This window comes from Uloborus diversus, chromosome 1 (genome assembly GCF_026930045.1).
Source record: "Uloborus diversus isolate 005 chromosome 1, Udiv.v.3.1, whole genome shotgun sequence".
In the NCBI taxonomy this organism is placed as follows: Eukaryota; Metazoa; Arthropoda; class Arachnida; order Araneae; family Uloboridae; genus Uloborus; species Uloborus diversus.
In genome coordinates this window covers 182776826-182920664 of record NC_072731.1, presented here as the reverse complement: position 1 = coordinate 182920664, position 143839 = coordinate 182776826, and the positions used below count along the sequence as shown (strand labels likewise).

The 143839-nt window shown below is 33.4% G+C and overlaps 1 protein-coding gene and 1 long non-coding RNA gene across 2 annotated transcripts; both read left to right on the top strand.

Moving 5' to 3' along the window:
• The first annotated feature begins 11041 nt into the window (after positions 1-11041).
• On the top strand, positions 11042-20602 carry LOC129223515 (uncharacterized). Its single transcript, XR_008580638.1, has 3 exons — positions 11042-11108; positions 12989-13155; positions 20331-20602. It is a non-coding gene; the product is annotated as an uncharacterized LOC129223515 (long non-coding RNA).
• A 2227-nt stretch (positions 20603-22829) lies between these two features.
• LOC129233900 (hypoxia up-regulated protein 1-like) lies at positions 22830-126944 on the top strand. The gene is made up of 20 exons (XM_054867830.1): positions 22830-22953; positions 33403-33460; positions 35682-35746; positions 36503-36534; positions 36608-36686; positions 38950-39181; positions 40388-40516; positions 49900-50071; positions 66271-66457; positions 70945-71079; positions 74015-74230; positions 82085-82272; positions 82391-82541; positions 84288-84479; positions 84937-85100; positions 86301-86511; positions 88758-88976; positions 104116-104329; positions 109377-109499; positions 123278-126944. Exons 1-20 carry the CDS (start codon positions 22930-22932, stop codon positions 123352-123354), a joined length of 2868 nt encoding a protein of 955 aa, XP_054723805.1. The 5' UTR covers positions 22830-22929; the 3' UTR covers positions 123355-126944.
• Positions 126945-143839: the final 16895 nt, after the last annotated feature.

Sequence of the window (143839 nt, the reverse complement as noted above, 5' to 3'; positions counted from 1 at the left end):
AATTTCTTTGCAATTTGTGTGAGTTATTCCTTCGCCTTAAGGAAATGAACTCTAAAATTAGATTATTGCTTTAATGCTAATAGATCAAATGTGAAGGGTATTTGTTTTTTACAATAAATAAACATTGTATAAAGTATATTATATCCTTTTCACACTATTTTACGCATTTTGTTATGTCAATGTGTAAGATTTTATGCAGTTTTTCCAGGTTGGCAGGTATAAAAAAGCACTAAATTTAACTCATGCTTTGAGTTTATTCGTTCGTTTCTTATGGCCCTTTTGTTTTGAACAGCATATTATGTGTCCATCAAACTAGCCAAATGATCTTCCTTTATTGTCAAGAAGAGTGAATGGGAGTAGAAATTCAAGTCTTTCTTGTTATGAACAACTAATAGATGCTAACAATTCATTCTCCTTTTTATTTTCTTTTTACCTTAAATACAATCCCAAATTTTTATGTATCTTCCGTAAGTTTGTATTTTAAGCTTTTCATATCGTAGTGTGTAGCTGATTAAATAAAGAAAAATTTGTTTAATACATGTAGTTGAAATACAAGAGGGGATAAAGATAGGCTCGTTCCTGACAGGTATGTTGGCGGAAAAATTAAGTGAGGCACAAGTAGGTCAGTGTCATGTAATATATTTAATTATTGTTTAAAGTTTTCGAATTATTCATGGGTTCTTACTCCTATCTTTGTTTTAATCTGCCCTTCCTGTTTTAAAAAGGTATTGATAAGTTTTTTTTCTTTTATGCTCTGGATTTTATACATTCCCTTGTAGACAGCTATTTTTAGGACATAAATATGTGCATGGAAGTAACAAAAATAAGTATGTTTAAGTACCTTTTTTAACACATTATTAGAAATGGAAATATCTCTTCTGGGAATGGAGAGTTGCCACTAATGTTTTTTGGTGATTTTGAATTAATTTTCAAGCAGAAACAACTTTGTCATCAGAAAAACAGCATGCTCCTATTTGTTTAAGGACATAAATTTTAGAGGAAAATAGCCTTTAATTGGACCTCAATTCTGCACCTCAAAGCCAGAAGGACCAAAGTCACATTAGATTAATTTTTCAGGAGAGGGGAAAAGCTTTTTTCTGGCGCATGCAAAGGATGGGAAGGTGCACTCTTTTAACCTATGTAAAAAATTGAAAAGGTAATAAAAATTTTTAAGAATTACTTTCACATGGCTTGGTACGGAATAGACTACATACAATGCGCTAATAAATGGAAAATTGCAATTTTTGGACTTACGTCGCTCTGGCGCTGAGGTACAGATTTTATTTAAACAAAAAGAATTATTTACAAATGCAGATAAGTGGGAACTTATAGTTTTTTCCTTTTTATTTATTTCTTTCTGTAAGAACTGCCTTTTCTTTTTTTTTTTTTTTTAAATAATAATTGGTTCAATGTTCTGATTCAAGCGAGCTCTTGGGTTTAAAAAAAGTGTAAAATCAAAGTACTTTTTGCTTAATCTATTATATTTTAACTATGCATTCACATATTAACTTCACAGTATTTTATTTATTTGTAGATGTTACTTGAGAGGCAAATTTGACACTTATGATTGTTATGTTTAATATGTTACTGGCAGTACTCGCATAGCGATGCCTGTGCTAAAAAATTCAAGAAAATCCATTGAATTAAAGAAAAACAAATTACATCAAAATTACATTTGCAGTAGCTTTGAAATGTAAAAAAACTCCATAATTCATTGCCGAATTCGCTAAGGGACTTTCTAATTAAAAAGAAAATCAATTAACATATGCACAATGAATTTAAAATAAAGTAATAACAGTAAAATATTCATAAGCAACAAAGGCAACTTCCACCAAAATGTTTAAAAAGAAAGTAATGGAAAAAATTATCTGGAAAATGGACCTAGTGTTATAGTTGAAAATTGTCTGAAAAGTGAATCTAGTGTTATAGTAATTTCTCGAAAGAGAAGCCTTGAAAATTGGCTCAATTAGAATCCTTATATCTCCTGTTCTAATTAACTGAAAAAAATGGAACAAACATCATCTTGTTTGGGAAGCAAAACCCTTTCCAACAATATATAATGTTTGGGGGTGGAGGAATTTTTTACCCCCTAATTAGCCAATATTTAGCTTAATTAGTTAATTAGAAAAACTAATTTGAAATTTAGAATTTCGGCTTCAAGGTGCATGGGCCCTGGGTACGTTCGAATTTTTGTGCCAAGTTTCAGGGCTGTAGGTGCTATGGGGTCTTCTGGCCATCGGGTACAAAGAAAGAAACCAAGAAACACCGTCACCTATATATATATTGACTAGAGCACCCGACAGACATTGTTCTGTTAAAACTTTGAAAAGTTAAAAAATTTCAATAAACAATCAAGTGTGTGAACCGTTTTGTTGAAAAAAATAAGTAAAAAGAAAATGTTTTAAGCTGCTTGGTGTCAGAATGCGTACATTTATTACAACTTGACTTATCTAATGCCCACTGAGCGGTTGTTTTATGAACTATTTTTTCTCCTGTACTTGATGGTTTGTTCCTACAGCCTTACTCAAAGAATAAAAAGCGTCCTCAGACATTAAGTGTAAAAAACTAACTACCCATCTAGAACAAAAGAAAAATCCCGCTGCAACATCCTCATATAAAAAAGAACAAAATAATCAAAAGGATATTGTGTAAAAAAATGATAAAGGTTAAAAAAAATCTCTGAATACAAAAAACACTCATCCCTCCCCTCCCCTTAACAAAGTAAAATAAACATTCTTCAACTAAAATGACTGAAAACTCTTTAAGAACGAAAGACAATTCTTTGCAATTTGAAATATTTCGCCAAATAAACAAAAAATACAATAAATTACATTAACAGTAGCTTTAAAATGAAAACAAATGATCACGCAACTCTATTGTTTATAGCCAAATTCACCAAGCCACCACATTACTGTAATCCAGCCTACCAGTGAGCGAAGCCAACTCCGACTGATTAATGGTCCGATCTTTGGAACAAAAACTTTTTAAACTTCATATATTGCCTAATTTGTTTTTTCCACCAAAGATAAAGATCTTCCACTGAACTAATCTTTTGTGTACAGAACTATCCTGTTTTAGTTTATCTCGACGAAAATTAAATTTGTTTCGCCTTTAAATTCCATCATCTTTTCCTTTAAAAATGTTCTGATTAGTTTGATAATCCTTAAAGTATATTGTGACATTGGTGCCAAAACTCAGATGGATTTGAGCTAAGAAACAAATGTTGCTAGGTACGGTACTTTCTGATCATTTGGTTAGGAAAACCTAAAGCAACCGATCCGGTCACATGGTTTAACTACGACGACAGAACACACGTTTTGCGTGAGCCTTCCAGTACTTTACGTTAAAATATATCACAGGACCTAAAATCGTTGCTTTCAAGAAATGAAGGCTTCACTCTCTCTCTATGTTTTATCAATTCTCAATTGACATATCACAGTAGGAAATTTCATTACAAAAAGCAGAGTTCACTTTCTTGTTGTCCTTTAGCAACGGATGAAATATTTCAGTTCTCGCTCAACAATAAGTTAAAATAAATAGTCATCATTTGGAAGATATAACCATCTAATGTTTAAATGAATTAATTAACAAAAAGTTTCCGATTCAATCCATCGCGCTTCAAAACCATGCTTGCCACAACTTAATTACACACAAAAATTTTTTATCAAAATCGGTCCAGCCGTTTAAAAGCCTTTTGGTGACAAACGTCCGCACAGAAAATTTTTATATATTAAGATTAAGACTTCAAATTTCAACACATGCAATTGTTTTATATTTTGTCACTTAATGCTTTGTTTAAGCTTAGCTGCTTGAAACTGACTAAATTAAAGCGTTAAATGAATGAAATTTGCAATTTTTTGGCATATCAAATAATTTGATCATTATATTTGTGTGTATATAAACTTTTTTTTTTTTTTTTTTTGTGCATTAATAACTAAGTTTTAAGTGTTACTTTTCCTGAAAATTAAATTTAACATTTTCTTTACACTGCTGTCACAACCTTGTACCAGAAAAATAGAAAAATCCCCCTTTCCTTACAGTATGCTAATTATACAAAAAGCATATTAAAAGAAGTGTTTTTATCGTAGATTTTGTTCAATGAAAGAAAGACAAACTTTGTACAGAAAAATCTTAATAGTGTTTAAGATTTATTTTGGTGTAGTTTTTGAATTGTTTGTTTTGCAGCACAATTGTTGTTATAAAATCAAAGTTCAGGCTTGATTCGTGTTTTTTTTTTCTTTCTTTTTTATGATTGTAAATGAAAACAAAATATGCAAGTTTCATTTTTTTAAATTACTTTTTGTGTGTTACATTAATTACTTCTGCAAATCTAAGTTGTAGAACACTTAACTGCATGCAGGTAGGCAAAATGTCTTTACAGAAAAAAAAGTTTGGATCGTGTGGTTTGAAAGTAGCTGTAATGATTCAATGAATTGTAAACAGAAATATTGTTTATTTTTTGTACTCGGTTTTAGTCAATGAAAAAATTTAGCTGTACTACTCATTGATTTACTGTTGTTTTAAACGTAATCTTTATTTAAAAAAAAAAAAAATTGAGCTTCAATTTATTGTACAACTTGCTTTTTTTTTTGAATCTATAAATAACGGCAGGTAAAACTTTTCAAATTAGGCATTAATACTAAATAGAACAATAGCAGTGCCTTTTTGACATGCAAATAATGAACTCATTGCTGGCTAGAACATGTGTAAAATGAGAATTTTTTTAAGTTGTAGCTATGATCTGTGGAGCTGAATAGTTAAAATAAAATCTAAAATAATAAGCATGTCTTTTTAACTTCTCTAAAATAAAGTATTAAACTTGGTAAATGAATGTATTTGTCTCGAGCAGGCACATTATAGACACAAATTATTTGTCCTAATTCAAAAATTAACTTATTTAAGTTTATGAAATTTACAACTGTTGGAGAAATTTTTGCAATCTTATTGACTACTAATAAGCATGTATCCATTCATTAAAAGTATTTTAATCCGAATTCAAAGATTTATGGAAATATCTATCTCTTGTAGTATAGACAATTAGAATTAAAGTCATGATGGCCTTTTGCTGAAAACCTACCAGTCACATGTTTTCAAATTACTTTCTAAGGATCTCGGCAATATTTTTAAAAAATGTTGATTTCTTTTCATTGATAAATTTTGCATTCTTCTAGCTAGTAAAACTCTTCTATTTTAATGTAAAATGTTATGCAAAAAAGAAAGGAAAGAAAAACAATCTGTAGTCGTATAATTGCTTACAAATTTGTACAAATAATTGTATAGGTACAGTTATTGCATTAGTAAAAATATTTATATATGCGTGTGATGCAAAAAGTGTGCTTTCCCCCTTAGTGTTGTTCTCAGTGGTATAAACTTGTAAATATTTATAGGCTGCTCAACACAGTGATCAGGTTGTACAACTTAATTCACTGGGACTGCTATGAATACGTTTTTGAAACCAACTGTGGTACAAGTCATATAGTGTAGATTGTGTTAATTTAAATATCTATTAAAAAAACTTTATTGTTTATCTGTTATGAAATATTTATACCTATATATATTTGAATAATATATATATGTATGTTTATGTGTATGTATTATTGAAATATATATGCATGTTTTGCATTTTTAATAGCAAATCGCACTTCATACACATACAGGACGATGTTAATGTGCATTATGCACCCATGTTTCCTTTATTGTTTTCATGTTTTAGGCTATTAATTTCTAGCGAATAAAATTATTCCATATTATGTGCAATTTCATTTGTTTGTGTTGGAAGTTTTTGCTGGCTGTTTACAAAAACTTATTTTTGTTTGTTTCAAATACCTTTCAATCTTAAAATTGTATAAACACACAATGCACTTTATGCAACAAATGTATGCATCAGTTAAAAATTTTGTAATAAAAGTTTATCACATTATAAAGTCCCTGTGTCATAAAGTATTTTAAAACCCAGCATCGAAAAATATTGTGCTCTAAAAAAATTTCGAAAAAAAAAAAAAGCTTCTATAAACATAAGTTTCTTTAGATGAAAATTTTTTCTCCCTTTCAAAATCTTTGTTTAATTGTTTTGTGTAATTTATATGTGCTTTAATAAATTGTGTCCAAGAGTATTTGAAACTCACAATAAGTATGTTATCCCAATATTTAAAATTGTAAAATATTTAAAACAATAGATGCTTTTCTTTTGAGAAAAAAAAATCTAGTGAATTGCTTTGTATTGAAATTATCAAATATTAGTTTATTATATTGTATTGTTTTATGTAAATAAACTGTAAAGAAATACTTGTTTTGTGTGCTGTATTTTTAAGGCATTTTTCCAAATTTATTTCATAACTTTATGGCTGTTACACTTCTTTTTCAAAGGAAGGGGGGGGAGCAAAATAGTAATTTAAGAATAATGCATATTTAAGGGAATATAATCGCATAATTTATGTTAGTTGATAAGACATGCCCTGGGATTGTTAGTGTATGTAAGGTTTTGAATGCAACACATCCAGAGTAACAAATAAAAAAGAAGAACACCTAAAGGTCTGATAAAATTTTTTAAAAGATGTAAGATTGAACAGGGGTCCTCATTACAGTAAAAGGGGTGATAATTTCTCAACCTTTCCTATAAGGTTTGATGGGAAAATGTCAAAAAATTTTAATTCTATGAATAGTTGCATTTGCTTAATTATTTTACACTTAAAAAAATTTTGATGTCTACTGTGTCGTCAGTAGTGCGGACCCGAACATAATATGAACCTTCAAGAAAACGAAAGTAGCGGGGAAAAGTTAAAAAATCGGAACGGGTGCGGTTTTCCTGCTCACGCGCAATTATAAGGTTTTGTTTTTTTAAAGGGTTCATTTGGATCATTCTTTTAACAAGCTTACATATGCTTCTGTAAAGCTGTATGTTTCTGAATATAATAGTATCTTTCCATTCAATTTTCATAACCTTCCTGCGGTTGAATTCACGTCCAAGTCTCGTGATAATCCACTATTCTATTATCAGATTCATCAGTTATTTCTATTTCTATTCAAGAGTCACAACTGACTACAACTGTATTTATGTCGAGGACTGCATACTAAGTGCCTTGCCTCCATTATTTTATATACCGATAGATGGCAGCACCATCACCGGATCGAACAGTTAATGAGAATTTAGAACTAGTCCAAGAGCTAAAAGCTACCTGGTGCTAGCACCTCCAGAGGTATCGTTTCACTTGGAGGACATTGAGACCACGAGCATATTTAACTTCGCCCAGTCCCCTTTAATGACGACGGTGGGTCTTCGACCAGCGGGGATCGAACCCAAGCCCCTCCGGCCCCGAGTCCAATACCCTACCGATCAGGCTACCACGGCCCCATTCATCAGTTAACCTCTACTCATTAGAACATTCCAATTTTTTGCGAAATTTTCATTAATCATCTGATATTAGAATAAAAGATACCCAAAGTATTATATATCAATTGAACGGCCCTGTTTTTCTGCATAAGATGAAACTTGTTCGAGCTTTGCGAAGTAATTAGAACGAGAATTTTAATTGTTTTTAACAAATATCAAGCTAAAACGTTCAGTTAGCAAGAGCGGCATTGTTGTACTAGAAATACCTTTATTAAAATGTATCTCAAGTGTCAAGTTTCTAAAAGTAATATAAATATGATTTCCACACACATACTTAGATGTGCGAAGTAATGTATTTTGCTATGTTTTTTTTGGGGGGGGGGGCACGAGAAATGTTCGTAAAATCGTAATCGAGTAGCCTTATTTGGCGAAATTGAGGAAGTTTCGTTTAAGATGCACTCTTGCGGAAATATTTTGAAATGGAAGTTAAATCAATTTCAAGTTACCTTTGATGATATTCGAGTAGGGATCAAGGTTCCTTCTTTTGAAATTAACTTTTTAGCCCTTACTGATCTCATCAAGGGGATCATAACATTCCGTTTTCAGCTATCCTATCCTGTTCTTCCCATACATACTACTGAAATGTCCCGTTATCTGAAGCGACAGTTCGGAACACTGAATGCTTCAACTAAAAGCGAATGGGGTGGAACTTTAAAGCATTTTCATACCAACGAAATATATGCCTATGCCTAATGTACTCATAGAAACAGTTTTTTTTTTATGACTTGTTTACGGACGAAGCTAAAAGCACCGCTGCAAATCGCAGGACCCAAGATTTCGTTCTTAGCGATTAAATAAGAATCTTATTTAAGACCATCACTAAATGTAATCAGTAAATTTGTTTATTGAAAGATACATTCATTCTTTTCTTTTAAGTGTTCAGTTCTGTTTTGTCTATCATTTACTACTTTTTTTTTCCAAAGATACACGTGCAGATGGCTAAAATTGGCTGTGATGTCCCGTTTTGAGGCAGAAAATTTTTTTTATGTGTTGAAGCAATAAATATTTCGATACTTGCGTTTTCACACAACCTTACTAAATTTGGTGGTACCTCATATCACAATGTACTATATACATTTAAATAGTAGTATACGATAAATATATAAACGTGGTTAAACTTTGCCTGTTGCAGTAAACCGTAATATAAATACCAAAATGATCTATGATATAACTTTTAATAGTAAATAACAGACTAAATTTGGGTTGTTTTTCTGATTTGCAAAGAGATCACATTTTCAAGGGGAATTTTTATCAGCAAATAGATTTTTTCCTTGTTTTGGTTTTCGCAAAACTATCAATGATATTATTGTACTAGTGAAATCATTATTTTTTTTAATTAACATGATAAATTAAGGGGATTTTTGGCCCCCCTGAAATCTAAGAGGAGGGGCCTGTGCCCCCACATGCCCTTGCGCTAATCAGGCTCTGAGGGTACGGGCGGGCCCTTGCCAGCACTCTCCCCTCAGATCCGACACTGGCAATAACAAATGCACCTCTTATTATTTCTTACGATTTCAAAAATCCCAGTTTCTTTTTTTAGTGTTTTCCTTTTATCCTTTTTAATATTAATTATACTAAGTGAATTAATTACGTTTCTCTGTTGATATAATGAGCTGAAATTTCTGTTTTTATGTTCAAGTTCGAAATGTTCTTTAAGGGGGGGGGGGGGCAGTTTCGGAAGCCAAAATTTTAGTGTTTTTCGTCAGTTTTTAACAGGAAAGAAATTATCAGAATTTCTTTAAACTGGAAGGGCATTACTGAAGCCACAATTTTTGTCTGTGAACATTTCAATTTTAATTTCTCGTAAACAACATATTTCTTATAAGAATATGAACTTATTGAAAAAAATTGCTGTGAACGTTTTCAAATCTCCACAGTCACTTTTTTAAGAGCTTATAGCATCGGGACTAATCGGAATTTTTCACAGAAATTTTGGCAACATATTCTTGAATATTTTTACTACATTTTACGACACAAAAAAAAAAGTATTTTTTTGACTCGTCCCCAGTAGCACAACAATTTTGGCCAATATCGGTCGAGTATTGGCCAAACCTGGCGTGCGTCGTCGTATGTCGGACGATTTTACCCGATTTTGGCCAATACTGGGCAGTATTGGCATCCCGATACTGAAAAAGTGAAAAGGCTTTATAAAACGTTTTTTAAAAAGAAATTCTGTGTTTAACATAAAGGTAGAACTGTTCTGAGACTTTTTCCAGTAGATTTGGTATTTGAAACTCCTGATTAAAGAAATTGACAGACCTCGCTATTGGCCGATCTAGTCCAATACTGTATAGGCTTGGCCAACTGATACTGGTCAAATCAGAAAAACTTAATCAACGGTTACTTTTCAGAACATTTCGCAATTTCCTCCCAAAAGAATAACATGAATACCAGACATTTTGACGAAATTTAGCACTGCAAAAATATATTTGGAAATTTACGCTTCCTGTCTATTGTCCAATGCTGTCCGATACTCAGCAACATTGGTCATCTCAATTATTAACGTGCATTCAAAACAGTTTTCTTGCAAAGCATTTTGAAATTCAATGCGTGGGTACAATTGGGAGAAGTTATTTTCCAATAACTTCCTAACCCATCATCCACGATAAAGTAATCTACGTTTTTTGCTTCATCCAACATTTGCCGATCTTATCCAATTCTATGCAGTATTGGCATTCTGAATTAAAATATTACTTTTAAAATAGTTTTTTTAGTGAATATTTTGTTCTGTAATGTGTTGATAGTACTGGGAAAAATTATACTGAAATAATTTAGGAATATATTATCCACAAAAACGAAACGTATGGAGGTTCGGTTCTGCCGACACTGGCCGATCGCATCCGATGCTGCGCTGTATTGGTATTCTGAATTAGAAAATTACTTTTAAAACAGATTTTTTGCAAGACACTATAAATTTTTATACAAAGGTGCAATGAAAAAAAGTCATTTTACAATAATTTATCGATCTATAATACACGATACCGAAATGTACAGCGCTTATCTTCTGCTGACATTAGCCGATCGCATCCGATACTGTGCTGTATTGACAGTCTGAATTAGAAAATTACTTTTAAAACATATTTGTTGAAAGGCATTTTGAATTTTAAGGTGTAGGTTTAATCAAAAAAAGTCATTTTACAATAATTTATCGACTTATATAATCCACGATACAATGTACGGCGTTCCACTTCTGTCGACATTGGCCCGATCACATCCATTACTATGCTGTATTGACATTCTGAATTAGAAAATTACTTTTAAAGCAGACTTTTTGCAAGACATTTTGAATTTTAATACGTAGGTAGGATTAAAAAAAAGTCATTTTACAATGATTTATCGATCTATAATACACGATACTGAAATGTACGGCGTTTTTATCTTCTGCCGACATTAGCCGATCGCATCCGATACTGTGCTGTATTGGTATTCTGAATTAGGGAATTACCTTTAAAATAGTTTTCCTATTGGATGTTTGCTGCTTCTAATAAGTGGATAAAATTGAGAAAAATTATTCTGAAATAATTAGGAATCTATTGTCCCCGATAAAGAAATGTATGGAGTTTCGCTTTTGCCGACATTAGCCGATTCCATTCGATATTGTGCAGTACATCCAGTGCTCTCTGATGACGCATGCGCAGAGCCGGGAGTTCTCTCGCTCCGCTCCGTCGAAGGACGCCATTGCTGTTGTTATTAGCTTCATCATTAACTCGTTCTGTGGGTAAGTTTGAAATCGTTTTCTATATTGAATAGAATTGCAAATTTCTTTAAACTAGAATTTGAAATGTGTTATACATTTTGCATTCACTCTTTGTTCAATACACATAGTGTTCTGAATACCCGAAAAATCTTCCAAATTTGCTTGTGCTGTGTTTGTGATTGTTTTATGATGTCAATAGCGTGGGGGGGGGAGGCATTTCAATTAAAACTTTTTAGCATGTGCTATCCTTTATTATAAATTGTTCCTTTTCACGTTTTGAGAATCGAGCTATATTAACGTTATCGCTAACACTTACAAAAAAAAAAAAAAAAAAAAGACGCCGAACTGTTTAGTTCTATATGTTACAGCTATTTTGCTTTGTTTTATATTTTCTTATCTTGCAGAGATTTCATATAGTACAGGGAAATTGCATTTTAGCTGTTTTCAAGCATCGAGCAAGATAAAAACATATAAAATATTCTTTTTTTTCCCTTGAAAATTCTTCCCGTGCTCTTGAAAAAATAAGTTAGAATATAGTTAGAATAATTGTCATTTACTGTCAAGTATAACGCTTATTTGTGAGGCAATATAAGTATTTAATTTATGTCAACAAACAGTTAATATATTTAACAATTCAGTTTTGAATCAGATATGTACAATTTCTGAACATTTTGAGGCTTCGAGGAAAAAAGATGGAAACTTTGATTCTTTACAAACTTTTTTTTTTTAAACAGTGATGTTTTGATGAAAATAATTTCATGAATTCACAAATATTTTCAATATTTCAAGTGCATATAACATATTACTTTTCAGGGAAATCCAAACTCAGGAAATGGATAGGTACCGTAGCAAAAGAGGGTTGTAGTAAGTTTATGCTCTCTGACGCTGTTTTTTTTTTCTGGTGCACTTAACAGTAGTTGGCACTTGACATCAGTTTATGAAAGTAAAGGTATTGAGTTATTAAAGTAAGCAGAAATAGTATCTTTATCTCTGTTGTGCTGTGTATTTTCTCTGTATTGCGATTTCAGCGGTTGTATACTAAATTGTTCAAAGTTGTATGTAATATTAAATATTTATTTGCAATTTATTTGTGATTTGTGCTTATCCAAGTTATTTGAGATAATTGCAATATAATGGCTGGAAGTGAAAAGATACTAAATTCTATAATAATTGCTTAAAATTGTATCTGTAAAAATTATCATAACCACAAAAGATTACATAATCTAAAAGGTTACTTATTACATCATCCTACTTGCTGGAGTAGTAATTGCTTGTTAGTATTTTAAATAAAAAGCATATATGCCTTCAAGATTTTGATGCATAGAAAAATGCTCAACTAACTACATAGATTTGAGGAAAAAAAGAAATCTCTTCAACTAACAAAATCCCTATTATAGCATATCATAGTGTATGTTATTATATTTCCTTATTTTCAAAAACAAAATTTGAAATGTTTTAATATTTGCTATTTTATATCTAAATGTGAAAAAGATAATTTCTAATTATAAAGAGTATTTTGATATTATGGCAAATATGAGTTTAATGTAAACTTCTCATTAACATCTTTCAGTAATTTGATTTGTTTGCATCTGTTAAAAAAATTGACTTTTTCGATTACATAATTTTTAATTTTGTCTCAAGAATTATAGTTCAAGGTTAGGAACTTAACTTTAATAAAAGTTTAAATAGTTGTACAAGACTTTCAGTTGTATGTTGCTATGGTTCGCTGGTATAGGTATATCTATATATGATATTTTTCATATTTATTTTTGGAACTAGGATAGAATGCACTGTAATTTGGTAAAAAATAAAATGCATACTTGAAACATAACAGTAATGTTTATTATTTAGGTTTATTTAATTACTGCCTTTTTTAATATCTATGTGATTTTCCCTGCCAGAGGTTCAAGTTGTGCCGCCCGTATGACCTCTTGATCTTTTCAGCAGGGAATCCTCTCTCATCAGACTCTAGAGATGAATGATCCTGTTTGTCCACACAACAGAAGATCTTCGACCGTCTGGCTTCGAACCCGCAACCCTTTAGTCCACTTCACTGATCCATGATTTGGTAAGTTTGCTCAATAATAAAGCCAATTATAAAAAGGTTTTGTATCGCGATTTTTTTTAAATGTTAAAGCATTTCCATGTAACTGATGTAACATAGTAAATTTATCTATGTTTAGAAAAATTATTAAGCTGAAACAACACATCTAAATTGATAATTTCTTTCCTGATACAGGATTTGGGTCATTCCAAAGTTAATGCAACATTTAATGTCCAAGACTTTAAGTTGTAGGGTAGTTCTCAAAAGGTGAGAACAAAAACATTGCTTTTGAGCCATTTTTAAAATTTTGGAATTTGAAATCAATTTTGCTTTTATTGCATAGCATGTATACCTCGAACATCATACACAAACATAAAAAGACAGCAGGTATTTATGCAATTTAATGATCGTCTGTAGATAACAGATTTTGGGCATATAGTTGTCCGGTAGGTAACAGATTTTGGACATCATCATAATCAGGGCTGTGGAGTCGGAGTCGGACTAATTTTGGGGTAAAGGAGTCGGAGTCAGAGTTGTTAGAAACCATGCCGACTCCGACTCCGGGGCTCTTTTTTTCTTTCATTTTCACTGACTCTCCTTGCATTTTTTAAAAACTGACTACCAATTGGTTCGATTACATGTATAAAAAGCTACTAATGAGAAAATAACTGCCATTATGGCAATCAGCTAGCTTGAGTGCTTACCGAACTTTCTGTAGCCGTCCCCTAGTTTTCTTGCCTTTTAACTTAACTAATAGCAACTGTCAGCAGACTGTTTTGTTGCCTAATATTGTCAAGTAATCACTTTCAAATAAAAATAGAAACATAGTGTTTTGTTCAATCTCAGTTATAAAATAGTAAAAGGAACATAACAATTTAGTTAGACGAGGCCCGTAGCTCAGGTGGAAACTTTTGAGAGTGATCCGCAAACTCAGATAAGTTCTGGCGAAAATGCACAAATCCAAAAGATCCGATGAAATAATCGATTTTTTGTTCTTTATTAAGACTATTTCTATAAGCTTAGTTCTCACTAAAATGTATGGAACAAAATAAGTGTAAATCATTTCTTGGTTATAACACTCAATAATTACAGTTAATCTTAAAATCTTCATATGAAGGTTAATCTAAAGCAGCCAGTAAAATTTAAATTAAAAATTTAGCGAAGAAGAAATATAGGTATAGTAAAAGCTATTCGTACACATTTGTACACCGCCGAATTTTGTGTAAAATTAGCTCCTGATGTATATGGGCCCTATATTTGTTGAAATTTTATTGATAAAGTATAATTTAAAATATATCCGGGAAAATTTTCAGAATTGAAATATTTATATTTTTTATAAACTCTGAAATTAACTTTGGAAGTCACCTACCAGATGGGTGTCACCGGGGCCAAACCACCCTCTCTCAAGAACTTTGCCGGGAAAAAAGCTTTTCTCTCAAGTTACAGCTTTCAAAAATTGAAAGCACACGATTTGATCAATATCTATTTGTTAAACATTAAAGGGGGGAGGGAAAATTACAGCTAATCCTTCTCAATTTTTTTTAAAGGGATTTTTAAGTCATCTCACTTTTAAACTCGTAACTATTGGAAAATTTGAGTTTTAAATTGAATTTCTAACGTTGTATGTGTCTTGGGTTTACAATGAAAAAACAAAAGGCAAAATTTTCATAAAAAAGAATTAATATTTCAATCTCTGTTTAGAGGTTTTCCCCCTTTCCCTGAAGAAAAAAAGGGAATTGAAAAAGTACAATTAAAAAAATAATAATAATAATAAAATCAGGAGTCTGAGTCGGGCGTTTCAAAATCCAGGAGTAGGGGTCAGAGTCGGCCATTTTCCTTCCGACTCTGCAGCCCTGATCATAATGAAAGTTTCACTTTTTGAACTTTTCCAATGAAAATTTTATCTATTTTTAAATCCTGCTATGAAAAATAGAGGATTTATGAAGTACATGAGTGACCTTATATACTGGTCTTAAAATAATAAAATTTTGTTATGGTTTTGTATAATCCGAAAAAAAAAAACATCCATTTTGCCGGCGCAGGTGATCAAGTCGCCAAAACCGCCGCTGTTGGCGAAAACCTGAATTCCTCTCTGGTAACCCTTTGCATATTATACGCTGTGAGTTGTCGCCAATCGAGGTTTGCTTGGCGATTTTTGCCGCCTTTGTTTACTACTCGTTACATCATAACTTGAGTTTCGACTGTTATTTATGTAATGTCTAATGCATAATGTATTAATTGTTCAAAATAGCAATGAATTAAAGAAATTAACATTATAATAGCCTTTAGTTAGTAAGGTTACAAGACAGAAGAGCATATTATAATATTGAATAAATGGACAGAATTATCGGCGTCTAGATCGTAACGCAATTTGGACATCTCACATATATGTTTAAGAAAAGTGATTTTACTTCAAAGATACTGCATAAAAACATATGAAAACACTTTAAAATGATTAACAATTGATTTTGAGGATCAAAAAATACCTTTAAAACATATAAATCATATATTTAGTACTCAAATAATAGCATTGTCAAGATTGTAACTTTGGACATACATAAAACTTCCATCTTCCTTCTTTTTTTAAATTTTTTACACAATTAATAATCTGTCTTTAATTTTTTAATTTGTAGAAAATATTATCAAAAAAATATTCAGTTTGAGATTCATACCCTTAATTTTGTTTTGAAACGGTTGGAAATAATTAAAAAAAATTTTTTTGATGGTACATTTGCCCAGTTAACGTTTTGAAAGTCCAAAATTGTGCCTTTTAGCAATGAAAAAATATTTTTAAGGGTATTTGAAGAGCATTTTTTCCATAATTTTTAATATATTTAACAATTATTTCCATTTATCATTAATATTCCATAATTTTATTTTTCCGTAATTCTTGCCTCTATACAGTATTATTATTTAACTCAAAAATTTTTGAGTCAATTAAAATGAAAGTTATTTTGTGTTGAAGCTTCAAAGTTGAGGTCTGTGCTTGCTCCCCCTTTTGAGAACTGCCCTGTAACCTTTTCCCAAATTTTACTCCAAAGTTAAATGTAAACATTAAAAATGATAGGTCTGACATATTTTTCATTGATACATTACTAAAATTAAGTACATTTTTTACTTTTTGAATGGGGTTATTGAAATTGTGTCCTATAAAACAACCATGCCCCAACAGCACTTTATTTATTTTTAAACCTTTTTTTTTCATGTAATTTTTTTAAAATATGTTTCTTTTCAACTCATTATTAACATATTATACTAACATGTTTTTAAAATAAAATTTCAAATTTATTTTTATTTTATGGAAGAAAATCTTTTGTCTCCTGTGGTACTGCCTCCTTACTTCTTTAATTATTATAATAAGAATGTGTTACTTAAATATTGTCAACGATAGCTATGTACTCCTACAAGTTATTAATGTAAAGTAGCCATTTTTTTCGCATGTGCTATTTTGAAGAGTTCCAGGTGAGGAAAAAAGAACTTTAGACATAGGTGTCTTTTTTATGTGTCCCCTGCGTTACTATTAAATTATAGAAAGATATAATTATTTTATTGTTTAACCCATGTTAAAACTTTCAGGTTGAGTTTAAAAGAAAAAAAAACCATATACTTTTGCATTGTTTCCATTAATACAAGGGGAATTTTTAATACCATTTTGTCCCCTGTGTTACCTTGATCTTGGTAACACAGGAGACAACAAAGTAACATAGGGGACTTAATTGTTTCTAAGCTTGCTATGTAGTTAAATTTTAAAAGAAAAAACATATTTAGGTTGAAAGAATATGCAGTATTTTAAATTATATGAAAAATATGTCTGTTTAATATAATTAAGAAATTGCAAATGTTTCTTTGGTTACAACCAAATTTTATCACAGATCGATGAACAAAACAAAGGAGGACTAAAAGGCACATTTTTCTTCTCTTAAATTCTATTTAGATTTCTGTTGTAAGAATTTTTATCTCTTTTGGAGTTATCATTATATAAGTTCAGTTTTGGTACTTGGAAAATATTTTTAATGAAAAAGAGCACTATTTTTTTTTTTAATTTCAAGAAGGGTGTAGTGTTTGAAATAAGAAACAGGTTTTTACCTTAATGTTACTTTCTTAAAGACCTGCTTAACCTACAACAATGAGATTTTTAGTAAATTTGTCCTCTCTTTGTTGCAGAGTGCCAAGTATTTTCCTTTTTTCAAATCTGAATATTTTATATTTAATGTTAATTTGTAATGAATTGACTTTATATATATATATATATATATTCATTTCTAGTTCATATTAATTTTTTTTCCTGGTTATTGTCAATTTTAAACGAGTTTGTAATCGTAAGGCTGATGCATATGGTCACGAGAATTATGAATTAAAAACAACAAGTTTTAAATTTAACATCTGAATATTTTCCTTTGCATTAAAATTACTTTGACAGTCTGAATTAATTTTGTACTGTGGACAAATTATAACTTTCAATATATTCAAAAAAAGTATGTTTCTTTATCGATTATTGAACATTTAAATTTGTTCTCTATTTCAAAATTATTTTCTACATCTGATGACTTTTTCAAAAATTATTTTCCGCATCTATTTATTTCTGCATCTGGCAACTATTTTGAAGACTTTTATATCATAGGTTGCGTTTGACGAACCTCACCGGTCGACCGGTAAGTAACCAGTTACTAACCGCGTCGTTCTATGATCAACCGGTTACTGCTGCGGTTATTATTCTAAGAGGTTGATTGGTTGATTGGAGCACGTGATCATTAGTTGTCACGTGATTAACTAACCGGTCGCTCTCGGTCGTGCTCGTCGAACGCACTCATAGACTACTAGTAGCAATTATTTTAATAGCTGAAGTCAGTGGTAGCCCTGAGGAGATTTTGTTTTCATGAAAAATAGTGTTTATAGTAAAACTAGTACCAGATTGTCTTAGTAAATTCAACAATAGTGCATGATTAAGAACTTTTGATTGTGAAGTATCTTTATTTGAATGACAAAGAAAATAGATGACTTACTTTAATACTCCTTGTATTTTGAACTTATTCAAGCCTAGAAATATGTTTTTATATTCTAAATATTATTTAGAATATAAAAAAATATTTCTATAAAATAATAATACAATTATTTTTAAAATTTAGAAGAATAAGCATCTAAAGCCTCTAGAATTTCTTTTCCTTTTTGCTTGCAAAATACAACAATTAGAATTGTGAGCAAAAATGAGAAGTTTTACGGAATCTGATCTTAATTTAAGAAATGTATTGATCCTCAAAAATCCATACTCTGAACAGTAGTTTGATAGATCATTTTTGAAAGTAATAAAATTAACAATTTATGCAGAATAAACTACTTAATGATAAAATAGATTCTTTCTATTTAATTCAATCTAAATTTAATGGTGGTAAGCTAAATCTAAAATAAAAAATTTTTCAAAGTGATTTTCTTATACATTTAATCTGTATTGAATTTCTGTCGCCTGTAAATTTTCTGCTGTAATTACCTAGCTTAGGTTTGTACTACATAAATTTGTTTGTTATTGAACCTATAAGTCTTCACTCTTTCTGTTTACAACAACAGAAGTATACAACCATTCAAAGAAAATCATTTATATCCGCAAATCAAGTTATGCGTAATTTTTTCATTTTGTAATTTAAAAATACTTGCTAAAATAATATGAGGGATAATGTATTTGTATAAGTTATTTTACAGTGTCTAATAATTGCAAGGGTAAATGGGGGCTACCACTAAAAGCCCACAGTGGTTCACGAGCAATCTTCATGTGATCTGCAAACATTTTAGTTGATGGTGAACAGCATCATTTTTGTAGCTGAAATTAAATTTATCAAAGAAAATTTTTGGAATCATATGATTTCATCACACATAATTGTTGTAAAAAAAATATCTCCATTTCAACTTGTACCCTTTGGGGAAAGGGTTCCCTCCCCCCAAGCCAAAAAGAAAGGAAAAAAAATGTAGGAATCTGCAAGAAATTTTTTGAAAATATAAATTTGCCAAAGTAAAGAGTCTTATCAAAGAGTAAGACATGATTTGGAAAATATTTTATTACTGTTATAATCAGCAGTGAAATAATTTTATAGTCTTTAATCATCTCCACTGGAGCAGCAAGAATTTTTACCTGAAAGGGAGGGGAGATCTATAGTCTTGATGTGTTTAATTTTATCTAATTGGTAGCAAATTGCTAACTCTACCGTTTCTACAGTAATAGAATTAGCAGTATATGTTGAAGCTAAGAACTCGGGAGAGTTTGACCTCCAAACCATTCTTGTTGCACCACTACTTATGTCAGATTAACTACCAATTAATTAGCAATACCCTCATTTTACACGGATTTCATTACACACAGTTTAAGATTTGACACCGTTATTTCATTATATATGGATGAGTTTTGATTTATGCTGATTCAACATTAAAATGCATAAAGTTTTTCAAAATTTTCATATTTCAAACTTCTAAGATTGTAGATAACAAATGAAAACTGCATTTTGGCATGCTTATATATATTTGGCATGCTAAAAATGTCTCCAGTGGCTCATGCTCCCTTAAATAATTAGGGAGCTTGAGCCACTGGAGACATTTTTAGAGCTCTTTTCAGAGGTAATGTTATTAAACTCACACAATTTATAGCTCACTTGAAAAAAAGCTTTTAGAAGTGACAAATAAGAACAAAACCAACAACAATACCAACATTGATGATACTCGACCGAAAGCTTCTACATTTAAATTTTGAGCCATATTTTGACAGATCTTTCTGATTTGTGTTTATAAAGGAAGATCCCATCATGGAAATGATGCAAGTGACCATGGATGTGCTCATGCCCCACAAAGGCAGTCATTTTTCTATGCCCCTGCATAGAAAAATGACTGCCAAAGGAATATCATAAACAACTCTTATTCATATTCCCTAAGTTAATTCATATTTTCTTCATATCCATTGTGTATTTATATTGGAATTAGTACATATTTTTTATCAATGGAACATAACCTAATCTATTTTAACATTACTGTTAAGTCTTCATTTACGTTTGTGTGGAATGTAACCCCTGCAAAAAACAAGAGTCCATTGTATGTAGTTTACAATTTACATGTTGGTTATAAGTAGTAATCCTTACTATGTGTTTGCTTTGCACATTGCAGAGTTAAAAAAAAAGTGTAAATATATTTTAAGTGACTGTTTTTTTTCTCTCTCTCTTTAGCAAGTGTAAAAATTAAGTAGAATGCTGCGAATACAAATGCTATCAGCTGCAGAATCGGCAGATACCTGCTGGAGCTGTAGATTGGGATCATCGGTCTCACAGTATCAAATAAAGGACACTGAATGGTCGAAACGAAGACAAAAAAGCTGATAATATGTAAACACAATGTATATGTATGTTTTAATGAAAGATATTTATGTTATAAATAATATGTATGTTTTTTACATGTTACCTAGCTGATAATATGTAAAAAAAAAATGAATAAAAAAAATTTTCCCAATGAACTTGTAAATATATAAATTGTTCCAAAATATTAATTTAAGAAAAAAATAAGGATTTTGATTATATCATTTATATGAACGAATGAGAGAACAAAAACATTTATGATGGAAATACTGTCAGTGGGAAGAACTATCATGCTTAAATCTGATCCTTACTCTTAACAATAATGAATCTTAATTTCCCACAATCTTAACATTTGGCGTAAAAAAAGTTATTTGCTGCTCATTAAAAATCATAAAAAATGAAAGATATTACTGTCAGTAATCTAATTATAAAATAAATGATAAACCGTCAATTTTCCTCTAGTCTAGTTATTGTAGCTGTAAATTATATCGTTTTAAGACAGAAAGGTCGAGGGACCTTTGACCAGTGCGCTAGGAATAAAACACAAACGCACAGTTCTGGGTTTTATACCTCTAGTGCAGTGTCAAAGCTTCATAGCTATGGGTACCACTTCTCAGTAAAGACGAATTCCGTTTTTTGAAGAAAAAAAAATCGTCACACAGATTTCCATCCTTCAATTAAAAGAGGTAAAACAAAACCCTAAAACTGGAAGGATGGAAGTCTGTATGCCGATTTTTTTTAAAGACTGAATTCTGTTTTAGCAGTATTGCCCAACACTGGCTAATAGCTACATATATGATCGGCCAGTGTCACCTGGCCCCATTGGCCAGTACTGGCTCGAGTATCGGCCAATGCTGCAATAGAGATTGCTGCCCGGTATTGGCCAATTTAGTTCGGCCGGTACTGGCCAATGCTGGCATCAAGTATTGCCCAATATTGTTAAAAAGTCAGCCGTTCGACGCTGGCCAACCCAACTTTAACCGATATTGGCCAAAACTCGCTCCGAGTATCTGCCAATACTGGGGGAAAAATTACCGGCCAACATTAGCCAATTTTGATTTGCCAGTATTGGCCAATACTGGCAACGAGTATTGCCCAATACTGTAAAAAAGTTAGCCGTTTTACGCTGGCCGACCCAACTTTACCCGATATTGGCCAATCTACCAAACACCGTGGTTATGACATTGGCCGATACAGCTGTGCTGCTGGGGGTCTAAACTGGTTTTCCCCTTAATAAGAGATTTATTAACTTTCTATTTTCCAAATCACCGATTTGCAATGCTGACTCCAATGAACTATAGGGGGAGCTGCAGCCACTGTCTAATGGCGGATGAAAAAGGTAAAACAAACAAATGCCGTAACTTATAACTTGTTTTAAAGCTTAATGAATGATAGTAGTTTTTCATCGTGTTTGTGGGAAGCTTTATTTTCTATTCCTCTAAAATTACATTGCATCATAAACTGTCTGAAGCTTGTAATTTATCCAAAAGAAAACACGTGGGACGGAATGTTTTACCTTTTTCAGTAATATTGTTAATCCTCGCAAGGTAGCGTATTCGAGCTCTGGAGTTACTAATATTGATCAAACTTGACATAAAGCGGCCGACATGAACCAATGCACGCGAAATTTGTCCAATGTTCTGCCGATATTAGCCAAAATCAGAGTTGATGGGGTGTACTCTGGTATGATTCTGTCGTGCCTGAAAAACCCTTACCCGTGGTTGATTGGGATTCAATACCCAAAATATAATATTTTTGTGCTACCTTATTTTGGAGAGTTTTTATTGCTCCAACGTCGCTTAAATTTTTCAAGGGGAGGGAACAAAAAGTGTTTGTGGTTAAAAACAGAGAAAAAATAACAAATTACGTACAAAAATGCCTTTCACTATTTTTCTGAAATACAAGGCGGTCTGTGTGTATTTTATGTCATTTTACATCAGTTCGTATTCACTAGAGTCCCTAGGGACTCTAGTATTCACAGTTCTAGAGTTTAGATACGCCACCTAGCGGTGATTTAAGAAATAATTCAAAGAGGTAAAATATTGAAATTTTGCACGGACAAATCTGAAAATGCATAATGAAGCTCATTTGATGCAACAAAATAAATAAAAATTAGATAGATGGAAGCTGAAATGAGGTGAATGTTGTTTCAAAAGAGTGTTCTCGAGTTATTCCACTTTTTTTTTTTCCAATTGAAAGCACTTCAAATTTTAGCCTTTCTTTGTTGAAATTCGGAACATAATAATTTCAGCATCCGCATGTTAAGAAGCTCATAAATTTATTTTATTCATTGTTAAAACTACGTAGCACTTTAAAGTTATATTTTATTGAACAAATGATGACGAGTTATTTCTCTTGACAGTTACCCAATCCCCAGTCGCCACATTAACCGGCAACGTGCGAAAAGCGTTGTTGTTGCGGAGCATTGAGCATTTAATAACTTTTAACAATCTGTTTTCCCTTCGCTACGGAAATGTTGGAATTTAAATGCAATTGTGTAAGTCGGATTTCTTCGTAAACTTTTCTTTCTGTTACAAATTATTCAACTTGTGTATTATTTGCGTACCACTGTGTTGCATACTCTACTTTCTTGTACCCGATCTTATGTTTAGCTAAATTTAAAAGTCTGAAACAATGTTTGCAAACAGTTTATGTTGTATTCCTCCTTATTTTACCTTAGTAAATCTCCATTCACTGCTTATTGAATTTATTTATTTATTTTTTTTGCGTTATTAATTATTTTTAGCTAATTCAAGATAATTTGTGTTGTTTCGTAACAGTTGGGTATATTAAGATAGTTTATGGTAAAAGCTTAATTTGCATGCGAAATCGTTTGGTAAAATAAAAACGTGTTGATCAACCCATTTTTTTTTTTTTTCCCAAACGTATGGAACGCAAATTCAGCTTTATTTTAATTGTGTTTTTCTTTAAGCAATGTATGTCTTTATATAGAAGTTTGGTAACACCTCATTGGGAGTAGGCTGTTTAGTTTTGGTCTCCTCTCACACAAGAAAGATATTTCTTTATTGGAAAGAGTTCAAAAAAGGGCTACTAGCCCCTTTTGTAGTTTGGTCAACTTTGTTCAGGCAAAACAAGCCTTTTTTAAGCACTTCATATACTTGGTACATGTTTGTCACGGAAATTCTGAGGCCTGCTTTTGCTTATCTCAGCAACTAGATCATACAGAGACTTCGGGATCTCCCTAAATGATTTGTTTAGTCTTCAGGTACAACTTAACACCCAAAAAATTAAATTACAAAATACAATTATTGTTTTGATCAAGATGAAAAACAGTAAATTTCGTATAATTTTCCCATAAAATGATTAATTATAAAAGCCACTGTTACAAAAATTCGTTCCCTTACAACAATCATACTATGAAAATTAGAATGAATGCTGCTCTGGAGCAAGCAGGAAATTTGCTCTTGCAGGACTTTTATCCTCTTCTAAGCAACACCACTCTAGAGTTGGGTAAAATTTTAGGCACATTTATAGTTTTTTTTCTAGTAGTATAAAGTGTTTAAATATAAAAAAATAAGGTGAAGTTTTATGAAGGTAACATATCATACTATTTCTGAAATACATTTGCACAAAAAAGAATAAAATAACAGAAAGTTTTTAAAATACAAAGCACTTTTCATAATGCACTCAAAAAGTCAAAGTAACTTTTCTGGGTTAGAAAAGACAATTTAAGTATTCCTGTAGTTTTCAAATAGTCCAAGAAAATGACTCCACAAACCAGAGCCTGCAATTGGGACTGAAAAGTAGAAGGGGGGGGGGACAAAAAAGCGACAAGCGACAGCAAAAAAGGGGAGGGAGTACAAAATTTTGCTTTGTGCTGTTTTGAGAGCATATGAATAATAATTGATGTAAATCTAATAACTTAACTCACATTTTTATTAGGATTTTGATGAATTTTATACACAATAACTTTCCCCCAAAAAAACCCGTAGACATGAAAGTGGTTTATATTATTTACCCCAAAGTACTTTGAGATGTCACAAACACTTGGTAATATTTTCATGTACAAGTATGGCTTGTTTAAGTAAAACAATTGATTTATTAATATCTAAACAAGGAATACATAAACTAAAAGATACTGCTTGTGCAAAACATTTCATAAACAGATATGCAAAGTAAAAAAAATAATTATGTTCCATATAGGAGGTGGCCTCTTGTTGGAACAGACCAAGTGATATGTCGATTTCTTCAGTTTTGAATTTGTTATTAGAAATGATAGGTTTTAATGCAAATTTTACTAACAATTTAACTTTTATAGTAGAACCTTGGTTACCTGATGTGATCAATACCAGACCATCTTCGGTAAATCGAAATTTTTTAACAATTTAGGAGGGGTGGGACATGTCAGGGAGAAGATGGTTTTTAAGCCAAAATTTTTTAAATTGCATTTTTATAGGTAAGTTAAATGTTACCAAAAGTACCAAAAGTTTACCAAAGTTTTAATGTTTGTAGGTCTGAATAGGACTACAACCTTTAAATTTGATCAAATATTTATTCTCTGCAAAAATTTGTATGAGTGGTGTGACAAACGTTTGACGGGTTTGACAGTATCATTGGGACAGGTGTGACAGCATTTAAAATAGCTTTTAAAAACTTTCTAAATCAAATAGAAGATTAAATCATTTTATTTCTTAACAAATTAGCATTGTAGTTGAAAAAAAAAAATCTGAATCTTATAACATGACAGATTTGAATTATTTGTGTTTCAATAATTTTTTGGTTAATAAGTAAGTTACTTTTATTTAATTCTTAAAACACTTCAAAGGAGTAAAATAACTTTAAAGGAAGTAAATGATCACTTGCACAATTTCCATAACTACTATGTTTTGTGAAAATACCTCAATCAAATTTTTTTTCATGTGATAAAAAGTAATATCAGAGACACTGGAATTATACAAGAAGTAAACTTTGCCCAAAATTATGGCACAGGTTTTCAGGGTGCAATATCAAGTCTGATTAACATTTATTACATTTACAAGTTGTGGATGGTTAAAAGACAAAACAATTTGCTCCCCTTATGGAAGTAAAATATGCTCCATGGGACATTCTTAAAATGCTATCATAACTGATCTCTTAACCATGAAAAGTGAAAAGATGTTCTGATTGCTATAGAGTTAATCAAAAATGATGTATAACAATCAAACTAGTTCTTTTTTCCAGGACAGAGGATTTTCAACTGACATGAGATTAGAATTTTTTTATCATTTTGTATAGAACGCCACAGTAGTCATATTTGTGGGGGGCTAAGTGCTGTCAACGTTGTCAAATTGAGCTAAGTCTTTTCATTTATATAATTCTGCAGTGAAGATGACAAGAATTGATCTGTATATTGAAGCAAACACTAGTCTGAGTGAATATCGTCTGCAAGTTAGAACTAAGAAAGAAATGAAGTTCCGAGAAGTGACAAATTTGGGTAAAGCAGCGCTGATAATGTTTAAGCTGAACAGACTGCAAAGTTTACATTGTAAAATATAGCTATCACTGCAACTCAAACGCTACATCTTACTCCTAGTCAGATTATATTAACACCTGATGTAGTTTTTATTTTTCTTTTCACTAACCACCCAAGTACTACAAAGCACTAACTACACTATTAGTATTATGTTACTGTTTTACATATTAACTTAAAAAAGAAAAAGTAAGTAAAGATATGCAAGCTAATGGATGACCCTGTTGATTTTTCCCCATAAAAGGTGATATTTAAAAAAAGAAACTTTATAATTACCAAAAAAGCTACACTTGACCTAATCTCGTTAGCACCCATTAAAGAAGTGCTGAACTAAATGTACACCCAGTAGTAGCTTTTTTTTTCATATGAAATGTAATTTATATTCCCTATTGTCGAGTTTGTAATCTGTACTGATCACTTTTAAAAATTGCTTATCCAAGTAACAGATTTGCATAGTATCACACCCGTCACAAATAAAAAAAAAAAAAAAAAAAAAAATCCTGTTTAGAAAAAAAAAATGCTTTAGTTATGAAACATTCAAATATTAACAGTAATTTCTAGAAATATGAATGCAGGTGAAAACTCGTGTCTTGCAAACCTGAAGCCTTTCACTAGAAAAAAATTTCTTAAAAAAAAATTAAAGTCCTACAGTTTTGCTTCCAGGGCCGGATCAAGGATTTCGAGGCCTATAGGCATTAGAAGTGATGGGCCCCCCCTCACACACACACACACGCCTGTATTTTATACATTCTCATATAATATTTCTCTAGCCTGTTTTTCTGTCACTATGCAAAATCTTTTTTATTCAGTTACCAAATTTCGTAATTTACCCCTCATTTTAAAGCTCATAGTTCAGACTACAATTTTAACTATTACTAATAATGTTTATTATCAATTAATATAGTAGCTCAATTGTGTTTAAATTAACTTTTCATTTTAGAGCTAGAAAAAAAGATTTATAGGTATAAAAAAAGAATTCAGTAAAATGTTGCTGAAGCCATTATTGTTAACTGTAGCGGATTTGGGGGGGGGGGGGGGGGAGGATCTGTTCCTCTTCCGAAGGGATGAAAATAACTTTACATCATTAACTAGATTTTAATTTACTTCTTCAAAACATAAGTAAAAACTAAAAAACAAAAAATACACACACGGGTCATTCCATATCAAATCAACCAATAAAAAATAAATTTTGAAGGTCAATGTTTTGGATTCTTATGATTTTTTGTCTGTTTATTATACTTACCTCCAGGATGAAAAAACTGAAGTTTCAAATTTTTTCAACAATTCTTTGCAAAGTTATACATTTTTTAAATTTTGGAGGAATTTGAAATTTTGCATTGATTAAAATCTTAAGAGGGCTATTATTAGAGTACTATTTGACTTAGAAGTTAACAACTGGTGCTGTTTTGTTCAGTCTTTTATGAGGTTTTCAAAAATATATAACAAAGCCCAGTTACTAAAAAAAAAATTTTATAATTTTTTTATTAAAAATTTTTTTTTTTAATTTGTAAAAATTCAAAATCGAAATTTTTAATTTTCTTGAAAAAAATATATGTTACTTAGCCTTTTGTTAGCAACATTTATTCAAAATTTCAAGATGGCGTTCTTTTGGTATCATGCAGAAAAAAAAAAATTTCCTCTTTCAACAGTGCTTTAATGGGTCATTCCATGTCAAATCAACCAATAAAAAATAAATTTTTAAAGTCAATGTTTTAGAATGTAATGATTTTTTATCTGTCTATGATATACACCTCCATGACAGATGACAAATCTGAAGTTTCAAATTATTTCAACAATTCTTTCCAAAGTTATAAATTTTTTTAACTCTGGAAGCATCATAAATTTTACATTGTTTAGTAATCTTTAAAAGGCTATTATCAAAGAACTAATTGACTTAAAAGGTTAAAACTTGTGCTGTTTTGTTCAGTATTTTAGGAGGTTTTAAAAAATATATAACAAAACCTAGCTACAAAAAAAAAAAAAAAAAAAAAAAAAAAAAAAATCATTTATTTAAAAAAAAAATATTTTGTAAAAATTAAAAATCAAAATTTTTAATTTTCTTGAAAAAAAAAAAAAACAAGGTACTTAGTCTTCTTTAAGCAACATAAATTCAAAATTTCATGGTGGCATTTTTGTGGTATCATGGAGAAAAAAAAATTCTCTTTCAAACAGTTGCTTTAATTTTATTAATAAAAAACATTTGTTCTAATGAAAAGTAGTTAAAGTTTAAACCGGGACTATTGCGTAGAAAAACATGTACATGGCAGTATTGCAAGCATATTAACAAGTTTAAACAATTTTTTCGGTGAAAAAATATTTCTTATTGAATAAAAAATCTAAATTTTTTTTAAATTTGAAAACTTCAATTTAAAAGCTACTGAAGCTTTTTTAGCCATATTTTAAAAGCAAATTTAAGTTTTATTTATATATAATTTAATTGCTACAATATAAAATTTAATATATTTTTAAGCCCATTAAGAAGCAGTTTGAGATGTGTGTAACTCACTTTGCTACTATAGAACACGATTTGTAAGTCCTAGTATAGATATACTTTCTTCGTAATATTTCAGTTGCTTTTGCCATCTCCTCTTTCGAGACTTGGTATGTTCTGCTTGTAGCAGTGACATGATGTAATTTGCACAGAACAAAATTTTTAGGAATGGTCAAAATGTCTGCTTTTCTTGGATAAATGAATGATGATGATGGTCAGCTAGGATGAAGGAAAGAAACCTGGATTTCTTCTTCTACCTGATCTTTTGAAATTACATATCTTATCCACCATTTGCTGTCATAGGCACAAGCAATATAGCCCACAATTTCTTCAAACTGTACATCCCCATAATGAGGGCTCATGAACTCGGAATCCTCTGTACTAGAGCCTGGTTTTTGGATCTTTGCTGAACTCATTCATAACATCATCAGTTTCAGGAACTGAAGAATGTTTTTGCTTACTTAATTGTATGCGACAAGCAGTACAAATTTTCATTCCTTCTTCAATGCCATATGTTAGTGTTGTCATCCACAAACTTGCAGTTCTTAGATCTTTTTTCGCCCAATGTCCTTCCTTTTTAAATGGATTGCAGCAAAATATGCTCCATTGTTTATCCATTTTCAACTGAAAGTTGGCTCTTAACAACAAAAATATGCATAAATTTAACATTAAAATAACAATAAAACTTGGAAAAAAATTTCTCAAAGAAAGCAAGCAGTAAAATTTAGAATGTGCACTGTCCAAGAACATACAAAGTACTAAGGATTTCAATGCCTCTGTAGTGGGAGAAAGCAGACGGGTTTCATATTACACCAGGAGAAAGCCTAAGGATTCGTTACAGCAGGCAGCTGATGAGTGGAAGTGGCTACTTAGGGGATGGCTATTTAGCAGGGATGTAGGTGCTGAAGAATGACTCATGATGGTCAAGCCCTTCTACTGTATCAACCCATGAACATAGGATTGAAAAAATGTTGATTGGAGACCTTTGCTTTACTGAATTATTTCAACACTTTTGATTACGGATCATTTGCCATCGATAAGTAGACTAATATATTTTCAGTTAATAAATTTTAATTCTTGGCTATTTAAAAAAACCTGCATATATATATATATATATATATATATATATATATATATATATATATATATATATATATATATATATATATATATATATATATATATATTTTCTGTATAAATAAACATATCTATATATATTTAAAGGAATCAAGCAAAGGGTGCCAGTAACACCTCCTCAAATACTATACAGCCCCCCCCACCACAGGGATGAAACCTCTTTACAGAGAAAAATGTCCCTTAAACATCCCCTTAAAAATCTTAATGGCACAGTCTTTGCCATCCCTCCACCCCCTTTGGATGTTTGGATGATCCAGCTGATCAAGCAGTATGAATTGTTACATGAATAAAGATGTTGAAAGAGGAAATATTTTTTTTTCTTATGATACCACAATAACGCCATCATGAAACTTTGCATAAATGTTGCTAAAGTAAGACTTAATAACATAAATTTTTTTCAGAAAAATTAAAAATTTCGATTTTGAGTTTTTTTTAATTAAAAAATTTTTTTTTCAAAAAAATGTTAAAAAAAAGAAAAAGGTAGAATTAGGTCATGTCATATATTTTATAAAACCTTATTAAATACAGAATAAAACACTACCAGTTTTAATTCTTTGAGTCAAATAGTTTTTTAATTACGGCCGTTTAAAGAAAACGTGCCAGGAAAAATTTTCAACTTCGTCAAAACTTTAAAATATTATAATTTGAAAACAAATGAGTGAAAAAATGCAAAACTTTGTATATTTTCTCTGTTGTGGTAATGCTCCATTGGAACAAAAAATGAGCAAAATCTAAAGACATGACGTTTTGACCATTGGTTGATTTGATATGGAATTACCCACACATAAAACACATTCTCATATAAATAATAACCGATGATTGAGTAACCCGTGTGATTCAACAATGAAACTCGCGCCATGGCGTGATAGTTTGATAATATGTTTTGGTAGTGCTTAACATGCAGGGAAAGGCTTTATTAAGACAAAGCTGAACTCGATCCGGCAACTTAACAGTTTTACTGGTAATACGGTCAGTTTAAAGTAATGAAGAAACGAGTACATAGTCAACAATGAACGCTACCTACTGGAGTTTAGGGAGGGATACCCTCTTTTTTTAATCATAACAATGCTTCAAAGTAATATAGATCATTATTATACCATTTATACTATCGAATTTTGAACCAATAAGATGGATGGGATCATATTGAAAGGTAACTCAAATGGATAGCAATCAGAAATGGCCAGCCAAGCTATCTTAGTTTCAATATCATATCGAAAGATGAGGCAAGCAGGTTTTCTTCAGCGGAAGCTTCAGCTGCTTTCCAAGCTTACAAAGTGCCAATATTATATTTTTCAGATCAGTTTTACTCATCCAATCCAAGCGACACATCACGTACGCTTGCATGGATTCCGCTATGTGACCTACTCAATTCCTGCTTTCTTCTACAGAGTGGATTCTCCTTGGCTTTAAACAGAGTGCTGTGTTCCACAAAAGTCTCATTAGCACCAAATTTGGCGAGATGCAATTTTTTCTTTTTTTTACATAAGATGAAAAACCCAAAGATCTTGCTTGCAGACGGAAAATGGAAAAAGACATGAAAATCCATAAAACTTCTGGGAAATCTGAAAGACTTTATAGGAATTACCCACACAGTACATACACAGTTGCACTCATTACATACACAGAACTATGAATGATTATGGATTGTTGATCTATTATTTCAATTAGTTCGCTAGTAAATTTGGTCTGATGAAGAGTCAGATGAATTGAAATCTGAACATTGTTTCCGCAGTATTTAGTGTATGTCAATACAGTAGAATATCTTTATAACGCCGACCTGTATAACGCAATTCTCTATAAACCGCACTACTTTTCAGAAGTAAACAATAGGTTTTGAAAAGAAAAAAAACTCTCTGATTTGCCTTGTAAACATAAATATTGTTAGGTAAATTCAATTTTGAAACTTTTCATCTTTCCATCTTAATTCAGAGCTTTTAAATGAAAATTAAGAAAATACCAGATGGCTCTTGAAAATGTAGCTATTACGCTAACCATGGAGCTAGCAGAAGTGCAGGATAATTCATTTTTGATTGTGAAACATATTTATTTGTGAATGACTAATTGTGTATAATTAGTGCTTTAGGACTCATTGCAGATAGAACTCATTCTGAAATGCTAATATCAGCGTTGGTAAAAGTTTTTTTTTTCACAAAAACCCAAAAAACCTGGTTTTTTTGGTTTAAACCGGGTTTTTTTCGGTTTAAATACTATTTGCGAGAAAAACAATTAATTTTCGGAAGGTAATTAAGGTTCCATGTAATTAACAGTTATTCAATAGTCACATTATACCTAAATTCTTGATTAATTAAAGAGATAAGACCAAAATCTTGTAACTAAATTAAATAATTAAAATAGCTTTCTGCGGGGAAATATTGATTGAAATGTTTGACTTGATTAACATATTAGTATGCATGTAAATATAGATCCTTTATGATACGAAATACTTCAAGAAGTGGTTGTGATGCGGGTTAAGATAAAATATAATAAAGGTCCAAGAAAAAAAACTTTATAAAACCAACATAATATGAATAATTATCGAATAAAGGTAAAGGTTATATTTTTAAGCATAATCTTTTCAAAAGAACAATTTTCATATTTTTTCTTTCTGATTTTACATAATGCTAAATTTTTTATATATACAATGTCGCAAATATTGAAGCAAAGCAAAATGTACAACAGTACATGATTGAACGGTCAAAAAATCGATTGCTGTTGTACTGACAAAGTTTTTAAAAAAAAGTGCTGCTCTATATTAGACTCCGTTCTTATTTTGGAAAGACTTGGAAAAGATATCGACTATCGCTAAAACAAAGAACCAAATCAAAAATAAAAAAATTTGTGTAACATGGTTTAAATTGCAGCTTATTTACTGGCATACATGTTGCATCCAGCATTGAAGTTTAAAAAATATTAAATGCAAACTCTTTAGAACAAATAAATGTGTAGCAAATTCTATTTCACGAAATTTTTTTTGCCAAAAACGTTATATACGTGAAGTATAAACTTTTTTTTTAAATTTGATTCAAAAAATATTTGTGCTCACCTGCAGAACAAATCTTAATTTGTAGGTGCAAACAATTAAGTTAGACTGTTTATTACCTTACAAGTAAAAGTTAAAATTCCAGGAAACTGCAAATAAATGGGCGAAAATGTCACACCCCTGCAACGGGAGTGAGCAATATAATAGATTGCATCTACAATAAAAGATTCAATCCTTAGTAAATCTTAACTAATCATGCAAATTAAGCATAATGATGGAAGTTGACTGAAATCTGCTTTATGGCACATACATGAAATAAAAAATATATTAATATTTTTTTTCGATTAAAACTTGTAATACATTTTGAAGAAGCAATTTTAGTATTTATCTCTGCAACTTAGCTAGGAACTTAGCATAAATGGAATTTTACATTTTTCAATATGTGTGGGGAAATCAATGTAAACCTGTAAAATGGATTTTTTTTGGACTTTTTTTTAAAAAAAAACCATTTAAAAAAAAAACCGCATGGTTTTTTTAAAAAAACAAATCGGTTTAAACCAAACAACCCTTGCTAATATATAGATATATTCCGAATATTAGTTTCAAAATTTGTGAAATGACCTATATAATGCCAAAACCTGTATAACGCAAAAGCTCTGGTCCCAAGGTGTGCGTTATAATGGTCTTCTACTGTATATATCAGTATATCACCGAGCCCCGTTTGCTACCTCATCATATTTCATTTGTAAAGTAATCCAATCTTTATTGTGCATTCTTAATTTATAATTAAAATATTATTTATTTTGTTTTAAACTTATCCTTATAATGAACTAATTTAATGATTATTAATTTTTTTTTTTTGATCTAGGCAATCAAAATGCCTACATTTTGGACATTGTTCAGCATATTGCTTTTCATATCTAAAGGTAAGTTATGTTTCTGTTTGTGCTGGAACTGAATTTATTGTTTGGGCGAGTGCTTCAAGCTGTTCCTCCATAACAGCACTAGTTTGGATTCTCAACCTGTAAATCTTGTTGTGATTGTGATGAATATTTCAAACTGCTCTATCAACTTCTTATACAATTCCCTAGTTCCCAGTATCCATCTGGTTTTTGAGATATTCATCTAAGTGGTATTTTAAAGAAGATGAAAGGTTTAAGAGTTGTTACATCAATATTCAAACTTATTTTTGTATGAAGGCTAGATTTTTTTTTGACATTTTATCAGCTGTTGTAACTAGCATGGGACATAGATACTTAAAATAATGGTTTTAAATTAAGCAAGTATTTTTCATTTTTAAAACAAGAAATCCTTTTATTAACCATAAAATCTCGAAAGTAACCCCCTATCGATTACAGCCCCCCCCCCTTTTTGTGAAGTCATTTAATAATCCTGAATTTACCCCTCCCCCTTTCACCTAAAAATTTTCTGATCATCATCATTTGCCACTCCCTCCAAAAAAAAAAAAGGTAACATTTTCTGCTTTACTTAGAAAGCCTTTACAGAGGTTTACTTTCCCCCTCTATGTGCAGGTGTTCTTTGCTAAGAAAAGAAAAGAAAACAATGATTTAAAAAAAAACAATCGGTCGGCTAGAGACGTACTAAGTATCACTTTGGCCGAGTTACCGAGTACCAATTATGTTTTAAGAAGAACCACAGACACACACGTGATGAATTCGAGCTCATTAGAATAGTAGTATAGACCTCCATGTCCATATAATAGTTTTTAAAAGAAAATTCTAGCTGCAATTTAACTATGCATTATTATTTAAGATTTTGTTTGTGTCAAAAATTTTGTAAAAAAGTTATTTTTAAAATTGAAAATTAACAAATAAATGAAAGGTATAATTAATCACATTGGAATAAACACAAATTATATCAATATATTATAGTTCTAGTCTGCCAAACTTAATAATACAAAAATTTCATATTTTTTACACTGCCACATTTTTAATAAATAAGTTTTATAAACTTTGGGGACATTTAAATAAAGATTGACTCCATTGAAGCATAACAAACTTCATTATTCTCAAAATTTAAATTTGACTTGTTAATTTGAATTGAAAATGATTGCAGTATATTATATGGTTGCACTTCTTTATTATTTGTAAAATCTGTTTCAACAATGTTCTGTTTTATACAACTACTCGGCATTGGCCGAGTATCTGATCAAAATTTGGCCAAGTACTGAGTACTTGGAAAATTAACCTAGTACCGAGTAGTTACTGAGTACTCGGTACATCTCAGAAATAAACAATCTTCAACACGACGCTATTTTGGAAACTCATTGTTTAAAAAGTAATGCAAAGCTTAAAAATAACCTGTTTCAAGGGAGAAATAAAGTACTTGAACGAGTTTAGGCGGTTTAGGACCATCAGAAATGTATATTTCATTAAATCTGGTAAGAAATTTGTCTGTTTTTACGTTCACGAATTTTATAAAGTGCGGTTTTCGAAATTACGATTTTCGTCTCGAATTTGCGGTCGTGATTGTGATTTTTGCTACTATTTTGAAACAAGAACATTAAGATTTTGCTCCTTTTACTGTAACCTTATTACATTCAGTACGTGATGAATTTTCAAGCGATAAATTATAGAGGTTTTGCCGACTTAAGGTGCAAAATCCTTTCTTTCGAAAAAAATGGCGCCCAAGTGCAATTTATTACAACCAGAAAAAATTGACAGGTTTTAATTTCTAACTTTTCATTAATATTACTCTTATTTACTTATTATTTCTTTTCTGTACTCTAAATTAATGCTACTAAAAACAATTACTTTGGCTAATTTTCAAAAAATCTCTATTATAACCCCCCTTTCTGAAATTTTATGGCATGTGTTTTTGTGCATAAACACGAATATTGAAATCAAAACTCGGTGAATTTTAGCCCGTACTCTCCTTTACTACTGTCATGCTCTCTTCACAAAATGTAAAAAAAAATTTTTGTTGATAAAATATGTGTTGCTTTTCTCAAGTACAATTCTCAATATTGACCACATTTCTCGGTAAAATGATTATTTATTTTATAACAAAAGAATATTCTTGCACTTGATGAAACATTTATTTTATGAAAATATTTATGTAAATGTGAAGATGATATTTCTTTGTTTCGTATCTATAATGTTAAATTTTTGTTTCTCTTAAATACAGTTCAAGGATTAGCTGTAATGTCAGTAGACATTGGAAGCGAATGGATGAAAGTTGCAATAGTGTCTGTAAGTATTGGTGTAAATCTTTGTTCTCATGATTTTCAATAGTCACTTAAACAAAATTGCGATTATAGTCTGAGAGAGCTTTGTATCTCAGAGCATGCTGTTCGATTTTGCTTTAAGTGATAGATTTGGTTACAAAAAATGAAACAAGGCTTAGTCTTTATAGATGCTGAAGGGGGGGGGGGGGGGGTAATTCAAAGATCAGCTCGATGATGATCTTTTTTTTTTCCCTTCAAAGACGTTGTTTTCATGCTGTCTCAAAAACTAAATTGAAATTTTATAAAAAAAATTTAACTGCATGATAGCATTGCAGTTGGCTATTCGCTTAACTTTCCAGCAGGTAATCTCTCTACCCTCCACCAAAGTGAAAGGTTGCATGTTTTTTGCAGAATTTTCATGTCTAGTTAAAATTATGTAATTTTATTCGCAATAGAATGAAATTTTGGAATTAGTTTTAAAAAATTAAGAAAGAGGAGAAACATATTTTTTTCAGAAATAAATATTAACTACTTCCCAAAAACCAAAACCATAAAAGAAAAAAAAGTGACAGAAATTGATAGTGTTAAAAATAATCATTTTGATTATTAACCGACTCTGCTGATTAATCGGTAATTGGCCAATTTACTTATCAGCGCCTCCCTTAATTCTTACCATGCATAGAGACCAGGTTTTTATTTAATACCAAATGAGATAGAGTAACCTTTATACCTATTATTAAACTAGAAATATTTCTTCACACTTATTTTTTTTCCTTTTTAGCCTGGTGTACCCATGGAAATAGCATTGAACAGGTATGTTAAGCTCTTTCATTTGAAGTAATTCAGGGTTTTTGTTCTGTCATTAAATTAATTTTCTTTATTTCAGAGAATCTCAGCGGAAAACTCCTGTTGCTGTTTCTTTTAGGGAAGGAGAAAGGGTGTTTGGTGATCCTGCACTGACTATTGTATGAGTCTATTTTTATTGTGCTTAATGTAATCTTTCAAAAAACATTTCAATAGATTATATAGAATAGTTCCTCAGAGCCCGAATGACATAAGTTACATTAGGATAATTTTACAGCAGAGAGAAAAAACTTTTTTCTGGCGCATGCAGAGTTATGGGATGGGCATTCTTTTAACCGTGGTAAAAAATTGAGAAGGATTTTTTTAAAAAGAATTTTGTTCACATGGCTTGATGCAGAATAGGCTTCTACATACAATGCACTAATAAACTGAAAGTTGCAATTTTTGAACTTACGTCAGTCTGGCTCTGAGGTACAGAGTTATTATGTGCAAAAAATGAAATCTAATTTTGTTTTTCCCACATGCCTTTTTTTGCATAAATTTTTATTTAATACCAGTTCAAAACAGGTTTTAATCATCTTGGCATGATTGAAACCTGGGGGGGGGGGGGGGGGGGGGGATGTCCATAAATGATGTCACTTTTTTTTTAAATGTTTTAGAGCCTCTTCTCTCCTTTGTCACAAATTTACACTTCCTGTGCTTCACCCACTATGTGTGCACTATATGACATAAGCATACACTTGCAATTCAGAAACAAAGCACTTTCAGAATTTATTTTTGAAGAGACTAATGTTTTAATTACACAACTACATATGCAATTTGAAAAACCTTAAATATCCTTTCTTTTTGTTCCCCCAAGTCTTTGAAAGTGCTGAAAAATTGGAATAATGTGCAAAAACTTCCAAAAAGTCCTTTTTTTAAAAATTCCCGTTAGTCAAGTATGTGATACGATTAATGTAATAAAATATGGATCACAGGAAGTTCTCCCACAGAAGGAGAATTTTTTGCCAAAGGTGGAAGAAAAAAAAAAGTTTAGAAAACTCCTGTTCTGACATTTTGTGCCAAAGTGGCATAAAATGGCAATGCTCTATTTATAGGAGTGAAACTTCTAACTTTAATGTTTTTCAGTTAAATGTACTGATTTTAAAGCATAACATATATTTTAAATTTGTTTTCTGAATCTTCAAAATGTGTAGTATCTGTTGATAAATGAAATAATTATCTGTGCCTTACTAGAATAAATTTTATTGTTTAAAATATGTATTTTGTGTATAAATAAGGCCTTCAGATATATTTTTTGTTTTGCATAAGTATTTAAATCTATTACATTTACAATCCAAGATTTTTTACAGTATTGAACATAAAATGAATTCATTTGAGTTTAAATACTGTTAAATTAAATAATTTTAAGTGCATCTTTCTGACTTGTAATGAAATTTCTGCTTAATTTCATTTCATATGTACGAAATCTTTGATTTTTGCTCGAAAGAGTCCTGGAAAGGCATATAAGAGTTGATTTTAGTTCAGAAAGTAATGTATGCACACTGCACGTATTTGTAAGCATTGCAATAATAATGGTTATATGTGTAGTTGTAAAAAAATAAGATTAATAACAAACAGCATAAAATGTATTGTATTTTCCTGCGCTGGCGTATAACCCGCGGGTCCTAAAATCGGCTTGAAGGAAAAAATCTTCATATAATACAATGCAAAAAAATGAAATTTAAGTTAACATATAATTTTAGAAACTAAATGAAAAGCATGAAGAAGTAATAACTTTTAAGGTATATTCAAAATAAATCTAAAAAATAATGATTTCTTCTCGAAATTGTCATTAGATTACGCTAACTACTTGAAGACAAAGGGTCAAGAAAAGAGCGAAACGTCTAATCTTGTGCAAATGAACACTTCTTCCTTTACGGTATGTTTATTTTACATAGCCTGAATCGCGTAAGAACATTCAAGCTATGTAAAATAAACAACATACAGGCAGTGTAACGGTCTCTATTGGCGAAACCTGCTGTAAATATTGAGGTTCAATGAGCTGATGTTGAAGGGGAAAAAAAGCACTGAGAATCCGCAGCAGCGTATAATCCGCACCTCATTAATTTTGCACTTCTTTAACAGATAATCCGTGTATTATGTGCTGGAAAAGACGGTACAAAATATAAACTGAAAATTACACTATTTTAGAATGTAAATTGACATTTTATACATTTTGCTTAAATTTGAGCTTTACTAAATGAACAGGAATTGCTCATTTGCAGTTGAATTTAAACTTTTAACTAGTACATGATTTCATCTTTATCTGCATTGATTATATTCTTTACAAAATAAAATCAGTCAGAATACCAAATTTCTTTTAAAAAAATATTTTTGTTGTAGTTAAACAGCGAGAACTAACATAAATGAAATTTATTTTAGGGTGTCCGATTTCCGGAAAAGGCTTTCATGTATTTACTGGATGTTATTGGAAAGAAAATAGATAATCCATTAGTAACGTTATATAGAAAACGTTTTCCGTATTACGATATCAGTCCTAGTGCGGATGGAAATTCATTAGTCTTCAAACATCCCGATGGAATGGAGTTTTCTGTGGAAGAACTGATTGCAATGATTTTAAAACAAGCCCAGCACTTTGCTGAGAAAGCTGCAGGTTTGTGTTACACTTTTTTTAAAATGAGAAATTGTTTTTGTATTGATAAAAGTAATATAAGCGCTGATAGGGAAAGAAATCACAACACCAAGGAAGACATGCGTTATAAAAATGAAATTTTTGTTGACATGTTTGTGCAACAATTAATGTGCATGACATTAAATTTGTTGAACTTGCAATGCACTTGCTAGAGCACACTAGTGGTAGTATCTAAATCTTTACAACATCCTCTTTCAAATGTACTAGAGACTTATTTTGCGTAGGAGTTCGCGGGAGCTGAGCTCCCACCCTTTTTTACAATTTCATGTGAAGTTTAAAAATTTAGGCTGATTTTCTGCTATTTATGTGTAAAAATTTGTAGGGATTGTGAGCTTCTACACTTTGGGTTGAAATTAAGCTCTGAGTATAGCTCAAACTTCAAGTACACACACACACACAAAGTGCAGTGCAGGAAATATAGCAATTTAAAATATCTAGCATCTGTCATTCTAAATCACCCTGTATAATAATTTTTAAGAGTGAATGGCCTCTTGATGTAGAAAAACTTGATTCTTGTGTAAGTGAACTTTCTGTATCGATGTTGATGGAAGATTAAAATGTGAAACTATTTGTTTTATAAAATTACACTATATTTTTCTTCTTATTGTAAAAAGCAGGCTTGATTCTGCCTGAAGCAATTTTTTTCTTTCAACTCAAATTCAAACTTCTTTAAAAAGAATAAAAATATGCATTAATGTACTCAAATCTTAAAGCTAAAGATGTGATTTTTTGCATGGTATAACTCAAATTTGCATAGTTTGTTTCGCGAATGAACTATTTTATCTGATTCTTCATTACAATTAATCAATGTTCATACTTATATCCGTTTAAAAATTGCTATAATCTAAATAACAAATGGCATAGTTGGCTCAGATCTGTCAACTAAAAGTAATAAGGTCCCAGTTAATGATTGACACAAGATAATTTTCCGTATGATTTCTGCAATTTCAAGCTGTTAAGCTGGCTAACATGAAGTAAACTTGGAAAACATTTCAGTAAACTTTGAAATTTTGACTTTAATTTATTAGTGTAAGTACCTTGTATAGTACTTTATGGTCTATTATATCAAAATTTGCTTTAAAGTTTTTTACTTTCACTTTCAATGGATCCCTACTTATATAATTAGAATTTATAATGAGAAACTCATTCTTTCATTTTAACTTTTAGGTCAACCAATCAAAGATGCTGTGATAACTGTACCACCATTTTTCAACCAAGCTGAAAGAAGAGCATTACTTCATGCTGCTCAGCTTTCTGGCTTAAATGTACTACAATTGATTAATAGTAATACAGCTGGTGAGAAACTATTTGCTTGATTGTTGGCAATATTTTTAATTTGGAAATTAACTTCTATTTACCTTTGGTTTGACATATTTCTTATTGAACTATGTTTTAAAAATAATTATACTTTTGTAATATTAAAAACAATTTTCCTACCAAGTAAATGCATTTTTATTTGTTTACAAAAGTCAAAAATATAAGTATGAAGTTGAAGTTCTGTATTGAATTATTTAGATTGTTTTGCTGGAGGAACTAAGTTTAACTTTTATTATGGCGAAAGATGGGAATTTTCAGCAAGATTAATTCTGCATGCTAGCTTTAAGTATAAAATCTGTTAATAGGAAAATATTTTGCAATGCTGAGTGGAGTGATTTATATGGCATAGTTGATCTCTAAATAAAATTGTATGTGTATAGGTTTCTTATGCAAATTCAGTTTACGTCGAGTCATCATTAAATTAAGCATGTGGTGAGGGGCATAGGTTTTTTTAAAAAAATTTTTAACATTAAGTTCCGTACTGTAATTTTAGTTTTAGAACCATAAAACTGCTCTTTCTATCAGTACTGTATCATTTCAAAGTTGGTGCCATTAGAAAGATCATAAAGCACTTCAGCATGAAACTTGTTCTTTGTATTGAAGTTCAAAATTCTTAGCTAAAATTTGTGCATGATTTAAATGAAATTTTCAATTAGCAGAACACTATTTTAATGAAGACTTAACTTGATTTTTTTCCCTAATCTGCAGGATTTTTAATCAACATGACAAAATAATCCATGCAAAACAAAATGAATTCAAATTTCTTCCCTATTAAACAGGGCTCCCAAATGGTCCGCTTTTCCCGCCAAAGTCCGTTTTTGAGGGTAAAGTCCGCTTTCGACCACTTTTTAACACTTTGGGATCATTCCATGTCAAGTGATCCAAAATTTGAAAAAAATTTTCCCTCACGTTTTTGTATTTCTTTGAAATTTGGCTCATTGATTGTATTCTTTGAAGTTATCAAAAGTCCTCATTTTTAGGTTTTTATCTTTTTATTTTTTTATTTATGAGACTTTGATTTTGAGAAAAACTCTTTTTTTCATGGATGGTTGAACATAAAATGGACGATAACTCAGCATTAAATATAGATAGAAAGATTTGGTAAAAAGCATTTTAAAGTATATTAGTAATTGTTTAATAGGATATGCAACATGACTTAATTTCAAAAAAAAAATTTCATTCTCAAAAATTTGTGTGTATTTTATCTTCATTTGTGCTAAGTTTCAAGTTGGGATCTCAATGGGATCATATTTATGAATTTTTAAATACAATTTGACTTATGAAATAATGACATTTTTCAGATTCTAAGTAGTTAAATATGGGGTTCTCTTACTTGGGATGGTCTAGTACAGGGCTGTCCAAATGGCGGGCCGCATGGGGCCCGCCAACACATTTTGTGCGGCCCGTCAACTTCTTATTTAGCATATTTCTTTTTTCAACATTTTATGGTATCAAGAAGCATCCGAGACTACCATTCTTGGTCAAGCCGGAGTCCCCGAAATTTCCTCCTGATTGCCCTTTTACACCTTTCATTGTATTGGGATAAAACGGTACAGGACATCTACAGGTCAAGGTCAAGCAGTCCTACCCTGCACGCTGGTGTTCAAACGAATTCCTAGAAATAGTGTTATCTCATGTTGGCGGAGGGAGACAGGGAGGGAAGAGAGAAACATTTCAAATAAGCAAAACCTGCCTGCAATTGGTTAAAAATAAAGACCCCCCCCCCTCACTGACTCTACAGCCTTTATTGGATATGAAGTAAAACATCGATGTTGACATTCCTGCCCTTCTAAAGAAGGTGGATAGGCCTCGGTTTTCCCGTTAAAATGTAAGCAAATTGTTTTATAATCCTTGTGTTTCATTGTTTTATAATTTTCAACTCTTAATTCTTATTGTATAAGATATACAGTGGCTCCCAAAAGTGTTCGTACACCTTGAAATTTTGTAGTAAAACCAAAATAACGCAAAACTGAATTTGAATATGAAGTCCAATTTTTTTTCACACCATTCTTATGCCATTCTGAATAAAACTCAGTAGTTTTTTTCAAAATATTGCCAGATTTTATTTTTGAAATTTGTTGAAAAATGAAGAGACGGAGAAATAATACGCCACAAAAGTCGTCGTACACTCAAATTTTTTCGAATAAATTCATGATTAAAACTATCATATGTCATTTTTTTATTATTTTTGCATTGTGTTGACCCTTAAAAGTCATTTGGCTTTAATTTTTTGTTTATTTATTCCTTAATATTGTGCTTATTACTTTAAAATGACTGGTATTTGGAAAACACCACAAACACCATTCGAAATTTGAATTGTTTACTCACAGTAGCGGTAAATTGGTTTGAAATGTCTCTAAATTAGGTAATTTATACCATTCTATAGTGAAGTGCTTGATAAAATGCTTTAAAGACAAGAATAGGATCGAAAACACGGTAAGAAAAGGTCAACTGGCAAAGTTAACAATGCGTGATTGGAGGTTTACAGTTAAAAAAATTATGAAAAATACACATTTGAGTGCTGAAAAAATTTCTGCAGAATTGAATGAAACATTTTACGTTTAATTTTCACCTAAAATTGTTCGCCAAGTTGTCTGATTAACTGGATTAAATGGGACCTCTTCCTGCAGAAATTTTTTTGTTCCTGCGAATAACAGTAAGCTTACACTTTCCGTCGCAAAATCAATGATAAATAAGCTCAAAACGTTTTGGAACAACGTCTTACTTATAGATGAAAATAAATTTAACATTTTGGGTTAAATTGTTGTATAATTGTAAATGAAAGAAAAAATGAGGAATTTAATCTGAAGAACTTAGTTGGATCAGTTAATCAGGATGGTGAAAGTGTTTTAGTGTGAGGGTGCATTACAGCATCAGGACTTGGAAATTTGGAATTTTTTGATTAAATAATGAATCATGCTGTTCATTTAAATATTTTAAAAAGCAATTTTAAACTATTAGCCCAAAATTTGGTAATCGGAAACAACTTTGTTTTTTATCGCGATAACGATAAGAAGCACAAGTTCGCGTTTGGTGCCTCAAAAATTGTCCTTAAGCTTAGAAATACCCCCTCAATCTCCAGATTTGAACTTAATGTAACATATTTAGAGATATCTGGGGGCTAGATTACGAAAATACAGCTTTGAAACGAAAATAGAGCTAGAAACAGTAAGACTCAAACTGGGGTTGAACACTTACTCAGAAATTACGCAAAAAAGAAAGAAGAAACAATGAAATCTATTCCCAGACGTTTAAAAGCTCTTGTTGATACTGTATGATGTTCTACTAAGTAATAACTTTGTAAAAAATTAGATTATTTACTAATTTTTTGACATTTTTTCAAAGTGTACGAAGACTTTTGTGAGATAAAATTTCCGGCAATTTTTGGTTTTTGATTTTTTAAAAATTATGTTTTAATGTTTTCTTAAAAATTTTCATGTAGTTTTGTTAAATATAGATCATAGATCTTATAATAAAATACCTATTCCGAAATATTAATTCTAACCAATGGATAATGGCCTATTTCATTGAAAATCGTAGGTGTACGAACACTTTTGGGAGCCACTGTAAGAGGTTATTGTTCAACTTTTCAAATTGCGGCCCGCCAGGTAATCAGTGACCAGAATTCTAGCCCGTGGGCTCTTTGCAGTTGGACAGCCCTGGTCCAGTAAGTAGTAATTGATCATGACTATGCTTGAAATGAGCAGACATGAATTTGTAGATTAATAAGCCCCCCTCCGCACCACCACTTTTGATCTTTTTTTTTTTTTCAAAACTGTTTTTATAATAAAGTATACAAATAAATAAGTAGAAACAAAATGAATAGTAAACTTATTAAAGATTGGTAAATGTTCTTCTTTAAAGAAAGAAAAGCCCCCCCCCCTCCCCCCACACTCACTTTTATTTTATTTTTTCCAAAACTTTTTAAAATGTAAAAAATAAATGAATAAAATAAAACAAAATGAATAGAAAATGTATTAAAAGTTGGTAAATGTTCTTTTTTAACGCAAGACAAAGTACATTACCCCCCACCCAAACATATGATTAATACTATACAGTCAACTCTCGTTTATCGCGGTTAATTCGTTCCAGACTTTACCATTATAACTGAATTTCCGCGAAGTAGGATTCTGTATTTATAAACCGAACCAATCTAAAAATTCTTGTCAGCATAGTCATGATCAATTACTACTTACTACACCATCCCCAGTAAGAGAACCCCATATTCTAACTAGTTAAAGTTAGAATCTGAAAAATGTCAATATTTCATAAGTCAAATTTTATTTAAAAACTCATGAAAATATGATCCCATTGAGATCCCAACTTGAAACTTTGCACAAAAAAAGATAATACACACATAAAATACACACAAATTTTGAATTTTTTTTAAAAATTCATTATATGTTTTCTGAGATTTAAATTTAAAATTTAAATTTCATTTTTTAAAAATAAAATTTTTTCTGAAGTTAGTCATGTTGCATATCCTATTGAACAGCAACTAATGTACTTTAAAAGGCTTTTTACCAAATCTATCTATATTTGGTGCTGAGTTATCGTCCATTTTATGTTCAAGCATCTATGGAAAAAAAGACGGTTTTTCGAAAAAGTCTCATAAATAAAAAAATAAGAGATAAAAATCTGAAAATTTAGACTTTTGATTAACTCAAGGGGTACAATTGATGAGCCAAATTTCAAAGAAATACAAAAAAATGAGGGAAAAAAACTTTGGATCACTTGACATGGAATGACCTTTTGATCCGTTTAGTCTGCTTTTACATTGTTTTTACTTAAAAATCAGATAAAAGTTTTCATTACATTAAAAGATAGTGTGTGCTGAGGTTGGTTACACCCAAATACGCAGCCGCGGGCGCTTGTTTTTATTTAACCTGACTTTCCCCGTATTATTTCGCTTCAGATTGGCGTCACTATGCCTCCTTCAATCGTTACAGCATGGAAATCGAGCAAATGGAAAGGTTTGGGGAAGGAGTTATGACGTCTTCGTACGCTCGTACACTCTTGAAAAGTGCTTGAAAAAAGAAATCATTTTTAAGTGCTTGAAAGAAATCTAGCTCTAAAAAGTTTTTTTAGTGCTTGAAATCGGTAGAAAATCATTGAATTGAGCTTAAGTATGTTTCAAGAACATTTCATCAGTGAAATTTTCTGAAGTGTTCAATATGCAGCATTGCGAAACCTAGCTTGCTGTGTTTGCAAGTTCTATCTTTTTGCATCTTGTTATTATTTTGATATTTTCGACAAGTTATTTTTAACATACATTACCTTCGATTAGCTTATTTTATGTTCAACTTTAAGACATAATAAAGTACTTTTTTTTTCGGAACCACAGCAGCAAACAAACTTATCGAACCCCGTCAAAAATTGCTTGTCGGGTTTGAAATTTCAATCACTTTGCATCTTGTAAATATTTTGCTACTTTTTGACAGTCGAAAGTTATTTTGACAAACGCCACCTTAGATTTGCTTGTTTTATGTTTAATTTTAATAGATAAACTTATTTTTGGATTTGTGGCATTATTGCACATAATTGGACTTAGCGGAAAATTGCTCGTCGTGTTTGAGACTTCAGTCTTTTTGCATCTTGTGAATAATTTGATACTTTTGGAAATCGGAAGTTATTTCAACATACGCCACCATAGATTAGCTTTTTTATTTACTTCCTTTTACAAAAAAGGAAGTATTGTATTCGCGAAATTTTTTTCCCTCAAATCGACCTTAATTTCCATTTTACTCACCCCCGAATAAATATTGAGTTTTTTTTTATTCGACCACATGTGGATAAGTGCCTAAGAATGTATAGACATGTGAAATATCTATAATGACGATTCCCGAGTTAATTACAACGAATTTTCTCGTGACGTATGTATGTATGTGCGTATGTATGTCGCATAACTCAAGAGCGGTAAGTCCTAGAAAGTTAAAATTTTGTACGTAGACTCCTAGTGGGGTCTGGTTGTGCACCTCCCCTTTTGGTTGCATTCGGGTGTTTCTAAAGGGGTCTTTTGCCCCCTTTTGGGAGTAAATCATTGTTAATTCCGATGTAAACTCAAGTGGTGTAATAATTTGGCAGACACTTGGGGACTTATCGCCACGTTTTGTGGCCAACTTGGCTACAAATTTGGCAATTTTTTTTTTTTTAAAATCTGTTTCAATTTGGCCACTTTTGGTGATATTTAGAGAGTAAACTATTGAATCACATTAAAATGGCCAGTAATGGGGAAATGAGATGAAATTGGAGTAAATGGAAGTCATGTGATGCACACATCAGCTCATTTTGTTTAATTTTTATCGATAATAAACTTTCTTATTTTTGGAACTGTGGCATTATTGCACGTACTTGGACTTCGCGAAAAATTACTTTTTGTGTTTGAGATTTCAATCTTTTTGCACCTTGTAAATATTTTAATATTTTGGGCAATCGAATGTTATTTTTACAAAGGCAATCTTAGAATAGCGTACTTTAAGTTTAATTTTAGTAAATAATAAATTTATTTTCGGAAAACATGCCAACAGTGTACTACTTGAAAATTTGATTCTCTTGTTCTAGATTTCAATCCCTTTGCATCTTGGAATTATTTTAATATTTTTGGAAACTGGAAGCTATTTTGACATGTGCTACCGCAGATTATATTGTTTAGTTTTTTTTTAGAAACTGAAAACTAAATGATTTTGTATTTCTTTGTATCCTTATTTGTTATTGAAAATACTCATAATGAGTGTTTTCAATTTGAAAATATAGCCCTATGAATCTGAACTTGCACATTAATTGATTACATTAAGTTATTGAATAAATAGGGCTCAAATTTACTTTCAGTGTATTTATTTATAAGCAGTAGTTGCATATTTTTGGATGAGGAGATTTCAATAAAATGTTGTCTTAGTAGTTTTTATATATACTTGAAGACAATTATAACACCTTGGTGGCAGTGCAGAACAACTAATATATACACATGAAGAAATGATTTTGATACTCAGCATACTAATAAATGATTTTCAAACCTCTAATATTTTTGAGCTTAGGCCAGAAGCATAGCCAGAAATTACCTCCTGGGTTGGGTGTTTGGCCATAAACTCTCATATGTATATAAACTACCATATTAGGGTTGGAGATATGTGTTAAAAACAAGGGCTTTTGTGGGGGGGGGAGGGTACTAATTAACATAATTATAATCAGCCACCTGGTAATTAGTACCTGTTAATTGATATAAAATTCATTTTTCAGTTAAAATTACTCTGTAAGATCGTTAGTTACATGTTTGCTTGTCATCCCTCTCCCCCCTTTATCCAAATGTTTGTAAGTAATAAAATTCAATGGATAAAAAGTTCAGTTGTACAGAAGGTGATAATGAATTGTATTATTAAAAATCATTATTGTGGTTGATTAATGGATTATCTTCACGGATTTAGCAGCAGGCAGCTAATTGGCCTTTTGGTGCTTTCGTGGGTTTAACTATGAATGGTCCTCCCAAAGTCCTGGTCCTCTTTAGTCCCCTTTTTGATTGAAAGTGGTCTTCTTTTACCCTTTTCTATGGCTAAAATGTGTTGAGCCTTGTATTAAATAAATCACTTGCTTTTGTTTTTTCAGTTTTAATGGAATTGTGCAATCATAAATATGTAATGTAATTTTTAAAGTGATGTCTACAAATGATGTCACGCTTGAGGGGGGGGGGGGGCGTAACAAGAGGTGTGACATTTCACATTTTCCTTTATTACTATGTTTAAGAAAAGTAATGTGACATCTGGCCAGGAGTGTGGTAGGAATTGATGTGGTGAGGTGACACTTTGTGTCAGGGGAGGGGGGGGGGGTTCAAAAAGACTGGAAAGAGTTTGACATCATTTATGGACAGCCTTTAAGCTCTTTTGTAAGATTAATTCCAAAAGCTCACTTTGAAATGAGCAATAATCTTCAAAAGTTGCTACTAGTGTTGAATTCGGAAAAATGTCTTGTCATGATTTAGATTTTTTTCTCTAATGCGTTTCCGTAAACTTTAATTCTGATACCAAATGAAATCGTCATATACCATATCACACAAAATGATAACACTAAATCTGCTCTATTATTTCCTTACTCAGTATGATTTTTATACCCTGGATTATTGAATTAGTTTTTGTATTCTCCTGGTGACTAATTTGCAGATTGCCAAGTGCCCCTTTAATGAAAAATTGCTTTTTTTTGTCCAACAGATTTTAGAACTTTTTCATTATAGTGGTCCCAGTCCCCAATATAATGAGGATAAAATAATGTTCAGCACTTGCTTAATTTAATAAAACAAAAATTTAAAGCGCAAAAAACTTTTTATTCATGAGAAACCTGTAATATACAGGGTGATTATAATTAAAGTTCCACTTTCAAAACGCTGTTAAAATAAAACCACTGGTCAGAATGACCTCAAATTTCAACGGAATATTATCGAAGAAGGGGGAAAACGTATGACAAAAGAAAAATAAATAGTTGGAGTTTTTAGCAATAGATGGCGCCATAAGTGTCTGAATATGTAAATCAAAACACCTGTCATGCGCCCGACTCATTGAAGTTGTTATAGAAACGCCAAATACAAGTTTTTTTCCTCACTTCCCATCTGAGAAGTTCACTATGACTGTCTCAATGAAAGACCTGGCCGTCCCGATCACCTGATCTTAAGCCGTGTGACTTCTGGATATGGGGCTATCTGAAAGCTGTTGTGTTCAGTGCTCCGATTGCAAACTTTGCTGAGCTGAAGGCATGCATTGCGCAACATATTCTAAACGTGACCCAAGAAGCACTTCAATCAGTCGTAGAACAACAGTCGTAGTAGCTGTTTCTCGATTTCAATTTGTCATAGAAAACGGGGTACATTATATTGAACATCTTTTGTGCCAGTCTCATGAAAATTAAAGACTAATTTGACTTTTACTGATACTTTTTATGTGGTTTTCGGCCTTCAGGACAATTAAAAACCATTTTTTCTCATCCGATGTGATATGACCTTTCCGTGTTAAATGGGCTTACTTAACTAACAGTATCACACCAATATCCTCGTGCAAGCTGAGTAGTACGGTGTTTTAACGTATAGTTTACACCTTAGGTAATTTTTTTTATTTATTTGTCATTTGTAGTCGACCACTATTAAATATGCTTACAGCGCCATCTATTGCTAAAAATTCCAACTAGTTATTTTTCTTCTGCCATCAAGTTCCCCCCTTCCTCGATAATATTCCGTTGAAGTTTGACGTCATTCTGACCAGTGGTTTAATTTTTATAGTGTTTTGAAAGTGGAATTTTAATTATAATCACCCTGTATATATATAGATCATGTAATTGCTTAACTCTATCTTAATTTGTGTTTTAAGTCTAATTTTATTTTGTAGTTGCTTTGAATTATGGTGTGTTCAGAAGGAGAGATTTTAATGAAACTCCTACAAATATCATGTTCTATGATATGGGTGCTGGAAGTACTGTTGCTACTATCGCTACCTATCAGCTTGTGAAATCCAAGGAGACTGGTGAAATCAGCCCCCAAGTAACAATAAAAGGCGTAGGGTAAGATACTTCTTTCTTTCTTTTTTTAACCCTTGTAATATCACTAGTTTTCGAGTTGAGTGTTCATTTTTCTAGAAAATAATTCACCTAATGGTTAACAAAATGTCTTATATTTTAATTGTTTTTGAAGCACATCATGCTCTAATCTTTCATTATTTGTTTTAAAGCAAACATATATATCAAATACAGTGGCGCAGCCAGAAAATTTTTCTGGGAGGGGTTTTCAAAATCGAAAATTGTTGCTTCCTTTTCAAGTCATTTACAAAGCGTAATTATTCAATATCAAAGAATTTCTACAGATTATTAATTATTCATTGAAAATAACTGCTTAAAAATAATTAATAATTCGTATTAATAACACTATGAAACGAAGAAAGTGGGAAAAAGGGCAGAATATTTATTATTAGTTTTACTTTAATCTTACATTTATTTTCTGAGTGTTTTGCGCGAGATCATTTAAATCCGCCTCCTCAAGTACATTCATGTCATTATGACTGTCAGATGCTAGCTAATAACGGTTTCGATCTTTCGATGAGAATTGGTTAAGAGCCTTAGTAAAACCGGTGCGGTAAGCTTCCTCTCTTTAGATGTCCCCAAAAAGGATTTGTGCAATGATGGAAGTGCCGAGGGACCATGATACTCTGTAGAGTTTTATTGACACCATTTTAGCTTTCTTATACCAGTGGCGACGTCATCATGAAATACAACTTTTATATTTAAGAATTGAAAAATAATTTCTGACTGCCTTCCCGAACATTAAAAGCAGTAAGATATTTTGTTGAAACATACGAGTATTCTGCTTGGAAAAACTCAAATACTCTGCTTTTTTCCCTTGATTTTAACGGAGGAAATGAATGTGCTTGTGTTCTGGGAGGGGTTTTAACCCCAAAACCCCTCCCGTGGCTGCGCCACTGATCAAATATATCTCTACCATTGAAATATATGGAAGAAGAGATGGAAATGGTCTGAAAAAAGAAACGGAAATATCCCTATGGGGTCTATTTCAACTTGTATTTCCTTATTTCTGAGCTAGAAGTCACTTTGATAAACCAAGTAATGACTAGTTACAAAAGGTGGTCCCCAGATTTTGCTTTTGATCCAATAATTTGTTGAGGGAGATATTAGTAATGCACCCCTTGAAAAAATGAATATGACACCCTCAATCAGATATTCTTTCTGGAAAGTTTTTTTTTGTACCTAAAACTTTAGATGAACAAACCATAAAAGGTGACAATGCTTTCAAATTCTTTGATTTTTTTCTAACATACAGTGTATTTAAAAATTCTTTCTGTTTTACTATCCACAACTTCCTCTTGTGAAGCATAGGCGGATTTAGGCCGAAACATTTGGGGGTGCAACAATAACAGGGATCTGAGGAGGGGGGGGGGGGGGTGGCTATTTCCGTAATAACAAGGCAGTGGCGAAATCAGAAAATAATTTTAGGGCGGGGCACACTTTTAAGTCTAAAAAACAGATGTAAACCATATTTAGTAAGATAAGGGGATGGGCAATTCTTAACATTTCAAACTGCAGAAAAAGTCTCAAACAAAATTCGATATTAGAAGCAATGGGTGAATCTAGCTACTGATTTGGAGTGGGATTCACGCCCCAGAAAAAATTTGAAATAGTAGTTTTGAAAACGCAGTTTTACAGTTCTTGGTGATATTTTAGAGGCAAGAAATGTACGTGTGGCTCCAAGGCTATTTTTAGAAATTTTAGTCTTATAAATGTGGTTATAGTCCATATTTATAGTTTGGGTTATGAATGAGACTCATAGACTGCCTCCAATCGATTTTTTGAAAAGCAGATAGAAATACGCCCCCACGCTACCTCTTTAACTTTTCATAATTGAAGTTCCAAAAATACTACGGAGGACAATTTTTGATGCTGTTACCAGACTGTTCTGGAGCTCTCCCCTGGAAATCCTAAAAATGAAGTTCTTCTGCAATAATCCATGGTATTGAAAAAAAGGATTCTCTCACTTAAATGTTTCAAAATAGTAGTTTTCAAAACCAAAATATTAACATTCTTTGATGATAATAGAGAAAGGGGGATCAGAGGCCCTTGTTCGAATATTTTCCAAAATTAAAGTCTTAAACACATGAGTGTAAGACCATATTTGATAACGTTAGAGACACTGCAGTTTTTCAAAACTGAAGCTCCAAAAACAAAAATTTAAACGATTTTCGATATATTTTCGATGTGATTAGAAGATCTTCCTTGGAAATTTTGCGAAAGTGAAGCCCAAGATTTGGAAAAGGAACATTTTGAGGACCAATAGAAAAAATGAAAACGAAATAGAAAAAAAAGGGGGGGGGGGAGATATGAAAGAAAGAGGATTGTGCGAGAAGGCACACAATTCGCCGCCAATGATCTGAAGCTGTTGAAAAATTTATATGTCAATACTTCTTTTTGAAAGAGAAATGAAGATTTTTTCACAATATTCTTTTTTTTTTTTTTTTCGTAAAACAACTGGGTTTTCCCAAAATGAGATCTTTTCTTCTCTTCAATAATACAGAATATTTTTGTAAAAACATCTACTCAGCATTTTGTGGGGAGGGTCACCAGTCTTGTGCCCCTTCCCCCCTGGATGCATAACTGCAGTAAAATGTCCGGAAGTCCTCCTTCGAAAATTTTTGATATTTTACCTTAAAATTGTTGGTTTTCGGTTGATTTCGGTGTAGATTTTATTGATCAAGTTTCTTGCAATAGCCATTTTTTTTTTTTTTTGGACTTGATTAGCCATTCTTGTTTTAAAATAGAAGAATTTATTGATATACGAATAAATACCCAATTACAGAACATGTAATTATTCTACACAATATCATGGCACTGAACAATAAATTGTTTGAGAAGTTTCTCTATTTGCATGAAATTATTTATTAGTTTTTTTTCCTCCAAATGGATAAATTTACTTTAATTCTTAATATGAGCACAGTTATGTTTTTCTTTCACTAGTGACGTGTGGTGATACACTGGATTCAAGTAAATTTACTAGTATAGCAGCTATGAATTTTTTCCCCCAACTGCATTTCTGAGTGAAATATACTAAACTAATTTTTTTTCAAAACCCAACCAAAAATTTTGGGGGTGCGGCGCACCCCCTGGCACCCCCGTAAATCCGCCTATGTTCTGAAGAGAAAGACTCTTTAACACTTTAAAAAGAATAAAGACATTTTAAAAATCCAGTATGAGATAGGATAGTTTGAAAAGTAATATGTTCATTCGTGCAAGACTTTCCGTTTTGGACTAATTTTCCAAGACGGGGGTCGGGACAGAATGAAATTCGATGACTTTCTTTCAGTTTTTACTTACAAAAGAAAAATTGAGCGTTTGAAAAATATGCTTTCATTACTGGACTGTTCTATAACCATAAATTTACATCGACATTCTCTCGATTTTCCGCCATGGGCTTGTTCTGTTTGCAACGTGCTTTTGGAGGAGTGACTTTTATACTGGCGCCGTTTGACTTTTTTTAGATATAGCTCTGTTATTTCCAACTCACTGCATTGCAGACCGGGGAGCTGCTCGCTATTCTCCCTGAATTTTTGAAATAAACAGTCTCTAATTGAAAATTTAGTCTTTTTTCTTGCTATTTTCAATCATCCTTTCGTCTTTTTTTTTATTTACTTTTTTTTGCAAACTTGACACGCATAAATGAAAATTATGTGCACTCTTAAACCGTCTTAGGGTTGACTCTGAAACACCGATTGAGAGTGATTGCTGAGGAGATAAAATGTTTACGCCACAGCAAAGGGCGTCCACATACCAGAAAATTTCTCCATGCTGAAGTATTGAAATGCTACTTTGGCTATTTTTGAGTGCGTTAAGAGTTAGAAAATCGGTTCTTTCTCGAAATTGAAGTTTTAAAACTTCAGGTTGTCTATGGCGATGTGGGGAAGGGTTGTTAAAGTATACCCCCCCCCCAAAAGGGATGAATTAATATCATGATTTTATTACTTTTTAATTGACCTATCTTTTGCATTTTTTACGTAGTTAATTAAAAAACACAAAACACACAGCATATTTTGAGTAAAAGCTTTTTTGTTTTTTTCTAAAGAAGTATTACTGGAGTCAAAGGCCTAGAGTTGCAGAATGCATTTAACTCGCTGGTTTCGAATTCAAAGGACTGTATTATCGTGATTTGTCCACTAAATTCTTCTTTAATGGAATCAACAATTGACATGCTTTTTTAAAAAATGTGTAGGCCCACCTAAAAGAGTCATTTTGATCCAGAAACCTATTTGCAAAATACTAGATTACTTTTTCAGCTTATAAGGGTCATTCTCCAGAAAACGTAACTTTTAAATGCAAATATTTTTCAATTTTGAAACCTTTTGTTTTCTTTTTTTTTTTCATTCTTACATGAATGTGTTAAATACTAGAAGTAACGAAAACAATGGTCCAGCTAAGTTCCAATTATTTTACTCATAAATTAAAAAAAAATAAAAAATGCCTTGTTCGTGGGGGGAAAAAAAGAAAACTTTTAATATTTAAAAATCAAAGCCAATTGAAAATCAAAGTAGTAATTTTGTTAGTTGTGCAAACAATCAGCTATTTTAATGTTTAGTGAGGATATAATATTAAGCTCTCTTAATTAAAGGAAGGCTTAATTAGTAGATTCAAATGTATGTTAAAAAATAGTATTTAGCAAATTTGAGGGTACACTGGCAATTTATAATTTGGTAAAATGCCTATTATTGATGTATTTCCCCTCCATCAGTTATTTTCACCTCAGAAATAATGATATCGATAAGGTCTGTCATGGAGGTGAGGATCTTTCCATTAATATAGACCTAATAGATACATTTTTCATAGAGTTTTATTTTTTCTTTGTTGCTACAATCTGCACATAAGCATATGAAAACATGTCCACTTCTTTTTTTCATTAATTTACATCCCTGAAATTCAAGTTCATGGAGGTGAGGAGTCAGAATAACCACACTAAGTTTTTAAAGTAAAATCTATCTTGTTTTTGGACAAAAACCTCACAACTTCAACTATGGCTGAAAATAAGCAAGGGGGCTCTCTTGTATCATGGAAAATAAAATTTGATGTCATTATTGCCACGTGTTAATGAGGAATGGCATTTTGTGTTTAGGTAACGGAGGTGAGAATTTATTGTGTGACATGACTCCTTGTCCTTTTAAAATGAACTAAAACACAATATTAAACGAGCTGATGTGTGTGCATCACATTACTGCCTTTTACCCCAATTTAAGGTCATTTCCCCATTACTGGCAGTTTTAATGTGATTCAATAGTTTACTCTCTAAATATCACCAACAGTGGCCAAATTGAAATCAAATTAAAAAAAAAAAAATCCCCCAAATTTGTTAAGTTGGCGACTAAAAGACTGGTGATATATCGCCAAGTGTCCGCCAAATTATAACACGACTTGAGTTTAAATCGAAATTAACAATGATTTCCCCCCAAAAATTGGCAAAAGACTTCTTTAGAAACACCCGAATGCAACCAAAAGGGGAGGTGCACAACTAGACCCTACTAGGAGTCGACATAACTAGTGTTCCCGCTAGACTGTTTTTGAAGGGCGCAGTGCCCTGCCCTTTAGAAGATTTCCAAGTCTTGACCTTTACTATAAAGTTGCTTTACTTCCAAGTATAAGAAGTAATCGTGTTTTTTTTTTTTTTTTTAAATCTTCAATATGTTCTCATGCAATGCATTTTCAATACATGTAGGATATGTATAAAGGAATATTTTTAAAAAGGGTTGCAGTTTTATTAAATCAAACAGTAATCATGTTTTTTTTTTTTTTTTTTTTTTAAATTTTCAATATGTACCTACGAAATGATGCTTTTTTAATGTAAAATATTTTTATCTTATACTTGGTTGTAGTTTTGTTGAAAATCTAACATGAAAATTCAGAAACGCATTGTAATGGTGCTTAGAACTTATAGAAGCTTACAGTACAGAAGGAAGGTTTAGCACAGGCCGCGATTTGGTGCTCCTATTTTAACCCTCATTGCTCCTATTTTTTCCCTTAAGTGCTCCTATTTTTTTGATCTTGAGGTTGGCAGCTATGCAAAAGACTTCTTTAGAAACACCCGAATGCAACCAAAAGGGGAGGTGCACAACTAGACCCTACTAGGAGTCGACATAACTAGTGTTCCCAGCTAGACTGTTTTTGAAGGGCGCAGTGCCCTGCCCTTTTCCACATCAGCAGAATGCACCCTGCCCTTTTTTTAGATTGCAAAATGCGCCCCTCCCTTTAAGAAAAAAGGAAATTGCACCCTGTGTTTTTAATAAGATGCCTCAATCATCGTTTGTACTCACACGATACGCAATTTTACTTGTCCAGCGATCGTCTGCAAAAACAATCATTTCTTATCATTATTCCCAGAATTTCACCCTGAAAACTGCCCCATAAATAAAAGGGGAAGCAAACACCAAAGCAAAGAGGGGAAGGGGATGAGATTCTACGAGTTCTAACAGGCTTATCAGTAGTAAACAAAGGCATGTTCTTCCTTCAACTGAAGGTGGGTTTTTGACAGGGTAAGGGGTATGGTTCTTTTTGGGAAGGAAGAGATCATTGTTTCATTCATTCCCATCCTTGATCTTCTGAGAATCAATAATGAGAGAGGGAATAGGACATTTTCCTAGTATTTCAGCCCTTTGTGTCCGTTTTTCGTTTGCATGTGGAAATTAGGCTTAGCAATTTTAGTGCATTGCTAGTGATTGTGTAGCAATCTTTTCACATCTGTTTCTGGAAAGTTAACTTTCTGATTGTTTCCTAGGTAGAAAATAATACAAAGCTTACAGAGCTAAAATACAAGGGTATTTTTTCGCCCCTTGGATTTTAACTCCCTTCCCCAGTTCAAAAAAAAAAAAAAAAAACGCGTTTGAAATGGAAACATATCGCTTTTCCAAGGAAATTTTCTGCTGCAAAATACTTTGTTTCGTTCTAAGTATTCTTATTATCTTTGAATATGATTCGTATAACAGATTATTTAAAAAACTTATTGACATAATTTCCACAAAAATTGTTTGAGATAAAAATTTTGGATTGACCAGAGCTGCTTATTTTTGTTTTGCACCTTGCTACGACTACATTTTTGAAGCACTACACAGTATTTTAATTTAATTATTCTGTTTGAAGTGTAATATATTTAAAAAGGAGAATTAACATTCATCATGATTTTGATGTCTACTAAAATACGTAATGGCACAATTCACATTACTAGGCAGTTTTTTCGGTTGGAAGGGGAGATCAGTAATTAAATACTGTTCTTCTTAAATTGAAATTCATAGGGTTTTGAAATGCCTAGAATTTATAAGATAGGTAGTCAAAATTAAGGATTGAAAAGTGTTGAACAACACACAAAGCCAAGATTAAGATGCCGCCCGGCGTTGCAATGTATTTATTACATTCAACAATTGAAAAACATAGATTTTAAATAAACTTACATAAAAATTGAACAAATCTCTTACCAAAGTTGAATAATTATGAAAACAGTAACACATGTTAAATACGATAGCATAATGAGTAGCATAATGAGCTATACAATTGAAATTAAAAAAAAAAAAACTACAAACACAAATATTTCATCCGAATCTATTTTCATTTAAATTTAATAGCTAAGGCTCAATAATTGAATTAATTGGCCGTCCAAGAAGGAAATGACCTGGTGTCAAAATTTCTAAATCATCAGTTGCTGATGACAAAGGAGTCAGTGGTCGAGAATTCAAAATTGCTTCTACCTGATTAGTTACAGTTATAAATTCTTCATATGTCAATCTCGCATTGCCAATAGATCTCTTTAAGTGGTACTTGAAGGACTTTATACCTGCTTCCCAAATTCCCCCGAAATGAGGATTTCTTGGAGGGATAAATTTCCACTCAATATTTTCGGAAGATAAATAGTTGCTTAAATATTCATCTGGTTTGCATACAAGATTGTAAAGACGCTTTAGTTCGGCGTGGGCCCCCACAAAGTTTTTTGCATTGTCACTGTACAGAACTGAGCATTTACCTCTTCTGGCAAAAAATCGTTTTAGAGAAGCTATAAATGATTCTGTCGTTAAATCCGAAACTACTTCAAAGTGAACCGCTTTAGTCGATAAGCACACAAAAATAGCGATATAAATCTTGTTTAAAACCCCCTTTCTCAGACCCTTATATTTTACGTAAAATGGGCCGCAGAAATCTACTCCAGTATGTTGGAAAGGAAAACTGAGGTTTACGCGCGTTTCAGGCAGAGATCCTATGAGTTGTTCCGTTAAAGAGGGATTTGCCTTATAACAAGTGATACAACTATGCACAATTTTTCGGCACTGATTCCTACCATTCAGGGGCCAAAATCTTTCTCTTACAAAATATAATAAGGACTGTGGTCCAACATGTAAATTTTTTACGTGAAAATGCTTTATAATAATTTGAGTTAGCTTGTGCTTAGCAGGGAGTATCGCAGGATGCTTTTGAGAATAACAGAGGTTCGAATTACTTAAACGACCACCTACTCTAAGGACGTTATTTTTATCTAAGAAGGGGTTTAGAGATCTTAATTTACTATTACCTGTTACGAAATTTCCCTTTGATAAGTTCGTTATTTCCGTTTCGAACTCTGTCCTTTGAACAGCCTGAATAAGAAATGTTTCCGCCTTCATTAACTCTTGCGTCTTGATTGGGCCAGATGTTCTTTGATCTGGGTACCTGCAGTTTTGAATAAATCTAAACATAAAACTTAGAGTTCTCACAAGTTTTGTAAAGTTATTAGAGATTCCTAGAATGTCATTAAGAAATGAATTGTTATCTATCGTAACAGTCAATGAAATGTTCGATAGTTCATTAGGAGTTTGTCTCTCAGCTTCAATCTTGTTCCCCGAGTGTCTCCTAAACTCTTGAGAGTATTCTGCAACATCAGCTGGGGTGCAGATCTTAACAGTTGACAGTAGGATAGCTTTACGACTTGAAAATAAACAAGTGTCTCTGTTCTTCCCCCGCTCGAGTGAGGGGTTTTCAACACCTGTATTGCTTGAGGCAAATTGTGGAGAAAAAATTGCGCTTCGTTCGCCATGGGGGTTGAGGATGAATGCATGGGAATTTCCGGTCGAGCTGTCCTTGTGTAGTAAAGAGTGGTGCCTTTGTGAGCACTGTCGGCAGCTGTTCTTAGATTTGCAATCTTGTACTCGGTGAGATAATCCAAAACAATTTAAGCACAAATTGTTTTTCCGCACTAGGTCATACCTTTGTTTGACATTTAGACGCTTGAATTCTTCACAATTATGCAGATTATGTGAATCACTGCACAATTTACAACTGTTCAATGGCAATGGCTTATTTACACTGCTTATAGATGTTTTTTGGATTAATCTGGGTTCTATTTGTGAAGTGTATTGAATTTGAGAGTTCTCCAAAAAATGATGCCTCTTTTCTACTTCAGTTGAACAAAATTGCTCCATTTTGGGAGGTCTGTAGAGGTTAAGGACATCTCAAATTGCTTTCGTGATTCTGCATCCACCTTTTGAAGAAATATGTTGAGGAGCAAAACGTCTGTAAAATCATTACATTGCAGATCCATTTGCCGGAGTGCACGCAGATGCTTATGAATCTTGTCCACAAGATTTCTCAGCTCATCTGCAGACTCATGAGTAATTTTCTGGATGTTTAACAGCTCTTGTATATGACTGTTCACAATTAGTCTCTTATTTTCGAACCTCTCAGTCAAGGCCTTCCACAGGGACTGGTAGGTATCATCTATTGTTTCTATTTCTTTGGCGCGGCCGATAAGTGATGATTTCAGGTAATACAGTTTTTGTGAATCTGAGAGGGAAGAGTTGCTATTGATGATGGAGTTAAATTGTTCTTTGAAGAGGAACCATTCTTCATATTTACCGTTAAATTTTGGAAGTGATATTTCGGGAAGCCGGATACTGATTGTTGAGTTAGTTGGTGCATCATTAAAGGAGCGGGAACTATTGTTGTTGAGCTGCTTGAACTTGCGCTTGAGGTCGACTTCTATTTTTTCTAATTCTTCTTCGAGTTCAATGAAAATCTTTTCATTTTCGTCCAATTCCTCATCCTTCAGCACTGAATAGTAATCCAATTTCAGCTGCTCGAATTTGGTTTTTAGAGCTTGCACATGTTCAAGTTTGCATTCGATTTCCGTAGAGTCCATATCACTTCCTATAAATGATAGCAACCGCGTGACTTGTCCTTTGAGACCTCCTCGTCTGCGGTTTAAAATGTTGAGGTCCGTCATCTCGTTAAGTAGAAAGTCCGTTAAGAAATCAAATACGCTGATTCTCCTCCGGTGAGACTTGACCAAAAATGAAGCCGCCTGGCTTCAGGGGGGAAAAACTAAATTTTCCAGCAGTGGACTGTATATTGAGAATGTTGACTGCATTGATGAGTCGTGGGTTAAAACAACAACAATTAAATTTATTTACAATTAGAGTATGAGCATAATATTAAAGTAAGACTAGGATACGCATGTATCCTTACAAGGGATTGGGAGCGAGAGCCCTATGGCTGCATCCGCTCGCTACAACGTTGGAAGTGTATCTCCGTTCTCCGAGGGGTGGTTTCCCACGCTCCTCTCACAATGGGGGCTTTAGGGTTGCTTGGCAAAGCCAAGAGCCAAGACCCCAAGCGTTGCTCCTTATCACTCGGGGGCCCGCGCAGAGGCGTTAACAAGCATTATCTAAATGTTCCGATGCAGGGAGGAAAACATTTGTTTGGGGGTGTGGGGACTAATCCTTTTCTAAAGACAAATACATTTTCCCTATGAAATAATGATATTTAATACTGAAGTCAGTGATGACGACGATCGGGAGCAGAGGCGTAGCTAGACCCGACTTTCGGGGGGGTGGGGGGGTTACTTCTTTCATATGCAGGTATATATATATATATATCGTTAACAATATATATGTGTGTGTGTGTAAATGTTTTTAGTATTAAAAAAAATAAGAGGGAGGTGAATCTTACATACTTTGGAATGGGGTGCCCCAATTCCGGTACTTGTGTCAAACAAAAGCAAAGATTTTTTTTTAATGTTATGGAAAATTCAACCTTTTTTTTCTTTTCCCTCCATTTAATTTAAAGTGAAATTTTATAGCAGCATCTTGTCAAAACCAATCTATCCAAATCAGGGGGGAATCACATATCTGATGAGCATGTTCCGTTCATTTTAGTGTGACTGCTTAATTTAGAGGCTAAGACACATCTACAAAAGCTGGCATCCCTGAAAGCTAATAGATACTTTCATTTCCGCCTGTAAACTGGATGTTTGACTTTCAATCTCATCGGTGGTCAGACTATAAAGACTATTTTCATCAACTTGGTTTGCACTAAAAGTATGAAATAAAATAAAAAGACTTCTTGAATTATAACCCGCAAAAAATGAAATTGCTTTTCATATCGTTATATTTATATGTTGTTTTTTATGTATTTACATTTATGCTAATTCTAAAGCAGTTAATAAAATTTGAATACAAAAAGTTAGGGAAGAAATATAGGCAGTAGAAAGTTATTCTCTCAAATGCATACCATCTGTTCTCCTCTCAAGTCTTTATTTTTAATTTTATTAGCTGCTTTAGAATTTACATAAATATCTATTTGAGAGAGCAACAGCAATTTTCGAGTGTTATAAACAGAAGTCTTTTTTATTTTCTACTTTTTAATGCGAACCAAGCTAACAGAAATAATCTAGATTCATTTTGTTTTTAAACATTTTATTCATGTAATGCTATGCAGTTTTTCTTTTGAATTAAAATAAAATTACCTTCAGAAGGGTCCGATGGGACTAATGCTGCTTTGCAGACTGTACTTAGTTTGCTTCAGACAGCGTTAACTTTCTCTTTTTAGAGCAATCCTTTTCGCCATTTTAATTTTTTCTTTGGGTTTAAAAAAACTTGTTATGGGTTTTTGTTCGCTTCATTATGCAACAACTTTCACTTAGAATGTACCATTTTAAACAGACTGTACATTTCCAAAAGAATACGCAGTAAATATGTACTGGCTGAAAAATCAATGATTGCAATGGATACTCTGGTTAGCAAAGGTCGTTTTGACTATGACCTATCACACACACGACACCAGACCAACAAAAACCTCGATAGTCTCGAATTCCGGTTATGCTAACATTTTCGGATTCGAAGTCCCAATGATCTTTAAAGCAGCAAACAAAAACATTTTCTTCAACTCAGAAACAGAGGAATTGTCTTCAAAAGCTGAGGAGGCAGTGGAAAAAAGGGAGATATGCGTTCCACGAATAGGCTTTCCAGGAAGATTAACCAAAGGACAGTCGTTTCGCGCACTTTCTTGGAAGAAGAGTAAATGGGTGAAATTCACAGGTTTGACATGTAATATGAACATTTCAAGTTCATGGTTAAAGGTCATTCAAGTTAAAAGCAATTTCGCTCTGTTATCTGCATTAGTACTGTTCTTTGGTTGCTCTATTTCTTAAAATTGTGATTCCTTAGAAAACCGAAATGATAGGAGTGAAAAGAAAGTATAAGTTTTTTTCAAGTGAAAAAAGGAAAACCGTAGAATACTGGCCAAGTTAGATTTGCAGCAATTGCTAACCTCAAGAGGATAAATAATGAATCAAAAAAAAAAAAAAATCAGGGACCAAAAAGCAATAAAAGACTTTCTCTTGAAAAAGATATGCTTAAAGTTTCTTTTACTGTCAAAATGATTCCTTAAACTCGCAATAAAGCACTTAATAATGTAATAATAGAATAAATACCTAACAAAACTAATAAAGAGGAATTTTAATCAAGAGTCCATATTGTCTTTAGTATTAGTATCGATTTCAAATGTTCACCATTCATATTTCAAATTTCTATAAAAAGTTTCTTAAAGCCCCCGTATCTCAAAACCTCTTTATCTCGATTTTTTTCTTTAATGTGAAATTAGAAATATAGATTCGACTGTATGCAATATTGCCAATGCGCAGCTGATAAAATTAAACATATTTAACAATTTGCAGAATCTATGACAAAGAAAGGCTGCATATACGTTCACAGGGCTCATAGCAAGCGGGGAAAAATATATAGGAGTTTAAAAGAAAAAATATAGGAGTTTGATAGCAAAATATATAGGAGTTTAAAAGGAAATATATAGGAGTTTAAAAGGAAATATATAGGAGTTTTGTAGAAAAATATATAGGAATTTCAAAAAAGTGTAGCATCTAATATGTTTGGAGCACTGTATAAAAAAACAGAGCGCCAGTATCAATACAATTCTATTTTGCATGAGTCACAGATAAGAGAGCAAATGAATTTTTGTACCCACTGTCGCTAAAATGAATCATGTTTGTTTAAGCGAATTTTAAATCAATTAAGCAAAATTGTGCGAGCGTTTTTCTTTTTTCTTTTTAACATGGAATTCTACATACAATTTCAGAGAACTTACGAGATATCATTAGAAGTATACCTCGCACCCAAAATATCCATTCTCTGATTATTTTAAGAATTTAATCACAAAACAGTACGAAAAAGCAATTACAAAATTTAGATTTTAACTTATGTGCTTCGAAAAATGCATCTTTTTGATTGCTAAAACTAGGAAATAATTAATTTAAACATTCTTTTTTCAATGTCATCAATTGACCTGTAGTTTTTGGTATTGGTACCTCATCGTTTCAATGCTAACACTAACGATGAAAAGTCCTGTTGACCCTATGTCTTGAGACAATTGTTACAAAAAGTGTGCAATACTCTGCCTCCCCTTTGTTTCACTATTTACTCTTTTATAAAAAAAAACTTATTTTACTAAACAAAGTCAAAGAAAAAAAGACTGCTCTAATGCATCACGTTTGTCGGAGAAAGCGAGAGAAATGGTTAGTCTCATGCGCTTGATTCATTTAAGCTGCATGTTTGCTTCAAATATTCTGCAATTTTTTAATGTTAAAACTGGATTTCGTTTCTTTTTTGAGGAATTGATTCATTAAAGTGGCCAATTCAATTACCCGTTGCTCACTCTAATAACATTATCCATAACTTACAGTTAATGTGTGTGTATATATATATGTATAAACATGTGTCAAGTTTGAATTTGACCTAATCTGCCAAAAGTAAGGGGGCGTTAGAAGAGCCCAAGTGGAGCATAGAACTATCCATTATCCTCTGCAATTTGTAACCGTAACCAAGTAGATAGAAAAAAATGAGCCAAAAAAAATTTTCTGTGATGAGGACAGATTTCTGAAATTTTTGAAAAATCTACACACAAAACGGAAAAATATAGGAATGTTTTTCCATGGATACATATTTGAAAACAGCAAACAAAATCCTATAAAATGACACTTATTTTATCGAGATAGTTACATTTTTTCAGCAAGCTACAAGCTTTGAAACATTTGAAGTACTCAAAGTTTGAATTGGTACCAAAATCTGTACAGGGCATTTTCAAAAACAATCATTTGAGCTACAATCGGTCATTTGAACTACATGTAAGATTATATGTGACAAAATTAAAAGCTTTAAAAATCTTTACAGCAGTACACTTAAAGTTAACATGTTATACTATTAAAATTATAAAGTAAACTCATTAAAAGAAAAAGAATTAATTGAAATTAAGTTAAAAGTGCAAGTAAAGCCATCTATATTTTGTATGTTTCATAAAAATAATCAAACAGAAGTTGGCATATGTAAAACATATGCCAACATTAAAGATGTAAGAGTGAAAAGTGCAGAGGAGAAAGAAGGGAAAAAAATGGATTAAAGGTTTTTGCATTTTTGGGTAGCATTTAACATCTGACAAAAAAAAATATAGGAGTTAGTGAGAAAATATAGGAAAAATAGGAGAATATCTGACAAATTGTGAAAATATAGGAAATATAGGAGATATAGGAGGACTATGAGCCCTGCGTGCATTTTACAAATCAATCTCATTTCTAAAGCGAAGTGTCAAATTTCACTCAATTATCAAAAAATTGTCGCAGCAGAGGGAGGAGTCTTTATGCTTGAGGGTCACACATGGAGCAGATTTTCAATGGCATATTGGGGAGGGGGGGGGAATGAAGTGAATTTTTGACCTTTGTTACTCAGAAAAAAGTCGTTTTGATTTTTTTTTCTTTTTCTTTTTTTTTCTCTCTTCTTTCTCTCTCTCTCACTTTTTTTTTTTTTTGAGACTAACGTTTCGGGGGGGGGGGGGGGTTGTCCCCCCTAGCTACGCCCCTGATCGGGGGGGGGGGGGGGGCTCATAGTGGAGACTACACTAGTTGAATTTTTACAAGGTGTTTCAAGATGTTATTTCTCCTCTTTACTTTTTTGGAGAAGGGGAGGGGGGACTCAGTACTTTTTGAGGGGTGCATCATTGATCTTGGCTGGGGGGACACCGCGCTGAAAAAGTGCCCTTTTTATAACAAATAGTGCCCCTTTCAAAGACCAGCACCCTGCCCTTTTTTTTTCCTAGAGTGAACACTAGACATAACAAATTTCAACTTTCTAGGACATACCGTTCTTGAGTTATGCGACATACATACACACATACGTACTTACAGATGTCACGAAAAAACTCTTTGTAATTAACTCGGGAATCGTCAAAATGGATATTTCGCGTGTATACGTTCTTAGGCACTTATCCACGTGTGGTTGAGTATAAAAACTCATTCATTCAGGGGTGAGTAAAATAGAAATTAAGGTCGATTTTTGAGTGAATTTTTTCGCGAATATAATACTTCCTTTTTTGTAAAAGGCATAATTTGAAAGGTCTTTTCTCACACAAAATCCTTTGCCCATAACTCTGTTGCTGCAATTATAAGCTTTTGTGGAGGCAACATGGCTCAATATTTCTGTTTTGGACTTCCAAGAACTTGTGTCCATGCCACCTCGAGTTACTGCCTTTCCCCGGTCGTAAGGAGATTTGGCATATTAAGAGGTATCCCATGACTTTTGTCCCCTTAGAGTATAGTATGTTAAATTTTTGGAGAGCCTTTGGATTTTAGTTTGGTTTCCTCCCGAACACCTTAAGCATTACTTGAAATTCACCGCCAGCTCAGCCAATTCCAGCTGAGGACTGCCGTTTTGCTTATTTGCGCTCTTGATATTTTTTATTCTCTTTCAACTTTAGATCGTTAATTGCTTGCATTGTGTAATAATGTTAAAACAAATTCATCCTGTTAGCAAGGCAATGTTTTTCTTTCATAATGAGAGGGACTTTTTCTATGACAATTATTTAAAAATGTATTTGCTTATTTTAATTGTTTATATTGTAAGTTTTGTTTATTTATTTTTTAGATTTGATCACACATTAGGAGGACTTGAAATGCAACTCAGACTGAGAGATTATTTTGCTATGTCTTTTAATAATGCAAAGAAAACAAGTTCGGATGTTTTCAAAAACAATAGATCTATGGCAAAACTTCTCAAAGAAGCTGGAAGAGTTAAAAAAGTTCTCAGTGCCAACACAGAGCACATGGCTCAGGTACTCATTCTGGAATAATAACTGTAATCTTGATCTTTACAAAACCTCCACATATCGTATGTCACCCAGAGTGACCTACACCCTTTAGCATTGCTACTCTATAATAAATCAATGAATTTTTTGTAGTTTTGAGCTGAAAATTATGTTAGAACTTGGAAGACTTTGAGTGGTTTTTTTTTTTTTGGAGGGGGGGGGCTCTATCTTGCAGCAATTTATGAAGTGTCATCCCACGTAACCACCATATTTGGTCATAAAAAAAGAGAAAAGCAATATAACATAACACTATGAAGTTTCTAACAAATATGACACAAATTACAGAGCTCTAATGAGCAGATTTGACCTCACCTCGGTGTTGCCAGGATATTGCTTAAATTTGGTCACCTTTGCAAAAATCTTCAAAACAAGTTTCTGTAGAACTTCATTCATTGTAGTAAGGAACTATCTAAATTGCAACTGCATAACCATGCATGACTTGTATGTTCTCCTTTTTTCATTCACAATGACAGTACAAAAATATCAGTACAGTAATTTCTGGAAGAAACGTCGCATGGGCGTAAACGCCGCACACCCTAAAAAAAGGTTCAAAAAAAAAATTAATGCTCAGAAACGCCGCATCACCGTAAATGCCGCATACTCGCAAACTAAAAACTGGATTCCTTATAAACTTACCTTTATAAAAGCGATAAATATCGGCAGAGTGATTAGGTAAATGAAGTGCATTGATTGCAAAAATGAATTTATATTCAGATTAATATAAAACAGCACAAGCAAAAATTTCACATCAAAACCCTTCAAAATCAGAGTCTTCAGTGTACGAAGTGAACAATCTTAAAAGGTCCTCATCTACATCTGTAGGTGGCGTAATTTGCGGTTCAGGATCGTCGACTTCCTCATCCTCGACTACGTCATTTTCCGAACAACAAATGCCCTCTTGGCTGAATCCCGACTTGACAATTTGATCAGTCACACGGTTCCACGAAATTGAGACCCAGTTGGCAACATCTTCGTTGGAGGCTCGGTGCATTTTCCCTCCCTTAGTGAAGGAATGCATCCCTTCGCTCATCCATGCCTCCCACTGCCGCGCATTTAAGCCTTCAAAGCTTTGTTAACCGATAAGTCCAACGGCTGTAAAACTTTGGTCAAGCCGGCAGGAATTATGGCCAATGTGGCCGAGAGTGCTTTACATTTCTCCTTGACACTCTCAAGCAGGTGGGACCGCATACTGTCCATAACCAATAGCCCTTTGGGCTAGAAAAAGGCTCCTTTTCGGCGACGCCAAACATTCTCTAACCAATTCATGATCACGGCCTTGTTCATCCAACCTTTTTCATTGACCATGATGAGAACATCTTTTGGAAAATCCCCTTTGGGAATTGTCTTCGAAAATTAAAAGAGGATTTAATTTGGAGCCGTCCGCGGTGCAAGCTAACACGCAAGTAAACAAGGTCTTCTCATGTCCCGTCGTTGTTATGGATACTGTTTTTGCACCAGTCTGGTCGATGGTGCGGTTTGCCGGGCAGTCGAACATCAAAGGCGTCTTGTCCATGTTGATAATTTGGGAAAGCGCTAACCTTCCTGTGTGAATTGAATTTTCCACAAAATTTAGAAATGCAGTCTTTTTTCCCTGCCAGTCACTCGGCAATTGCCGACTCATTGTCGTTTTGCACTGAACAGAAATTCTGTAATGGGCCATGAAGCGATAACACTAGCATGGCACGCCTTTAAAATCTTCCACGTTCATCACTTGAGCCATTTTCTTGGCTTGCAGCCGAATTTTTATTGTGGACACTGGAATACCTTTATCCCTTTGTTCTTTAATCCACACAACAAGTTGAGTTTCTAGCTGGAGCCATTTTACTGTGCCGCTCGGTCTCGCACATTTTGATTTCTGCATCTGCTCCAAATCCACCTTTTCGGAGCGCCAGCATAGGTGGATTTAGTACTGAGTTCCCGGAGGGCGGGAGGGAGAGCAGGATTTTTTTTTTCTTTGAGCAATATTAGTTGTAATCAAGACTGGATTTATATAGACTTAATATGGCCCTAAGCTGTTTCAGCTTTTTGGTATCTTTTGTAGACTCTGACAACTTTTCTGTTGGTGGCAAAAAAGGCCAAAGTGCCCCCCTACCCCCGCTATGTTTTATACATATGGTACATGAAGGGAAATGGTGTCCCTTTTAAGTAGGGAATATATCCAATTAGATATACCAAATAGAATAAACCAATAGAATATACCCAGTTTTAAGGGGTCCGGGGGTTTCTCCGCCGTAGGAATTTTTGTAAAATAGATATAAAATTTTGCATTTTAAAGCCTTTTAAGAAGTAATTCGAATCACAAAAATCTCAGAAAAAAATAGCAAATTACTCTTTTGCCAATTATTATAAAACACAACAAAAATGGTTTTATATATATATATATATATATATATATATATATATATATATATATATATATATATATATATATATATATATATTATTTGCTTACATTGGGCTGTCAGTTGAATTCAATTAGTTTTTGGTCACACCTTTAACCCACCCACAAATACAACAATGAAATAAATACAAAATGATCAATAGTAAAAAAATGCTTTTAAAAAAATGGTGTACAGATTTAGAATAGATAACAGGACATGCTGCCCATTTGGACAATTCATAATTTATACGCTTGATAAGAAATTAAATTGAAGCACTCTTTGCTTAGGAATTTCAAAGACTCATCTAATCTGTTTCAAGGACTCAAGAACGATTAAAATTATTTAATTACAAGCAGTGCAGAAAGCGGAAAGGAATAGAGGTGGTGTTTTTTTCCCCTGTGCTGAACAGATTAACAATATGTAGTAGAAGTAAGATAGAAGCAAGCAATGCAAAAGAATTTCCAAAATACTGCACTGCATTTGGGATTAAATAAACAGCAAGATGTGAAACATGGAAGTCAGAAAAATTTATCTGAAGTAATATGTTACAAAAGCATGATAACCATGATTTTTGCATTTTTGATGCAGGATAAGGCAAGGAACTGAATTTAACATAATTCAGCATTTATTTCTCTACTGTCAATCCCTTCCCTTTTGTTATAAATGTTTAAATTTATGGTTTGTATCCGTACTTTTAAAAAATTTTCAAGCACTTTAAAATTAAATTTTATTTTTTCAAGTCTTCCCCCCCCCCCCTTTTTTTGGTAAGGTACAAAAAATAAAATTTTCTGGAGTTGGGGGCCTTCAACAAAGCGGGTGTCCTAAGCTATATAGCTTGTTTAGTTTATAGGCAAATCCGCTTTTTTAAAATCTTTGTTTCAGTTTCTAATTTGTTGAAATAATCCTTGATTATTTCAAGCATTGCAGCCGAATACATAGCTCATTCAGTCGATATTTTCACTTATATACTTGCCCTAATAGTTTTCAGTTCAAAGTAGTTGTTTTCAACACATTTCAGCATCTCAGCGACCGCTTTTCTACTTGTAATATATTGTACGGTGCTCTCCCCCCCCCCCTAGAAAAGGACAGTTGCTATTCTCATCATTTTTGCTTCTGAACTATTCAAAAAAGAAAAAAAAATCATGATTTTTTTAAAAAAAGATTTTGGAAGGTTTATTGTTACTATGTATAAAGTCCTACCAAGACTGGAGGGGCATTGCCACCCTTCGCCCCCCCCCCCATAAATCCGCCCATGAGCGCCAGCGACAAACACATCATTCATCCAAATCGAACTCTCCTCCAGCCGCTCTATTACCGATTTCGGCGACTCAATTGATCACTGTTGATTTAAAGCCAGCAGCATAACTGCGATGTCATTTCGGGGCCATCGTTTAATTCCAGCGATTGACAAAATTTAACTTTTGCTCACCGAGCGCAATCAAAGATTTCAGAAAAGCAAGTGAGAGCAAAGAGCAAAGAAAGAAGAATGCAAATTGCAAAGAGAGTCAGGTGCTCTCCTTGTGCCGCCCCCGAAACAGGTGTGGATGAATCCATTTCCACGAACGGGTGGGGTAGTAGTGTGGGTAAGGTCTATTTCATGGAATGAGTAGAGGTGAAAACTTGAATCTCTCTCTCCTTTTCTCCCTTGCATGCTTATTCACAGTTCAAACTTCGAACTTGTGGACGCCGGATTTTTTTTTTTGCTCTTAAACGCTGCACATGAATAAAATTTTACTTTTGAACGTGTATGCGCCGCAGCGTTCCTTCCAGAAATTACTGTATTTGAAATGGATTAATTCTTTTTTACTTGCTTGTTTTTATTTTTTCACTTGGTTATTTTTTCAAAAAAGGGGGAGGGGGGAGTGGACCCTTTAATCTAGAATATCATTTGAAGTTGCTTGAAAAAAAAATGAGGATCTGGAAGATGGGTTTACTACAATGTAAAAACATCCTTTATTAATCGAACAGAGAGAAAGATTAGTTTAAATTTTATTTTTACTACTTAAATTTTTTAGAAAGTGTTTAGCTAGACAATAATTTCATGTGCAGTAATTCTTTAATCTATATCTTTAGGTTGAAAGCTTATTGGATGACAAAGATTTTAAACTCCCAATTACTAGATCAGAATTTGAAGAATTGTGTAGTGATCTTTTTGAACGTGTTACTAAGCCAGTTGAAACTGCTCTTGCATCTGCTAATTTGGACATGGTAAGTCTACTTGCTTTATCAGATTTTTGAAGTGTGCATCTCATTGAGTAGTGACAAGTTAGAAAAGGCATGCAATTAATTTTACTTGTTTATGTTATGGGAAGTAAATGAGAAGTTTGAAGTTTGTGATTTCGTAACATATTATGCTGTATTGTTACCTTAGTTATGAAATCTTGAAACTTCAAAGCATTAAATTTTTTAAGAGAAACTAGGGGAAAATATTTAGGATTCATGTTTTCTGTCTATTTTTTGTTTTTTGGCAGTGTTGATATAGGTATTCATTTAAGAAATGCAAAATACCAATCAAGTTATTAAGTTTCACCGATTTCCCTGTTGAACTTTTTGAATGATGCATGAAAGAAAAGAAAAGGGAAAAAGTTGCAAGGTTTTATAAAGGTTTGGAAGTGTCACACTTCACACATAAACCACAGCACAGTTCTTCTGCGACTTGCCTTTTGAACTATATTTATTTGAATCGTTTTTGCATATATAATTAAGATTAAAGATAAAATTAAATATTTATACTCTAGCAACTTTGTAAAAATGAACCAAAGCAATTAAACATTTTGCTTGCTTGGTTCTCATCACTCATGGCAAAATATATATATATATATGTATATAATATATATATATATATATATATATACATATACATATATATATATATATATATATATATATATATGTCAATTCATGTGCTGCTGCTTGAAAACAGTTCAAATTATTTGCTTTCTATACTATCCATCACTAACTGCTAAAAAAAATGTTCTGCTACTTGGATGCTATGGCAACAAGCACATGATCATCCGAGATGGCTTTTCAAATTGTCATAGACTATATTTCAGTGGCGTCGCTACGGGGGGAATGAAATTTTTTATTTTTTCCGGGGGTTTTAACCCCTGACTCCCGTTTTTCCTGCCTCACATCATGAAGTGAATACTATAGAGGAAGTGGTCTAAATACGGGCCACCCCGCTGAAAATGAGGTAAGGGGGTTGTGCGCAGTCGCAAAAATGGTATTGAATGAATCAACAGGAAGAGGCGAAAGCCTAGTAAGCAATTAACTTGATAGCTAAAGCACATACTTTATCAGGGACTGTTTTATAAGAAACACTCGATTTTGAAGAACTCAAAACTTTTCGAAGCTTGTACAAGTTAATTTATATCTTTCTAACTTATACAGTGAAGTAAATGGTTTTTATCTTTAAAAAAAAAGTAGATTATATGGACTTTCTTTAAGTGTACTTGATTTGAAAATATTTGTTTAGTAATAGTTTAGTACACCATAAACTTAAAGTACTGCTTGGTCTAAAAACGAGCTACCGATGGTGGTCCAAAACAGTCTAGCCCGTTTTTGGACCACCATTGGTAGCCTGTTTTATACCCCGCTGTTTTCGATATTTTAAAGTTTTGACATAAGATAATGACTTAAACTAACTCGCGGTAAGGCACTGTGAGGGGGGGGAGGAGGGACTCCAAAACTAGAAAAAGGGAAAGAATATCACATTTTGCATCATCACTGGATCAGCTTACAAAGACGAACTGGCAAAAAGTGTGGAGCGTGCATTGAACAACAGTCGGGAAATTGTGAGCAGTTAATCAGTTGCCTGTGAAAAGAGAAAACACCCAAAAGCTTCAAGTCAAGTCAAAGAAGAAATTCCAACGACAGTAGTCGGACTCGAAGGAGACCCCACTTTTCTTCCTACTGATGGCAACGACAAGGATGACGAGTTGGTAGTTCTTGTTTTTGATAAACCTGATGACAGCAATGTAGTAAGAATATTTTACGACAGATTCTTTTCAGATGACATCCTCATATATATAATAGCCAATGATTGAGTAATGTGCGTGTTTCAACTATAGAACTAGCACCACGGCATAATTTGGTAATATGTTTTGGTAATGTTAAACATGCAGGGAAAGGCTTTATTGTGACAAGGCTGAACTCGATCCAGTAACTTAACTGTTTTACTGGTAAAACTGTCATTTCAGGGGTATGAAAAAACGTAAAAATGGCCAACAATGACCGCTACCTACTGGAGTTAGGGTTTCGATTTCGACTATCAAACTCTCACCAAACAGGCAGTGGCTTTGTTCAACTGTAAAAGCAATTATCACCCGTCATGCCTTGACGTGGGATTTTCTAGTTGCAGGAGAAGTGTGGATTCTCTGCTGCAAGGCTAGACACGCGAGTGTGTGGGATGGAGAAAAAAGATTTACTACATTTGTAACTTCTACTGCTGAAAAATGGAATAAATGATTTTTATTTTTCATAAAAATGTCTAAGATGATAATTAATAAAATTTTTAAGTTAAAAATTCATGCTTTTTATTTATTTTTTAAGAGAAAAAGTAGTTTTTCCTCAAATCGCCTGTTTTTGGACCACCTCTTGAAAAATGTGATTTTGTCTTTTTTCATAATCATGAAGTTTTAAAACACTTACTGGTGCAATGGTTTTTGAACCCTAAGATCACCTTCATGAATGTTTTTAAGAGTTATTGGTGTTAAAATTATCCCTTTAGCGGGAACAGGTAAATCATTAGTTACAAAATGAGAGTGGTGGCTCGTTTTTGGACGACTTCCTCTCATGCCAAAAAACTGAAACTTATCTTTCCAAGTGTTTGAGATACAACTGAAATAATCAAGGGTCAATCAGTTTCATACACCCCCCTTACTTTTTTGACCTCTTGACGGCTTGCACATTTGCGTCTTGGGCAAGTTATATCAAAAGTGTTCTTAGTTTTAATTTGTCTTCTGCACATTAGCCCACTTAAAGTTTCGTAAAACACAACTGTAGTAGTTTCTAAAAATTTATGAATTTCGTGTTTACATAGAATATAAAATACCTTTGTGTTTGTAGGAAGGGGGGGGGGTGACCCATGCTAAGTTTGCCACTGTATATTTTAAATATTAATACTTACTTTTTGTCATTCTAGAGTTATATTGATCAAGTTATCCTTTCTGGCTCTGGAACCCGTGTGCCAAAAGTTCAACAGATGTTGCTGGATTATATCAAGAAAGATGAATTAGGAAAAAGTTTGAATACAGATGAATCCGCTGCGCTTGGTGCTGCATATCAAGCTGCACATTTGAGTAAAGGGTTCAAAGTAAAGACCTTTTTGGTAAAGGATGCCAACATCTATCCCATTCAGGTAATTCTTCATTACATTACATATAATAATGAGGGGAAAAAATGTTTTTGAATTCATTTTTGACAAATGAAAGTTTTTTCAATCAAGAATCGCTACCAAGCGATTACTTGGTGTTTCCAAAAGTTCTAGTTTTGTTTCAGCTGAAAAACTGTTACCAGCTCATAGATGACGTAATCAATGACGTGATGCAAAAAATATATAAAGGCTTAATAAAATCAAAAAATTTTATTAAGCCTTTATATATTTTTTGCATCAGTTTGTTACATTAATATTACACAAGCTCTTTCCGCTCTTGAAAACTGAATTTTTGCAAAAAGAAAATTCTAATTTTATTAATTTTGAATAAAGATGGTGCTTTTACTTTGTCTCATTTCATTAAAAAATAATTGCAGAACAATTTGAAATATTTTTTAAAAACTTAGAGGGATTTACAGTTTGCAAATTTCTGGAGTTTATCATATATTTTTTTGGTTTGAAGCAGAGGTTCTCAACCTAGGGAAGTGCTCCTCTCTAGGGGGTGTAAAAAAGTTTCAAGAGAGTGTATAAAAATAAAATGAAAAAATAAAACTTCAATTTGCTCAACATTACCGCTTTTTTTTGTACAAGTCCAGAGCCAACCTTTTCATCCTTTCCAAGACTAAATATGACCTCCTTGATCTTACAAAATATCGCATATTGTTCATAGATAAATTATTGGAGAGCTTCTATCAGAGCGTTTTGGTGGCATTAAAAAGTGAGATTGTCGACTAGTTTCCAGATATTAGTTCAGGGATCTAGTTCTTTAAGTTGGCGAGCAATGCTGTTAATATTGACGTGGAAACATAACTCTTGAACAAGAAACAGGCAATTGATCTAAAATGTGATTTTCCAGCAAATGTGCAAGCAATAATGAAAGTGCAAACAAGAATGTTGAAAGCCATTTCCTTGTTTATTCGATACTTTGTGAGAGTGATTGACCAGCCTTGACTAGATCCCAAATTATTTCCAATAAATTTGTTTTTTCTTTGATTTCATATTTTCTAATAATAATCTACTCAAAAAAATTCTGTAGTTTTATGAAGTTTTGTATTTGAAATTATCTATATCTGTAAAAAAAACAAATTCACTTCAGCTAACCTGGCAACTTGAGCTTCAAATTCTAGTTGAAGCAAAGAGAAGTAAAGAGATGTAAGTGGAAATTTTCAAGTTTCGGGTTGAAGTTGTGGTCCTAGGTCATTGAAATTCTTTTCCAAATCCTGCTGTATAGCATCACCTACCAAGGCTACTAGTACTATCTCTTGTCCCAAAACAGAGGAGAGGTTTACCTTCCATTTCTACTGTTGATCTCTAAATTTTTGATTTGGCACTTACATACCTTTGCTTCTCACTGCTCCAATTGTACTTTTGTACTAGACTTATAAAATGGTAGGAATGAAAGGGGGCAGCATGACCAAGGCCGTATTCAGAGGGGGGTTGACGCCGCCCCCCTTCAAAACTTAAAATGTTTTGTAACGTAAAACATATTTTTTTTTCTGTCAAATGTCAGAAAAGGAAAACAGCAAAGTTTTTTTTTAATTCTTAGTTTTGTAACTATTGAACATGTAAAAATTTGAAGTAATACAAAAAAAGCAATTCTAGTTCTCAATAACTGCAAAAAACGTACTTGAAATTTAGACACTAATTAGGACTTCGTGCTCTCTTTCCCAATTCAATTCAGGGCCAAGATGGGCCCAATGTCAATTTAGTAGATTTGCCCCCCCCCCCCAAAAAAAAAAAAAAAAACTCTTATAAAACTTACACTACATAGATTTCAAACCGGGGACTCCACAAGGGGTAGGCCCTTAGTTTCCAATTCGGTTAGTATCTGGCTACCAAGATATGTTGGCCAAAGAAAACCAGCTGATGTGGAATGGTCGATCCAGGAGAAATAAACAAAAGACACGCAATTTTAAATTTAAATAACAATTTATTCAAAACTATATATATATGTATTAAATTGGTTTTTGATCGAAAAATCTTTTCAGCTACGGGCGAAAGGTAGTCACCATTTTTAGTTGCTCAAAAGAAGGAAGTAGACACAATGCGTAAATGTTTAAGTTTCCAAAACCAAAGCAGAATTGGGTATTTTCTTTAACTGCAAACTAATGAACTTGATGCGAAATGTGCTGCAAACTGTATTTTTTTATTTAATTATTTAAAGTTAATTTTTTGAGAAATGAAAAACTTTGTACTATACATTTAATATTGTCTTCTTTGCCTTGGACGCAAATGTGCTGAAAACTTTTCAACGGAATTGTAGTTTCATGAAGATTTATTATTTTTAAATTGTTTTCATGCTACAAATTCAAAAAACTATTTCTTAATTTTTGGCTTAGCCACCATATTTGTGTCATTCCCAAGATGGAAGTATACAAGACTTTTTAAGTGCCTAAGTTTCCAAAAACGGCATTGGATGTTTATTGCAATGCAAACTATTGAAAACAACTCAAAATGTTCCTTTTTTTCGGATAAATCGTAATTATTTTGTGGAAAAATGCAAACTTTTATCTTCAGAACATTTATTTATGCTAATTGATTTAGATGCTTATGTTCTAAAAACTGATTATTTTGTCAAAATTGTTGTTTTTTCAAGGATTATTAATTATTACCACATTTATGTTAAGCATTCAAAAATCTACTTATCTTAAATTCTTCACTTAGTCACCATATTTGGCCGTTTGCAAGATGGAAGTTGACTTAAATTTCCAAAAACAGCATTGGAGGTTTATCTCAATGTAATCTGTTGAAAGTAACATAAAATGTGCAACAAATTATGAATTTTAAAAAATCAATTATTTTCTAGAAAAAGGAAAATTTTATATTTAATGCAAGCATCCTTTAATGTGTGAAAGAAAGAAAACTGATGATTATTGGCATCGGTCTATGATACGGCGGATGTTAATTTGTTATGCATTATGTGTATGCTGATCAATGCAACAAGTTAATTATATTTGTACTGAAAAATAGCTTTGTATTTTGCACAATATGTTTTGTGTCATATATTAATAAGAAACTAAAGAGAAGTATTGTAAACCGAAAGCGGATGCTAAAAGATTGATGCACGATTACATCAAAATGCTAACATTACGCACAACACTTGGCATTGAAGAAACGGTGAAATAAGTTGAAAGTACATTGTTTTCAACAAGTAGTGAATAAATGAAAACAATTTTGAACAAAACGTAAAATAATGATAATAGTAAATAATAATTTTGAGAAAGAAAAAAAAAATTCCAAGGTTTTTTTTTCTTTTTAAATCTAAGGGGAAAAGTTTTAGTTCTTCCACATTGGGCTACTTTAAACAAATTTAATTATTTTGAAAATATTGTTATTTGAACTTAATTTTGAATGAAGCAAGTAACCTGGAATTTTCTAAAAAACTAACCTGGGAAACTTGGAAAAGTCGGAAATTTTTTAACCACGAGTGTATGAACTCTGGTATGTCTATGTGTGCTTTGGCAATGCTCAAATTCAGGCCCCTCCCCCCAAAAAAAATTCTGGATACGTTCTTGGGCCTGACCACATTTCCGTGTTTAATGGGAGGCCAAAAGCTTGAAAGGTCAAAAACCCCTAGCTTAACTCTTTAAGACCGAGCCGGGGGAAACTTTGCCACAGTTAAGTCCTGACTCTTTCGCCTAAGCTATTTTAGAAATGGAACCGTCCACGCTGAAGACCCCTCGACCGTTCCTCTTTCATTCTTCTGTTTGCTAATTGCAATAGGCGTGGTTAGCTGTCACCTTAATCACTCACGCTTCGGGCGCGCGGACTTCTTCACTTTTGCTCTAATGGTATCTTTGATGGCATTCAAACTTATGTCGAGATGCATAACAGTCATCTTGCTTTTTTTTTAGAGTAGGTAAACAAAAAAGTATATTAATCATAAATAAGAACATTACAGTTCAAACACAAGCTTAAGATTTATTATGCAATAATTTAAGTTTTCCAATTTCAATCAATTAAATTTGCACAAACTGATGAGAATAATTACTGAAAGAATGTTTTGGAAAATATTTTCAAATATTTGGAAGAAATCCCCTATCTCCTCTTTTCCATTTCTGAGTATACTACAAACAAGTAATAAAAGCTATCCCAGTCAGGAGAAAAAAAAAAGGAAAGTTAAAAGAAAATAATAGAAAGATAATGTTTCAAGAGTAATAATGAAAAAAAAAATTGTTTCCTCAAAAAACGGGGGTTAAGAGAATGGTTGGTGGGGAAGCCACGAAATCTTATTTTCCCCCCCTTTTTTTTCTTTTTTAAAATAAAACTAGCCTATGTAATTGGATTTTAACATTACTTATTAAATGACAGATAAAAATGGAGTTTGGCGTCAAAATTTGGAATGAACAGCCACCGTAGACTAACTGTTCCAGGGCCGGATTTAGGGGAGGGCAGGCGGGACTACTACCCCCGGGCCCTCCACAATAAAATTTTTACAAAAGATACCAGCTTTCACGGGTCGAAAATATCGGATATATACATATATATCAATATATTCGGATATACAGTAGAAGGCCATTATAACGCACACCTTGGGACCAGAGCTTTTGCGTTATACAGGTTTTTGCGTTATATAGATCATTTCACAAATTTTGAAACTAATGTTCAGAATATGTCTCTATATTAGCACTTCAGAATGAGTTTTATCTGCAATGAGTATTAAAGCACCAACATTACAATTAATTATTCACAAATAAATATGTTTCACAATCAAAAGAAAGTGCATTATCCTGCACTTCTGCTAGCTTCTTGGTTTGCATAACAGCTGCATTTGCAAGAGTCATCTGGTATTTTCTGTTTACTGTAAGGGGGGGGGGGGTACTAATTTCCATTTAAAAGCTTTGGCTTAAGATGGAAAGATGAAAAACTGTTTCAAAATAACAATTTTTATGTTTGCATAACAAAAAAGAGGTATTTTTTAATCTTCAAAACCTATTGTTTACTTCTGGAAAGTTGTACGGTTTATAGAGAATTGCGTTATATAGGTCGGCGTTATAATGGTCTTCTACTGTATATCAAAGTATCGGATATTTTCGAAAATATGATGATCTTTTCGAACCCTGATTAGGGGCCTCCACTCTTTCGTTTGCCCCGTGGCCTCCACACTTCCAAATCCGGCCCTGAACTCTTCCAATTATAATCTTCATTCCAATGAAATAACATAAGAAAAATTCAGTTTTTTTTTTTGGAGTTTTTTGGTTTTATTCCCGCAAAATAAATTAATCCGTAAAATCAATCCGAGTAGAAGTAATTTTTCCGTCGATTGTTAATTTTTAACTCTGAAAAGTGAGAGGGCAAGGTCCCTTTACTTTTAAAAGTAAGGTAAAATTGCCCCCCCCCCCCCCCCAACCCACAAGCACACAAGTTGCCATGGTTATCGTATCTAACTAGCTAATCGAATATGATAAAGATGAGAACATACAACTTTTTAACATAGAAATGCAAGATAGATAAATCTGTAAGGAACGAAAGCTTTCTTGTTTTAATGCAACTCTGAAATCGCTTAATTATTATTGACAACAATTTCATATTGGGGGAAGGAGGTGACATTTGTTTTCTCTTAAAAAATCAATTAATTCTAAATTAGTGCTAAAAGTGTAAATGCAACAGATGTAGAAGCACAGATCTAGATTTTCTTTATATTTATCCGTAAGTAAAATGCTGTATGACATGATTTAAAAAAATATTCCCTACAATTTATTCTGATGATGTTTTCCTGAATAATGCCATTTATACAGAAGTAAATATGTACTTTAATTTGTTTGAAGAATTGAACAATTAATTTATATTTTCAAGGAAACAAAGTTGTGGGATGTGTTACTGAAAGCAAGAGATAATGTCTTTATAAATTAATTAAATGAATTTAGGGAAGAATTAAATCCGATTTTTTGGTGTTACACTGCAATCGTTATAGGAATATTACAATGTGACATAGCGCCATTGGAAATTTCTGTTTATCCCACTTCAGAGACAACTAACTGTTTTTGAAGATTTAAGCAGATTGTCATTTTTCACCTTTTTTTTTTTTTTTTGTAAATCATGGTTCTGAATTTACATGTTGACAAACTGACTGAATTTCCCAAATTAATGAATAACATGTTGTTCAGAAGAAAATTAGAAAATGCTATTTTGTGATTAAATTTTTATAAGTGCAAGTATATATTATATTGCTACCAAGTATCACTTTACTCAAAATTTTGAACTCTAAAGGTAAAGTGGATAATACGGTAGTTTGTAAATTGTATAATATCGTAACAAAATTCTTTTCTTTCGACCATTCTGAGAGAACTAGTATCTAGGCATTTTCTTTAGTCACCCGTGCGACCTGAATACTGGAGTTGGTTGACCCATGCATACATTTTTACATATTATGTGTGTTTTAAGTCCTTATGGAGTTATGACCTCCTATCTCACTTTTTGTGGGGCGCTACTGTTTGGGTAACAGTTGTGTGGTGGGGTGCAGTATATTTTCACGAGCAAGTTAAAGCTCTGGGCAGATTTGTTTTGTTTAGATGCCTTCCAAGCTCTGATTTGCTGAGTATTACTTTTAAGTTTCTAAAACTAGAATGAAATAATTACATTTGGGTTGAAAATAAAAATAATGAAAATAGAAAAGGTTAATAGATGGCGAAATATTGCAAGTAGTAATTGCACACCCGTGTTTCGAGGTTCCTTGTAACCATGAAGCAGGTATATGCAGTTATTTGCAAAGTTTGTGCTTTAATGTTGTACGAATTATCATAAAAATTATACAAAACATTAATTTATAAATCCTAGAATAGCATTTATTTTTAGAAAAGTGGTACAAAAAAATGAGGATTAGAAGTGGAGGAAATTGAAACGAAATTGTACAACGCATTCATCTTTTCTCATTTTTTGAGGAAGCCAAGCGACATCAAGTCATTAGCAGCTTCCCATTCATGCAGTTGTCGCTATCACTTGCTAAATAGCTATCGGCTAGAAGAAAGGGTCTTCTTCGGGGAGGTCTCGCAGTGGGGTGTCTTCTTCTACCCACCACCCCTGAATTCGCAGAACTCGGCCAGATACGGGCGGTCTCGCATCTAAGCTACAAAGCCGTATACGGGCGGCCTCGGTCTTAAGGAGTTAAGGCAAAAAGGTAATACAGACAAAAGTTTTCCTTTTTGATTCAGTGGCTTTGCAGACATAACATATTTTCTTTTGTCAAAATTAATTGTTAAATTTTTCAACATCATTGAAAGAATTTGAGTCGGAATAGAATCGACACAGCATGACATATAAACATCAGGCTGTGATTAGATTGAGATCAATGGGCAATCTTCTTAAGTGACAAACCATAATTGAAAATATTTTGGATGTAATTTATTTTACTGGAAAATTAAAGTGCTATTGTCAAGATGGGGAGAAAACGAAAGGGAGAGTGAAAAGGAACAGAGTTGGAATTGTTTCCAACTTATTTTGTTTTTGTAGAAAAAAAGGCTTGAATTTTTATTGGTCTACTTGAAGCGAGAAGAGGAAGAAAAAAGTGCAACAGTGAGGTTTTTGTTTTTTTAAATTTTCAACTCTACAAAAGAAATCTGATGGATATTTTAGTAACAATGTAAGAAAGTGGAATTATTTGCTAATATTGTTTTAGTATCTGTTTTTTACAACTAAATTTCAAATTTAGGAAGTGTCGTCTAATTCCGCTAAGATATAAAACTACTTTCAGACAAACAAACGTAAACAAGCATACTATTTCATCATGAGTAGAGATTTTTACAGTAACAGTTTATTTTAGATAAAAACACTTGCATTACTAAATATCATTACACATAATCTTCTAATCATATATAATTGGGATTTATTTTTAAATTTTAGGTTGATTTTCAAAGAGAGTATGAGTTGGAAGATAAAAGTACTGGTGTAAAGACTGTGAAGCGAATTTTATTTAGCAGAAATAATGCTATTCCTTTGAAGAAAATTATGACATTTAATCGTCATGTTAAAGATTTTGAATTTTATGTTAACTATGGAGATCTGGGTTTTCTCAGTGACTTTGAGTTGCAGTAAGTATGAGCAGTTTTTAAGTGTTCTAAAGTAAAACAAACTGTGTCTTTATTTTTCAAGCTTGTTTTGAGTTATTTCATTTATTTATTCCCCCCAACCCTTTTTTTTTTTTTTCAGATCTTTGGGATCTTTAAACATTACCAAAATATCTGTACAAGGAGTTGAATCGGCTATTCAAAAGCATATGAATATGGAAGAGAATACTGAATACAAGGGTGTTAAAGCTCACTTTAGAATGAATGAGAGTGGAATTTTGAACCTTGAAGAGGTAGGATAGAAAAGTTTTGGCAATAAATATGAACTTAAGTTGCAAGTTTTTTCTGTTTGTTGTTCCACATGTTGCAGAAATTCACATGTCAATTGAGGCAGTGAGAAGCAAAGGGATATAAGTGGACTATTTAAAGCAGCACCCACCAGAGCTACTACTGCCATCTCTTACCCCAAAGCAGGAGAGGTTCTATCATTTGTATTGGTTATCTCCAACTTTTTAATTTTGTCACTTACATTCTTTTTAGAGACATACTGAGTACTCGGTAACTACATTGAATATTGTTCAAAACAGGATTTACAATTGATAAAAAAATGCAAGCATATAATACACTGCAATCGTTTACAATTGCTATATTCATAAAACAAGACTATTGTATGCATAAGTTTAAAATAAAAAAAAAAAACTTATAAAATCTAATCAGAGTATAAGTTAACTATAGATGTGTATCTGGGTGCAAATACTTTTTCTATATCACATATTAGTGTAGGACAACTTACCTTTGGTGAGGAACAGTCTAAGTGATCCTTAAGATGAATATTCATAGACTCATAACAAAAAACCTTTTCAATCATATCCCAATGTATTCCTAATCACTTGAAAACTTAGATTGCGAATTTTTAAAACCATGGTTTTGCAGATTCAAATTTTTGGCATAATGATAACAATACAGAGAAGTAAAATTAAGTCTTTTTTTTTTTTAAAGTAGGAAAAAGGTTGTGACTTTGGGTAAAGAAATACTTATGGGAAAAAAATGCTATCAAAATATTTTAGTAATCGAAATTATTGTATTTTAAATTATGATGAAAAAAAACTAATCTCTCGACATTTTCTGATATAACTTGTTTTGGTTCCAACTTGATCAATCATACCTTTTATTTATTTGTTTATTCTTGATCTTAAAAATAACTTTTTTGTAAAATTTTTGACACAAAATCTTTTAAATAGTGTGTAGTTAAATTTCAGCTGGAACTTTGTATTAAAAACTATTATATGGACATGAGGACCATAATACTATTCCAATGAGTTCAAAATTCATCACGTATGTGTTGGTGGTTCTTCTTACAATGTATTTTGTACTCGGTAACTCGGTATTCGACCAAAGTGCTACTCTGTACGTCTCTAATCCTCTTGTTTTTCACTGCCTCAATTATGTATCAGAAAAAATTTAATTGCGTGTATGAACCATGCATGTTCAGTAGGAAAAAACTAGACAACGCTGACATTCCTTAAAAAAGTTCTGTCAATGTCACTTATGTATGGTCTTATATCCACAGGATATTTCAATAAGAAGCTATCATAAACTTATAACCATATTCAAACCACTATATCATAAAATTCACCCCCTGTTGGTAACTCCAACAAGCATCAATTTTCTGATACTTTCAGGACAATTCTATGACAATTGCTAGGTACACAAAACTGATATTATTGTCCGGAAACTATCCATAATTTGGAACTTTTGGGTAAGTTAAGACCTTTCAGTGGAAGACTCTGGTTGTTGGGGACAATGTACAGTAGTGTTTGTATGATAAAAAGTTAAGATGAGGAAAAAAAAAAAAAAAACCTACGAGATTTGATTACTATAATCATAGTATGGAATTTAAAAAATGAAAATTTACTGTTTATGGTTTATAAATTTGTATTATATTGTTATAAAATTCTCATTAAACAAACAATTTATATGTTGGCAATATTGCATCCAAAGAAATGTTCTCAAATCTATTTTCTTTTATGATTTTAAAGGTGGAGTCTGTATTTGAGAAAGCAGCTACGGAATCTGCAGAGTCTCAACTAGAATCTGCTTTTGCAAAATTAGGTGATACCATTGGGAGGTTGTTTTCTGGAAAAACAGGGGAGAAATCTGAAACAGAACAAAAGACAGAAAATGAACCTGCAAAAGATGAAGAAGCAAAGAAAGCAAATGATACTGAACAAGTAAAAATGTTTGTTACATTATGGTACTCTGCAAGTCTGAATTTAACAAAAGTTTTGCAAATTGTAGACTTTTAAATTTTTATAATCAATCATTAAACAGGAACTTTTATCTTTAACAGATTTAAAAATGGATTATTTGTGTATTAAATTTTTATAATTGTAATCTGCAAAAGTGGGGGGAAAAAAACATTTAGATTTGAATTTCTCCTAATGTATACAATGAATCATTCACGAATGACAGGAGTAGTTGCTTTGATGCTTCCTCAAACATATTTCTTGACGTGATATCTAGTTAGTCAGTAAATGTCTGATTAAAAGCAAAATCAGGTAATGCTAACTGAAATAAAATGGTTGATTTTTTTAAAAATGTAACTCCACATTGCTAATTTTGTAATATTAAAAAAAAATTTTACTAAAGTTTAAAAATATCTATTTTTAATTTTGTTTATTTAATTAGACAGAAGCCAAAGAAAATACTACTGCACAAGAAACTGTAAAGAACATTACAGAACCAAAACCAGAGCTGAAATTACAGGTTGTTAAAGAAGCTCTTACATCTGAGCAAGAATTCTTTGATCTTTCTTCTCCAACAGCTGAAAACATTGGGAAGTCTGTTAAGAAGTAATTTCTTTTACTGCTACACTAGTACTTTTAAATTGTTTTACAGGGTTTCTGCGCTTCTTGTATATTTCAAATACCTCATTTTTCGAAAATTAAAAATTTTTCTTCCCATATTTTCTGTAATGCACGATCTCTACACAATTATCTTTCTTTCCAATTGCTTCAAATTAGCAACCCTGAAAGTAAAACTATTCTGTATTATGCTTTACTCTGACTCAAAGATAAAAAACCCTCATTTTCTCTTTTTTTTCATTTAATTCCTCTTCCCTCTCACACAATAACTTTCAATTGTCCTCAATGATAATCTCTCAGGGACTCCAATTACATGCTGCGAGTTAAAATTGCTTTCTTTAACTCTAACTGCAATGTCTCTAGTTATAGTTGAAAAAAGTTCCTGTTTCTCTACCTAAATAAAATTTTTAAAACAGGTGAGGTTTTTGGTTTTTAAATATTTTATCAGAGATATAAAAAACTGGCTTCAATGTGAGCTAGTTTTTAATTTTTACAGGACAAACGCTGAAATCAGTCATTGTCTGATTTTGAACTGTACGCAGTTTGACAAATCTACAACTTCAATTGAACATAAGGAATCCTAAAATTTAATTTCTATGAGCTGCTTAATGACCTTAAACCTGTGAAAGCTGGGAAAGTAGTGTTTAAATCAATGTTTCGGTTTCATTCAACTCGGATGGTTTTGAACGTCTTATCACGCCCTATTGAGCATGTTTCAAAAGCATTTTGCACTTATTTTTACGATGCTAAATGTTCATTGTCAAATGATCCAAGGCTCAGAGCGATAGCTTAGGTATTGATAGAAGGTAGGACTCTTAATTTGCATGGCAAGTTACTCAAAAAAAAAAAAAAAAAAAAAATTCATGGAAGATTTTCACTCATCTTACTCATGACCTAGGACTGTCAGAGGGTTAAAGAAAGTAAGATATTCAATTTCCTTTAAAAGCTGATGTTTGGTCAAACAAAACCAATTGTTTTTAACTTCAGTTTATTTTTTAATTGGAATTTCTGGTAATCCAAATATTTTGTTATCTAAACAGGCACCGGTTTCATTTAGTTTGGATCAGAGGGTTTCTTCTGTATCCAATCGGAAATTTTAAGTGGCAATGCTGACAGTTCTTTCTATTTCTATGAATTTTTTTTCTACAATTGATTTGTTATTGCTAAGATAAATAATTTTCATTATAGATTAAAAGAATTGGATGATCATGATAGAGCTATATTAGAAAAAGCTAAAACTAAAAATTCTTTAGAATCCTTTATTGTGGAGACAAAAGACAAACTTTCAAGAGAGGAATATGAAAAGGCATCGACGGAAGATGAAAGATCCAATCTTATGAAAATCTTATCTGAGTCAAGCGATTGGTTAGAGTATGAATCTGATGATGCCACCACAGAGGTATTGATGTTATTTTATAATCTGTTATGCTTTTTTTTCCAATTATTTTATGTTTGATCTGTGGGAATTTGTAAAGATCATTTAATTGTTTGAATAAATTATATCTGGATATGTGTAAATGCTCCCAATTTGTTATTTTAAAACAAATAAGACTTTCATAAATAGTTCAGCATTTCCTATCATTTTGTGAACAGTAACCAAGTATGTTCTTTTGGAAGTCACTTCCCTGCATGTTTTAGAGTTTGTTATTTGAAAGTACCTCTTTATCTTTTATCTATTTCTAGCCCTGAACCTTGCATTGTTACAATGCTTTCAAATTTGAAGATGTAATATATAATGAAACAGTTGTTATGTTTAAAATAATTTTCTTGCAAAGATTTTTTTAAATGCAGCATAAGTTAGCACATTAACTACCACAACAATTTTCAAAAATCTGGCCTAAAATGACAACTTGATTTAATCACAATGTATTATTAAAAACTGGTTCTTGAGCAGCTAGACATAGTAATCTTCAAAAAGCATAAAAAATAAAACCATCTATAAAAAAAAAAACAGCGTCCAACAAAGCCGTGGCATATTTGTACCCAAGCAAAAGCATGACGAGAAATGCGTTATTTCTGTCTAGCCTGTAAAGAGAAGCCAGCCCTTTGTGTTTGAAGATTATTTTAAGAAGTTCTACAAACAATAAAATATTATTTCATTTCTTAAATTTGAATTAATTTTTATATTTTTTTATAATCATATTATCGTTTTTTAATAAATTTTCTGTTTGTGCATGCCAGCTTTGATTTTTTGATCTTTTCCTAGAAGCTATCTATCGATATTTACACTGATATGTTCCAAATTTAATCGTAGTTGCACAAAAAAGGCAAGCAAACATGTATGAGAACTCGTAGTTGGCATCCTAGAAAAGAACCCAATCTAAAAGTTATCTTGTAGTTGACAGTCAAACAAGTTAAAGGAGTCAGCCCTTGCACTTATAACTGTCTTAGTAAATTCATTGGTTACCGTTTGCTCTGCATCTGATACCATCAACCAGATTAATTCTGAACTTATGCGGTTTCTTCAGAAAAAATATATCATTGCAGAAGGTGAAATATTAATTGAGAGATGTAAGTTATGAAACTGGCATTATCAGCTTTTATTAATTGCTTTTTGTGCAATTACTTTCTAGTATCCATATTTCCTAATGTCCATATTTGTTTTTCACAAACTGTTAAGCATATTTGTTGACCAGTTCTCCAATGCATTAAAAGTAATTGATGGTTTTATTGAGTAAAATGAAATGCTTAAAAACTCTAATTATACAAATACAAAAGTGACGACCAGCAACAGGCTCTGGGCCCAGCTAGATTGGTCCTAGTCAATTAACAATCCCCAGTGAAGATCAATGGCCCTCTTAAAACTATCTACTCCCTTGCTCATTACCACCTCTTCCGGTAAGCTGTTCCAAGGTTCCACTACCCTGCTAAAATAATAATTTTTCCTAATATCCATGTTAGCCTGAGATTTAAATAGCTTAAAACAATGACCCCTTGTCCTATTTTCAGTGCTAAACTTCAGCCCCGTAACATCTTTCATTTTAATAAATTTAAACAACTGAATCATGTCCCCTCAGTCTCTTCTTTGCTCAAGACTACATTTTTAGCCTTCTAAGCCTGGAATCATAATCTAAGTGGTAAAGTCCATTTATTAGCCTTGTAGCCCGCCTTTGAACCCTTTCCAATACATTAATATCTTTCTTAAGATAAGGAGACCAAAACTGAACAGCATACTCCAAATGGGGTCTTACCAAACTTCTATATAAGGGCAGAAGAACTTCTTTAGATTTGTTTGAAATAGATCTATTGATAAACCCAAGCATCTTATTGGCTTTGTTACTAGCAATGCTGCACTGATGGCTAAACTTTAAATCCTGACTTATCAAGACCCCAAGATCAGTAACTTTGTTTGCCTGATTAATGACTTAAGTTTGCAAATAATAACTTTTGCAGTTATTTCCATGCCCTAAATGTAGCACTTGACATTTCCCAACATTAACAGCCATACCCCATTATGTTAACACATTGAAAAGTTTCAAATATTTGCACATTGTACTTTTAGTTTAAAACAATTGTTTTTTTAATGAATTTTAAAATTTCTTGTGTAATGTTAATGAAATACTTGCACACATATTGAATCAATGAGTGATACTGATCATTGATATAGAGATAAATTTTAAAATACAGTTTTTTTTTTCTTTTCAGGCTTTTAAAAGTAAATTAAGTGATTTGAAGAAGCTCACGAAGAACCTTTTTGAAAGGGTAAAGGAGCATAGAGAAAGACCTGAAGCTTTAAAAGCTTTGACAGATATGCTGAATGCTAGCACTGGTTTTTTGGCTTCAGCTCGGAATATGAGTGAAGATGAGCAGATATTTACAGACGTAGAACTAAAAACACTGGATAATTTAATCACTGAGACAACGGTACATTTGATTTTTATGGTTTATTTTCTACTGACATTCATGTAATTAAACTTGTTTATGTAGGGTAGTATGATCAGCAGGGCAGGGGTGCCCATCCCCCCCTCCAAGCTCAATGGCACAAATTCCCCCCCCCCCCCCCAGAAATGATATAGCTTTTGAATCAGGTTAAACATAAGTTTTTATAGTGTCTAATTTGCAGTCAAATTCACGGGGGGGGGGGGGCATAGCGCTAACAAATACTATTTTAACTGAAATATTATTGGATTGTTCCACCTCGTCTTCCCAAAATTTACAATGTGGACCTTGTGTAAATAAGTTTTATAGACCCGTGAGTTAAGCTACACCTTTTTTTTTTCAAACCTGTGAATAATTACAGGGAGAGTGGGTTCAACTTTGTGTTTTTGGATGGAATCCTTACTAGATGTATACAATGTGAACCTTGAGACAGAAATAGAATTTTCACTTAGCTTGGGAGTCCGGGCGCATAGGCGGATTTAGAACTGAGTTCGGGGTATAGGGGGAAGGGGGGGGAAGGATTTTTTTTTTTTGAGCAATGTGAGCATTAAGTGTAGTGAAATTAGACTGACTACACCGCTAGTAGAAGTGAACCTGCAAAACATGTCCACAGCCTGAAGTTGAAGAAAATGAAAAACACGTGGAGCATTTTTCCTCAAGGAAAATCTGTATTTATTATCTTCAAAAGATTTCTTAAGTTGTAGAACAACATCTTCATTGATATTTAACAAACATTTTGAAAAATAAATATATATTAGCCGCTATAATACAACGAAACATTCAATTTACGAATATGCTGGTTCCGAGGAATATAAGGCATTACCGTAACACACAAAATAGGCCTAAAGGCGTTTTATAACTTTAAAATTGACATCACGTATTACGACCTGCCAGGAGTAAAGATCACTGGCAGACATCGCCAAATTACGGCAAATTACTACATTCAACTCATGACGGCTATGAGAGGTGAGAGAGAGAGAGCGAAAAAGATCGCTCAAAGTATTTAAAGTCTTCACATGGCTTTCAAATTAAGAATATGCAAAACACAAGATGTGTTTCCAATGCAAGAAAGTTAAAGATGTGTTGCCAATCAAAAAGTAACTCAATCTAAAAAAAAAACTCTCGCAGTTATAAGATACAATGAACTGGTGACTCGGTTCACCCAAAAGTTCATTCATTTGACCGAGTTATCGCAACCGATCGCACAAATGACGTCACAACGTGATTCCATGTTTACATCCAAAAAGGATTGATTCTGCATGATGCAAAAACGTATTTTAAATTTTTTTTTTTCAAATTAAGTGATTTTTTTCACTTTTTGTGAAAGTTTAAATTAAAAATCTAACAAGCAATATTATTGGGTGAGTGCAAAAGTTCGTGCGGAGTTGCAATAGATGGCATTAGAACGGGCGTAACGTGTTGTCATTAATACCACTATCTACGTAAGTCAGATCGTTGGAAAGGTGACATGTGCAGCTTTCATTTCAATTGAAATAATTTGTGCAGATACAAACTGCTTCAAGAAAGATTACTTTTAAAATGAGTGTTGATAAAGTGCATTTACGGCATGTTATGCTTTACGAGTTTCGGAAGGGAATAAACGTTGCAGCAGCCGTAAAAAACATTCAAGACGTTTATCAAGATCAAGCACCAGCTAAACGAACTGTGGAAAATGGTTTGCAAAATTTCGTTGCGGAGATTTTAAACTGAAAGACGAGCCACGCTCAGGTCGACCTTTCGACATTGATGATGACGTTTTGCGTTCTTTAGTTCAGAATACTCCGCGAATTTCAACAGAGGAAGTTGCTACAGCACTTAACGTTGACCGATCAACCACTTTTCAGCGTTTAAAAAAAATCGGATTTGATTTAAAGCTCTATATGGGTGTCCCATTTGTTGACAGAGAGCAACAAAATCCAGCAAATTTCTGCTGCCAAATCTTTACTCCGGCGGCTCAAAAACGGGCCGTTTTTGGATCGTTTAGTGACGGGTGATGAAAAATGGGTCCTGTACAACCACGTTCAGCGCAAACGCACATGGAAACAGGCAGGTGAACATGGTGACGCAATGGCAAAGGCCAGTTTGCACCCGATGAAGGTGATGCTCTGTGTTTGGTGGGATTGCAAGGGTATAATTTGTTTTGAGTTTCTCCCCGCCGACCAGACGATTGATTCGAACAAGTACTGTCGTCAATTAACTAATCTGAACCGAGAAATCAAACAGAAACGTCCAAGTTTGTCAAATCCCAAAGGCTTAGTCTTTCACAGACCACACGTTTCAAGACAGACGCTACGCAAACTGAACAGCCTGAAATGGGATGTCCTAACTCATCCACCATATTCTCCTAATATCGCACCATCGGATTATCACTTATTCCGGTCATTGCAAAGTCATTTAAATGGAAAAAAACTTGACTCTTTGAATGCCTTACAAAATGTCGTGTCTTCGTTCTTCGAATCTAAACCACGCAGTTTTTATGATCTGGGCATCCGTATGCTGCCAGAACGTTGGAAGAAGATTATAGACAACGATGGAGAATATATCATTGATTGAATGAAGAGTTTTGCTTGCCTAATCACTGTACGACTTTCTTTTACAAACTCCGCACGAACTTTTGCACTCACCCAATAGTTGTATTGATTACAACTGGCTGGATTTAGACTTAATGTGCCCCTAAGACATTTTAGGTTTTGGGTCTCTTCAGTAGTCCAGACAACTTTTTTGTCGCTGACAAAAAAAAGGCCATTTTTTAACCCCCCCCCCCTGCCTTATCCCCAATATGCGTTATGCATAAGATCTGAGGTTGGATGGATAGGATATTCTCAATGTTAGAGGGTCCGGGGGTAAAATTCTGCATTTTGAAGCCTTATAAGGGTGTAATTGGAATTACAAAAATCTCGGAAACAAATAGCAAAATACTCTTTTGCAAATTACAATAATACTCAGTAAAAATTGTTTTCGGGTTGACAAATCAATGACAATAGTCCTCAGAGAGAAAAAGCAAGGAAGAAGAGAAGATTATTCATTGTGTTATTTACTTACACTGGCTGTTGGTTCAATTCAATTAGTTTTTGATCATGCTTCCAACCTACCCACAAATACAACAATGGTTTCATTACAAAATGATCAATAGTAAAAAATGCTTTAAAAGCAATGGTGTATAGATTTATGAAATAGGTAACAAGAGAGTAACATGCTGCCCATTTGGACAATTCATAATTTACACACTTGATAAGAAATAAAATTGAAGCACACTTTGCTTAGGAATTTCAAAGACTCGTCTAATCCGTTTCAAGGACTCGAGAACAATTAAAATTATTAAAGACACTTCATTTGCACTTTTCAGTCTCTGAAATTTAGTATTAGATTGTGCAATTTTCTATTTTAAGTTTAAAAGGAAAAAAAAAACTGCTGATTTCTCATTACAACTTTTTTTTTTTCAATTACAAGCAGTATAAAAAACGAAAAAAAAAATAGAGGCAGGGTCCTTCCCCCCCCCCCCCCCCCCGAGCTGAAAAGATCAACAATATGAAGTAGATGCAAGCAATACAAAAGAATTTCCAAAATTACTGCATTTGGGATTAAATAAACAGCAATATATGAAACATGTGAGTCACAAAAATTTATCTCGAGTAATATGTTACAGAAATGTGAGAACCATGATTTTTACATTTTTGATGCAGGATGTGGCAAGGAGCTAAATTTGACACATTTCGGCATTTCTCCCCCTACCCCTCCCATTTGTTATAATTTTTTCATTAGCCACACTTTTCCAAATTTTCAAGGTTTTCAAGCACTTTAAAATAAATTTTTTTTTTCGAGTACTTTTCTTCTTTTTCAAAAAAGGAAAAAATGATGAAATTTTCGGGAGTTGAGGGCCTTCAACAAAGCGGGTGCCCAAAGCTATAGCTTGTTTAGTTTATAGGTAAATCCGTTTTTTTAAATCTTAGTTTCAACAAATAAGAAACTGAAACTATCGTTGATTATTTTAAGTATTGCAGCTGATTACATAACTTGTTCAGTCGATATTTTCACTTATATACTTGCCCTAATGTTTTCAATTCAAAGTAGTAGTTTTCAACATATTTCAGCAACTCGGTGACAGTTTTAATCTTTGTAATACAGTGTACGGTGTCCCTTCCCCTCCCATTAAAGAAACACAATCACTATTCTCTTCATTTTCACTTCTGAACTATTCAAAACTAGTATGTTGTGGCCATCATGAAACTTTCTTCTATATTTTTCTTTTTTTTTTTCTGATCCCTCCCCATGCTTGATGAGGAAGCAATATTCCCAACAAAAACAAAATTACACATGCAAAAACTTGACGACCATCTCAATGTCTGAATTATTGTAAAAACAAAACAAAGAGTGAAAATTGAAAGTTATTTTAAAAGCCTTGCTTCAATTAATTACAAATATTTTATTTGTTAACAAACATAAAATGGCAACAGTTAAAACTTTAAATCATTGAGATAATATTTCCGATCATTTCCATACAATTAAAATCACGAGAAATACGCAGACGACAATCTATTACGATTTATCTTTCTTATTGTTGCATTAATAAAGCTATTTTTATTCGCAAAAAATAAAAAAAAAAGAAAGAAAATTAATTTAAATTCTGAAATTTTGAATCCAAATTATGTTTTTCGCAATCACGAACTGAGACAGGACCCTACTCATTGGAGTTATTGTTTCTAGAAATGGCTCCTGTCCCCCCCCCCCCCAAGCCTGCCTCTCCTCCTACGTGTGCATAGTTGTGTGTGTGCGCGCGTAGACCTGTGTGTATGCACGTAGGCGTGTGTGAGTGTATGTGTGTGAAGTCGTGTGTGAACGTGCGTGTGTGTAGGACATGGACGCCTCCGACCAGGAGATCGGATAGCTCAAAACTGGAGCAGCCGCGCCGCGCCGCAGGACGATGGGCGGTGGTGCTGGTATCCCTGGTTCAAGTTGAAAAAGGCACGGACACTGAAAACGGTCAAATGAGAACAATAAACAATCGTGATTGCTCAAAAAAATCAACACCTCTTGGAGCGATTGGCGTCAAAACTGAACCGAAGCCTGTTTACATATGGATTCACATATATTCCAAATTTCAACCAGAACGTAGCATTACTTCTTGAGATTGGGCAATCACAATGAAAAAAAAAAGAACGGGCGATTGCGCTACCCCCTTTTTAGCTGTTGATGTTGGCATAAATTAAAGTTAAGTTTAAAATCCAGAAGTTAAGATATTTAAACTAAGCCAACATTAACTGGCCGTGTAATGTCAAGTTGGAGACAAGCAAAAAAACATGTTTCAGAAAAATACATTTATTAAATATGACTAGAATAACATCCCCATAAAATACACCCCCAAAATATCATAACAAAAGTGGTTCCAGAATATAAAGAAAAATGTCACCAAGATGTCCATGCAGTCACTTGCCACTCCGAAGGATCAGGTAGAAAACGCACAAAAGGTCCGCCTAATCACACTTCAGGAATGTCCGGACTGAACAGGCAACATTACACAATACGTAGATCGGTAAACATCACAGGTAGACACGTGGAACTCACATCCCCGACTTTTTAATTGGCCGGACACAACACAACAGGTTCTTCACCTGGACTCACTAATTCCAGGACTTGGAAGATTAAACATCACATACCACAAAAACTCCCGCTAGCATCGCGGGGAAAAACCCCCCACACGTGAGCCGGACTAGGCTTCACGATCAGAACCAACCACTGGGGATCGTTGAAAGAAGAAAAACGAGAGCTGTCGCTTGCTGCCACTCGCCACAATATATATGTTTTATCAACCAATGAGATTCCATGCCTCGATGACGTCACCACACTAACTTCTACTTCGACCATCACTCATTTGCATATTCCACTACCGCGAATATTCGTACTCCTCTCCATAGCACGTGCGGTCAACAAGTGGAATTAATTCGAGTCGATCAGGTGACAACTCAACTTTTCTGAATCGACACATCGAGACATGCAATCTCCGATGGTTTCAGTAAACAGTCGCCATTAATTATGGCGTGGGGGAATCGTCGATTGAAGTGTTAGCACCAACTAGTTGACAGGTTCTACTTTTACCAGACTGGGCTTAAAGTAGGTACACTTAACTTTAAATTATTTTCTTTAAATTATCGGCTGTGGACCGAGAATAAAAACTAAATAAAATAAAATAATATTTTATGCTAACAAATTCCCCCCTTCTCGGTTACACAGCACGATACACTTCAAAACGACATGAAAACTGACATATTTCAAACAACAATTAAAAAAAATTTTTAAACACTTTTGAGAAACATTGAAAAATTTACACATTTGAATATTAAACTTTTACATTTTCATAATTACCAAAAATGAGTTTGCACATTTTTTTCAATGTACCCCGAGTCAGAGGCTTGGTAAACGTATCCGCAGGATTTTCTGCGCTTTTCACATATTTTAATTCAAATGTATTTTCCTCTACTAAGTTTCTCAAAAAATGATATCTGACATCAATATGCTTTGTTCTGGAATTTTCTATAGGGGAATTTGAAAATTCTATTGCAGCTATATTGTCACAATTAATTACAGACCCGTTAAATTTATATCCAGCTATTTCAAAATGTGATGTTTCTTCTAAAATTCTTTTTAACCACACCACCTCTTTTGCTGCTTCTGTCAAAGATATATACTCAGCTTCCATGGTGGACAATGAAACACACTTTTGTTTAAATGTTCGCCAGATAATAGGTACTTTGTCAATGTAAATAATAATTCCCCCCATCGAAATCCTATCGTCCCTATTTGCAGCATAGTCTGAGTCAGAAAAACCATTGATTTTAATTTCATTTATTGCAGATAGACTTAATTTATAATAATTTGTATATTTTTAATAACCTAAAAGTCTTAATAAACACTGCCAATGTCTTTTACCCGGATTTGCTTGAAATTGAGATAATAAATTAACTGTATATGCAATATCCGGTCTAGTTTTCCCTGCTATATAGGACAAACATCCCAATAAATTGCGATAAGGTACTTTCTCCATTTCTTTTATTTCTTGGTCCGTTTTTGGACAATCACCTAAAGACAAAATTGTACCTTTCGCTATTGGGAGGGTCGAGTATGGGTATTGATACTTTTCAAAATTTTCACAAACTGTCTTAATATAAGAATTTTGGTGTATAAAAATTCCCCCATTTATTTCTTCAAATTCAACCCCCAATAATTTTTTAGTTCTCCCTAATTCTTTAATATCGTAATGTTTTGATAAATCCTGAATTGTTTCCTGAATTATGATTTCATTTTTTCCAAAAATTATTATATCATCTACATACATCAATAAAAACTCATTTCTGTTTCTTGTATAGACACAGTTACTACATTTAAATTTCAAAAAATTTAGACCTTGGAGAACCCTATCAATTTCCAGGTACCAATTTCTCCCCGATTGATGGAGACCATATAGCGATTTCTTTAGACGGCATACCCAGTCTTCTTTTCCCGGGATTACAAAACCCTGTGGTTGTCGCATATAGATTTCTTCATGCAAATCAGCATAAAGATATGCGTTTTTTACATCTAATTGAAAATGGCTCCAACCCAGGAATATCACCAGAATTGAGAAAAACATTCTTATCAGGGAGAAATTGATAACTGGGGAGAAAACCTGAGAATACGATTCACCTGCCACCTGCCTGTTTCCCATCGCAACCAATCTGCTTTTAAATCTGGCAATTTCCCCTTTAGCATTCCTCTTCAAGTCATAGACCCACTTATTACCAAGTACTGGTTTACCAACTGGCTGGGGAACTAACTGCCACACCCCCCTTTCTTGAATCACTTTCATTTCTTCTGACATGGCTTCTTGCCAATGTTTTACTTCTGGGGTTTTCAAGCATTGATTATAGTTTTGTGGAATTAGCACTTCTGACAAATTTGCCTCTGGCTCGGGTTCCATTTGTTCCTTAGGAGAATTAAAAATATCAAACAAAGGATTATAAGGTACATTTTTACTTTTGAAATCAAATAGTTCAGGATTGTAAACAATGTTATTCTTCTTACAATATTTTTCTACATCATTGGGTGACCTTAACCTGGTTTTATTTCCCTTTTCATAGTAATAGATATCAGTACGGTCCCCTTTCTTTCTTTTTACTGCATCCCTCACCCATTCAATTTCCTCACAAGGGGTGGGAGCCTTTCTTTCATCTATCTCTTTATCTAAGAGAACTTCACTAATAGGTTTAATAAAAGAATAATCATCATCATTGTCTACATTCCCATTCAAGTTTGATTTCCCCCAAATTAAATTTTCCTTGAAGACCACATTAATAGTTTCAAAAATTTTCTTTAGCTCTGGGTCCCAAATTCTGTACCCTTTTGCTTGGGTTGCGTAGCCCACCATTATGCCTTTCTTACTTCTCGAGTCAAATTTCTTTAGGTTTTGTTTTTGCATGCCTCTGTAGGCAATACATCCAAACCTCCGGAAATGCCTTACTGAAGGCCTGTTTCCCCAGAACAGCTCAAATGGGGTTTTCCCCCTTTCTTTTAGGACTGTTCTATTCCTAACATAATTAAAGCATAAGGCGGCTTCCGCCCAAAATTCTTCCCTTAGTCCAGAGTCTTTCAGCATTGCCCTAACCCCATTCATTAATGTCAAATTGTATCTTTCTACTACCCCGTTCTGTTCGGGAGTATAAGGGTTGGTTCTTTCTATGCTGATGCCTTCTTTAATTAAGTGGGTCTCAAAATTAGAATTTGTGAATTCCCTCCCATTATCAGACCTTATGGCCAAAATTTTCTTGTTGAGGGCTCTCTCTACATGCCTCTGGTATCTAAGGAAATATCCAAAAGCTTCATCTTTTGACTTTAGAAAGTAAATAGTGGACTTCCTTGAGAAATCATCAATTATGGAAAAAATATATCTTTTCCCCCCTAGTGACTCCACCGGAAATGGCCCTGCTAGATCCATGAAAAGAAGCTCAAGTTGTCTTTTAGACCTTATCCCTGGAGTGGGCTTAAATGAACACCTTCTTTTCTTTGCAATAATACAAGGCTCACAATCTGGCCGGTTTCTACTTTTTATATTAAGTCCTTTGACACAGTTCTTCTTTTCAGTTTCCAAGATACTGTCATAATTAATATGGCAAAACCGTTCATGCCACAACTCCAGGTCTAATCCTTTGACCTCGGTTACATTTACATTTGGTGGTGAGTCACTACTTTGATTACTTAAAAATGAAGTGGGTTTTACAAAATACAATTTATCAATTAAAAATGCAGAAAAAAGTTTGATACCATCATTATTAAAAATACATATTTTACCAGGATACCACCTTAATGAAAAACCAAGACTGTCTATCCTGGATCCGGAAAGCAAATTTCGTCTAAGTGTTGGAGCATAATAGACCTCATTCAATGTGATGGTTACTAGCTTACCATCTGTTTTAATTTCGAAAACAATTTTCCCTACCCCCTCGACTTGACTATTTACATTGCCCACAGCTACTTCCATTTTTGTATTTTTAACAGGCCTCAATTCACAAAACAAGTCCCTATCTTTACAGAAATGTGCCGTGGCACCTGTATCCAGTAAAAATACTGGTATTTCCTCCTTCAAATTTGTGTTGTTGGCCTGCACTCCTGATATTTTACTGATGGTGCAAAACATTCCAGCCTTAGGGGGATTACTTTGTTTGACAAAATTACGATTACCTTTATTTTGATTAGTTGGTTTTCTGCTCCAACACCGAGCCGAAATATGCCCCTTTTTCCCACATGTGAAGCAAACTCTCGTTTCAAATTTATTTACATTTTCAACTTTCCGCCCAGTCTGGTGTTTATTCTGAACTGAAAAAGCATTAACACTTGAACTACTATTTCCAAAATTTTCATTTCCTAAAAATTTTAATCTCCCCTCTTCTGCTAAAAGTTCATCCAAAACATTTGAAAAGTTAAATTTACTTTCATCCCATCTATAAATATTTTGTACTATTCCCCTAAAATTTTGATCTAAACTACGTATTAGTTGAAATCCCTTTAATTTCTCATCCATTTTATAGCCATTCTCCTCCAACTGTCGGAGCAAACACTTCAATCGAGCCGCGAACATTCCAATAGTTTCTTTTTCATTAATTCTGCTAGAAAAAAACTCCTCCCACAATCCGGCAACACGGGCTAAAGACGGAGGTTCAAAATTCAATTTCAATGACGTCCATACAGCATATGGATCGTCTAAATCATCTATTAGTTGTTTTAACTCATCCTCTATGTTGAGGTAAATAATCGCCACTGCTTGGCCCCTCCGTTTCTTTATTTCTGCCGAAATACCTTCTTCTAATTTTGTTTGGGTTAATTCCCATAAATCTCTTTCTATCAGTACCATTTTCATATTTTTCGACCATGTTGCCCAATTGCAGGAGTTAAGTTTCTTAATGTTTCGATAGTCCCTTTCCATTATTCTGAAAACTTTTGCAAATTTGTCTCCAACCAAAATGACATTCGACCGAGCTCTGCTACCACTTTGTTGGCATAAATTAAAGTTAAGTTTAAAATCCAGAAGTTAAGATATTTAAACTAAGCCAACATTAACTGGCCGTGTAATGTCAAGTTGGAGACAAGCAAAAAAACATGTTTCAGAAAAATACATTTATTAAATATGACTAGAATAACATCCCCATAAAATACACCCCCAAAATATCATAACAAAAGTGGTTCCAGAATATAAAGAAAAATGTCACCAAGATGTCCATGCAGTCACTTGCCACTCCGAAGGATCAGGTAGAAAACGCACAAAAGGTCCGCCGAATCACACTTCAGGAATGTCCGGACTGAACAGGCAACATTACACAATACGTAGATCGGTAAACATCACAGGTAGACACGTGGAACTCACATCCCCGACTTTTTAATTGGCCGGACACAACACAACAGGTTCTTCACCTGGACTCACTAATTCCAGGACTTGGAAGATTAAACATCACATACCACAAAAACTCCCGCTAGCATCGCGGGGAAAAACCCCCCACACGTGAGCCGGACTAGGCTTCACGATCAGAACCAACCACTGGGGATCGTTGAAAGAAGAAAAACGAGAGCTGTCGCTTGCTGCCACTCGCCACAATATATATGTTTTATCAACCAATGAGATTCCATGCCTCGATGACGTCACCACACTAACTTCTACTTCGACCATCACTCATTTGCATATTCCACTACCGCGAATATTCGTACTCCTCTCCATAGCACGTGCGGTCAACAAGTGGAATTAATTCGAGTCGATCAGGTGACAACTCAACTTTTCTGAATCGACACATCGAGACATGCAATCTCCGATGGTTTCAGTAAACAGTCGCCATTAATTATGGCGTGGGGGAATCGTCGATTGAAGTGTTAGCACCAACTAGTTGACAGGTTCTACTTTTACCAGACTGGGCTTAAAGTAGGTACACTTAACTTTAAATTATTTTCTTTAAATTATCGGCTGTGGACCGAGAATAAAAACTAAATAAAATAAAATAATATTTTATGCTAACAGTTGACACCAAAATAAAATCAGCTCTTATACCCACTAAGGGCTACTTGCCAATAAATTTTTCTTTCATTCCGTTCATTATTTCTTGAGATACAGCAATCACAATTGACGACAAAAAACGTTCTATAGCTCAACCCCCGTTTGAGTTATTGACACCAAAATTGAATCAGCACCTGTTCCTGTTACTGGCAACATATGGACCAAATTTTGTTTGATTCCGCCAATTACTTCCTGAGGAATAGCAATCACGCGTAACTCAAAAAACGTCCCATTGCTCCACCCCCCTTGGAGGAATTCGCGCCAAAAACCAATGGGCACAGGTTCACATATGAGCACATATGTGTACCAAATTTCGTTCGATTTCATGCGGTAGTTTTTGCTGTAGAGCGGCCACAAAAAACTGGTCACATACAGACGTGACACACACACACAGAGACAGACAGACATTTTCCAAAAATAGTCGAAATGGACTCGGCACACCTCAAAACGTTCGAATCCGTCAAAATTCGAAATTCGAAAATTTGCACGAATCCAATACTTTCTTCTATATATTAGATATAGAAGAAAGTTAAAAGGGGAAAAAAAATCATGATTTTTTTTCTGTTAAGATTTTGGAAGGTGTGTTATGTATAAAGTCCTCCCAAGACTGGGGACACTGCATCCCCTTGCCCCCATAAATCTGCCCATGTCAGGGGGGGGTTCTCTTCGGGAAATTTTTTAAATTGTAGTTTTAAAACCAGTTTTAGAAGATCTCTGGTGATGTTGCAGGGATAAAAGTTTCGGTGGCCCCTTCCTGGTAGTTATTCAATATTCTCATCACTGTCACACGTATTCATCATGCAGAATTGTGCTACTTCCAGAACACTTATAATAAGTTAAAAAGAAAGCAAATCGTCTGATTCAGCTTTGAAACGGACACTAACTCCATCCATCCCGTGTCTGATGTTCCCTTTATTGAAAAGAAGACACGGTCATTAAATTTAGGAATGAGTACGTGAAAAAAGTATTATTCATGCATCTGTTTCTTGTTGAATGAGTTTAAACATTTTTTTCCTTCCAAAAATTTCATGTTCTAAAGAAAAACAAAAATTCTGGAAAAAAAAATCCCCCACAAAAATATTGATGGCACAACTTGCACCTGAATCCTCCTCCCCCCTTGCGGCAGGGTGCAAGATTGCATGATACATTCCCTTCTTAAAACTTCTATTGAGCAATCAAATTGCTTGATGTTCTCTTTTGACTGTTTTTTTTTTGGCGTCCTTTGATTTTATTTTCCCTCCGCCTCCCTCTGCAGCACAACTGTCGACCGGCCTCACGATGCTGCTCCTCTAGCGAGCAGCATCTCCAGGTTGCGTCTATATCCTACACACATGCTTGCACGCACACACATACACACACTCATGCCTGCACACAGACACAAACACACACGCATCATACACACACAAACTCACGCATGCACATACATACACATGCATACACACACTCATGCATGAACACAAATACACACGCATACATACGCACACCGACACATGCACACACGTGACTGCACTCAAACACACACACACGCATACATACACATATCTATACACACACACACTCATGCCTGGACACAAACACACGAGCCTACATACACACTCGTGATTGCAAAAAACATAATTTGAATTCAAAAAATCAAAATTCAAATTAATTTATCTTATTTATTTATTTATTCTTTCTTTAAATTCTCTAAGATTTATGAGAGAAGTATAATAGTACATATGAGGCAGTGGGAAGCAAAGGTATGTAAGTGACAAAATACAAATTTAAAAACTTGGAGGTAACCAGTTCAAATAGTAAGGGAACCTCTCCTCTGTCTTGGGGCAAGAATTAGTACTAGTAGCCATGATTTAGAAAAAAAACTCGACGAAAGCCTACCTAGAACATTATCTTTAAACATGTTTTACTCAAAACTTGAAAATGTCCGTGAACGTCCCTTTGCTTCTCACTGCCTCATATTACATTTGTTTGAAATTTGTGCTCCAGTCTATAGACATTATTTTCCATTTCAAAAATGACTGAAGATAAAAAAAACTTGACTCACATCAGCATCAACTATAAGCAAACTTTTGAGACAGAAGAGCTAAATATCATTTTGAAAAAAAGCTAATATATGTCTCAGAAATTAGATGGCAAAGAGCACATCGGCAAAAACTGTGTATAAACTAAATTTTATGATTCTTAACCTTGCTGCATTACCTGGAATGAAACACGCCACACAAGCGTCTTATATAGATTAGTTAGAGAAATCATTCTAATTTAAGCGTCTTATATAGATTAGTTAGAGAAATCATTCTAATTTTAATAGTAAATTGCATTAATGTACAGTCAAACCTTGATATCTCGAACCTCCTTATCTCGAAACCCTTGATGTCTCGAAACAAAAATTTTTCCCCTGCATTTTCTATAAAAACCCCTATGTATTTTCCATAGTTATCTCGAAATTTATTTTTCAAAACCCTTGATTTGTCGAAATTTTTGCACAGAAGCAAGTTTCAATTGTCGTTTTGCTTTGGCAATTTTTGTAGCAAAACCAGTTCCAGAGACAATTGCTTAACGTTTATCATCCCTTTTCTTCGAAATTTTGTGAATAGGGGACTGGAGCAAGATAATAGGAGAGTGTTGGCATGAAAGGGGTGCAGTGTTTTCCCCAGAGTTTAGAATCTTTGTGCATTTCTCTCGAACATGTTGTCCACTTTGAGGAAAGGGGTTCGATTTTTCTTCCGCCAGTTTTCAAGCTAAAACGGAAAATGCATTCCTCATTTTTATCATTCAGATTTTTTAACTTTTACAAAATGGCTGCTGAGAACTTTTTGAATGTGAGAGTACTGGTAAAAGATAAAATTAGAATTTTTAAATTTTTAGGTGAAAAAACCAAGTTGAAATTGTTGTTCATTTCAAAATCTCGTCCTGTGCACTTTCGACAATTAGAAAATTTCAAATCTAGTGAAATATTTAAGACTACTTTATTGATCGTAATTCGAAGTGGTTCCATAGTACATATATAAATGCATATAGCGTACGTGTGTGTAAATGTGAGAGTTACTAGTGTAATTTTTTTAAACTTTGATAACTCGAAAACTCGATATCTCGAAATTTTTCCCTGTCCCGAGAGATTTGAGATATCGAGGTTATACTGTATTAATTCAGATCGTTTTTCCAGTGTTTTTCCCGATTCTTTTTAAAATTCTTTTGGAAACTTTTGACAGCCATGAAACATTTATAGTATTATAACGTGATACAACAGGGTCTATACTGTAGTAAAGTTTTCAAAATACGTTTACTAAAGGAAAGATAAAAAGAAAATTCCTATTTTCTTAATTCCCTCTTAAAAATTCAGTCTTTCATAAGCCTGTGTGTCTGCAGTGACTGAAACTAAGTGGTCTTAAGTGGCAATGATTGTCACTATATGGCACTATTTTTTCTTAGGTGGCACTTGTGCCACCTACTTAGTGTTAAAATATCCAGTAAGTTTCTATTTAAAAATTATGATATATATATATAATGTATATGTATTTATATGTATGTACACATATATTTATATAATTTTAATCTTTTTAGACCTGGTATAAAGAAAATGTAAAAGAACAAAATTCTGTGCCACTTCATGAAGCGCCTAAACTGACTCTAAAACTAATAGGTGAAAAACTTGTGAATCTTGACCGTGAAGTGAAATATTTACTTAACAAGGCTCGATTTGCACAACCATTGAAGAAGAAAACTGTGCAAAAAGAGACCAAGATCAATGAAACTGCACAAAATATCACAGAGAAAGGTAAGGTTTAATTTTAACCTATTACAGACCTGCCAACTTTCCCGTTTTTCACGGGAGACTCCCGTTTTTTACTCTTCTCCCGGTTGTACGTTTAAGTATCCATTTCTCCCGTTTTTTTTACTCTATTCGGGTTTTTTTCTTTTTTTTAAAATTAAACTTAATTTTCTTCCTTAAAATAGTTACTCACAGCCCTAATAGATGACGTGACTAGCAGAGCAAACCCTCACTGCTCAGTGAGCTTACGTTCGACGAGCACGACTGGTTAGTTAATCACGTGACAGCTAATGATCACGTGCTCCAATCAACCAATCAACTGCTTAGAATGGTAACGGATGCGGTAACCGGTTGATCATAGAACGCTGTGGTTAGTAACCGGTTACTTACCGGTCGACTGGTGAGGTTTGTTGAACGCAAGGTGAACGGCAAACATTCGATGGGTGCGTTCGGAGTGTCGACCGAAATGCTTCCGGCGATGGTGTTTTGGTTTAACTCCACGTTCGCACTTCTACTTCTATCTCGCGGATGCGCCGTTTACGCGGTATCGTACAGTTTCAGACGCATGCAACTGCGCCGCGTGTTTTCATCTTGTTCCTTGATCTACCGCGTGCGTTGTAGTTTAATATTCATCTTTAGCGATGTCTGAAAAAATGAAATATCTACAAACCTATAAGAGCTATTATACGAGTGAATTCTCTTTCATGAAAAAAATCAAATAAATACTTGTTATAACAGTGTTTTTTACTTATTATAGCATCGTTTAAAATTTCCCTTTTTCTCCCTTAAAGCTTTGACTGGATCTCCCGTTTTTTCTTTTCATAAGGTTGGCAAGTCTGCTATTATCTGTGTATGAATTTCTCTTAACGTATGCAGTACTGGATTTAAGCGTATTGTTTGCTGTGAAAGGGCAACAGTTAATTGAAAACAAACTAACTGCCTTTGAAAATTTCAAAATGTTTGATTTTATCTGCTGAGTAGTGCAGGCTTTTGCAATGTTTGATAACTCAATAGAGCTGCTAAATATAATTCACACAAACACTCAGAAAGAGCTCGCTTTGTGACTGAAACCTCCATTGAGTCAAAGGAAAAGAGAGCTAAAAGAAATACTCATGATAGAAATAGATGCCTAGCAGAAAACCTAACAGCATAAAAATCAGACTTATTCTTCGCCAAATGCTGTAAGGTAATAAATAGTATGAGTTGTCCATGGACATTATTCAAGAGCATGATTGCTGAGAAATTTCCAATATTTTCACATTTTGAAGTACGCTTTTCGGGAAACAAAATATGAACAGCGGTAAATATATATATCTCATCAAAAACAACCCCATTGTAAAAATTTCCCCGCCAAAAAAACTTTTAACTGTTTTCTACAATAAAAAAGGCCTTCATCCGAAACCCAAAAATTTAAAAAAAAAAATTCCTCAGCCTTAAAAAGTTATGATATCTAGTTTTTCCGCCAAGTATCTGCCAAACAACCATCCTCCCTGTTTTCCTCTTTCATCACAACTATTTTTGCTAGAACCGGCCCCATCACGAACTCTTTACCAGTGAGGATAGATTCTTTAAATTGTTTTCAATCCTGTTTAACAGGTAGCATTTTGCTCTCGAAGGAACTACCTGAGTTAACAAAACCTCCAGCCTATTTTTCATGATTTTTTTTTTATGTTTTACAGCTTGCAGGCTATTTAAATCTAGCGTTTTCACTTTATTTAATGACTTCTTTTCCTAAATGGTGGATTATTTTGCATTTTATGGGCTAATTTCAGTTGTTTGGTGATTGATCTTTCTTTTTAATGCAGCTCTCAGTCTTGTTTAACGTCTTTGTTTTCTTCCTTAGTTCAAGACAAAATAACGTATGGTATAGGTACACAAGTAATGGCAGCAATGAATAAAATAAAAATATAATCTCCAAAAGGTTGAAAATAAGCCAAATCCCGAACCTGTAGCAGAAAAGTACAAAGCAGTCTTCATGCTGGCGGGGGTTACTTTAATCGAGCTTTTCACTTCATTTATGGCTTCTTTTCTTAACATGGTGGATTATTTTCCTTTAAGTGCTTATATTAATTATTTGGCGATTTTTTTTTTTCACTTTAATGGAACTCTTTGTCTTGTTCAATGCCTTGTTTTGTTAAAAAAAATTTTGTTAAAGTTTCATTAAAATGACGAAATATTGTATGTTATCTCCAAAAAAAAAAACCACCTAAGACATTAAATATATTAAACTTGGATGCGTCAGAAGATCTATGCAACTGTTGGATCTGTTTTAGTCTTGAATGAATTTCGTTTTTCTAAGACAACTTTTGAATTATTTCAGCCTTGCAATTTCAATCAGAGATGAACAAACCCTATGAGCTGCAAGTAAGTAAAAAGTAATTTAGGGGAAATTAGTGATTTTCAAACTTTAATTACTCTGGCCATGATGTCCTCGGGGACTGAATTTTTGTATATTGCCTCAATGACACCTCCAAGAATATTTATACAAAAAAGTCATTAACAAAGATCCCAGGGGGACTGTTACAGACCCCCCGGGAAGGTATGATTAGGGGCATAGAAACAAGGGGGGGGGAGAGAGAGTCAAATGGCACAAAAGGCACATTGTTGCTGGGAATTATAGACCTGTAAGTTTGACTTCGGTGATTTGTAAGATTTTCGAAACTTTGATCAAAATTAAGATCATGAAGTTCTTAGAGACTAATAGTCTGTTGACTAGTTTGCAGTATGGTTTCAGGAAAGGTAAATCCTGTACTACTAATTTATTGCATTTCTACGACAAGGTTACCTCAGCTTTAGATAACAAAAAATGTGTGGATGTTGTTTATATTGATTTTTAAAAAGCTTTTGACAAGGTACCGCATGTTGCTCTTCTCAGCAAGTTAGCTGACATTGGAATAGGAGGAAAAACTTTACTTTGGGTTAGAAATTGGCTTACTAGTAGGAAGCAAAGAGTAGTTGTGAGAGGAAATCATTCTAATTGGAGTGATGTTTTAAGTGGAGTTCCTCAGGGATCAGTTTTAGGGCCTCTTTTGTTTATTATATTCATGAATGACATCAATGAAAATATTTCTGGAAGCATGAATTGTTTTGCTGACGATGTAAAAGTTATGGGGATTGTCGAAAATGAAGAACAAGTAAAACAGCTGCAAGAGGATTTAGATCATATTACTAAGTGGGCAGATAAATGGGGTATGGCAGTTAATGTAGGGAAATGTCAAGTGCTACACTTAGGTCATGGAAATAAGCATATGAGATATCGTTTACAGGGTTCAGTCATAAATCAGGCAGAAAATGTTATGGATCTGGGTGTCTTTATAAATCAGGACTTCAAGTTTAGTCAGCAGTGCAGTATTGCTAGTAACAAAGCCAACAAAATGCTTGGGTTCATCAATAGATCTATTTCAAACAAATCTAAGAAAGTTCTTCTGCCTTTATATAGGAGTTTAGTAAGACCTCATTTGGAGTATGCTGTTCAGTTTTGGTCGCCTTATCTGAAGAAAGATATTTTTGTATTGGAAAGGGTTTCAAGAAGGGTAACTAAATTAGTAAGGGGACTCTCAGATTTAGATTATGATACCAGACTTAATAGGCTTAACATGTATAGCCTGGAGCAAAGGAGAGTCGGAAGGGACATGATTCAGTTATTTAAATTTATCAAAATGAAAGATGTAAATGGATTAAATTTTTGCGGGGAAAACAGGACAAGGGGTCATTGTTTTAAGCTATTTAAATCTCATTTTCCTGATTTCCAGGCAACTTGGAAATCAGGAAAAACTACTACTTTAGCAGGGTCGTGGGCACTTGGAATAGCTTACCGGAAGAGGCGGTAATGAGCAAGGGAGTGGATAGCTTTAAGAGAGCCATTGATCTTCATTGGGGACTAATTAATTGACTAGGACCAGCCTAGCTGGGCCCAGAGCCTGTTGCTGGTCGTCACATTTGTATTTGTATTAGTTGGGCACAAGGAATGTGTGCGAAATTTCAGCTCAATCCTTCTTTTTGTCTGGGCTGTAGCCCTGTCAAAGGACACGAAAAAGTTTTTGAATTGTGATTTTCTAACTTAAATTCCTCCTCCCCCTGATGATCCTGGGGATTGTATTTTGGTATACTTCGTCAGGGGTCACAAGAGATGGAGTATACCAAAAATAAACTCTGAATGTCTTCTTGGGGCTAAGATGCAGAGGGGTGAAAACCCCAACTTGTTCTGTCATGTAAACTGTCCTTAGTCGCGTCTTTAATTTCTTTCGTCTTTCTAGGCTGTGGATATTTGGCTTTGTTGGTGGCTGACATTTGGTTTTCTTGGCAGAAGGCATTTGGTTTTCTTGGCGGCCGGGACACTCTCGTGTCCCATGATATATGTATTTATATGTATTTCCATCTTAGAAGATATATAGTTAAACAAAACAATTATTGGCTAAAATGTGTTGACCCAGCCATGATCTCAACTATTGAAACGCGAATGTGCAAATTGCAATGAAATCACAGAATACCGATTTGAAAGTACAGATGAGAGTCATTTTTGATGATTTTTAACGACATTAGGAACTGGAGCAAAGTAACAATGGTCATGATGAATTTACAAAAACCTTGACACCACGGACATTCCAAGAGTTACCTTAAGATATAGAATTCCGCCGAATAAATTAGGCCAAAGAAATTATTAAATGTTTCAATAACATTTAAAATAATTCTCCTAAAGGGTGAAAATACTCATTGCAAATATTATCTTAAAACAACAGAACCATGTCCACTTTTATGAAAAGTCATTGATTTTTTAAAGTCAGTGGACGGGTCAATTGACTCTCTAATCCCCATGAATGATGGGCCTGTATAAGTTCCAAAAGTACGATGAAATGACATTTCTTTTCATTCCTTTTTTCGTTATTTTTGTTCAAAACTTATCTGTGATGTTAAAATTTTTCAACAAACAGCTTGCTGCAGTGACAAGCAAGTTTACCTGCTGCTTTGGAGAAAAAATATTTTGCATGCTTAAGTACATAATGCTGATGTTTGCATTTGGAGTGTTTTCTTTAATAATGTAATTGACTTTTAGAAAAACCTGAAGTGGAAAATGCTACAATTGAAACTGAAACTGCAGGAACAGTAGAAGAGAAGGTTCAACCAATAGAAATTCCAGAAATTGCAGAAAATCTTGAAGATATTGAAAAGAATGCTGGTTAGTATTTTTTAAAGATAATTTCTTCTTTTTATACAGGTTTGAGTTCACAGCTTGGATACACAATTACCATGAAGTTACATGAAGGCAGAAGATTTATTCATAGTTTATTTGAAGTTTATGCCAAGGTATAAATTCTGTACGAAAAACAAAAACATTTCGCCCAAGCACCATTTTTCCATCAATAAAAATAATTTGTGCTACACTATGCACTTTCAAGTGTAGTCCCCCCTTTTTTAAAAATTTTTGCTAAGGAAAAGGTGTGATTTCTTGTGACTTTGTAGCTTATGTACTCTATTTCTATTGTAAATTTGTAACAAACATCTTGGGATTTCTCAATGTCACGATGAAAATAATCATTTCAGCTGAAAACTATGTTGTTATGTATTTCTTTAAATGTTCATTTTGTTTAATATTGCTTAGAATTTTGTTAAAATCAAAATATTATATAGTTTCTTTTTCATTTGAATTTATGTATTCTTGCAATTATTAATGTTTATTTGGTGAAAAGATGTAAGTTAGTAGCATTAGAAAGGAAAATTTTACATTTCGTTTTGAATCTTGACACTTTTTTTTTAAATCCAAGATCAAACCTTCTGACAAATCGGTTACCTGCGTTAACTCCTTCACTCTTAAAAATTACCATCTGTTTGAAAGTTATTACAGTAAAAGTTTGACTATTGCTAGCTTTGTCCAGCTTAAGAAATTCCTAATTTCAGATGAGCAAATTTTTCACACAGTTAAGTGCATGAAAATTTGACATCATTTTGCTTTGATAAATGTATTAAGACTGCAAGAAATCAACTAAATATTTTGCTGTTGTTTAGGAGTAGAAGCAACAATTCATAAGAATCATAATTGTGAAAACAAACCTTTTACAAAAACCACAATCCCAAAAATGCAGCATTGAGTAAAGTCTTCTTTCAAATTGTTAAAACCAAATTTTGATAAATGATGAACGTTAAAAGGAATAACTACTGTTATCGTCTTATTGGCAATTCCAATTAGATTTCAGGTTTTTAATCCCAGCAATTTTTTACCACGTAAATAAAATTGCTGTCCTTAAATCTCTTTTAATTTCATTTGATTCCATTCCAACCATAATAGCAGAAGATACTTGTGAAAAGTGTTTTCAGAATCATTAATCTGTTTAAAAGTTGAGATTTATTTAGAAATTGAAAAACAATAGGAAGCACAGATATTCCTTGTTATTACACAGTCGACTCCCGCTACCACGTGATTCGACTTACGCAAAATGGCTATAACACGATTTTTTTTTTACCAATAAATAATTTCAGACCTAACGAAAATTCCCCACCCGCAACACGAAAGTTTTCAGAAGGGAATCGTGGTGTAAAGGTATCGGCTTTGTTATTGGCTACTAAAAATGTTTTTTTCGAAAGTTCCCATGCCGTACTAGTCTGAACATAGCTTTGTGTATACAAATAACTTCTCCGCATTTACCGTATTTTTTCATTCTAAATTCGAAAGTTGATGAAATATAGTGACACCTAAGAGGACTGTTCCATCTAAAGTTTGTGAAGACAGAAAGAGAAAGTTTCTGACAATTAAAGAAAAACTAAAGGTTCTCGATATGCTTGAACAATTAAAAAATGCATCCGAGGTAGCATGGCTATATTAAGTGTGAGTGAATCTTCCATATGTACCATTAAAAATCAAGATAAAGAAATCCGTAAAAGTTCGCAAAGTAGTGTCCATGCAAAAATTATGAAAATGGAAACTCCTCTTTGAGATTTAAACAAACCAAGAAGAGGGATGTTGTTATAGATAGAAATGTTATAAAAGAACTAGAGCGAAGGACCTGTGTTTAAAATTACATTAGAATAACAATTTGATCATGCAGCATACATCATCAACATCTTCATTTATTAAAGTTACAAATATTATTACTGGATCTTCTGCACAGTATTATTATAGAACATCATTTTATTATTACTACATACTGTGCGTACGGTACTGGTTTATTTTAAGTCTCTCTTTCCCGTTGATCACTGATTTTGTGCATTGTAACAGCATTTTATGTTGATTAAGGTAGCTTTTTTAAAAATAGGAATAAAAATTCAGTTCTTTATGTCAGAAATGGTAATGTATAGTTAAGGAATGGGTTAAAACAATTTGAGGTGGTGTTAACGAATGTCTAAAATAATTAGGTATGCTTATAAAAAAATTCACATTCCCTTTTCTACAATGCGAAATTTCGACTTACGTGAGGGGTCTTGAAATGCATCCCTCGCGTAAGTCGGGATTCAACTGTATGTTGGTTTTTAATAACTTCCTACTAAATATTGTGGAAGACTGTTATAATAAACTTTATTTTCATTAAACATAGGGATCAGAGCTATCCTAATTTTCCTGAAATTCATAATTGTTTTTAAAAATTATTATAAAATCTCATATTTTATTTTAATGATTGTTTTAATTGTCCGTAAAATTTAATAAATTTACTTTGAATTTTGAAACAAGAGCTGCAATAAAATAAGAAATAACAACGTCAAATAGCACAAATTTCAGATTACTGCAGACACATGTTTTGGTGTTACAAGGAACGCTTTTTTTGATGCAAAAGAAATGAGCTTATGAATGAAAAGACATACGTCAAAAGCCAAGAGCCAGATAAGCAGGCAGCTTCAAAAGTGAAAATAGCGGATTAATCAAATAACAAATGAGAAAATTTTAAACCAATAGAAATGCACAATGAACCAGAGTTTTCTCACTAGTACCAGGGGTCGATCCAGCATTAAATTAGGGCGGCTTTGCGGCTCCTTCATAAAATTCCGCATGGCAAAAGCGGCCCCATTCACAAAATTCCGCGTCGCAAAAGCGGCCCCATTCACAAAATTCCGCGTCGCAAAAGCGGCCCCATTCACAAAATTCCGCGTCGCAAAAGCGGCCTCATTCACAAAATTCCGCGTTGTAAAAGCAGCCCCTTCACAAAAATTCACAAAAAGGCAGCCTTTTCACAATATTTTTTAACCGCAAATGTGCACGCATCTACGCGGAAGCCTACCCCTCTTCCACCTTCCCCCATCTTATCTTTTTGCTTGCTGCGTGAGTTGTTTTTGCTTAGGAGAGTCAGAGGGGGACGGGAGAGGGATGCTTGTGATTGGTGGCTAGGCAAAATCCAAGAAAAATAATGAGCACGTGATAAAGAATTCATTCGATGATTTTTTGCCGTTCCACGAGTGCAAAATGAAGACTGACTCATTTCACTCCACGGCAAATTTATCACCTATATTCTGTTGGTTTGATTTGCTTCAATGACCAAATGCTTCTGAATTAAATATTCCTTTGAATCATTGTAGCTTTCAGTTGTGTTTTAGTTGCACACATCCTTCATTTATTCATATTATTTTGTCAAATTATGCACTTTTAATTCTCAAAATTAGCTGCAAATTGAAACCTTGCCGTTGCAGATCTTCTATCTTTTTTCTTTCTTTCTTTTTTTTTTAAATTTTTTAAATATTCTCCTATTTTTTCAATTTGTGCCTATTTTCTTCAGTTTATTTTGAAAAAGTTTAAGGTTCATAGCTGGGGGGTTATCTTACAGAACGGACGAGCAAAATTTCTGAAAATTATTCCCGACCGAAGGTTAAAAAGAACACTCGAAAATCTTATATTTTCCTTTTTTTAATCAATTTCACAGAAATTCACATTGAATACTGGCGCATGCTGATGCAAATCGTATTGTATAGCAATTAATTAAATCCTGTTAGAGTATGAGTAACTACGCGGGAAACACAGAACAACCGATTGGCGAAATTCCCTATAGTCTAGTTGATACTGTCCGTTCTCGAAAGCTGACTTGACACGATTGCATTTAAAGAAGAAAAAAAAAGGTGTGATTAGGCCAGGGGTGCCCACATTTTTCTCATATTCTTTAGTTTTAAAGCAGCGTTTCTCTATTTTTTTTTGACACTCGGGACCGGTAAAAACTTCGTCAAAAAATTTCACGGACCGGGAGAAATTTTTTACTTTTTTTTTCACTTAAATAAACTAATCCGTTTTGTACTTTTTTTTTTTTACAAATGCTACAAAGAAAAAACCTTCTACTTAAAATAAACTTACAAAAGTTAATTGTAAGATTGTTTTTAATAACTTACACACTTTTGAATGTAAAAATAAGCAGCTAATTTGTGTAAATTTTTCATAAGCGAATAAATCTTGGAGAAAAACCACAAAACGTATGCAAAGTAATGGATATATTAATGCATAAAAATTAGGAATAAAAATAAAATAAGAAAATTTTATTTTATTGGAAACAGGTATAATTCTTCGAGGACCGGTCAAATTTTCTCGCGGACCGGTGCCTGCGGAGAATTGCTGGTTTAAAATGCATTACATTCATTTTTTCTTTCCTGCTATTTTTCTTGCAGACTTTACGTGTAGAAGCAAAAGATAAATTGAAAAGTCACGCTAGTTTGAGCGTACAACATACAGTAAACCAAAAGAATAACGGTATTATTATTATTATTGAGCAATCACGATTGCTTATTGTTCTCATTTGACCGTCCTTGACGTTGTGGTTCGTTTTTTCAGCTTGGACCAGGGCTGCAGCACCACCGTCCACCGGCGGCGGAGCGGCTGGTCCTGAGCACTGTCCCCCGGAATCCACTTTAGCTGGGCGGGTGGCGTCCATGTCCTGCACATGCATGCTCATACACACTCGCCTATGCGCGCATGCCTTTACACACATACACACGTCTACGTGCACACACGTAAGCCTACACACACACAAACAACTATACACACGTAACCACCCAGGAGGAGGGACATGCTTGGGGGGGGAAGCCATTTCTAGAAACAATAACTCTAATCAGTAGGGTCTTGTCGCAACTTGTGATTGCGAGAAATATAATTTGAATTCAAAGTTTCGGAATTCAAATTAGAGTTAATTGGGGGAAGTGGGTCACAGGTCTTTTTTTTAAATTTATTTAATTTATTTTTTTATTATTTTGTAGTTCAATTCCTAGATTCCTTTTTTTATTGATAAAATACAATGACAGCTAAAAAATATCGTCAGTCATTCTATTTATTCTTGCTGTCTTCTTAAAATAAATTTGAAACTTCGAGATGAGCAATTTCGCAATTTTTTAACGTATGTCCGCTAATGGTGAGAACGAGAACAGTGCGCAAAGGAAATTTTATTGAGTGGGATTTTATAAAAAGTTGCGGGAATCGCATAATCTGCAGACGATAAATTTAAAAAAAACTGCAGACGATAAATTAAATGTGGCAATTGTATATTATTCTAGTTTCGTTTTCTTTCTCGGTATTAATTTTTCTTTTGTAACAGATCGTCTGCAATCATTTAAGTGGACATTTTTTAGGCACATCGAAGAATAAATTGTTTTTTCTATTTGATTATAATTTGTGTTTTGCAAAAATATTTTCGTTACGTTTTTTAGCGGATAATGGAGCGCTGGAGATAGCACCCGCAATAATCTCAGTTTGGAGAGATCGTTTATTCGTTGAAAATTATTCTTCAAGAAATTAAAATATGAAACAAGGACGTCCTGCAACGGGAGGTACCTCCCGAAAATTCTGCGTATTATGTCAAAAAATTTCGCTCTTCGAACGTTGGGTGCCAAAATATTGTGAATTTCTTCAAGTCAGCAAGTAACAACCCCGATAAAATCGCTACCACCACTTCATCATGCAGCAACAGTAACGCAAATGTTCCCGTTTCGGAGGACTTGGAAAATGCGATAAACGATAGTGAAGCAAATGTTCCCGTTTCGGAGAACTCGGAAAATGCGATAAACGATAGTGAAGCAAATGTTCCCGTTTCAGAGGACTCGGGAAAATGCGGTAAAAGATAGCAACGCAAATGTTCCCGTTTTGGAGGACTCGGGAAATGCAGTAAAAAGATCCTACATCAAATGACAGTGAGGCAGTTCGCGAAAGTATAACAATTTTTTGAGGCAGAAAAATACTGGAAGTGAATCTGGGAGCAACTTCAACTGATGATGATATTGAGATTAAGCCATCAAATAATGATTCAAGCATTGTATTTGAGAGTACAAATGGAAATAAGAAGCATGCAATAAATGAAAAGTACATTGCAAATTATGAAAAGGTGTATAGCTGGCTTTACTATAGTTATTCAGGTAAGGGTTTTTTTGTGCAAAACATGTTCATCTTTCATGAATGTTAGTGATTCGAACAAAACCTTGGGTAAATATTGGAGTTGATATCAAGAAAAGCCGTCACCCGACTAGAGTGTTAAAAAAACAAGAGTGCAGCAAAAAATCACAGAGAGGCTGTCAATATACAAAAAATCTAGTGCAAAAGAAGGAATTCTCAAAAAAATTTGTGAAAGTGTAGAGATTGGAAATGAAGCAAAAAAAAAAAAAAAAAAAAAAAGAAAATTGATTGGTAAGTTTATTCAAATTTTGTACTTTATGATCAGGAAGCAATGGGCCATTTCTGAGAATTTTGAATCTCTAGTTAGATTTTTGGGGGGGAAAACTTAGATGACGATGAAATAAAAAAACATTTGCTAACTTGTGGTAAGAATGCCACGTATTTATCCCACATTTCAGTTCAAAACCTTTTGAACTCTATTTCTGTTTATTTAGAGCAAAAGCTACTAACAGAACTGTCAAGTGCAGGTTTCTTTGCTTTAATGGCGCATGAATGCACAGACAAATCCCAAAGGGAACAATTGGGATTAATAGTAAGATACAGACTGCCTGGTGATGATTCGGTTAAAGAAAAATATTTTGGTCTGATAAATTTAAGAAGCTGTACAGCTGAAGCCATAACAAGTGAGTTAGAAAGAATAACCGTCGCCAAAAATATAAAATGGTCTAATTGCATCTTTATCACTCTAGATGGGGCAAAGGTGATGAGTGGAGAACGAACTGGGGTTCAACGCAGAATTAGGCAGATTTCCCCTCATTGCATATATGTAAACTGCAGAAACCATAAATTAGCTCTTGTTTTTGTTCATTTATTAAAGAAATACAGTCAGCTGAAATCAATAGATGCTTTGTTAATTGCTCTTTGGAAACTATTTCACTATAGCCCAAAGAAATTTGAAGTTTTCAAAGAAATTCAACTAGACGTATATAAAGTAGAAGTACTCAAAATCTTAAAAGTATCAACTACTCGTTGGTTGTCTCATGGCCATGCATGCCAAAGAGTAGCGGTACGCTATGAGCAACTAATAGATGTGTTAGATACTCTCTTCGTAGAAACGAGGGAGCCTGAACTCAAGGGTTTGAGGGAACAAATCTTGGATTCCGAAATTCTTCTGACCATTTTGTTCTTAGCCGATTTTTTGGGAAAAGTAGATGTTTTAAATTTATGGCTACAATCTCCAGACATTTCTTTCAGTGTACTTCATATGAAAGTAAACCAATTAATTGAAGAAGTGGAAAAATATTGTGGTAATCTAGAGCAGGGAAAGTATTTTGGAAAGAGCCAAACATTGTTGAATATTGCAACAGACAGTACCTCTCTGAGCTTGAAAATGCGAGGAAAATCAAAACCCAAGGAAACTGCTGTTAGTGAGTTTAATGAACATTTTGTAAAGGAATTTTTAAAGGATTTCAAACAAGAAATAAATTTGGCTTTTGGATTATCTTCTACTTGTTCCAGTTTGAAAGGTTTTGATATTTTCAACAGTGTAAATTTAAATGCAATACCCATTGATGAGATTAATTTTGATTCATATTTATCTATATTACTGTCATATTATGGGGAAGAAAGAAAAGTTACTTTTCAAGGTTTGGTTTCAGTTTCAAAACCATTGATAGATAAGATGGCTATTCAAAATGAGAAAGAGGATTTTAAAAAACAGATGATGTTTGCCAAAATGAGTTTTGACATTGAAAAAACCAAAATGGCCCAAAAGCTTTTACAAGAAAATAAAAAAGACGATGCAAAGAAAATTTTAGGAGGAAAAATCAGTCCCAAAGACTTTCAAACGTTTTTAGAGAAAGACAGTCAAAATTGGGTCCTATTTCCTAATTTCATGAAACTTTTAACAATGACCACCATAATCCCAACATCAACAGCATCTGTGGAAGGATTATTCTCCCGAATGAATTCTTGTATGTACAGAAATGAGAGCATCTCTGAAACAGGAAAGTCTAGATGAACAGTTACGAATAATTTTAAATGGGCCTAAAAGTTTGTCTCAGATAGACTGTGAAGAAATTGTAGATATCTTTAAAAAAAGTGGAAATCGTCGCTTATTACTTTGAAGTTTTTACTTGACTCTAAGAAACTCATTAACTATTTTTCCCTTTAGTTTTATAGCTGCTTATATTGTGTTTTACATATATGTAAATATATATTGAATATACATTGTTTTCTATCTGAGATTAGTAGATATCTCAAGTAAAATTATTATTGCATTAGCAAAATTACATAATTTTTAGAACAATGAAATGAAGTGTTTTCTTTATAATATTTGTGGAATTCATCACCTTTCAAGAAGGTCTTTCGATTAAAGTAAGAATTTAAAGCGTTTTATTTCATGTATTATATCATTTTCTGCCCTTGGAGTGAATGTGTTCCGGCATTTTATAGGACTTCCGGTATTTTTATCATTGAAAAACACCGAAAATTCCATTGTTTTTCAGGAAATTCCTAAATTTTACTTTGATTACGCAATATATATTTAGTATTAATTTGTGTCGAGTTTTCAAAATCCAATTCTAAAATAACTTTACTTAAAATAAAATTCTTTTATATGCTGTTTTTTATATTTTTATTCCTTTTGAAGATCTTGCTTTCCTTGCATCTGCTATGGTAAACGAATTTTTCGCATTTTTGATGTTTACTGTACCTTGTTAAGAGGCAAACAAATAAAATTTCTTTATATATTTATTGACATCATTAAATTGCAAAGTTCTAAACGAAATACCTACCCTGTAAGAACGTCAAATGTCAAAAAATTAAACGCTGAATGCTGGTGCAGTATAATTTTGGGTTTTAATTACTTTTAACACATACATGGCATCTTTAATGAGTATTTCACTTCTGTGTTAAGAAATATGTGATATCTTTGAGTCTGTTCATATTGTATTTATTAGGAGTTATCAATACGTTCAGTAGCATGTTGCAATTTTCATTGCTCTAAACGTATTTGAGAGGGGCAAACAGGAAATCTTTTGTGAGACTTCACTTTAAGAAAGTGTTCCTTGCATATGTATATTTGTAAAAAACAATAAATGTAATTGTATGTGTCAAATTATGTATAAAATGTTAAGGGTCTTACTTCCCCCTCCCCCAGTGCATTTTCTCTTGACAGCTTTCAGGTATTCTTCAAGAACTTGCAATCACCCCTAAAACCTGTCTAGGGCTTTTCTATAATGATACGACAGCTAAAAATGCTTTTCTATAATCTTTTCCAAGAAAAAAATCACAAGGCCTTTTTTACAAAAATAAAGAAAATTCACAAAAATATTTTGCTTTTTCACAAAATGGGGACCCAAAAAATAAAACCTGGAAACTGTGAACCACAAGAAAAGACTTGAAAGTTACCAAGTTTTATTTTGAATACAGGGCCGATCCTAGCAGGTGTGCAGAGTGTGCACCGCACAAGGGCGGCCAAAGTAAGGAGCGGCCGCAGGCCGCATCATATAGTTTTTTTAATCAAGCAAAATTTCTCAAGAATTTCACACAAGATAACATAATAAGTCGAATAAATGTGCTGAATTTTAAATGTTCAATTATCAAAGTAAGTGCCAATTTTCCAGCAGCATAGCATATTAAGAAAAATGGAATGTTAGAGCACATTGTGTTGCTCTATTATCTATTAATATCAACTTTTTATACATATGCTTCATTTGGTTGCAAAATTTGTGACAGAAATGGTAATCAGGCATGGTTACAGGGGAGGGGCAATGATCAAAATCCCCCCCCCCCCGAAGCATGAAAGGGTGCCTTCTAAAGGACACTAATGCTTCTCCCAGCCTCCCAAGTTTTTATTGACTCTAAACAATGAAGACATATTTTGTGTAAAAAAAAAACTATACTGATAGGATACTCTTGCAAGTATTTCAACCAACAAATTCTGTGTTCAGCAGTCGTGGAGACTGGAGAGGGAGAGACAATGGAAAACTGCGACTCCCCTGAGAGTCAAACATATATAATCAACGAAATAAAATTTTTAATTTTCCCCCTTTACAGCAATTTTTTCTAATTAAAATCTTGAATGAGCTGCTTGGTTTCAGATCAGGTAGGAGGACAGGGTCTTTGCCCCCGGGTTACAAATTCTAAGTGTAGCTCTAAAACGAAGATCCAAAAGGATGCTCTGACGAGACTAACGAAGGCTTCAAACTGAGTTTTTAGGACTTTAATTTCGGAAAATTTCGCTGGTTGAACCACCGATTTTCAGGATCCAATTAAGTTCACCTTTTCTTCCTTAATGTAATCAAACATAGCCTAAAAATGATGGCTCCAAAATGTCTTTTCTGGAGACAGCCCTCCCTAACGTCATCAAAAATTGCTCAATGGCATTTTTCGAATTTCTTTTTTCGAAATGTTTGAAATAGAGGGTCCTGAAATCCATTCCCTAACATTACTATCAAAGATAGTCTGAATTGGCGTCTCTAGAGAGGCCTCCAATCCCACCCCCTCTCATTTAACGTATTCAAAAACAAACTAAAATTGCGTTTTTCAATCATTAGTTTCGAAGAACTTTGGGGCAAATTCCCCGGATCCCCCTTTTCTCCAATGTAATCACTATAGCTCAAAATTTCGTTTTTTAGACGGTTCCGTGGAACCACCAAACCTTCCTGCTTAAACTAGCCTGAAATTGACATCAGTTTCAAAAAACAATTCTTGAGGGTACACTGAACCCCAGCCCGCTCTTTGTCCCAGCGTTATCAAACAATGCCTAAAATATGATTTTGGGACTTCCATTTCTAAAAAATTCCGGATGGCTTATGTAAATTTTCACGGCACTAGGGCATCCGGCATCCCCCATCAATCCCCGAGGTGAGGTGGAGAAAAGTCTTTAGTTGTATTTTTCAGATATTAATATCGAAAAATATTCAGAAAGATCCGCTGAAGCTTCCCGGTTTCCTTAACGTCACTAAAGATAGCATAAAATTGTGCTTTTTAGAGCCCCAAAATCCTTCCTTCACAAAAATAACCTAAAATTGATTTTAATTCCGAAAAATATTTCAGTTCGGAATATTTTCCCGTTTCCCCTATCTGGTCCAAATCTAGCCAAAAATGTGTTTTTGAAACAATAGTGCCGATAAATTACCGGAGGAAAGATGCCAGACGCCCTAACGACACCAAAGACAGCCTAAATTTGAGTTTTAAACTTCAATTTCGAAAACTTTCGATAGGAGACGACCGAATCTTCCTCCCTCGAACAATTTCAACAAAGATAACCCGAAATTGCGTGTTTAAAACTGTTTCAGAAAATTTTCGGGAAGAGCACCGATCCTTCCTAAACTAAGGTCACAAAAAATAGCTGCAATTTGACATCAATTTTGAAAGAATTTCAGGAAAGAACTCCAACATTACTTTCCCCTCAAATCTGGAAAAAATTCCTAAAATTGCAAGTTTTGACTTCAATATTGAAAATTTCTCCATGGACCTTGAATGTTCCCGAATCTTTTGTCCCTGCAACCAAACACAACCAAAGATTAATTCCAGCTATTTTTCATACGCCAATTTCGTATATTTTCTGGGGCGACCCCCCTCCCCCTTCCTCTGATGTCACCAAAGATAGAATATAAAATGCTTTTTTACAACTAGTAAATTTTGGTACTTATTACTTTTTTCAAATTACTTTCTTCAAAGATATAAATTGTACCTAAGGAGTTTCTAACTTTTTACATAAATTTATCCTTCTGTTTTTTTTTCTTTTTTTTAAAATTAGAACTTGATACAGAAATTTGAAGAAAAATTGAAAGATTTATATGGGCATTAAGTATTAGTCAAAACATGCAAATTGCTCTTCAGGGGCGGCACATTAGGGCTTTGCACACGGGCCGCCGACACCCTAGGATCGGCCCTGTTTGAATAGAAAGTATTTTTGGTAGCAGAAGAATTTGGGATGAGATTCAGCTATTTGAGGAGAAAATCACAGAAAAATAAAGAATGCTAAATTGAATTCAGAAGTCGCCATTTTTTTTCTTTTGGCAAAAGAAAATGAAACTGCCCAGGCTCATGGTAAAGCTGCAGCAGAGAACCTAGAAAGAAAAAGGCCTACCTGTACACTTGGAACGTAATACTATCAAATGACTGTACTTACTGAAAAAAATTATTCGAGCATAAATAATACAAAATAGGGGATTGTACCTAGAAATTTTTCTGATTATTTGTTTTTAATTATTAAAGATCAGTTGAGCATTTCATACTTTATTTTCGACCCAAAATGAAAGCCAAGTAAATTTACTCTATCAGCAGCATGATGATTTTTTTTAAAGAGGAATTTTTATCCAATTTGGTTTGAAAAAAATGAAATTTTAATTTTTTCAAAAAAAGAACTTTTGAAGAACGATATCTCAATAACTGAGAACTGGAAACTGCACATTTCTCCTTCTTCCATCCCAATTTTTAATTTCTTAATTTTTCAATATTAAGTCTTTTTTAACCACTATTTTAAAGAAATATTATGCTTTTCATGATTTCTTCATCTTTGTTTTTTCACTTTTTCAAGAAATGAAGCTAAGAGGAAGAAAAAAGGCAATGGTGTTGTAAAGGTTACAGTATTTTCGGGAATGAGCGCCACATCCGGTGTAAGGGCAGCACCTTCCATAAGTGCTCACCCAACATTGAACAACTTAAAAGCACAATAACTAGTAAAGAAAGCTGGATTAAATGTAAATAAAAAATATTTTTTATTTCTCATTAGTATTTTTATTTAACAATAATGAAATATTTTTAAAAATCCATATTTTGCACTTTGGCCTTCAGCATCTCTCGATTGGCCATCATTTTGATGGTTAATTTATCCGACTTCTATCGGCAAACGCATCTTTCGTCAACGCCAAACTCTCTGGAAGCAAGACGATTTCCAATTGCTTCTGCCTTTATTACCTTAAACTTAAAGGCTACAGTATAACTTTTTAATCGCTTAGGAGCCATTTTAAAAGCAACTCCGGGAAAAAATCTGTTGAAGAAGGTAAGCCGAGAATGCACAAACGACAGCAAGAGATGCAACGAGACAATGTGAGTGAATACTAAATTTAGAGTTAAGAGACAAGTTTCCAATTAGGTTGCTTGACCGAGCAACCCACTTTTGTGAGGTGGGTGATAAATTCCCTTTACAAAACTGGACATCCATCCCCCTCCCTTACTAGTACTTTTGTGGCCTCCTCTCCCTGACCCCTTTGCTCCGAGAGGATAAGGCATGTGGATCAGCGTTTCTCTCCTCAGTGACATACGTGCAATTGCTGACTCACCTTCCCTACCCCCTCTTTGCTTTACTTGTCGCCCTAGGTTGATGAATTTTACAAAATGAAAGGAAACGATGTGGTACCATTTATTAGCACCATTTTCAACTTTTTTTTTTAAACTCGAAAAAAAAAAAACACTATATTTGCCGCATCTCTTATATGTGCCACGCTGCCAATCTTTTTATTTTTTTTCTTGTATGCACCTTGGCGCTTATTCCCGAAAATACACTGATATAATTTAGGAGAAAAGAATTATAGCTACTTTTTGGCCACATGCTTGAAAGTTAAGAAATTTGTTTTTAATAAACATTTTGTTTTTTAAACTGTGCAACTTTTAATGGAAAGTTCTTTTCAGTTATAAAATGTAATTTTTTTCCCCTTCAGAAGGAGAAAGTGTTACTCAAAAGCCAGAAACTCCTTCTCCAGACAAAGTTCAAGAAGATCCACACTCTGAATTATGAAAGTAGCTGTACTTAAGCATATCCAATTGTGAACATGTGAACTGCATGCAAAAGTGGTGGGATAAAATATTTTTATAGCTTTAAATGTAAAAGTGATTACTGGTATTCAGTATTTGTGATCTAATTTTGAATTGAGATGGATTATGAGTGTACATTTTCTTATTTTCATTAAGCAGTCTATACAGTAAAATCATGACAAAAGTAAAAACTTTCATTTTCATATTTAAATTAAAAAAAAATTCCCAAAATGTTATTTAATAAGTTTGTGCAATATGATCCAGTTCCCTTGCTTAAAACTGGTAGTTATTTTGTCGAGTTTATGGTAATAAAACTTTTTGTTAAATTTGACTGTTTGCATCTGAGTTGTCTATAACAAATGTATATTATTGAATTTTATTTCAATGGAATTGTTAAAATTTTTCTCTCACTGTTTTTATTTATCAAGCACAGGAGCTAAAATTTAGGGTAGAATTCTCGCCATAATTTTTTGATACACTTCTTTCTGAAAAGTAATTGCTCCAGTTACGTTTTCTGAATCATTGAGTTGAAGTTAAAAATGTAATCTTTTCCATCCTTTGAAATAATTAGAATTTTTGATTTGAAAAGACTTAAAGTTAATTTCTAAAGTGTATCCTATCCTAGTTTAATTTTTTATTCCTTATCACATAAGTGGTTATTGGTTACAAATTGCTAAAATACGGATGTTCTTTTTTATACTATTGTACAAATATTAGAATTTGCATTTCATTAGATTTTAAATGTTCATTAAATATTTTGGACTCAATTGCATGTATTTTCCACAAACTTTTAAAGTGTGAGAATATAGAAAAGTTAAAAATTTTAAGCAATATTGCTACTTTCCCTCCCCAAAAAATTGTTTTCCTCTCCAAACATAAATCTTAGAGGGAAATCTCCCCTCCATTCAAAAGTTAAAATTTTAGCCCCTGATAGTAATTTCAAATATTTTCAGTTATCGTCTTTGATAAAAGTTTAATATTGAATTGTGAGTTTAAATTTTGTATAAATGCTGATATGATCTTTGTATAGTAAAGGTACAAGACTAATGCTGAAATGCATTCAAACCTGATACCAAATCGCGTGTCCGGATGTATAAATTTTGGGCTCCCCATCAAAAATTTGACACAGCCTGTAACTACTATTGGATTTCTATGCCACTAAGGACAGTGGACCCCTTAGTTCCCATGGATAATACCCCTACATTGCATATTCTGCGGGAACTTAGATCTGGGTCTGCCAAAAGAGTTATCAGTTAAAAAAATTTAGTGAAAAAAAATTTTGTACAATAGAACTTACCCATAAGTATAAGAAGAATATATTTCTAATTGAAAACGGGCCTCTAACACTCATTACAGTCTTGCCAATGAAATTTCCATTATGACCTTAGTATAAATTCCTGTGTCCAAAAAGTGTTATGTTGATTGTGAAGAGTTATATAAGTACATTGTACGCTGTTAAAAAAAGGAGGGGGGGGCAAACAATTAGTAAAGAAACAGTAGTCATTTGGGGTCATAAAATGAACTATACAGGTTGCTTGTTTCTTTAATTGTTTCAAGTTGTGTATAAATATGTATTAAAATATCCCTAGTTTTGGGAATTTATAATTCTACATCTGAAGATGCAATTTTTATTTGTTCTGTTATTGATAAATAAGTTAACATGGTTTTATTGATTACGTTTTAATCGATTATTTTAAATTCAATGAGAAAACTTTCTCAAGGTTTTGTTTGAAGGAATATTTTCACTAATTCTTAGAAGCTTGACTGGTCAATGTGTTGTGTTTGTGAAATAAAGTTGACAAACACAAATGTGATTTTTTTTCTCCCTCACAAGTGCTGGTGCTTACTTGATGTACATATTCACTGTATGTAATATTATGAAAAAGAGAATGAACTTAAAATATTTATTTAGTGCAACTTATTTATTTTGTTTGCTTTTATTTATTCTTTTAAATTTAGATTCTATTTAAACCATTTTAATTTATATTCTTAATTGTGCTCTATGTCTTTCATTAAAAAAAATGAGCTAATAGTGCATCATTTGTTCTGAAAAGTATGTAAATAAATCTAGCATGAACTTTTCCAAATTATTTTTTTCAGGCACTGATGAAAAAAATAATTTTGTTATGTAGCTGATTTACATTTTAGAACATGTTGTTAAGTAAGAATTATATAGAATCTGTTACATTTTTCTTTTAAAATTTTTTTCATACTAAACAAATAGTATCCAAGTAAAAAGCACAGTGCACACAGTGTATGTATATATATCAGTGACATACGGTCCGCCCAAGCAAACCAAGCAGTGCGTGTGTACTCCAGAAATAATTTTAATTTCTCATTTGTATGCTCATAACTGACAAGAAGTATGAATTATAAGTTTTTCCAATCTTTCGCTGAAAATAAGTTACAAAAACATTAGTCGCCCAAATGGCGATTTCCTTGGAGCACCTATCCGCAGACAAAAGAAAGAAAATTACACGCCACAACCACAGGTGGAACAACTCATGCACTAGGAAGACTGAAGGGATGTTGCCATGGCTCTTATCCAATGATAAGAGACCGTTGTTTGCGCTTCTTCAGTTTTGAAACCAAGCATGGGGAGATTGCATGGTTGCCAGATTGGTTTTTTTAAAAATCATCTGACTTCTTAGCTTTTTTCTTTCTTTCTTTTTTTTTTTTTTGGATTTCGAATGGACAAAAAATGTTTTCAAATCGTGGTCTGATTTTGATTAATGTGAACTGTTAAATATTTTGAAAGAAAGAAGCACATTTTATGAATATTTTGCTGCTAATGAACAAAGACTGGAATTCATTTATGAATGAACTGTTAAATTTCAGTACTTCTAAAATGTCTAAACATGGTGGTTTTTAGTAGTATTCTACAATGCTCTATATTTTCGACCCCTGTATTAGTCATTACTTGCCTTCTTAATGTTTTGCTCACAAATATTCCTAATGTATTTTTGTGATTAATCACTATTACATATTTGTTTTTGCTGCATAAAAAATGTTCTATTCAACATGGAAGTTACTAGAATTAAGGCACTTTACTCAGAAAACACAGATATACTACAAACAAATGTTATAAAGTATAAGTAAAAATATGAAGACAATTGGATACATCACAGCTGCTTGGGCCACCGCACATGCCTGATGTTTATATACATAATGTGTGTATATATATATATATAATGAAAATGCTCTTGTATTTCTTCAAGCATTTTTATCAGTGGCAGTTCCTAAGGAAGTTCTTTTAGTTAACTACAATTTTAAGTTTTCAGCATATTGCAAATATGATGTTTTAGGATGTCAAAAATTTTCTAACTCATTGATATTGAACAGCCAACTTAGTAAATTTTATGAATTTTCTTACTGTAGTATTTATATTTATGCATTTAATTGCTTTTACATTCTAACATAACTTAAAATACATAGTTACTTTTTATAAACTTTTACATTTTTGTGAGACTTCGAAAATTTATTTATTTTCATTCCAAATGTTATGTCTTGTCTGTAACAAAAATCATGTAAATAAAAGTTCGAAAGAAAAAATATCTTCGTTGAAAAAGGTAATTGGCCACTTTTCTGTTAGAAGACAAAAGTAGTTTTCTTTTCTCTTTTTACTAACTGCACAAAACTAGGCTGAAATCTAAGGTGAGGCCTTAATACTGTCTGATTTTACTACCATTTACGGCTGCCTTCAAAAAATAATAAAATGGAAACGTCACACTCACAGAAATATTGTAACAAAATTGACAGCTTTACAAAAAATGGTATAATAAAAAAGTTACCTTTGTAAAAAAAAAAGTACTTTTGCATAAGTAATAAAAATCTGTACATTTACAACAATAATAATCAGAAAAGGTCGCTACTTTCACGAAAATCCCTATTTTTTAAATTGGGAACACAATGCTTTAAAATAAAATCTAGTGTGGACACCACAGAACTTTCATTTGCATTTATAAAATAATCGATGTTTTTTGTTACTCAAAAGAATGGGCATGTGTACTCATGAACAAGCCTTATAAGAAACATTTCTTAAATAAATGAACCAATTTTTCTCTGAAATTGTTTGTAACATTTGAACGCAACCAAGGGGGTTGAGGGGTGTGTAATTAAACCACACTTGGAGTCTATGTGCAAAATTTCAACCTTCTACAACTTACTGTTTTTGATTTATGCAAGATACATGCACATACATATGTGCATACACAGGTGTCAAAAGAAAACATGAGTAATGAACTCGGGGGATGATCAAAATGGATATTTCTGCCGTCCATGCGTTCTTAGCTGTATACAGCACTTGCGGCCATGCAAAAAACCCACTCAATGTCCATTGGAGGACGGGGGTGGGGGGGAGTAAAATAGAAATTTAGGTCTAAATTTGAGGGGAAAACTTTTTGTGAGATTCCAGTATTTCCTTTACTGTAAAAGGAAGTAAAAAGTGATATGAAAGAAAAGCGCTTGTGAATTAGATTGCTGATATTTATAATAAGCATCGTATAAGTACGAGTATTATAACTCATTTTCAATTATTCCAATGGGAAATAGAACTAGGTCATAATTTTTAGTGGATTTTGTGTGTTACTGTAACAAGCTTTTTATTTTAGCATCTGCTTTTGGTTTGTCTTATTTCCAATTATTTTCTCAAAACTGTTAGCAGAACAAAGTCTAATGAGCTGAAACGCAAGGATATTTTTTGTACCCCCCTCGGTGTTTTTTGCCCCCCCCCCCCCCCCCAAAAAAAACCGATTGAAGGAAAGATTTGCTGACCTTGAAATGAAATTGATTGCTATGAAACAATCTTATTCCTTTTTTGTTGAGTGTTAACCTTTATTTTTCCATTGGAAATTTCCTTATAGTTTTTATGATATATCTTTTCAATTTATTAACATAATCAAAAACGCACTTTAGATCAGTGATTCCCAACGTTTTTCCTCCATGCGAACCGCTTCTAAAATCAGTATAAAGTTGACGAACCTCTTGTATACTAACATGAGGGACAAGCACATCAATATAGTACAATTGGGCGACCTATTATATGTTGATGAACAAACATCTCCTTCTCCTCACCCAAACAAGTTTTGGGACATTTTTTTTAGTTTGAGAAATGAAAATAACTGCTAACTATAGAAGTACAATCATTGCTACAAGCTTAAAACGATAGCATGAAAGGATTGCAAAACAAAATCTCAACAGAACAAATTCAACTTTGAAAAAGTTCTTAATAGGGATAGTTGTTCAATATAAAAAAGTTCCAAATTTGGCCCAGATGTCTGATAATTTCAGTCAGGGACGGATCTAGAGAGTAGCCAATTAGGGTGGCCCTTAACTATATGGCATTTTTCGAAAGTTTAAATTTCATTGCTCCCAACCTCGTATTTTGTTCCAATGGACAAAAGAACAGCCTGTGCAAAATTTCCCTTCAATAGAACAATTACTAGGGCCTCGAATGCCTTCAAGTTTAGTACTCCTAGAAATCAAGTAAAAATTTTTAAAAAATTGCATTTTTCATTAACATCACAAGAATTTTTAGAGACGTAATACATTTTATTAGGACTAATAATTTCTATAGAATCAAAACATAGTAGAATAAACCAATGCTGAACATTATTTTTTCATAAGTGAGGATTTAGTATCAGTAGGATAGTTTTTATGTTCTTCAGCAATGATGTGTGAAACAATTTTTTTTTTCCTCACTTTCATCTTATTAGAATATTTTGTGTTCTTGAATTAATTTTACACCTCTTTCTACAGATCATTCACAAATATTGGTTTGTCAAGTTTTTCCATTCCTCTTATATCCAAATTCATCCTTTCAAGTTGAAGCCTTTGTTAAGGAAATCGGAACTGATAGAAAATGGGGTAAAGAAATATCTTGTAACAGGTATTACAAAATATTGATCAGCTTCTCGCATGATTTGAATCATAATTCCTTTAACCATGGTTGGAATAATATCGTCTAATAAGGAATTAGCCATAGTTTCGTGAGCCAAATTTAAGCTATGGTTTGAAAGTTTTTTGAGAGTAACTTTAATGATTTCTGGATCAATATCCTGATATCAGTTGACGCATGAATAGAAAATCCAGATTGGAAACTTTAACAGCTTCCGGGGGAGAGAAAGCAGGCTCGAACGTATACTCGAGCACAAGAAAATACATTATGTTCTTAAAGAGTTCCTCTCCCTTTTAGATAACTGAAGCTGACCCTAACATAGTTAAATCTTGAGTACATAAAGAGACTTGGACATCCACCTAGAATGAATTTATAGTTCCTTGCTTACGAAATGATATCCTATTCTTTAGAATCCAGATAAGAGTATTATAGCTAATTCCAACAAATCTCGAAGATCATCACGCTGTTGGTTCTAAAAAAAGGTATTGTTCAAGAAATCTGTGCACGGTTGAGAATATATCGTAAAGTACTTATCTTTTTTGTCAAATTTCGCCCTGGTTCTCTCACTATGGTCAAAACCATCATTGCTTGGGTTGTTTGAAGCTTGAAGTTGGAAGCTGAATCATAAGCTGTTGATGAGACATATTGTTATTCCATTTCTTCATAAGTTCTTTTCTTTTGAACAACTCCTTTTTTTCTTCCTCTTTTTGAGGAGGGGGGAGGGCAGACCGACAGACCAACAGATACGTTTTTTCTGTACCCTACTTTCCACTTTTAATTTTTTTGGAGCAGATTATCCCAAATCCCTTTACCATTAACTGTACTAAATGGCCAAAAATTGCGAATTTTAACATGAACTTTTAAATTTATCCTGAGGTGGGCCCGGGCCCATCGTCCTCTTATATATAATAGTCGATGATCGAGTAACCCACGTGTTTCAACAATGAAACTTGCGGAACGGCATAATAATTTGATTTTATATTTTGGTAATGTTTAACATGCAGGGAAAGGCTTTATTTGTGACAAGGCTGAACTCGATCCGGTAACTTAACTGTTTTACTGGTGAGACTCATTTCAGGGTAATGAAGAAACTAAAAAATGGTCAACAATAACCGCTACCTACTGGAGTTTAGGGTTAATCCACTGGAGTAACGGTTACAATTTCAACTATCAAAATATCACCAAACCAGGGTTGGCAAGGTTTTGGACACTACAGTAAAAACCATGGTAAAAACCCCGGTTTTTACCGCCCTGTCCGAAAGTGTCCAAAACTATATTTTTAGAAAAATAGTATTGGGTGAGAAAACACCAAAAAACAGAATAAAATGTATCAAAGTAATGTTTTATATTGATCATTTATTCAATGAGAACATTCAACTTACTTAGCAGCTGATTTTAATCTAGTTGCATAGAAGTTGAATTCTTGATAAAAAATTTCAATTTGCATGCATAAGTTTATTTATTTTTGATTAGTAACAAAATTTCCCTATGTTTATGCATGTGTGCAAATGAAAGCAGGGTTGGTAAGGCTTTACCATCCTGTTCAAAATCCTTGTGTCCGAAAATGTCCAAAACTATTTTTTGAGAAACTATATTTTGTGAGAAAATATCAAAAACAGAACAAAAAGTGTTAAAATTATTTCGTTGACTATTTAATGGATATTTATTCAATGTGAACATTCAGGTATAAATATATATGCAACTTATTTATGCAGCTGATTTTAATCTAGTTAAGTAGAAATTAAATTCTTCATTAAAAATTTCAATTTGTATGCAGGAGTTTTTTTTTTTTTTTTTTTAGCATAAACCAAATTTTTCGACATTTATGCATGTGTGCAAAAGGAAGTGTTCAAAATATAGTGCAATAATTGACTTAAATGCAATAAATTACAATTTTTTGTAATTACAAACTGTATTATATTAAAAATATGAACTAAAAAAAGAATAGCACAAGTTTTATAATATAAGTGTTTAATCATCAATTTCTTGTTCTTTAATCTAAGATTTAAAAAATAATTTTTGTTAAAACATCATGTAAAACTTTGCAAAAACCATTTAAAAAATTTAGTTTTTTTTTCGCACCTAAATATTGTACATTTAATAACATTCTTTTGCGTTATGAATGGAACTGAAATTAGTTGTCTTGGTAGTGTTGTGAATTTCCTTTCATAACTCTACCAACTGTTAAATAAAGAAGTTTTAATGTAATAGTTATTGGCATTTTTTTAAAGTAAAATGTTTTTAAATGAACGATTTGAAGAAAAATATTATTAAATACTCATTAATTAAACTTCATTAATATCTTTATTTATGCATCATGAATATTGCAGTGAATACCAATTGATTAGATTACACCCCTTTAACTTTAACATAGTTTTGGACAGTTTAAGACAGTTTCGTACACTTTTGGACGGTAAAAACCACCTGTCCTGTCCTAAATCAGTTTTGGACAGTCCAAAACCCTACCCTGCACCAAACAGTCGATGACTTCATTCAAATGTAGAAGCAATTTACACCCATCATACTTTGACGGGCGACTTCCTAGTTTGAAATAAATGAATAAATAAAACAACTCATCTGCCTAGTTTTCCTTGTCAACAGCACGAAGAGTGTCAAGCTTAATAGTCCGAGGGCAGCCCTGCTTTAGCTATTACTATTGGAATAAATCGCTGGAATATTTATTCTCTTATCCACCAAGAGGGCCGATGGGTGTTCTCTATTGCAGATATTAGAATTCAGCACCTTTAGTTTAGACTGACCCCCCTTCCCCCATTTTACTAAGCATCACCTCCTCTACTCCCAAAAACGCGACCTCCTAATGATAATACTGAACTTCTTTAAAAATCATTTTTCTGAAAGTTTCAATGGTATAGCCTGTGTGTGCAATGATCTCCCCCCCCCCCCTCCCATAGACACAACTGCTTTAACAATTATTATTAGAATAAATTTCAGGAGTATTTATTTACCAAGATGCCAATGACTTTCTATTGCAGGTGTTAGAATGCTGAAACTTAAACTAGGGATTCGCACTGGCCCTAAACGCGATGGCACCCTTCCCCTCCATAAAAAAAGGTTACCTCTTGATAAAAAGACTGAACTCCTTTCAAAATAACTTCTCTGAAATTTTCAATGGTGTAGCCTCTGCCATGACCCCCCCCCACACACACACACAGACACGGGTACTCCGGCTAACTATTATTACTGGGATAAATGGCTGGAATATTTATTCACCGAGATGGCCGATAGCTGTTCTCTGTTGCAGGTATTAGAATGCAGAAACTTAAGCTAAGGATTCTCACCATTCAATAGTGATAGCAGCCTTCGCAATTTTACCGAGCAACCCCTCCCCTTTCTAAAAACACAATCTCCTAAGAAAAAGAATAAAATCCTTTTAAATCACTGTCACTGCTTTAAAATTTTCAGTTGTATATTCTGCGCAATGAACCTTCCCCCCCCCTCCCCAACACACATGGGACACCCCTGTTTTTGCTGTTATACTTGGAATAAATTGCTGGAATATTTATTCACGGAGATGGCGGATGACTGTTCCCTGGTGCAGATCTTAGTATGCAGAAACTTTAGCTAGGACTTGAAAAGAGTGTTCATTGTAACACCGAAACACATGTCTGCAGTAATTTGCAATTTTTGGGCATCAAAACGTTGGTTAAATGATTCATTTAGTTTTCAAGCACAAAGGTTATTATTTAGCTAGGGTTGCCCATCTCCAAGAGCCCCCCCCCCCCAAACGAAAAGGACACGACCCTACATTAAAGAGACTAAAACCCTTTTAAATTATTTCTCTAAAAATTTCAATGGTATTCTCTGCTTCATGACATGGGCACCTCTACTTTAGCTGCTGTTCTTGGTATAAATTGTTGGAATATTGATTCATCGATATGGTTGTTCTCTATTGCAGATACTTATGTATTAAGCATTGAATTTCTATCCTTTGCACCCCCTCCCGTGCAATGTTAAATTGAAGAGCCTAAATACAGTGGACTCGCTTTTTCTGAACACTCTCTAATGTGAACACCCCGATATTCTGAACATTTTGATAGTCCCTACTGTGAAACTCCATTGACTTAACATAGGTTGGCCACTCTGTACCCTGAACACCCAAATTATGAACACCCCAGTATTATGAACGCTATTTTTAATCCCCGTTCAATTATTATCTCTCTATACATGTTCACAATCGTACTCAGAAATTCCTACCAATCAAATTGGAAAGACTGAAATACATTCCCAATTTTATCAGTGATCAAAGGGCATTAAGATAAAGAAGAAAAATCCTTTTCCTGCATATTACTGCATCACAAAAATCATTCATCTGAGCAATATGATCCTAATGCTTCTGCAACTGAACTATATTTCAAGAATATGCCCTTTATATCAAGTAGTATTCAAGACCTTTAAAGTACAATTACTTTCAAGCGATATTCAGCTGAGAATCAACTGGAAACATTTTTGATTAAAAAATTGGATGACAGCACGTACTTTGCTCTTGGAATACTCAATGAAAAAAGATTTTAAAAAATAATAATAACATTCAGGCATTGTATCGAAAGCTATATTGTAATATTTTATTGTTGAATGTTATGTAAAACTTTTAAAATTAAAAATAAATGCAAGAGTTTAGGTCCTACTGAGTTGAATCAGACATAACACTAGCCACCAATCTAAAATTCAGAACCACTATCTCAGCTACTGGTATAGTTCACTAGGGTAAGTGCTGAACGTAGTCCTTTAACGCAATAGAACATCTATACATGCATTATCAAGTCTCTCTCTATAGTGAGCACTTCCATAATCTGCACACTTTTGCTTGGTCCCATGAGTGTTCAGATTAGATATCGATACCTGGAGAGCGATATATCGCGGTATTTAAATTCTAATATCGGCCTAGCTTTAGCAGTAAATAACACAGGTCTGCAAAAAAAAAAAAAAAAAAAATCAGCTGTATGGAATATTTTTGCTAAACTTTAAATGTTTTCGAGGATGCTGAATCCAAAAGAAACCTCCATTTCCCCCCATCACGTACAGTTTTTCAGAAAAGAATAGCGATGCAAAATATTAAAAATATAATAGCGATTAAAAAAAAAAAACTCTCCAAATTTATTACATTAATCTAAAACTACTATCCACCAAAACAAGCAGTTTGTTCATGATATATTTCACATTGTGTTTACCCTTCTTGTCTGTGAAACTTTTTCTTCTCTTTTTTGATGCTCCTCCAAATACGCTTTCGCTTTCCATTTTCCGCTTGATCATCCAGCAGAAGTCAGCTAGCATATTTATATTCCATCATCCTTGGTAACGTTTTTCTATATCATAGACATCCTGGTGAAATCGCTCACCTTGCTGTCCACTGTAGGCTTCCAATGTTTCGGGAAAATAGGTGCAATGGGTGTGTGAGAAATAGACCTTTAATCCCCTAAACTTTGTATGAAGCCAACATTCGTTGCACAATAAAACTCCCTCTACAGCTTGGCTGCAGACCGTTTTGAGAACTTGAAACAGATATGTGAAACATTGCCCATCTTTTGGCAGTGATTTTAAACTGCTTCATAAGCCCTGATATAATATGCAGAGGTGATAATAAAACCTTTTCACGTGGTACCAAGGTCGTGTTTATGACGTCACCGGGGATTAGGCCGGTCATTCATTCAAACGTGCCAGTCATTTTTTGTCCAACAGAGCAAGGCCGTACCCCGAGGGGGGGGGACGCCCCCCTCGAAATGTTTTGTAACGTAAAACAGAAGTTTTTTTTTTCTTTTAAACTTCTTTATTCCAGAAAGTAATTTAACGAAGTTTTTTAAATTCTTAATTGTGTAACTAATAAACGAATGAAAATTTGAAGAAATACAGAATAAGCTATTCTAGTTCATTAGCTGCAAAGCATACTTGAAATTAAGACACTTATTAGGACTTCCTGCTCTTTTTCCCAATTCAATTCAGGGCCGTCCGAGACCAAGGCTCTTGTCAGTTCGGTAGACTCACCTCCCCCGCCCCCCCCCCCCAAAAAAAAAAAACTTTTTTGAAACTTACACTACGCCGATTTCGGGACTACCCAAGGATCAGGCCACTAGTTTCCGATTAGGCTAGTATCTGATTACTAAGATGTGTGCCCAATTCAGCTCTTTGATATACACTCCTGTTTGTGAAAATTGCTGCACCACGAAGGACTTACGCGAGTGAGCTGAGAATTGCAGGAAATGTAAGGCATGGGTATGCAAATGATTAGAATTGCAGACCGGTAGCGCATGCGTATGCTGAGCAGCGCCCTCTTAACGGCGGATCGAACCGAATATAAATAGACGGCTGTAGCGAGGCATGTATGATTATCGGTGGTTATATGCTAGAGTAAACGTTCTGAATCTTTACTATGCCTCTTCGACGAAAGAAAGCGAAATTTGAGCAAATTTCGGAGTTTGAATGGGGCAGAATCGTCGGCCTTCGTGAAGCTGGATTGTCTTATCGTGCAGTAGCCGCTCGTGTGTAGCGTAACAGCAGCACAATCATGCGTGTTTGGAAGCAGTGGTCGGACAGCTCGGAAATCCGGGATTGGACTCCGAAATGTGACGTCAGCTCGCGATGACAGAGACCTGGTGCGTATGGCGCTGACGGACCGCACAGCTTTTTCTTGACAATTGGCAGCGCAATGGTCAACAGCTACAGATGTTTCATTGTGTGCTTCATCAATTCGGAGACGTCTGCTGCAGCGTGGGCTGCGCGCAAGGATTCCTTTATACAGGATTCCTCTCACTCAAAACCATCGCCGCCTGCGGCTACAATGGGCCAATGTGCATAGGAGCTGGCGTGCTGATTGGCAGCAGGTCGTCTTTTCTGACGAATCTCGCTTCAATTTGTGGCACCATGATGGCCGAATTCGTGTCAGGCGCTATGCCGGTGAACTGCGCATTCCGAGTGCATTATCGAACGCCAAAGTGGGCGAACACCTGGAGTTATGGTCCGGGGTGCCATAGCATATCATGGACGATCACAATTGCTACGAATTGTAGGCTGTTTGAATATAACCCGATACATAAACGACGTTTTACTGCCCCAAGCTATTCCTTTCCTGCAAGGATTGCCAGGGGCTGTATTCCAGCAGGATAATGCTCGTCCACATGTCGCCAGAACTGTCAAATCCTACTTTGATTCGCAGCAGGTACAGCTTCTTCCTTGGCCTGCATATTCCCCGGATATGTCACCGATTGAACGTGTATGGGATTTCGTTGGGCGGCGTCTCGCTCGTGATCCTCGTCCTGTTGCTTCGACAGACAAACTTTGGTTGCGCATACAAACAATATGGAATACTCTTCCGCAGGCAGATATTCAAACTTTGTTTCACTCCATGCCGAGTCGTGTAGCAGCTCTTATTGCGGCGCGTGGTGGCCACACAAAATTCTAATTTCTGTCTCTTTTTATTGTTTGTTTAGTTTGAAAATGTAATCATTTATTTGTACCAGTACCACTCAACTGTTTATTAAATTTCATTCAACTATGATGCTTCCTTCATGGTGTTGCAGTTTTCACAAACAGGAGTGTATATTGCGTAAAAAATGCAAAAGCCTTGATTCTCGCGTTTTTGCAGCATATTTTTCAAGATAAAGTTTTGTGAGCTAAACTATTTTTGTGTGCATAACTTTTCAAAGGTTTTGTTTGCCTATTTTCTTTATATTTTTGTAGTGTCAATTACTCCCGTATAAGGCATCAAAATACAGATTTTTATATCCATTTTTCAAAAAATTTCCCGGGGGAGAAACACCCGGAGCCCCTGAAATTATGGATATTCTACATCCCACTTAAAGGGCCACTCTCCTGTTACCTTTTCACGACAAGATAAATAAAATATATAATAAGAAATTAAAATAAAAATTAAAAAAGTGGAACATATTAAAAGAGTAGAGACAAACACGTGTGCATGTATGCGTGTGCGCAACGCCTCCTATAGGCTTTTGTGCATTAGGGAAATGTGCGAAACCTCTGGCCCCTCCCGAAAAAAAATTCCGGATACGGTTTTGCAATGGAGGTCTCTGTCTGAACTGTTTCACATGCATAAAGAGCAGAAATGTTTTGTATAACCTGTCTGCTGGCTCAACTACATCATTAGCGTTGTGAAATCTCCACAACCCATCCATTGATGTTTTTGACGGTTGATTTTCTCAAGAATCGTAGCCAAAGCGTTACAGTTTTCTTCCAAATTTATCGAGTGTCCCATAGGAAGTGATGCAAAATGTATTTCCATTATTCAACAAGACTGCTTCGAGGCTCCTTTTGGATAAATCAATGATGAATGAATATGTGAATACATGAGTTTTTCAAAAAAAAATGACGTGATGGACATTTTTTAATGTGGTTTTCGTAAGTGAGTACGCTTTACATGAGTTTTTCAAAAAAAAAAAAAAAAAAAATGACGTGATGGACATTTTTTAATGTGGTTTTCGTAAGTGAGTAAAAATGAAACAGACCAAAAATCCCATGCAGTTTTTTGGTTGCAGACCTGTGTAATTTAAGAAACCGTTTCGTGACATCTTGACACAAATGAAATAACAATGGCAGTAATATTTCTGAGAAATCATCTGAGATACAAAACCAAGAGAACTGAATTAGAAAATGGTGCTCGACTAAATGATGACGCCGAAGGAAAGAAGGTGGGGCAGGTCTTTGGTTTTCCGCATTCTCCTTGTCAGACGTCAATACAAGTACCTGATCATAGAGTACTGAGGACTAAAAGGGATAATTATGGCGGTTTTTATTTTTTACTGATTTCGACTCATTTGACTTTCACAGGAGCCGCGCAGTCTGCTTTGAATATAAATAGGGAGGGGAGTATTAAAGAGTAATTAGAGCTTATAAGTCTGAAACGTGCATCTAAATTTGTATGTCCGGGGTAAACTCGGAGACAGGGAGTAAAAGGAAGGAGACGAATCTCCATGTTAGCAGTTTGGCAACAAAATTCCACTTCCGCCAGAGGCCGCTAGAGTATCATCTCTCGCACTGCTTATATCTTTTCGCTCGTAGCAAAGCAGTGTAAACAAGTGTGTTTTAAAAACTATCACCTGTATATTTGGAAGTATTAAACTATTTTCGCCATGAAAGCTGTTGAAAGAAGCATACAATACTTTACTCCACCCTAGGTTTTTGGCATATTTTGCATTCGATGTGTTTAATTTGTATTTCTGCTGCGACTTTAGCGAGCATTCATTCTTGTTATGTGTTGTGCAATTTTTGTTCTATTTTGTATATTGTTTTTGATATGGCTGTTCTGCTCATTTGCCATGAAACTAAAAATGATTTTAGCTGGCTTTTGAAAACATTTTCTCCCAATAAAACCCGTAAATTACGATCCAGTTTTCGTAATTTTTCTGAGTACTATGCATTTAATTTTAAGAGTAAGCGAGAAGACTTGATTTTAAAGTTATTCATTTAAAAAAATAGAAAGAGAGTAGCAATGAACAACTAAAGTTTTGGAATTTAAATCACTAATTTTGTTTCCTTCTAGTTATATTTCCATGTCCTTTTTCTTCTTATTTATTAAATTTCACATATGCTTAACTTGAATAATAGAAACTCCACTGTAGTAGAAAAACTCAATAACGCACTCATGTAGAGAATTCAATTGAAATTAAGATTGAACTGTTTAACATATAATTTTCATCAAAATATTTATGTTTTGCTTTTTTTTTTCCTTCAAATTTCACTTAAATCGAGAGCAGAGCAACAATTTCAAACTAAACGTAATACATAAAGTTTTATGTAAGCTTATATCACACGAAATTTATGTATGGGAGGAGGAGAAAGAAAGTAACTATGGTAAGTGAAAACGAAACACAATGTGATAAATATAAGCTATAAACTAGATCAACGCTTGTAATAAAAAGCACTTTCTTGTAACATTATTTGTAATTGTTCACTAATAACTAACGATAAACAATTTTTTTTTCAATATACAGAGGATTAATATTTTTTCTAATCGTTTTTAAAGATAAATCCAACGAAATAAAAAAGAAAAAAAAAAGGTTATTTCAGGAAAAGTAATTAATTAAACAAAAACGAAACTAAATATTGGTGCACATAATACAGTGATGTAAGTTATATGAGCTAATATCGCACGAAATTTGTGTGTGGGGGGGGGGGGGGGGAGGGGCAGGATAAAGAAACTCGGTGTAACAGAACCAAATATTGGAATAAAAGAACCAAGTAATTATGGTAAGTGGAAACGAAACTTAGCTTGATAAATATAAGTAATAAACTAGATTAGCGCTTGAATTAAATAGCACTTTCTTGTAAGATTCTTTTTTAATTGTTCACAATTAACTAATGAAAAAGCAGTTTTTTTCAATGTTCAAAGTATTAATTTTTTTTTCTTATCGTTTTTAAAAATTAATCCACCAGAAAAAAAGGAAAAAAAAAACGGCTTTTCAGCAGAAGTAAACAAAAAAAGAAACTAAATATTGTTGCACATATTACTGTGAAATATTTAATTTTAAATGAGCTTATATCATGCAAAATTTATGGGGGGGGGAGGGAAGGTTGATCGAAGTAACTGCATAAATTAATTGGAGTAAAAGAACTAAGGAGAAAGAAGATCAAGGACACATAGAATTAATGTCTAAATTCTAGAACAAATATAAGAAAGAAAGTAATTTTAGGTCCATCGTGCTGACCGCGCGATATTATTGAGTTCCAACAAATTTTTCGCATCAATGGCCCCAAACTAGCTAACTGCCGGCATTCACCCAGTCGAATACTCGGGGGTCGGTTAAGTCAGGCGAGCGAACTGCGAGAGATGGACCACTAGCGCCACCAGTGGCGATGGAATAATCCGGTCACTTTTTCGCCCCGCTGCCAAAGGAGATGAGGCTCCTTCTCGGAGACTATCGAACCAATGTCGTTGAAATTTTCAGTTTGTCTAGGTCAGTGTGGGGAAGGTTTATAGATCGTTTCGGAAAAAATTTGATTGAATAGTTCTTTTTTTATTTGAGTCATATTTCTTTTTATTTATTTACTAGCGGCCCGTCCCGACCTTATTCGGGTTAAAAAGCTATCTATTTTTTAAAAAAAAAATATTATGCAGGTACTTTTTATTAAAAATTTATTAGTAAGCAACATTTTTTGTTTCGTTTTTATGAGGTTTGCAACAAATTGATTCACCTCATTTCCTGATCAAGAGATACCAACAAATAATTCCCACTGAGCAAAATAATCTTACCATGTGTAACGTTCATAAGAACTTTTCATTCGGAGTTGTAATCACTTAAATTGGAAAAGGAAATATGCAAGGACCATAAGAGTGCAAGGAATATGAGTCAACTGATCTGCTGCAGGTGATGCAAGAACAACACTCTAAGTCTTAATCATATTATTCCTCAGTGATTTTAATTGGGGGTTGAACTCCATTGCATAGGTTAAGCCAATTAAAGTTACGAAATAAAATTATTGGGATATTGCCTTTAATTTTATATGCGTGAGGAGAAGAATGTAATTTTTTTGACAGTTTGATCTTAAAATAAGCATTGAGGATCAAATCATTCAGAGACAATTTCCCAACTCATCTACTTTGATAAGACACACCTTTGCAGGTATTTTTACTTACTTGTCATAAAAGGCTCTAATAGTGCTTACCTCTATCTCCTAAACGGGCTCTTGTAGTTGTTCTATAGATACAGAGATTGTAAAGGGGACGATTTTAATAAGACTTGAAGTATATCTGCCCGCGTTCCTCTAGGACACCACAGGAAGAGTTTGGTGAAAGTCATTGTCAAATACAGAGGTGACATCTCTTATAATTTTGTCTCATAAGTTTCTTGTGGAGAATCCGGAGTCTTGTCAAAGTATTTTAAATGTGGAAGGGTCATTTTTTCCTCCAAAGTAAAGTCCTGGCAGTTCCGTGAAAAAACATTGCAAAAGCTTGTTGATCGAACTTTGGCTAGCGTTGAATTTATTAAGTTTTTCCATTTCCACCGAGAATGCCGATAAACATTAAGTTGTGTTCCTGGTTTTCATGCGCAAATTTTGTTTTTATCGGATTGTGTTCTTCAGGGTTCGCCGATATATATCACGATATATATCCGATATTTATTTTGAAAATATCATATTTTCGATATTTATTTTTTTCGACTACGGTATTTTCAATGTAAAAATTATATTAATCATAGTAATAATGTTTATTTATTATTAAAAATAACCAAAAGTTATATGCTATATTTTAATGATGTATTAATACATCAAATATAAAATTCCTTTTTTAGTCTATATTCATAAAAATAATTCGTTATGTAACAACTTCTATTCATGTTAAAAGTGCCTAGTTAAATATCAAAAGTTAGTCAGAGGAAAAGAAAATGTCTTATGACTGTGCATCTACTAAAGCATATTTTTTATTTCTGAATCACATAACTGTAAAAGTAGCCAACAGGAGAAAAATGATCAACACAGTTAATGCTAAATTAACTCTATTGAAACTGATTAAAATGTTAAATGAAATCTATCTATATATATATATATATATATATATATATATATATATATATAAATGGATGTATGTTTGTGGGTGTGTGGGTATGTGTGTATGTTCCTTATACAAATCCACAGTTTTCGTCGGATTTCTTTCAAATTTGGCACAAAGGTAAATTGTTGCTCAGGAATTCACATAGGCGGGTTTTTGAAAATTTAAAAAGACTCAAAGAGGTTTAATTTCATATTTTTAGTCATACAATTGCTCTTTTCTGCACGAACGAATTTTTATATATTTATAAATTTTGTCTAAATGAACAGCCCGTAAAAAACTACCCTAGATGAAGTTTCTTCAAAGATTAACTTAAATCTTTAAATTTGTGAACATTGGTTCAAAGCAAATGCAAATGGTTATCAACATATAACCACCAGGAGCTATTTTAAATGCAATCAACACAAAATGTATCCTGAACGATAGCCGGCAGTGCCATTTAGCGATGAGCGTTAAAGCATGTTTGGCGAGAAAGCGGTAGATATAAGAAATGCTGCTGTACATCGTTTCTTGAACTGCGACCTACGAAGCCAAGGGGTCCATTGATACTACTCATGGTTCTACTTAATTTGAATGCCAGGGGTGCCCACAAGGGGGGATTATGGCGCAAGTTGCGCCATCAAAACTTTTGGGGGGGATTTTTTTTCTTGGGGGAATATGAAATTTTTGAATTGCGGAAAGAAAAAATATTTAAACTCATTCAACAAGATATATATGCATCAATAATACTTTTTCCACGTACTCTTCAGAGACATCGCGAAGGGGGGGGATGTTCACCCCCTCCCACAGTTTTTCAGAAGTGGGGTCACCAATATCATTTTTAGAGATGCAAGTAACAAAGAAAAATTTTAACTCTTCGTTGTTTTAAAAGAAATAAAATAGTAATTATAAATGAACAATTGAAATAATAGTGACAAAAATTATTTTTTTCTGTAAAATTTGAATAGAAAACGTAGTCTTAAAATACAATTTAGTAGCATCCACGATATCCTTTTACTAAGAGTATCTAAGTAAGGCCCGCGGAAATGTACGCTTCAAACATTCAAAAAAAAAAAAAAAAAAAGTATTCAGTACAGTACACTAGGCCGCAGAGTGAGTATGTCTGCCTAGTTGGAAACTGTGGGCTCGGCTTAAATTAAAGTATTGTGCATAGAGTAAAACTAGCATAATGGGAAGGAGGACCGTCTACAAAACTAACATGGTGCACGCCTTGTCTCTCGGCGGCTCTGGTCATAAAAAACTATGCTTCATGGTTCTTCAGTTAAAAAAAACAAAAATAAATAGGACAGCTTCATTAGGACAGCCGTTAGGGTAGTGGTCGCGAAACATTCCCGTATGTTTTTATTATTATTTTTTTTTAATGACAAATATTCCTGAAAATCATTGCTAAGTGGAGAAAAATGTATGGGTCATCGAAATAAATTTGAAATAGTCACAGAGAGAGAGAGAGAGAGAAAAGAAAAAAACACTTAAATAGAAAAAGAGATTCAAAGTATTGTAATGAATACTCACAACCAAAAGTTCTAAATGTTTGAATGGAAAAATCGTAAATAAATCAAAACTTGATCAAGAGATGCAGGTGGCATATTTACAATAACATGAAGTGGAATAGAAACCTAAGGTATCACAGAAAATTACTACATCCGTTCAAAATGTTAAAAGTCCTTTCTCTAAGGCCGTAAACACTTGTATTGCAAGAAAACAAAAATATTAGGCCGGGAAATTGAAAATTTTACTAAAGAAAATCCAAGAAATAATCGTGTTTGGCAAATGAAAATTGGAAGAAAATATTGCCACAATATTTTTATCAATATTAAAATTTACAATAAGATAGGAACGTAGCCAAACTGAAAGGAAGAGTGGAGAACTACAAACCCTTCCTTTTACGTCCCCAAAGCTGGCCTGGAAGTGAGTTTTTAGAATTTAGGTTTTGAAAAAATCCCGGGAAAACGTTCTCAAACCCCACCCCTTTTCCCTTACTCTAAAGTCATTAAAGATGGCCTACACCTGAGTATTTAGGACAGTAATTTCGAAAAACCATGAGAGTGCTCCCAACGT

What these genes read in the sequence shown, in the direction of transcription:
- LOC129233900 (XM_054867830.1), top strand. Translation starts at nt 22,930, where the DNA reads ATGTTGGAATTTAAATGCAATTGT. An exon ending in CTGATGATGCCACCACAGAG is followed by an intron (nt 86,512 to 88,757) that starts GTATTGATGTTA and finishes TTTTCTTTTCAG; the next exon opens with GCTTTTAAAAGTAAATTAAG. An exon ending in AGATATTGAAAAGAATGCTG is followed by an intron (nt 109,500 to 123,277) that starts GTTAGTATTTTT and finishes TTTCCCCTTCAG; the next exon opens with AAGGAGAAAGTGTTACTCAA.